Source organism: Scardinius erythrophthalmus (assembly GCF_964197995.2).
Source record: "Scardinius erythrophthalmus genome assembly, chromosome: 4".
In the NCBI taxonomy this organism is placed as follows: domain Eukaryota; kingdom Metazoa; phylum Chordata; class Actinopteri; order Cypriniformes; family Leuciscidae; genus Scardinius; species Scardinius erythrophthalmus.
In genome coordinates, this window is record NC_138224.1 from 40,739,270 (window position 1) to 40,883,448 (window position 144,179).

The window sequence follows — 144,179 nt, forward strand, 5'->3', positions numbered from 1 at the left end:
TGTCCCAATTGGGAGAGGGTGTGCAATTTTCAAAGAGTTTAATTAAACTTTCATGTTATATATTTTTTGCATGTATTAGTGTGAGTTAATAAACGTAACTGGGGCTTCCGGTCCACGTCTTTTCCAGAATGGCAGCATAGTTTGTTGGCTCTGGCAATTTGCACCTTTACCTTGCCCCAGACCAAAGATATTCATTATTTTTAAGTACAAAACGTGAAATTAAAGGGGCGATTATGGAGAAAAGGGGAAGACAAAGAAAAACCACTACAAAAGACGACGAAATCAACCCAAACGTGCCTGACGAAGTTAGCGCGAGCTGCGACGGATCGCATGGGGGAGAGCAAATTAGCCTGGAGAAGATTCTCAATGAGATCAAGGAATTTCGTCAAGATAGCCACAAACAACTGCAGGATATAAAAGAAGAATTGAACAAATCCAATAAAAGAATTGAAGAGGCTGAAAGTAGAATAGACGAGGCAGAGACTCGAATTCAAAACACAGAAGAAGTGCTGGAGGAGATGCTGCGGCTAACGGAGCAAGTTGAATCTAGGCTAAACGATCAGGAGGGACGAGCCAGACGATCAAACATCAGGATTTACGGCGTACCGGAAAGATCTGAGGAGAATTTTTCGGACATGATTTCCTTTCTGGAAGATTTCCTCAAATCGACCCTAGGCTTAAACTCAGCGATGGATCTCCAGGTTGAAAGGGCCCATAGATCGCTAGCGCCTCATCCACCAACCACAGCCAAACCGCGATCAATAATTGCCAAGTTCCTTAACTACAGGACAAAAGAGATGGTAATTAAAACAGCATGGGAGAAGAAAGTGATTGAATGGAAAGGCAATAGGATCTCTTTCGACCATGATTACGCCCCTGATGTACTTTGGAAACGGAGGAAGTACCAAGAAGCTAAACGGGTTCTGAAGGAACACGATATCAAATTCCAGTCACGATTCCCGGCCAGACTGAAGGTGTTCTACGCCGAACGCACAGTTATCTACAATTCCGCGGAGGAGGCAGCGACCGATATGGCGAAAAGAGGTCTCCCGATGACGGTAAACGACTCACCCCTTACATTGATTCAGCGAGTTCAGCGGCTGACCTGGAGAAAGACCGGCAAAAAACGTGGACCTCCTGGCAATACGTATCCGTCCTACAAAGACAAACTTCTCGCATTCAGACGCCCACAAACAGAGGATCAGTGAGTGAAAAGATGTGCACTTTAAGTGAGACCTAAATGAATGTAACTTAACTGATGTCCCTCTCTCTAAGCACTTTTATTAACATTTTGCCACTTTTCTACTTTTAAGTTCTACTTCCCGATTAGAGAATATATAATTTAGTTGCAAATCGTGCCAAAGGAAAAGATGAACAATTTCAAAGACTGTACGATCTTAAGTACTACATGGGCCCTCAGTACATGGCGAGTACAAGAGGCTAAACCCGTGGAGCATTCTTGTCATCAGTGCTCACTGAAGGGTCGATATAATACGACCCCTGACTTGGAAGTCTTGTTTTCATTTTTATTTTGTTTTGTCTATTTTCACTTAGAATTTCTGGCTGTTCATTGTTACATGTTGAGTTCATGTTCACTGTTAATCCAGAGGGGGGCGCTAATTGACGATAGTGATAGGAGTTGGAAGAAAAGTCAAAGATACACAAAAATAAAAGAAAATGAGTAATTATATAAAAGTAGCATCATTTAACGTAAATGGCTTACTCAATCCTGTTAAAAGAAGTAAGATTCTAACCAAACTTAAAAAAGAGAAAATCGAGATAGCATTGCTTCAAGAGACGCATCTTAATGAGACAGAGCATAGCAAATTAAACCGAATGGGATTTAAGTATGTTTTTTCTGCTTCATTTGGGTCTGGGCATAGGAGAGGAGTTGCTGTCTTAATCTCTAATAAAATAGCTTACGAACACATTTCTGAACTTAAAGATAGAGAGGGCAGATATATAATGGTAAGAGGTAGAATCGAGGGCACCCTAATAACTATTCTCAATGTTTATGCTCCTCCGAACAGCAATTGTTCCTTTTTCAAGACCCTGATAGATTTAATAGCTTCTGAATCTCAAGGTATTTTCATAGGTGGGGGCGATTTAAATGTATTATTAAACCCTAAATTAGATTCTTCAAACCCTTCCACCCTAAAAGCGAGTCCAGTGAGTAGACAAATAAACATAATGTTGAAAGAAATAGGATTGATTGATGTATGATAAATAAGATAAATAAGAAAAATCCTAATAAAAATATGTCTCAGGAAATCAGGAAAATTAAAACTGAATTAGACCATTTATATACACAGGAAGTTGAGAAAAAACTAATGTTTCTAAAGCAGAAATACTATGAATCTGGGGGGAAGGCAATGAAATTACTGGCCAGAAGTTTACGTAAACAGCAGGCAGACTCTACTATACAGAAGATACAAGACCCTATATCAAAACAGGTATTGCATAAGCCAGAAGATATCCAGAGAGTGTTTGAAGGTTATTATAAAAAACTATACACCCAAACTCAAGCTGTAGATCCTGTTGATATCAATGCTTTCCTCACTCCTTTAAAACTTCCTTTAATTAGTGATACTTTGAATGCCAAATTAACCGCAGATATAACTGAGGAGGAGATAAATAAAGCAATATCCAGACTCAAAACAAATAAATCTCCAGGCCCAGACGGATTTACTTCCGAATGGTATAAGATTTTTTAGACAACAAATTACCCCAATTCTACTACCAGCTTTTAATTGTGTTCTACAAGGAGGTGAATTGCCACCTTCGTGGCGAGAGGCTGTTATCTCTGTGATTCCAAAAGAGGGGAAAAACAAACAGGATTGCACAGCTTATAGGCCTATTTCTGTATTGAATATGGACTATAAGTTATTTGCCTCAGTTTTAACAAAAAGGCTTGAACTGATCATGCCGGATCTAATTAATTCTGACCAAACTGGCTTCATTCGTGGTAGACAAACACAAGACAATATTAGACGGACTCTCCATATCATCAACCATATTCAGGACTCTAATTTACAAGCTGTTCTGTTGAGCCTAGATGCCGAGAAGGCTTTTGATTCTGTCAATTGGCTTTTTCTTAAGTGCGTTCTCTCTAAGTTTAATTTCCATAAGAAGTTTATTCAAGTAATTCAAACCATTTATTCCTGCCCCTCTGCAAGAATTAAAATAAATGGCGATCTGTCTAAGAGCTTCACACTGGGGAGGGGTACAAGACAAGGGTGCCCTCTGTCCCCTTTCCTTTTTGCATTGTTTATTGAACCCCTGGGGCAGTGGATCAGGCAAAATTCAAAAATAAAAGGTATCAATATTAATGGCGATGAACACAAAGTAGCTCTATTTGCCGACGACGTATTAGTGTATTTAAAAGATCCAACTGAGTCGTTGGTGGAGTTGATGGAAACATTAAAAATTTTTGGACCCCTTTCAGGATTTAAATTGAATATCCTAAAAACACAATTATTAACTTTCAACTTTAATCCTCCGAAAGAAATTAAAAAAGATTATTGTTTAAAATGGGATCTTAAATATATTAAATACTTAGGAATACATATCCCCAAAGATATAAAGGACCTAGAAGGACTTAATTATGATCCCATAAAAAAAAAAATCAAAACAGACATCGTAAGATGGAATTTATTACCTTTTTTAAATATGAGATCTAGAATTGATTCAATCAAGCAAAACATATTACCAAGATTACTTTATCTGTTTCAGTCTCTGCCTGTTGCCTTGCCCAAAAAACAATTTACAGAATGGGACAAATTGATCTCCAGATTCATATGGCAGGGTAAGAGGCCAAGGGTCAAATTTAAAACCCTGCAGTTGAGTAAAGAAAGGGGAGGGGTGGCCCTTCCATGTCTAAAAACATATTTTTGTGCTGCACAATTGAGACCAATAGTCTGTTGGTGCAACCCAGAATACCAAGCAAGATGGAAAGATATTGAGATAGGTTGGCTTGGGGAGATTCCTATACAAGCGACAAATGTAGATGAAATTCTAATCAAAAACAAAAGAGAAAATCAGTGTATTAATGTAACTCAGAAAATTTGGCTCGAGATTATCAAGGAGTACAAAATAAAGGACAGTGTGAGAATACTGAAATGGAGTACATATGACTCAGACTTTAGAGCAAATACATTGGACACTCGTTTCAAATTGTGGTCTAAGAAAGGGATTACAGCCTATTGCTCAATAATGGATAAAGGTCAATTATTAGATTTTCAATCCTTGAAAGAAAGATTCAATTTAGAATCTAAGGACTTCTTCAGATATCTTCAACTGCGACAACATTTCTATCAGAAAATTAAAAAAACATCTGATGAAGATCCAAATAAGATTGCTTTAGTTAAAATAATCACTTCAGCGTATAATGCTCAACCAATGGGGAAGACTATTACTAAATTATATAAAGCATTAACAGATTTACAAGGAGATTAATCCCTATATATTAAGGAGAGTTGGGAAAAGGAAAGCAGTTTGGTAATAACAACTGAGGATTGGGAAAAAATATGCAAACTACAATGGACAACTTCTCGCTCCTTATACTGGAGAGAATTTTGCTGGAGAAATATTATCCGTTTTTTTATTACTCCAATACAGAAAAACAAATTTTCAGGTAGCGCAAATTGTTGGAGACAGTGCAGTTCTCAGGATGCCAACCACTTTCACATATTTTGGGATTGCCCTAACATCAGAGGATTTTGGAAAGATATACACAGTATACTAGAAAAGATTCTAGGCTCTTCAGTTGATTACAGTTTTGAGACACTTTATTTAGGTATTGAGCCGATGATCTCCTGGGAAAGGAGGAACAAATACATGTATAGAATAATTCTTGCATCGAGCAAAAAAGCAATAACCAGATGCTGGTATAAACCTAATCCCCCGCAAATACAAGATTGGATCGATGTTTTAAAATGCATTTTCAATATGGAGAGAATTACATTTTATGTGAATTTTCAAAAGGATTTGTTTATCAATTTCTGGTCTAAATGGATTGAATACATAACTCCTATTGAACCAAATACCTTTTTGGTTTAGAGTTTTTGCGTTTTTGTTTTTTGAGCGATGAGATTACCTCTCCCCTCTTTTGTAAATAGTTTGTGTTTTAAATTTGAAGAAAACTGTAAAGGGATATGATGAGGTGTTACTGTTGCCACTGTTACCGCCTGGAGAGTTTTGTTAGTCCTGTTTAACAAATATTTATGAAATCCGGTAAAGCTGTAAAAGTGACGTGATCAGTCGTGAATTGTATCCCTTCCCAATAAAAACTTAAATAAAATAAAATAAACGTAACTGGTTGTGTACACTTGGCACATAATATCTAAATATCGATTAATCGATCGATATAGCCCTGAATCGAATCGAATCGTAATCGTATCGTAGAATTCTTTGAGGTATCGGTAAATATCGTATCACTGGCTGAGAGAATCGATATCGTTTCGTATCGTGATTAACTGTCCGATTTACACCCCTACTGGTAAGTTCATCTCAAGCAAACTGGTGAGATATTCACAACCAATGACTGCTTTTGGTCGTCCACAACTACCTTGTTCAAAGTGCCCTGTCACAACATGTGTCTCATTACTTTCACTTTCTGAAGTAATTTCACGATGCAGACCAGTCAAACCTTCCCATATATCAGCAGGAATGATGACCTGGGGGGATACGGCACTGAGGAACACCAACTCCTGAACACAGATAAATTCTAAGAAGTCCAAATCCACAGGCATCCGGGCAAGTGCATGCTCCAAACGTGAGCAAAGTCTTTCCCATATATGATCTAGAAGTATATGTTCCTGTAACAATAAAGACTAAAGTTAGTTACAGTGCCAGCACTTAGGGAAAGGAGTGCATAAATTACATTTTCAAAATGGTTAGTGCTCATGGGGGACTTCATTTGGAAAACTTAGTAGCTAACCCTGTTGTACATAATTTATTACTCATTTTTATAAGGGCAGTAACTGTATCATTCAGGACAACAGATGCGCATTGTGTGAACACGACCGTCTGTGACAACTGTTAACAAAACCTTGCGTGTGATTTCTTAATAAACCAATGAGAGCCAGTTAGTATTGTTTTAAAGTTTGACTAAATATCTTTGTTAGATTTTATTTAGAATAGAATGTGCAACTATCGCATATTTTATTGGGCAATACATATTTAGGCAGTAACTTCATTATTATCAAAAGACTTTTACCATTAACTAAAATGTTTTGTTGGGAAAGGGACACATTATCTATCTGCAGATCTTCATTTATAATCACTATGCAATGAAAATGTATTTATTCTACTATGAATTTGTCCATGACAGGGTGGACATATTTTATGGTTTGCTTGTATATTGTCAGCTTGCTGTTAATTTATAAAAAGTGCTGGAGCTTGACCAATATGCATTTCTAACAGCCTATGGTCTCCTTAATACAACACATATGAAATTAAATGGAAAATCTCAGATTTTTTGGGGGAAAATGTGAAGTCTCAAAGGCACTTTATGGTGATTTTGACCCCTCTGACAACTGTTTGTTGCAGTTTGGCGTGTGAATTAGCCATTAAATGTCTTACAATAAGCCTATAATGCTATTGTCCTTTCAATATTAAAGTCTTCTCTACTGACTGATGACTGACTCAGAAATAAAGACTGTCTTTGCCGCCATCTAACATTACAGGCGAAATATTTTAACTTCTGCTGCTGCTCACGGTCAGGGACTATTTTTTTTTTTCAGCGGAAGGTTGGCTTTCGGTGATTTTACTTCATGAAAGTTGCACTAATACATTTGTTTTACTTTAATATGTATATTGCTTTAGAAAAGCAATAAGGTACTCAAGGCTAGTGCTGTCTCGTGAATAAGTCACGTCTGAAGGGGTTGCAAGCACTCCGGTTCGCGTCGTATTCACGATACAGCACACCCTCTCGTACCTTATTGCTTACATGTACAACGCTGTCTAGACCGGACGCGAGCGCTGCGACGCGACCCGTGCAAACAGCACATGTATTCCCCATCCTATTTGTGACTTAGTCCCAGCTCTTTGCAACAGTCGCTTCAAGCACTGTGTTGCGTCGCGCCGCTCGCGTGTCTGTGTAGACACGGTGGCATGCTAAACAATTTTACACAAAATATACTTTAAAACAAACACCAGAGACCGCTTAGACAAACGTCTCACGTGAATGAGAACGCTAACCTAACATATGAACACAAAGGGCCCTATTTTAACGATCTAAAACGCAAGTATCAAGCGCAAAACGCAAGTAACTGGGCGGGTCTTGGGCGCTGTTGCTATTATACCGGCGGGATAAATGACTCTTGCGCCCGACGCAAATCTAAAATGGGTTGGTCTGATGTAGCTTCATTATTCATAGGTGTGGTTTGGGCGTAACGTGAAATAAACCAACCAGAGCGTCATCTTACATTCCCTTTAAGAGCAGGTGCGCTTGTTCTATAGCGGATTCCTATTATAACGGCGGATTTGCCAGGCGCGCGCCAGGAGCAGTTTACAGCCGAGGAGACCGACGTTCTCGTCAAGGCCGTAAAACACAGAGAAGTGACGTTGGGGATGGAGAAACACACCCAAATTAACTTCGGTTAAACAGGCTTATGATAATTTGGGTTAATGTGTAAGCTAGATGTATGCTTTTATAATAATCTATCTATCTATCTATCTATCTATCTATCTATCTATCGTAATAATGTATGATTTGCAAAAATGAAAACTGCTGCTTCTGTGTAGATGAGAGAAAGTGTATGCGTGTTGTGCACACGCTACATTGATTATGGCCAAGCATGCGCCCTTAAAATAGCATATGAATAACAACTTTAAACTAGGTTTTTTCGGTCAGTGGCGGAATTGTTTTCTAAACCTGCAAAATAGCACCAGGGAACGTTTGCGCCGGAACAAGCCTCCTCTTTGCGCTGAACCACCCCGGGGAGCGCAAGTGTATTTCTTAGTTAACCGACGTGCTTCTGTGGAGGGAAAAGTCCGCTGTGCGCGGGTGCAAAATAGGAATGATACATGCATCGGTGTATAAAGTCAACTGCGCTGGGTGCAAGATAGGGCCCAAAATCATTCATGTTTAAGAATCACTTACCTCTGGCCGATTCATGATCAGAGTCAGAGAGTGGCAATTAACCTCTTGATCCCACCCCACCACGTTCGCGCCGGAAAACTACTGCAGTCCTGTAATTGGCCAAAATGCTCTGTTCGACTTTTCTGAGATCCTCTACTCTTCCCTTTGGATGACCTGTGGCCTACTTTCTGTAAGATCTGAATTTTCTGCGGTTTGAATTTTAGAAAACTGAATTTGAAGTTCTGAATTTCTTCTTCATCTTGAAAACTTGAATCTGTATTTTTTAAAACTGAATATTTGAAGTCTAAGAATTCAGAACAAAAAATTAGCTGTTTGAAAATACATGTCTATAAAATTCAGCCATACAAACATTTCAGTTCGTTAAATTTCAAATGTTCAATATTCGTTTAAGGAAATCAAATTCAGAACTATTTGTAATACCACATAAAATAATTTTTTGTTAGATTACACTTCAAAATTCACACACACAAAATTCAAATTCAAATCATTTTGTCATATTATTAGCTCCATATTATTCTACTATTTGTTTGATTACTTTTATACTAATCATTTTTACATTTCTATAAACAATTCAATTTGAACAAACAAATAAGACGCAATTAATCAAATATTAGAAAACTAAACCACAAACATTTTACAAAACTTTTTACAATCTAAACTATTTACAATTTTCACCTATTTACAACTTTTTTTTTCACTTGTTTACAACTATTTACAACTTTCTCAGAGCTAAACTACAAGTTATGGACATCATGCCAGTAATTGAACCAGTCTCGTGCTGGCTGTAAACAAAAGTGCAAATCATATACACGGCAGATCACAGCTGTTTTTTGATGGCCCACTCTGCATCTTCTTCTGCAATCTGTGTTGAATTCAGTAGTTATGTTGTTTGGCCTGTGGCATGCATCGCCTGGGTGTCCTCCTGTTATGTGAGGAGCTAGAGCAGGAGGAGCAGAAGGACCAGGCTCATTTCAGGGCACCAATCGGCTTCCCGAAAATCTCTCTTGAGTTTTCGTTTTTTGGTTCCATGATGCAGCCATCTGCTGGTGGAGAATGAATGCATTCACTACCACAATGTCTATGAAATGGTAGAATAAGGAGTGGTACCACTTCTTGGTCTTCCAGATAACTTTATAATAGCCGATGAGGGCATCGGAGAGATCCACTCCTCCCATGTTCCTTTGTGGAAAATAATAGGACATAATTCAAAAATAAAGGCAAACTTACCCAAGTAAATAGAATAAGGATACATTTGAGGAAAAATTAGACCGGATAAAATTTAACTCACTTATTGTAGTCAGAAACTGTAGCAGGTATTGGAACTGTCAGTTCTGCCCATAGTCCGTCTCTTGTCCTCACCCTTCTCTGGACAGGAGATCTCCATTTGGAGACGTCTTCAACGTAGAGCAGCTCGTTGTCCCGAATCCAATGGATACTCCCACGGGGAGCATTTCTGGGGAGCTTGTTTATGGTGGTTTTTGGGACGGTTACTCCGGACAGTCCCACATGCCCAGATGCCCTTCTGGAGGAGGTCTTAGAATAGTGATGGGCTGGTGTAGATATTGTCTACGTAGAGTTTGTAGCCTGTTCCTAGGTTTTTCTCATCCACCAGCATCATCACCAATTCATAGCTCAGCCCCTGGCTTTCTTGGCTTTGTGGTACAGGAGATTTGCCTTCATAAATGAAAAAATCCCATGTATAAAAATGGGCTGAGTCGGCTTAAACAAAGAGCTTGTACCCCCACTTTGTCGGCTTCTCTTTGTGGTATTGTTTTAGGGAAATCCTGGCCTTAGACCACCATCCTCTCCTCTATGGCGATATTTTGATGGGGATGAAAATAAGTCTTGCATGCATCATCCATCATGCATCTCCTGATACACTGGCTTCAATTTCCCAAGACGGTCATAAGCAGGTATCCCTTTTTTTCTCATATTTTCAGCATCCATCTTTGGATCACTCAGATGAAGTGCTGAGGATATGGCTTGAAACTTACGGCACGAGATGACAGTGGCAGGAAAGCCAAGACTGTACAGTCTGGATCCATTCCAATAATCCGTCAGTGCTGGTAATTTTACCAGACTCATGTAAATTAGAACTGACAGGTAGGAGTACAGGTCCTTCAGGGACATGTCCTGCCATGGTTTATGTCTGGTGTCCTGATGCTCAGCTGCATATGCATTTGAGTTTTGAATAATGGTCTGACACACTGTGGGTGAAGAGAACAACAGAAACAGCTCCAGAGTACTGTAGGACTCAGTGGAGATAAGCTGAGGGCCAGAAGTCCGTGCTGGTCTGAACGTTGTCTGCGATGGTGGTATGTCTGGCTCATCAGCATTGGGGGGATGCGCAAACTCGGGTATGTGTCGATGCCCCAATTGACGAGATATTCGTAACTATCTCACGGCTGGAGAGGCATCGACATTAAGTGCTCCAGCCCTGCCTCTTAAGACACTAAAATACGACAGCACGCTTAAATGGCACTGCATACATGGTGGCGGGTCTGGCTGGTGATGCCTTGGACACAATGACAGTGTTGCAAGCATACCAGGCTGATCGGCTGACAGATTTGAAGCATTTAAATCTCTCCCCCCAAGCGCTTCTTGCATCAGCCTGAGGCTGGACCTATTATGAGTTATTCCTTCAATTTGGAACCCTTCTGTAGGCCTGGCATCGGGTTTGGTAGTAAGTGCGCTCTTTCACGCTCTTATGGTGATAGGCCTCCATTTTATGAATGTCGTTTAGGCCATCGTTCTATGGGCAGCAGGTTGAGCTCTGTAGGTCTTCTTCCTTTACGTGAGTTTTTAGTAAGGTTTGGGGCGGACCTGACCTTCTGAAAAGAGATGGTATTCATCCCTCCTTTACATACTGTTGGTTCACTGACACCACATAAATCCCCAGTTTCTCGATGAAAGGTGCCACATGCCAAGAATCTTAAAGTTATGAGCACCTGGAGACAAACTGGAATAGGCTGTCCTCTTTGGGTCACAGATGAAAGCCTGGGTTCTAAGAGTGAAATTATCTCCACTGCATTTACTTTATGCATGCGGAAACGATCTCGAAAACTTATTTCATCAAAACGTTGCAATAGGTCACTTCTGTCTGCAAGAACTTGCCTGGCTGGTGGAAAGCGCTGATCATCATTGACATAGTCCAAGTAATCCATGTGTCCTCCAAATGAAATTAATCTGAAGTTAAACCTGCCTCCTGGTAGGTTTAATTTAAGCCTCAATTTAGTCCTGAAGTTGCTCTAGTCTTCCTCCAGGAAATTAGCCTATTAAATTCTGGACTAGACTAAGTCTTAGACTTTTTAAAACCATGACAGAGAAAGCACATTTCTGTTAATCTGATTTAAAGGGCCATTTTAGTCTAGGACTAGGCTTAATCTTGGTCCGGGAAACTACCCCTATACCGACTAAGCTATTGAAAGAGAGGATTCCAGAGGTCATAGATCCTCTTCTTAACATCAATTCATCTTTGTCATTAGGATATGTACCAAAAACTTTTAAGCTGGCTATGATTAAACCGCTTGTTAAAAAAACGCAACTTGATCCTACAGAATTAGTCAATTACAGGCCGATCTCGAATCTACCTTCTCTGTCAAAGATACTAGAAAAGGCAGTATCCTCACAACTATGTTCCTCTTTAGAAAGAAATTACATCTGCGAGGATTTTCAATCAGGATTTAGGCCGTACCATAATACTGAGACCGCTCTCATTAGAGATGTTTTTCTCTTATCATCCGATCGTGGTTGTATCTCTCTATTAGTGTTACTCAATCTTTGTGCTGCATTTGACACTATCGCAACATCATTCTTTTAAATAGACCAAAATTATGTTGGCATTAGTGGAATTGCATTAGCATGGTTTAAATCATACTTATCTGACCGTAATCAGTTTGTAGCAGTAAATGAAGAGATGTCTGATGATACGCAGCTGAATTGAATTTGAATTGAATTGAATTGAATTAATTTATTTATTTCAAGCAATATATAATGACACCTAACTAAGGCAATAAAGAAGCATTTTGATTCATCTATACAACAAGTTAAATTCATCATACTTTAACAACATAATTCCATATATTGCTCGAAACGGAGTGGGTAGAAGTCAAACTTATTTAAACCCACCCCGGTAATATTCAGCTCTATATTTCTTCACACCCTGACGAAACTTACCCATTTAAACTTGTTTGAATTATTCAGTTTTGGTAACAAGTATTGTTATGATTATAAAAAATAAGGTAAACTTGCCAAAAAATATAGAAAAATCTTTATACTGCAAGCAAGGCTATTATTTTATTGCCATTACCTGTTTTTTCTGTTTTCATACAGAAGTTTAGTTTGCTAAATATATCAAATTTTTTTAGTTGGATATTGGATATGAAAAGAAGGAAATGGTTCTTCCATAACACTGCACTTTAGATGTGTCTGAATTTCTCACACCAGGAGTAATTTATATAGTTCTATTTTATAGCGATTATCTGTTCAAAAATGTTCTGTTCTATGCAAAATTTTCTATTAAAGAAAAGATAGAAAAAAAGGAAATCAGAATCGGCTAAAATCGTTATTGACAGGTCAAACTCAATGAAAAATCAGGAATCGGAATCAGCCTAGAAAATTGTAATCGGTGCATCTCTAACCTAGAATATAAAAATCGACTGCTAGCGGTAGATCCTTTTCCTATTTAGCACCAAAACTTTGGAACAATCTTCCTAACGTTGTTCGGGAAGCAGACACACTCTGTCAGTTCAAATCTAGACTAAAAATGTCACGGTTCATGAATTCACTGTCTCTCTTTCTGCCCGTATGTCAGTGTGTGTGTGAGGATGATTGCCAATAAACCCTAATCATTAGCGTTCATCAGCCGCACCTATATATGTTCATTGCTTGGTGTCTTGTGTTGTCAGATCGTTGTGATAATTCCCAGTGTCCTGTTCTGTTTCCTGTTCACCTTGCTACCTTGCCTGTGTTGGATTCTAGTTCCTGTTATTCTGCGTTCTGCCCTTGGATTACTGCTCATTCGGAGTTTATTGCTTCATGCCGGATTCTCGTGGATTCTCTCTTCACTTCTGACATCACCGATCGGGTTGCCTGTCGACGTCCCTGCACCACTCAGAGCAACCATTCCTGCACCAGACTGTTTGGACTTTGCCCTACACTTCATTTATCAATAAGCTGTTGTTACTTGCATCTTGTTTCCTCCATTATTTATCATGACAAAAACACATCTCCTTGGCCTAGCATACACATAACACATTATAGACTTCTATAATTCAATGTTAGGCTGCATAGATTAGGTCAGCCGGAACCGGGAACACTCCCCATAAATCCTGATGTACTTGTTACCTCATAAGAAGGATGGCGTCTTCGCCAATATTAGTTTCTCTGTTTATCCGAGGTTTACTGCAGTCCGCCGGATCCAGGCTATATCCAGATCTGATGAAGGACCTGCGCCTGGACACGATGACAATGCAGTCCTGAAGTGTCAACCAGTCCATACCCTGTGAAGGCCTCCTTCCCTTTACCTGAGTACAGATAAAATGTTGTCGGGATAATTCCGGTTTACGTGGCTACGCAGATGCGACAAAAAATGTCTGTATTATAAATTTTTAAGGCCAGACAAGTAGTTTATTGAGGGTTGATTTGTAAAGAAGGACTATACGCCTGCGCACATATATATTCAAAGGCGCATACCTTTGGACTGAACGCGTAATGCGCATTTGCGTGATGTCTGCGTTTTCATGGACTTGTGTTTTTGAGGTTTGCGCAGAGATAACGGATAATCGTTTGCACTTTTGAACCTATTTCAGGGAGTGCATTCTCGAGACACCAGGCACTTTTTTGTGCGGATGGGCGGCCGGAGCGCGTTAAGGATTTTCCTGTTAGAATAACTAATGATCTTCTCAACGGAAGTGAATCAATCAATCAAAACTAACTTTAGCTGGACAATAACTTTATCCTAAAGCTGTTGTAATGCCTAAACAATCTGTTACGGTATTTTTTTTATTATCTCTGTAAAGCTGCTTTGAAACAAACCATATTGTTAAAAGCACTATATAAATGAATGTGACTTGACTTGACTAAGGTTGAATAATAGGCCATGGTTCACTGTTAGGAAGTATTAAGGGGATGTTGAATATGGTTTTCATAGGATGGTGAAATTAGGGCCCTGAAGTTCTCATATATAGGTAGGCTATGCATAACCTTCCCATAGGCCTCCTCTTATGTTAAAGTCATCAGGCTTATATAATGGGAAGTGTTAATCTGTAGTAGTGAACAAGTTCTATTAGGTGCTCGGATGACTGGTGGCCTCACTAGAGATTTTTCCATACAGTAGTATGGAAAAATCTCTAGTGAGGCCACCAGTCATCCGAGCACCTAATAGACATTTTTTGTGTGATATGGCTTCCTCCCGATCGGGAGTTATTCTACTGAGGCCACCGCTCTGTCAAGCTCCAGATAGAACTACAGAGTCAAGCATTGGCCCTCTTCAGGCCACCTTGATAGCCACCTTATACTAGAGCAGCAGTTCTCCTCTCACTTTGAAGAGTCATTGAGATTATAGCTCTAAACTTCAGTCACTTCATATTTGAGTGTCAGCCCTCACAGGGCCACCTCGATTTCTGACTTAGGCTTAGTAACTAGGAAATTGGTGGCTGTATGCTAAGCATTCTTGCTTCAAGGCTCTCAGTATCTGAGTGTAGGCTTCTTAGAGCTACAGCCAATCAGGATAATTTATTCCTGTAAATCTAGTTGTTCCTAGTACTGGCCTCTTCTTACTACAAGAGTCGTCTAGCCAAGGCCCGCCTTTTGCACTAGGCGTAAAAATGCTAGTGGTGTTACAGGGTAGATAGATTGATTGATTGTGCCTGATGAAGACCTGAGGGTCGAAACGTTGCCTTGTTTAATAAAATCCATTTGGAAGCAGTTAAAGTCAGTGTCCGGACTTCACACTTCTTTTATTTTTGTTTATATCACTCAGTTGTCCTGCACCTGAGCCCAATCTGGGTTTTTGGGATGTGCACACCAGCTTCGTGTTTTTGATTCTTCAGGGTAGATAGCAGCATAGGTAGCAGGCTATATTCAAAAAGCCTCTCATGGAGCGCTGTCAGGCCTTTTCTCTCTAGAAAGTAAGAAGCAGTATGGTCAGGCCTCCGTCCTTTAGAGTTGAGTATTGTAGCTAGTTTATCCAGCTAGGCCTTAAAATTGAAAAATGATTTGAACCCCTTGATGAGCTGAGCCCCTTGAATAAAATAATTCAAGTAATAAGGTTGAATGTCGTTGGCCACTTATTGTGGCCTCCATTTCCTTGGGTTTAGTAGAGTCTTGTAAAAAATACAAGATAATAGGCCTAATACATTCTGTTGTGATACATTCTGTTGTGATACATTCCTCAGGGTCATGCTGACAGTACTCCCCTTGTTAGGGTCTTTATTTAGAGTACTTTGTGGCGAGCAGGACGAGGCTGAGGGCTGTGAGAGAGTGGCACGAGGCCGGTGGCGTGATTACTGATGAGTGACAGCTGCATGACGCACCGGTCTCGTATCTCTCACGGAGGAGCGGAAGCATAAGGGGGGAGCGACGACAGTGGAGATGGAGAGAGGAACAGGCCTTATTTTATGTTGTGTTTTGTTTCTGTTTTGTGTGGCCAGCAGTCGTCCATGAGGGGCTGCTGGCTTGTACTTTCATTTTTGTATTTGTTTATTTATTTATTTAATAAAATCTTTAAATGTTCGCCGGTTCCCGCCTCCTCCTTCCCATAACAACGAACCTTGTTAAATACTTTGCTACCCTTAGCTCGTATGATATCACCCTTCACCACCCAGGCTCAGGTAGAGACCGATTAGTTACTCCCTCCCACTTGGGATGGTTGAGTATGCTCCCTTAGACCCGAAGCACTGCCTGGGCTGACATCCATGATAGTCGAAGCTGTAGGCCTTACAGTAGGCATCCTCGATAATCCGGTAGCATAAGATTGTACTCCCCTTGCTTTAAAGGGTCAATAGCACTTTTGCTGAGTACTCTGCTTGTTGGCAATGTGAAATAAGTATAACCAGGCCCACAGAGATGTCTGTGAGAGCACCTGACTTCTGTGGCTAGCTCTGCTAACAGTCCCGCTATTAAGTAGTTAGGCCTTGACAGGCCTCCTTGAAGGCGGATCCCCAACGAGTTGGATGGTTAGCATTGCAAAGGCAAAACCTAGCCCAGAGCCTGGACAATACTTATCAGGTTTTGAGTATAGTGTTCCAGAATTAATCAGGATCGTTCTGTTCTGTATGAATACTGTATGAATACTCTCATGAGGCCTCCCTGTTAGATCAGCCCTAAAGCTGGAGGCGCTCCCCTTTTAGGGTCCCTTTCAGAGTGCCCAGCCTCCACATGGCTTTGAAGCACTGTGTAGATCCAGGATTGGGTAGAGTTACTCCCCTCGTTCGCAAGGGTGCGAGTTCTCTTTTGAAAGGGAACGTCTCAGGTTACAACTGTAACCTGTGTTCCCTGAGAATAGGGAACGAGAAACTGCGTCTTTTCACCATGCCTCAGGAAGCCTGCTGAACAGTCCCTTCAGACGATAAATTGTTGACATGTACTCCAGGCTCCCCTTATATACTTCCGGGTCGCACTAGTGATGATGCCATAGGCTGTTGCTGACCAATAGGATTACCGTGATTAGATAAGCATTTCAGACACCAGTTCACACGGAGGTGTTCCCCATAGCGTTCTGACTCAGTGCCTCGTTCCCTGTTCTCAGAGACGTTATCATACGTTATCATATTTGCAGCAGAGGCATCACTGTCTGAGTCCGTTCTGCCAATTGTGTCACGACCCCTTCAAAGTGTTTAAAAACATCATTATTGTAACTTTTAATCATTCTAGTTAAATGTATGGATTTATCTGTCTCGCAGCTGTTCTTTAACAGCAACGGGGAACACTGAAAAAATGTGGCAGATGATAATAGTAGATTACATCCAATTTACAACTGGTGCAAATAGTGGAAGGTACTTAACCTTTGTGCAAAATAATAGATGCTTTTTACACCCTAAATGGACCGTTGGCTGAACATCTGATGCATACGGCACACTTTTCTGGAAACACTTCAGGAGTTTCAAAGTCGTGATTGGTTGAATTCTACAGGATGTCCGGGAGATGCGCGTGTCGCGTTCTTTAACAGTCTGCCTGGAAACAAATGTGTGACGCCAAAACCCCTTGTGGAAGAAGAAAGCCGTTGTGTTTGCAACTGTGACAATGAGTGCTTATCAGGATCAACAAAACGCTGGATTTTCAAAAGTATGTGAAGTTCTCGGTTAGAGTGTTACAGTAAACTTTCACAACATTCTAATAATTTATTGGATGCACGTCGTGTGTTATTGTAGGGACATCGTCATTATATTGTCACACCCCTAAACATGACGTGGAACAAAACAAATTGTGATTGGTTGCGTTACATGTCAGTCAAATGTCCTCTTGGTTGGTCCTTGGCCAAGAAAAGCTGCGATAGAGTCCAGACCTTCTGCCGTCAGTCTGAACACCCTAGCAGTCTAAAGTTCAAAATATATCCGAATATAAATATAGTTCAACTATGGTAGGCTCTGTGTAAAATAACTGATTTGGTTCTGATCGAGTTCTGTCAGGAATAACCACTGATGCCTTGACTGAAAAAGATCTGAGTAATCTTAGGCAGAAGGTGATCTGTAGAAATCAAGCTTTATTTTGTTTAAATTTTAAATGTTGTCTATCATAAAGGATTCTGATTGGCTGTCAAAGTTTTTATCATTCATCAGCTGACTAAAAAATCATTCTGAAAGTGATTCATATTGTTTCTCTGTGCTGTTATTGTTATAGTTGCGGTGTATGAAAGTTGTTGAGGTGCGGATCTTAAAATAGGTGACAACCGCTGCAGATTGTTCAGGCAGAACAATAAATCACTTGGTCCATGTCCACAATAAAGTTCTTTACTGTTGTCTTTTGATTAGTATGGGTTGTCTTTTGAAACATCAGTATGGGTGTGGTTCTATAAGTGAACAATAATAACAATAATGAATATAGATACAATGAGGCAGAAACACTGAACAATATAAAAGTAATGCAATAGCATAAAGATTAGGACATATTTATACAAGTCCAGCGGCTGTAAATTTCCTCAGGTTTATACACATATTCACTTTAAATAAACTATCAGATGAAACAGAATTACATTTTTCCACATAATATTGAATAAACAAACTTTTAGTATTGGAATATAACATAGCAGCAAATAAATCTACCAATATATACATGAAAGAGTATTTAACTGATGTACGCACACAGTATGAACAAAAATCCGCTAGAAATTGGACCAGATCAGCACGGAGATCTCTACAAAACTGATGCAGAATTTAGCAACATATGCTGCGTTCCAGTCCAAAATTGTCATGCCCTTCACTCGCTAACTTCCCTCCGTCTCGTTCACTCGGATGTACGTCATTGCTTACGTTGCACGAGTGCCCACTACTGGCGGAAACTGCAATGGTCTGAACTGGAACGTCCTAAGCCCTTGATCACTTGGAATCAGCTATGGAGTTGATTTATTATTTATTTATTTTTACCTTTAAGAAATTTGTTTAATGCAGCATCCAAATGTATATAGGTGTGATTGGGTTGTTTAAAAAAAAAAAAATTATAATTAATATATAATAGAGTTGTTTGTTGTGGTGATTAGACGAGATCTGTGGTGATGTTACAGTCGTACTGCATTGTGGGACATATAGGTGCCTGAAGTGTACATATGAAGTAGACTCGCTCCCTCGGTCACAGTCGAGGGAACAAGTGTCTGTCCATATAAACTTCCCTCGTCCACTTCACGAAGTGGAACGCACTTCAAAATGGCGGCAGGGATTCCCCCAAGGGAAAGTGCTTAGGGAAGTTCGCAAGTGCGTGTCTAAAAGTGGACTGGAACGCAGCCAATGTTACATGTCTGGCAGGGCCGGACTGGGACACAATTTCAGGCTGGGAAATCCCACACTCATCCAGGCCATCCTCTGGACCCAGATCAAATTTAGAAACACGGACGATCCTATTTTTTCCTAAATTACATTTATTGGTCTAAATCCTTAGGCTGGGGCTGTGTAAAATAATTTAAGGCTTTCTCTTTAACGGTATCCTCACTTCCCTTTTCCTTCTCTTCATTTACCCTAATATCTGTCTCTCACTTCCACCAGTATCATCAGCCTCATACACTAAGTAAAGTGCTAGTGTTATATATGTATGTATTAGGGATGGGACTTTTTCTCGACAAAACGACCGACATTCGACACAAGCTCCACTCGACAAAAAAAATAGAGTGTCGACATGTCGAGGGGGCGGGGCTTGTGGGATTTCCAAATTGCATTTTTTTTTTTTGGCTTTTAATTTATTACATTTCCTATTCAAATACACATCATAAAGTGCCACTTTTCCCATAATGAAATAAAACATTTTAAATAAAACAATCCATTTTTTCTAAATGGGATCGCCACTTGACCGTTGACCCCACTTCTCCCGAAATAATGAAATAAAACATTAGCAAAGACGCGCGTGCGCACTCGTAGACCAGAGCAAGATAGCGAAAGCAGTACGCCATCAAAGCGCTGTGTGCTCGGGTTTTGGAAGTCAATGTCACCAAAGAAGTGTGTTTTTGTATGCCAGGGCAAGACAACCCTGCACAGATTCCCAAAGAACCAGCGTTAAGTGGACCAGTGGATGGAGTTTGTTTTTCCAGAGCATCAACGGAGCTGTGTAAGACTGTTTGTTCCCTGCATTTTGACGATGATTGTTTTATAAACAAAGCCCAGATCGACGGATTTGCAGATCGTCTAATGCGGATCGAGCAGTCACAATGATAAAGGTTCGCGATCGCATTCGGAGAGTAAACTGCTTAAAAAAAATGTCTCTGTGTGTTGTTAGCTCGGTTAGCACAGCTATAGCATACCGCCCACACGGCCCGCCTCCAGACGCTCGTTTTTTTTGCGGAAAGACTCGGGACAGCCTATCTGTCTTTTATAAATATAATAAAATTAAAGACTTTTTGGAGATATGAAGGATGCAATACTACTCTATAGGTACTCAAGATTAACAGGAGATTGAGTGAAAATGAGCATTTCACCCCCCCTTTAAAAAAAAAAGAAAAGCAAGGCCGACAATCCGACAAAAAGTCGACACATGGGCCTCGACAGTCGATTTCCCAAATCCCGTGTCGTTCCCATCCGTAGTATGTATGTATGTATGTATAAAGTGTGCATATTTTTCTTGCAGGCTACCTGTCACTTGTTCTGGCCTCATGTTACAAACAGAACTGTCTCCACCTTGGTGTAAAACAACCACCTTATTGTAATTTGTTGGCCCAGAATCTACATTTATTTTAGTAAAAAATCAAAGTATTATATTTATGACAAAATGTTGTTGTTTTCATCTTTAAATTACTTAAATATCCAACATTTAGCAACACTATATTTCATACAATATGTAAAAAAAAAAAAAAAAATCTTATTTTGCTTCTACATGTCATCTAACTTCCTGGCTGAATGTGTGATCATTGCACCACAGCTAGTGCTAGGTTGACTGTCTCCACCTTCATTTGATAAAAAAAAATTAAAAAAAAGGAAAGGAAAAGAAAGGAAAAAAGTTTTAAACTGTCCGCACTATCACTCATGTCTCCCTGCTCCCAGTACCACATAAATGTTAATATTTGTCTGCTAAATTACTAATGTAACTTTACACTAAATAATATTAATCTCCTTTAGCATACAGTATTTTGAGTGACGATAGTAATAGGGGCGCTATACCGCTTACATTTGCTAGCATTTCAATACTAGTTAACGAAGAAAAAAGTACAGTATTTATAAATGAAACTGACCTGCACTTGAAGCCCTGACCAGGTAATTCATTTTGCAACATTTTGATGCTTGTTCTCTGAGTGCTTTCTTTTTCGTTGTCCTTTCCCTCTCTGCTCCACCTGGCCGTTTTCTCTCCATCATCAGGTGATGCTCGCATTTTCTGTTTAACTGTTTGGCTGAGGCTTTAAGTGGAATCGTAGCCTTGCCAGTCAAGACTAACAGATTCATAATTTTATTTTATAATAATACTTTTATTGAATGACGAATTCCAAAATGATCACTGGTAAAGGTAGTAGTATAGAAAAATAATAATAATAAAAAAAAAAAAAAAAAAAACGCTGGCTGGCAGCAGGCCAAATTAGTCGCCAGGCCATCGGGAATTCTCCCGGTGCTCCCGATGGCCAGTCCGGGACTGATGTCTGGGCATGAACACTCTTTGACTGACATTCAGATCTCCCGAATGAAATTGCAGAAATGATAGTCAGGTGATTCAGAAATAATACGTATATCCTAAAGAGCAACAAATTAAATGTCCAGCAGAGGGCACCAGCATCATTAAAGTTTAGCCTTTTGTACATGTGGTGTGGACTCTGCTATTCTTTTATATTTAGAAGGATTTTTAGAACTAGATCTTTGTTGTTATAGTTATCGTTCTTGGTGTGAACAGGCCTTAAGATTTACAGACTTATTTTATTAGTATATTGAAACATATTGCCTTGTCCAGACCCAGGGCCTTCTCATGGTTTCACATTGGAGAAAAGTGCTGGCAGGAAGATCAGGTTAGTAGCAGTGACTGTGATAATTGATGTAGGCCATTCAGTCAATACAACAAAAGTCTAGCTGAAGAAAAGAGGCAGAGTTGAAAGTTTGGTGAATGAGGGAGATGAAAAAACAGATATTTTCTAACCGATGACCCAGGTCTGTGGCCAGGCAAATTAACAGACAATAAAATGGAAATGACTGTCAGAAAGTTAACAACAAAGCTTGCAGACATGTTGAAGGAGATACCAGTAAAAATAATTAATAATAATTTGTTACATTTATATAGTGCTTTTCTGGGTACTCAAAGCAGCTTCACATATGGAAGGGGGGAATCTCCTCAGCCACCACCAATGTACAGCATCCACCTGGATGATGCAATGGCAGCCATATTGCGCCAGAACGCCCACCACACACCAGCTTATTGGTGGAGAGGAGACAGTGATGAAGCCAATCAGTTTGTATGGGGATGATTAGGAGGCCATGATGGACAGAGGCCAAGGCACAGTAGATTCACAAGGGAAACAATTTCCAGAACATTTGCAGTTCACAAAGGCCGCTAATGGATGGGTCTGAAAAGCTCAGACGTGTCATTACAGCAAAATCACAATGCTTTATACTGTATTCCTTGCTTCCTTTTCTCAAATGAACTGAAAAGAGTTTCCAAACTTGTGCGGTTGTGTAGTGGAGTAGAAGGTGTAGGACTACAAATTAGATGAACTACAAACCCCATGAGTCAAGACACTATAAAAGGAAATCCTTGGTTTCTGAGTTCTGAAGACAACTTCCTCTCCACAGTCCTCAATGAAAATGCAGAACTGAAAGGAGTTTCAACATAACTCAAGTCACATTTTCACTGGAGGAACAAAAAACATCTACGTCGTCATCATTCACGGTTAGTAAATGCTACTTTATAAAATACTGATAGATATAGATTTAAAATTGTCATGTATCATGTCAAAAGTGTCATGTTAACAAACATTAGGTATGAAAGGTAGATGAGTTTGGAGTCAAAGTTGATGCTGTGTACTTGTAAATAGAACAGTCAATTATCTTGGTTGTGTTCTAGATAATAATTTATGTGGTGTAAGTATGGCCTGTAAAAAATAATGTTAGAACTAGATTTATAGCTAGATATGCTATTTTTTTTTTTTTTGATAAAGGAAGTTTATAGGTACTTACTGCAGATCAGTGGTGGAAAGAGTACTGGAAATTTTTACTTGAGTAAAAGTATTGCTACTTAAGAAATAATTCACTTGAGTACAAGTAGAAGTACTGAAAAATAAAAAGACTCAAGTAAGAGTAAATAAGTATTTTGTTAGAAAACTAGTCAAGTAACTACGCTACAAAGTACTAACTCAATTCAGCACTTATGCACTGTTTTCAGTGCCGCGCACACAGAGTCACCTCTCATACAGTGCACAAATATTAAATATAACCTTTTATATCTTCTTATGCTTGAATGGGTCATAAATATACACAAAATTATGCCAAAATATCCTCAAACGCAGTCAGTTTTGTCCAAAGTGTGAACAGTTGGGAAAGAAAGCACGCAAGTGTCGGTATATTGGATGCGTGTATTTGATCTTGAAGTGACAGCAGTCTATAGTCCATTTAATAAAAAGAAAACAATGCAGTGTTATTTTAAATAAAATAAAAATGTAATTTTAAATTACGTTTGATTTCAGTTTGTTCAGTAGCATTTATTTGTGTTATTGCTAATTTGTTATTTTAGTATTGTTTACTTGTCTTTAATAATGTTTACATTTATATGATTTAGTAGTCTAGTTGTTTTTGCTGTGGTATTTTTGGTAAAACCATAGGCAAAACTTCCTTATTTAAGTGCTCTGTAGGCTGTTGATTTTTGTTAATTGTATTAAGCTGCAACAGAATGTTTTGCAAAAAGACACATTATAAATGTTTGATATCTAAGTCTAATATATAGCCTACCTTATTAAAATCAAAACTGGGAATCAATAAGAATTGTAATTTGAAAGCAAAAGCAGAATCACTATAATTGAAACGATACCCAACCCACTTATAATAAGTGTCAGACAGTAAAAAAAAGAACTGAACTACTAAATGTTATAAATAATAAACATTTATTGAAAACAAAATATTCGGCTCTTGAAAAGGCATTAACTAAGTATTTAACCTGTAAAAAAAAAAAAAAGACATTATATAACCCCTCGACAAATGCCTCACTCCTTAAAAGCTGTATATAAGCTTTATAGGCCACTATATTTAGAATTATCAGAAAACTCAACAAAACAACAAAATTTCAACCACACAATATACACTTCATTCCTGAAATGCCTTATTCAGATTTACCAGAAGTTGATTTTCAAAGTTTGTACAGTCAATCCTAGCTCGCTTGGCAGTGAACAGTTGCCCAGCACAACTGAACAAACGTTCACAGGCTGCCGAAGCAGGAAGTCCTGTATTCAAACGTACAGACAATTTCTTTACACATGGGAATGTATGAAGAAGCTCCATGTTTTCAGAAGTGCATGCCAGGTATCCCTGCAGTTCACCTGTGGCATCTGGAGGGCTTGCCTTCATTGATGAAAAGAAGTCCTCTTCATCCGACATCTCACATCTCTGGGGCTGGGATTCTTGGTTTGTGAATGTTCTCAGATGTTTCCGGATGTAATCTAACCCTAAAATAATGGGGGGTGTATGTAAATTCAGGTTTAGTGCAAGAAAAAGACTGTGAAGCTAACTGATGTGTACTGTAGACTAACTACAGAACCATGAAAAAATAAGCAAAAGTTACAGATAACCCCATAAAAATATATTATACATAAACTATATTAACTACAAAAGTAACTTGAACAAATTTACAATTTAGTTCTTCATAAAGATTAAGACAGATGTCCATGAAGTCTTGAATCTTGGCAAAAGGATGGCAGCTGCAGTTAGCTCAGGGTCTTCCATCATTTCCCCAAATCTTTTTTGGAGTCCATCTTCTAATGCTTGCAGCAGTGGGATACATGATTTACTGGAGGCCTCCATTCTCCTCAGTTTTGCCCTTAGTTGGAACACAGTTGGGAGCAATCATCCCATGTGGGTGTTGCTCGCAGACTGTAGGACAGTGAGTGCTGATGTCACAGGCTTCATCACTGCTACATACTCAGAGAGAAAGGCAATCTCAGCTGGATTTAACCTAAAATATATGTTTATGTGCAAATCAAGCTTCAGTAATATCCTTGATTTATAAAGGCAAATTATTCAGTAAAATAACTAAAAGAACACTTACATGTTTATTTTGAAGGCCGCACACACATTCCGAATCGCCTCCTCACCTTGGTCTTTAATTATACGGACCACCCTTTCGACAGCCAGGTATAGTGAACACCATCTTGTTTGATTTGGTCTTATAAACTGTTGGTGGCATTCAGCATCCACAACCTCAGAAGCTGTTGAAGATCTTGCAGTTTTGTTCCACATAGCATGGCACTTGGAAAAAGCAGAGCGTGACAGCTTTCTGTAGGTCACATTCTGAGTTTCAGCTGCAGAAGCATCTGCTGTTGCCACTAGATTCAACAGATGACATGCACATCGCTGGTGTTTTGGAACATGATATTCTAAACCTGTATCTGCTTCCAAAATTGTGTACATGTCATGAAACTCTGCGGTTTCCTCTTCATGTTCAGATTCATCATCAGCCTCAGTGTCAGCTGTCACGTTAGTCTCTTCCTGACTCTGAAGGCCTTCAAAAAATTTGACCCACTGTCTGTAGTTGTTCTGACAATCTTGTCACGGATGTGATATTGGCTGTGGATATCATCAAGGGCAGATGCAAGTACATCGAATATGTGGCGCCCTCTGAGACGCTTGCAAGCTAAAACAGCAGATTTCCGGTCTAGTGTCTCGTCGTCGATCCAGTGAGCAGTGACCCCGATGTAGCTTCTCTGCCTCACACTCCAACAGTCTGTTGTTGTTGACACAAACTCCACGTTCCTAAGCTTAGCTGTTATAACTTTTTTGACATGCATAGCTGCTTCCTGAACTCTCAAACGCACCGTTGGTCGTGACATCAAAGTTGCACTGGGGTGAAGAGTGTTAATCAGGGTCTTGAAGGCAGGTTGTTCAACTACTGAGAATGGCTGAAGGCCGTCACAAATAAAGTTGATGACCAACTTATCTAGTGTGGCCTGAGATACTTGTTTCGCTCCCCCTAATGAAATCATCTGATCAATTCTGCATTGCTTGCTTGAACTAGATGATGAAGTCTCCCTTTCTTTTACTTCGCTGAGAAATGCAATCTTCATAATCTTGCAGTTTCTGTGGGTGCTTTCTCTCTAATCACAAATATGATAACTTCATTAAATGTTATTATGTACAATTATAGCATTTTTCACAATTAAAGCTAATAATTTACAGAGAAAGAGAAACACTCATCTAAAATCTAGCCTACTTGCTGACAGTTTTTTATTTCATTAATTGATAATAGTAATAATAGTGCAGTAGGTACTTGATTAAACTTAACTGTGTAGGTTTTCTTTTCTTTTTCCAAGGCTTCTTTTCAAGATAAAATGATATTAAAAGCCATATTTCAGCCATATTACACAAATGTACAGGGTGGGCCATTTATATGGATACACCGTAATAACATGGGAATGGTTGGTGATATTAAAGTCCTGTTTGTGGCACATTAGTATATGTGATGGTCACCACCCATCTTGAGGAGTTTGCCCCCTCACATATACTAATGTGCCACAAACAGGACTTTAATATCACCAACCATTCCCATGTTATTACGGTGTATTCATATAAATGGCCCACCCTGTATTACTTAATATTACTAAATTTTAGTACTTATACCCCTGGTTTCACAGACAGGGCTTAAGACTAGTCCTAGACTAAAATGTAAGTCTGAGCTGTTTCCACTGAAATAAACTTGCACTGACTGATCTTAAAAATATATCAGTGCCTTTTTAGTTTTAAGATGCACATCGGTAATGTTTTTTTCTAAGCATGTTTATAAAAATTACTTAAATGTCCTAATTGATCTATGGTCTAATCCTGGCTTAGTCTAAGCCCTGTCTGTGAAACCGGGCCCTAGTATTATAGTTTATAATACAGTGTAATCCATGTCCTGTTCCATTTTCCATTACAGGCACTAGGTGGAGCTGCACATACAGTAGCTTATATTAAACGCGGTGAACATCATCATCACGTGAAGTTTTTATTCAATTATTAAATGAAATAGCAGCCCAGTCACACTAAGTCATGTTTTATTACCCAATGTCATGTTTCACTACAGAACAACCCATGACAAAGAGTGTTTATAAGCATTAAACAAATAGAGGGTTTTCACCTAAGTCACGATTTGGTCAGTTACCCGGATGCGCGGCCATATTGGAGGTACTCGGATGTAAACAACGGCATGCATTGCACTGTTTATGTACTACTGAACACATTGTTACACTAATTTATGATGTCTAAACCACGGAAAAAACACATGGAAGCTGCGAAATCATATAGAGAAGGACTTAGTAAGCAGGAAAGAGTGCGAAATTTTGATAAACTTAAGCTAATATGTGGTAAAGATCCGAATGAGTTAGCTTCTCTAAGTTAGTCCTTAACTTACTGCAGTTCTTCCTTCTATTTCGTATCCCTGACATTGGCTACGTTCAGATTGTCAGTCCAAAAAAAAAGCACATGAAATCCGTTTCAAGCTACATCCATGTGTGGTTTAAAATCCTATTCAAATCACATATCAGGAAATCCACTTAAGTCTGAACGCTCTTTCGCGTGGTTTATGTGACTTTCTCACGCCACGTAAATTGTAAACATCAGAAGTTGTTATTGGGAACATGCTGAAAGTTGCTGCCGAAACAAGGCTGTGTGTTTCTGCCGGACGAGCAGAAAATTATTTGAAAAGTATTTTGAAACCGGCACGGAAAAAGAGTTGTGCATATCAGCCTCCTACAGTTCTGCAGCTCAAGACGCAGTGGTCCAGTGCGGCGGATATACATTTCCATATTGTAAAATTTAAATAAGACAACATTTATATTGCAAATGCAAACCCCTCCATCAACGCAACACCATTGCCGTATTGTCAAAGAGCTGCGTGGACACACAAATCGGATCTGAACAGTTGTGATACACAGTGTGGACATAATTTTAGATCATATTCCATCATGCGTCTTGGGGTCAGCTGCTGCATATCATAAGACCTGCACAGAGCATTCAACACACACACACAAAAACACAATGGAATCGCAGTTCCTCCAAAAGTAGTACAGATAATGTTCACTTTAAAGAAATACACATAAAAGTACAATTCTGTGAATCAGATCACGTTTAACCCCTGTAACCTTAAGATTAGTAAGAAAGACAGATGTTAGAAAAAGATAGATAAGTTAGAAAGAAATAAAAGAAAAAAGAAATACAGACAGACGTTAGAAAAAGAAAGAAAGAAAATAAATAAATAAATAAAGACAGATGTTAGAAAAAGAAACTTTAGAGTAATGTTGCTGTCAGAGCATAAACAATATCTGCAATATGAATAAGTTACGACGATAAAAGTTCAAAGCAAAGGGAGACTTTTTTTTTTTTTTTTTTTACAAAAATCAGTTTAAGGACTACAACAAACTGGTGGGGACTACACAAGCTTCCTCCTGGGCTAGTGACATCACCAACCTTAACACACACACACCTGAAAAACAAAACTCATTGGGATCAGCCTGATGTCTTTTGATAATTATTATGGATGTTGGGTTATCCGTAAAATAAATGTTATGGGGAAACAAAACCACCGTAATAACTTACCATAAGCATGAATACACTGCAGCCCACAGATCCCAACTGAGCTGGAACACCCTGGAAAAAAAAAAAAACTAAGAAAAACTAACATTTTATTTATACACTAAAGATAGCAAAGAAATCAAAATTGTTGTAACATGAAATCAATACCTTATTTTTAACAAGCTTCCAAGATCCCGGATCCATCTTTATTGCAATTGAGCTTAAAAAGAAGGGGGGAAAAGTTAGTTATTTTATACACATGAGAGAAAGAGAGAGATGAACTCTGTGTTGAAGCACTTAGCCATGTTGCAGCAGTAGACAGTAGCATACCTGAACTAGGGAGCAGGTGTAATTTATTTTTTTAAATGCCACTGTCTATGCCTATATAAAGCCAGAGAACAAAGTGTTGAACTGAACCACTGGACTAATATGTAAAACTTTGAAGCCCGGTTTCAAAGATAGGGTTCAGATTATGCCATGATTAGGCCTTAGTGCAATTAGGACTTTTATAAATATGCCTTAGAAAAAACATTACTGTTGTGAATCTTAAAAGAAACAATGGCACTGATATTTTAAGATACACAAGTGTAATTTTCTTTCAGTTAAACATGCATTTTAGTCTGGGACTAGTTTGAGCCTTGTCTGTGAAACTGGGGGTGAAAGTTATATGGAAAAAGTGAACAGTTCCAGTATATTTTGAATAGATATATATAAAATAATTATATAAAACAATATATAAATAAAATAAAATAATTATTTTATATATATCTATTCAAAATATACTGGAACTGTTCACTTTTTCCATATAACTTTCACCCCCAGTTTCACAGACAAGGCTCAAACTATGAGACCAGAATATGAAATATATATATATATATATATTTCTGGTCTCATCTGGTGATTGGGTCTCATCCAAAACATGATCAAACTAAGAAAATAAACAGACACTGAAATGTCAAATTTTCGATACAATCTAGAATTTGTATTAAAAAAAAAAGATAAAAAACAGAATGCCTTTTGCCTGCTTTGATCAAGACAGGATATAATACATTTGAACATTATGTTCATTATGTGAAAACATACCAGTGAGTTTGGTTGGTTTTGCAACTGGAAATATGGGGTTTCCTTCCTGGCACATATGTTTGTCCATCCCCAGCAATCTGTGACAGGCTGTGGTGAACTTGGTGAAACTACAAAAAAAAAAAAACAGAAGTTTAGAATATGGTGAAGTAATGTTGATTAAAATGGTGTTTTGTATTAAAACATAAGTTAGATCATTTGGGATATGTTTTGTTAGCATTGCACGTGTATCATCAAGGCTGATGAAATTAAATTAAAACTAAATTAATTAGGTCAATAACTAAGTTATCCTACATATATAATCATCTTTAGCTTTCCAGTTTGCTGATGACTTACCTCAATGTGTTTGCGTAAATTAGAAGAGGAGTTGTGAAACGAAGATATCTTCACATTCTTAGGCAGACAAAGTTTGCATGTCATGTAGATGCTTTTACCCTTGGTGCTTGTAAAACTGAATATCGGCGAAAGATGCGGCCATGGATGCTTATCTTCATCATCATCATCACATGCACAGGGCCTGTCGGACACGGTTTCCTGTGCAGCTGCAGACACAGCCATTTTGCTGATCTTCTCCTGAACTTAACTGACGCAAAGTGGCGCCAGATCGCGCTTTTTTGCGAAGCCACACCTTTTCATTGGTTAGCACTTGACGAATGAATCTTACAAACAATTTTTTTGTACTTTGTACTTTTTAAAAAATTAATTGTAGCGAAGGGGAGCTTTACAGGGGGTATGACTTATCTAAATGAGATGTAAATGAGCCCTATTGTCATTCCCAGAAGCGAGAGTATGGGGTGAGATTTCGGTCACAACTCTGCGCGCGCAAGATCACATTTTGAGCGTGCAAAAGGGCATTTCGCACGCGCGTGAACTGAGTTTTGAGGAGAAATGTTCGTCTCACAGATAAGAAAATATTGCGAGCGAACGAAAATCAATTTTGCATTTAAAATAAGTATTTGGATGTGCGCGGACGTTCTCTTTCGCGTGTGCAAAGTTTCACTTTCTTGCTCCTTTCATACCAGCCGTGAGCGCTCTCTAAGCGCAGACGGCTCGCTTGCTCAACACAACCCAGCGTTACAATATGCCATAATTCCAGCCAATCAGAGATGAGACTGCTAAATTCTGATTGGCTGGCTTGAAAACCAATCACAAGACTCCCTGCATCACCGACTGCGGAAGAGAACTAGTGCAGTTGAGTTTATTATTTATGAAAAATATTCAAAAACTTCACTGTAATTCACTGTATTGTTGGCAAATTCAGTTCACACATCACTGCTGTCCTGATGGTTATACTACAAGACTTATTTTGTATAAATATTGTTTTGCGTATTTTTTATGATTATTATTTATGAAAAATATTAAAAAACTTCAATGTAATTCACTGTATTGTTGGCAAATTCAGTTGACACATCACTGATGTCCTGATGGTTATACTAAAACACTTATTTTGGGAAAAATATATATTTTAAATTATATATACAATTGTAAATGTATAATTTTTATGATTTTTATGAAAAATATTCAATAACATAACTGTAATTCACTGTATTGTTGCCAAATTCAGTTCACACATCACTGCTGTCCTGATGGTTATACTACAACACTTATTTGGGGGAAAATATATTTTAAGTTGTATATACAATTGTACATTATGATTTTTTATGATTTTTATGAAAAATATTCTAATTTACTGTATTGTTGCCAAATTAAGTTCACACATCACTGATGTCCAAAGTTATTGAATATTTTCATAAAAATCATTAAAAAAATCATAAATTTACAATTGAATATACAACTTAATTTTTTTTTTTTTTTCAAAATAAGTGTTGTAGTATAACCTTCAGGACATCAGTGATGTGTGAACTGAATTTGCCAACAATACAGTGAATTACAGTGAAGTTTTTGAATAGTTTTCATAAAAATCATAAAAAAACTATACATTTACAGTACAATTGTATATACAATTTAAAATCTATATTTTTCCCAAAATAAGTCTTGTAGTATAACCATCAGGACAGCAGTGATGTGTGAACTGAATTTGCCAACAATACAGTGAATTACAGTGAAGTTTTTGAATATTTTTCATAAATAATAAACTCAACTGCACTAGTTCTCTTCCGCAGTCGGTGATGCAGGGAGTCTTGTGATTGGTTTTCAAGCCAGCCAATCAGAATTTAGCAGTCTCATCTCTGATTGGCTGGAATTATGGCATATTGTAACGCTGGGTTGTGTTGAGCAAGCGAGCCGTCTGCGCTTAGAGAGCGCTCACGGCTGGTATGAAAGGAGCAAGAAAGTGAAACTTTGCACACGCGAAAGAGAACGTCCGCGCACATCCAAATACTTATTTTAAATGCAAAATTGATTTTCGTTCGCTCGCAATATTTTCTTATCTGCGAGACGAACATTTCTCCGCAAAACTCAGTTTACGCGCGTGCGAAATGCCCTTTTGCACGCTCAAAATGTGATCTTGCGCGCGCAGAATTGTGACCGAAATCTCACCCCATACGAGAGAACTTGCCAATCTTTAGAAGCAGATTTCTACCATTTCAGTTTTTTTGAGTGCCTACCTTCAAATGGCCACAACTTCTCCAAATATTATCAGATTTCCATGTGTTATACATCGTTGGAAAGCTTGAATACTACACTTTCAGAATATGTGAATAACTCAAAATGCCCCAGAACCGACTTGTGTCCCTACTTTCCGTGACTGGTCACATATACAGGAGTGGAATAAATTGCCATTGGACTTTAAGGTTTTAACGGATAGTGTGGGTTTTTAATATGAGAGTGAAGATATTGTTTTTAGATAGGATGTCTTAATAGATTGTATGCAGTGTTGTGCCAGTTCATACTTAAAAAGAACTAGCTCAAAGTTCAGTTCACATAGATGATAATGAACTAGTTCATGTTCATAGTTCTTTTTTTTTTTTAAATGAACTGTTCACATATCTAAAAATGAACTAGTTCATGTTCATTTGTTAAATTCTTTTTAAGATAGGCCACTATCTTACTCAATATAACCTCTTTACCATCCATTACCAGCTGCAAATCACTGCCACTCCAAAACTAATCAAAATTATTGTACCAATAAACAAGAGACAATTATTATAGCCAGGAGAAAAATAATGTTGAGATAGAGAATATATTTACCCCTTAAATAATGTGTAATCATGATATGTAGAAATTGGAAAATACAAGGTGCAGTCAAGGTATACTGTATGTTCAGTGAAACTTTTATTTAGCCAGCATGAACCAAATTACACAGGACTTAAAAAAAAGGTATATTCAGGTTCATGGGGAAAAGATCAGTCTACTGACAAAAATCCAGCATATTCTGAACGGCAGTAATTATGTAAACCAGACCAAAGTAGTCATGTACTGTAATGTCAAATTAGCTTGGGCTTACCCTGCTCAATGTACAATACTCAACCAACACATTTTCACACCTTCAAAAGGAAGTAAACAGTGAGTAAACTATGAAAATGCCATTTACATTCATTTATAATAAAACAATCTTCCTGATTATATTTGTCTAAAGAAAATGAACAGCTAGCAGCTGAACAACTTAACTTAAGATGACCTTACCCTGCTCAATGTGAAATACTGGACCAACACATTCTAGCATCCTCAAAAGACAGTAAACAGTGAGTAAACAAAGACAATGCCATTTACATTCATTAATATTTTTTTTTCTAACTCTTCCTGACTTATATTTGTCCAAATGAATTGAATACTGAAAACTGAAAATTATACAGCATATAGCTCTAATAAACAAACATAGCATTCAATTTCAAATGCTGGATTTATCTGTACAGAAAGGAGTCATGGGCTTCAAAGTGCAAAAGTCAAGCAGCATAACTTACTGAACGTAAACATTTTGAGAAAAAAAAGAAGGTTGACTCCTGAGTTTTTGTCATGCTGGAACATCTTTACAAGATGTCCCACTCTTATAGCACCACAAAAGAGTTACAGTGGATATTACTAGTCCAATACATCAACCAAGAAGTTAAACTTCTTTAAGCTTTCTGTTTGCATTCAAGAGCAGTTGCTTCTCAAAGTTTTCATCACCAAGCCTGTTTCTCCTGGGCCTGAATATTTGGCCGTTTTTCCTCATCCTCCACCCAGTTGAGCTTGAATATTGGCAGCAGCATGGCTGACAATATGTGTTCCTTCTTCTCAAGCATGGCTTCAACACTTGTTTTCGGTGACTGCAGGATGTTTAGTATGAGAGGACGGCATGTAATCAGACCTTGTGCAGCAGTGGGCTTTGTGCTCTCCTCCAGCAGGCCATTCATATCATTTTGTAGTTGTACAATGGTCGGAGCCAAATACCTGAGGAAGACGTTTTTCTCTCCCTGCAGGATGTTCAGTGCAGATGCTAGGGCCCTCATTACATCCACAAACTTGTGTATAAAGCTGATTTCCTCTGCAGAGAACCGCCTAAAGCCAAACTCATCACAGACAGCATGCAGGATAAGGTTGTCATATGCAGGAGTGACAGTATCAGCAGCTTCATTGGTGTCTGCCTGGGGAATTAATGTTGCTATGTGAGACAGTCGCTTCATAGCAAGATACAAAGAGTTCCACCGTGTATCATTTGGGAACACAAAACCAATCCCAAGCTTTCCCTCAATAAAATCTGAAGCTTAGGGGCTTCTTTTAATCCGGTTCCACAAAGCAGATGCCTTAGCAAAAACAGCCCTCGACAGTGTTTTGTACTGTTTATCAGTTACCTTCTCTGTGTCTTTGGCAACAAGATTTAAGGTGTGAGCCATGCACCCTCTGTGAGGGGGAAGATGGGGGTCTTCCAATGCTGAGAGAGGCTCAGGTTCCATGTCATCCTCTTCATCTACAGCAGGAGGCGAGGTAGATCCTGGTTCATTTTCATTTTCAGTTGCTGCATTATCACTGTCAACATCTGGATCTGGATCTTTATCAGCAGTGGGAAAATCTTCTGTGAAACAGTTGAATGCTTTCACAAAATTAGAAGCATTGACTGTCACAGTGCACACAATCTTGTTTTGGATTCTGAGCTCTTTATGCACCTCTGACAATGCTTTGGCGAGAACATCATGTGTGTGTGCTCCTCGAACACAACGGCATGCAAGCACTGCAGAGCTTCTCTGAGAGATATTATTTTTGTTGAGCCAATGAACAGTAATGCCTAAAAACGCTTTATTCACTGCAGTCCAGCAATCTGCTGTTGTACATACGGCATCAACTTCAGAGAGTTCATTCTTTAAGTCAGAAATATTCTCCTGGAATGCATTGTTCAGTAGTTTCTGTACCTGCTTTCTTGAAGGCACATGCCTGGATGGCTGCAAACCTGTCACTAATTTGATGAACGATGGCTTCTCGACCTTACTCAAAGGCTGCAGATCTCCCACAATGTAATGCAATACAAACTTGTCCACTTGTTGCTGGGAAACGAAGGAAACAGCAGGTCCTTTACTAAATGCAGTGAGCTTAACTTGGGTGGGTGTGCTTGGCGGCGGTCCTCTCTTCGTTAATGATTTCTTGCGTTCATCATTCAGTCACAGATATTTGCCAAAATAGCTCGGATGCCGTAACTCGATGTGTCGCTTCAAATTTGAGCTCGATGTGGCTGACGTACGTACTTGTTTGTTTAGTCCCAGTGGGCACAGTTTGCACAAAAACGTAAGTTTTTTTCCGTCTGAGTCTTCCTTTGTTTGTACATACAACTCTGCTAAGTGCTCTTCAAAACTGGCTTCAGCAGTAGCTAAGTTTGAATCACGTGAACTAGTACTAGCACTAGCCATGCTGGACCATCAAGGTGTTTGCCGTAAACAGTGTCGTAAAACCTGTCCTGACTTTTCAAATGAGCGTGAACGTGAACTGCGCGTGCTGCTCATTCCTGCCAGAGTGAGCGCCGCTCTCGGTCACGTTCATTGTATGAAAAGTGATTCGTTCAGTTCAGCGTTCGGCGAAAATATGAACGCATTCAGTGAACGTCGTTCATTGAACGCGTTCATGCACAACACTGATTGTATGTGTATTTTTGTGAAGTTATTTTTTTTTTGTATGTGATTTAGTGAGAATGACTCTAAAATCATGGACCACAATGGAAATAAGTTCATATAAATGTATTGTATTATCCTTTTTAACGCAGTTGTATTGCTACATTTTATGTACATTGATTACAACTTTGTTTTATTGCTAACAAAACTCAAAGCAATTTACTTTGCAATTTATGCCTCATATGTCTCTATCTCTGTTCTCTCTTCAATAGACACGTTCATTTCACAACCTTTATTTCAGCCTATTTAGATTAGGTTAATAACAGATTTTTCACTACACGATTGTCAAGGACAAAATAATTCTCAATAAAAATATATTGCAATATCTAAATAAATCTTGTACATATAAATAATCCTATCAGTCAATTTTTTTTTGGCCAATGAATCACATTATTGTTTACAAAAGGAAATGCTAACCATTTTTTGCTTGGCAAGAACATTTGATAACTGTTAACCCTCTGGGGTCTGAGCTGTTTTCTGGGCCCTGGAGGTGTTCTGACATGCTCTGACATTTGTGCTTATTTCTGTTACTTGTGACATTTTCATGGCTAAAGACTGATTACACTGTATTAAGCACAAACTCTGCTACAATATGTCAGCAGCATGTATGTAAAAGTTTGTAGTTTTGAGATAATGACATTTATGCATGGTTTGTGAAAATACAAAAAAAAAACAATTGTCACTGAAATAAGGCTATGAAACCCATACTGATTATTTCTTCACAAGACTTTTGAAAATTGTTAGCCTGGTTCTACCAGACTCTCGTACATTTTATTTGTACTGAGAGTCTGACCTCTCTCCATTGACAAGCGTTAACTTCCTTGTAGGTGGGTACTCTGGGCAGATCCAATAGTTTTAAAGGGTAACTAAACCCCTGGTCAGAGCCTGACTCCACCCACTGTCAATATTTGAAAAATGCTAGAAAAGTGGGCAGACCCCAGCGGAGAGAGAGGGGACGAACCGTGAGCGGGGGGCGTGCACCTGAGACCTGCTGTCAGACTCTCTAAAATGGAGTTTGCTCACTGGGTCGCAAGACGACGTAAAGTACATGCATCTGATGAGTTTTATCAGAGCCCGTCATTCTCTGATTTTATCAAGTTGATGTCAATAGCGCGCGCTCTCTATAGGCATATTCATATTTTGCCGCTATGTGAAAAAATCCAGCAAAATGCGCCGACGCGTTTGTCGACCCCAGAGGAATAACTTTAGCTAACCATAAATTTTGATTAAATATGATCACTCACATCAAGGCACCGCTGCGGTGGTGGAGTCCATGCAGGAGGAGCAGCGTTTGGCACTGCGTCGCTTTTCAGCGCGAGCTGTGTGGAGAAGCCCATTTCCACCTCTATTGTGTTGGAGAAGCAATCCTGCGTTAAATGCAGGTTTCACACTCACGGTCTTTCAGGCCAAGTGCATGCAAACACTGGCGCCTATTTTCCAAGTCTGCTGGAAAGTTATGCAGTCCAGCAATGTTGTTGCAACCAGCAACACTACACCTACGTACCCTCCTGACCACTGTACACAGATAAATCTACGCTAGCTGATACCAAGGGCGTGGTGAGCTCGTACCAGGGGCGTGGTTGAGCTGGAACCTGCTTACGTCACCTGCCACCTTTTACGTCACTTGCCACCGCAACATCCAATAGGAAAATTCAACTGCAGTAGCCACCGTTCAACCTTAAGAGGGCAGCACTCAGACGTTTTTACACCATATATTGTAAAATTAAAACACTTTATACCCAAATGTCAAAAAAGTTACTCGAATCAATGAACAGCACTAATAAAGCCTGATTCTTACAGATCATTAAATAAAAAAAGTTGGTTTAGGGTTTAGTTACCCTTTAAACTTCGACAGAGTCACTCTGGATCTGCCATAACCAATCGCTAATGTTTGGTCGTGTAGCGTTTATACGCCCGTATAAATCTAATTAATTATTATTCATAACGAATTATGATCAATAATTAATAATTAAATTATTTTCAGAATTTACTGTAGCAGAATCAATAGTATGATTAGTCCATCAGTTCATCCAATGAACAGAAAGCATAAACAGTTATTAACTCTAGGAAATATAATATCTTCCTGGCCAGGAAAGAAGAATCCCCAGCTAACAATAAATTAAGAAATAATCAAGGGTAAAAGCAGGTAACTTTGATCGAAGTTCAAGACAATAAATTTGATAAGAACATACACAAGCAATCTCTTTTCAAATACAAACAATACTTTATTGATTATATACTAACACATAACTAACACAAACAAGACTCTATTGATTATTCTAACAACTAATGTCTAACACAAACACACGCGCACGCATACACACACACATTCATACAGGTTGCTGAAGAAAGAGAGTGGGAAAGAAAGAGTTTGAAAAAAAATGAGTTTAAGAGTGAGATGATGAAAACTCAAGATTCTATGCACTTAGTTAGAAGACATAACCTGACCGAACCATCAAGCATTAATTCAACCCTTCTGTCATTTTAGGCAGGCTATTAAATTTATATCAATGCACCAGTACAGTTTTAGTCTGGAGGTACTTGCGTCTTTGCTTTTGCTTTTGGGAATTCCTTTGGTGAGCGTCAAAGGGGGTTTGTTCGTTGGTTATGGTCTCCTCGTGCCAGGATAGATGTCTGTGGCGTGGATGCCGGATGGTTGAAGGTCTTTTAAGTTGAAAGCGTGCGTTGCCGTGTATCGTGGACCGAAACTTTGCAGCAAAACTTAACTTAACCGAGACTTTCAATCGGAAAAGAAAGAATAACACAAAGAAAGAAAGAAAATGAGATACGGAAATCTAACCCATCTGATCTTAATTTGGGTTGATCTGCTCGTCTGTTAACGTTACATGGTTACTAAACCATCGTCTGCCGTCTCCGTCTTTGTTCTGCACTCGTTGAAACCTCTTCTGTATCAGAACAGAACTCTTTTTCCCCAATGCTCTGTGCTGGTTTTTAAAGGGTTTTTTTTTAAACAAAAAAGGTTTGTTAGGCTACTCCTACAAATATGTCATGACTGCTGCTTTGTTTGCAAAGTCATAAAACATGCGTTATCTGGGATCTCCTTACTAGCAGAGAGAACAGAGGCTACAGTTTAGCCATGATTTCTAATTATCAGAATATGAAACATTTTACACAGATTTAATTCCAGCCATCTTGCTAGTTGTGTTCGTAAGATAGCATTGATATGAAACAGTACACACTTTCATTCACACATCTAATAATTATAACAATTACATGAATTATATGGGATTAAAGCATATTAAATGGACACATGTATTGTAGAAACACATAGAATGATGTATGATGTTTTTAAGTCCGTTGAAAATTGTTCTTGAATGAGTTTTACGTATACTCTAGGAAGAATCTCAGTTTTCTGGTTTAGAGAGAAAGAACTGTTTGTTTGTTCAGAGGTCTCAACGGGGGAGGGGTCAGGAATGTTGTTGTGCCATTTCTGAACCAATCTGTCTTTTAAAAAACCCCTCATATTGACAAGCTTTTCCGTTAGTTTGGTCATTAGAAAGGTCTTTTGCAGACTTTCTGGCGCCGGGATGGTGAGTTTTATGGACTTTGATAGGTGTATGTCTCTTGGTGTGCATAGTGTATGGGCTTGAGACAGCCCTGAGGTCATGAGTGTTTCCTGCTGAAATCTGTTTGTATCATGGGACCTCTTAATTGTGGGATTCTCTCAATCAGTCAGTGTTTCGGCAGGAAGTAGAGAGTTTGAATTAATTTTCTGGAAGAAAATTAGTCTGTGGTTGGTTTCTTCCCATTGTCGTTACAGTCGTGACGTAACCCTACACTCAAACTAGCACAACCTTAACGTCATCGTTCTCAGCCACTCCCTCTGTTCGCTGATTGGACCGGTAAAAAATTATTGGAGAAAACCAAAGAATACACCACAATCCCAGACGTAGTACTGAAGGGAAATAAAATTGAGTGGAAGTACGCAGGAGGGCGGAGCCAGGCTAGAAAATTGTATCATGTAGCCTAGAATATTTGCACCAAAACTATGTGAAAATCATCCTAACTGCTCATTCAGATAAGACAATATATTGATTTAAAATTTGTAAGACGTGTTTTGTGTAAGAAAGCTTTATGTGAGTAGGCGTAAACACATCCTGCATATGTATGGCTTTTCACACCTGAGAAAGACAAATACCCTCCCCTAATGGCGCTATTAGGAGCTATCAGGCCCTGTCATTCTGAGCAACCTTGCACAAAGATGCAAGGTGATGAGGAGATTAAAAAAAATAATGGCTTTTTGATTGTTTGGTTTTATTTACAACACAACATAATCCAAAGATACACAATAAATGATAAAAAGCACATTATTGAAAACAATGATCCAAAGACAGAGACTTTGTGCCATTCCTAAAAACATTGTACATACCTTTCATTTCCAAGGTGTTTGATTTTCACTTTACCATGTTCATGTACAGAGACTCATGTGAATGTTGAAGTCAGCAGGAAAACTGTGAACATGCTGATATCAAGAGAAACTATAGGGCTGCACAATGTTTCCAACAATATATAATGAACAGGTTTGTTGTGCCTTGTAGGCATAGGCTACATGCAGTGCTGCATAAAATAATAATAACAATAACCTATAGCAGCCTATAAATCTTTCAAAAGCAACATTTCAGACTGAGTAACAGCTACGCTAGATAAAAATATATTGATTATCATGTTACTTCAAATGTTTCCATTCGTTATGATAATATGAAATGAGATTAGAGTAAAAACATGAAGCCTAATGTTTGGTGCGTTTTGCTTTTCAACGCACATCGCGCTCCAAAATATGATACATTCAAACGCGCAGCATGCTCCAAAATATGAAACATTATGGTTACCATATTATACATATCTACGTTTGAGTAGATATCCACAAACACAGTATTTAACAGCAAACACGGGTCTAAATATTATAATATTCACCATATATCTATAAGTTTATGCAACAATAACATTAACTAATAAAGAATTTCTTACCTTACATCTTTCTTGTCTTCAAATCGCGTTCTTCTTCTTCTGAGGTAAATCCAATGTAAGCTCACGGCACGTCTTTCAAACTCGACGAAAAGCAGAGACTTATGAAGTTTGGTGCTGCTTTGTTTTTGAGGTAACGAGCGTGTTCATGTTCCATGTGGAGATTTGCATGTCCATCTCTTTTGCGCGTGTGGGCGTGGTCAAATTAAAAATAATGAGCAAGCGTTTGAGATACTGGACATCTCGTTGGTTTTATACAAATTAATTAAACAGAGAATATTTGTTTTCAGTTTGAATCCAATCATTTAAAAGTACACACTTAAATGTTTATAAAGATATATGGCTCATAAATGTGTGACAAGTATTCGCTGAGTTTTGTTTCAGTTTATAGACGTGCTCAAGAAAAAAAAGTTCACCGAGATGGAGAGGCAGAAAGCACACCCTGTTTATTTTCTTTATTTAACAAAAGCAGAATGTTTTGATTTGATTGTAAGTGGACACATACAAAAGTAGAAATATCACAGATTCTTTTTTCATATTTCTTTTTTCTGTGTAATTTAAGTTTATTGTTCTGCTATGTGAATAAAATCCAGCAAAATGCGCCGGCGCATTTGTCGACCGCAGAGGGTTAAGATAATGGGTAGCATTTATCAATCTAATGTAGAAACGAGCGCAGTTCCAAGCGCAAAAATCATCTTACGTTGATAAATGTAGCGGCTGATAACAATCGTCATTGAATATCACACCCCTAAATATTCACGGTTTATAAGCCTCGCCCCTAGTTTACGACATGGGGAAACAGAACCTGGCCAAGAAGAGGAAGTAATCTCATGAAATAAATATTGATCTTACTCCAAAAACACGGTTAATGTAATTGTTTGCCCAATTGCGAGGTTAATTTATATGTTTATTGATAACTGGCTAATAAAACAAAATATTTACAAACATTACAAACATAGCCTGGGCTATTTCCTCTCATTCCACAACAAATCCTTCAACAGTACTCAGAACAGAATAATAAGTAAACAGAAAATAAGCTGTTAAATTATATAAATATAATATTATAAAATAAAATATATTAAAGGTGCTCTAAGTGATGCCACGCGTTTTTTAGGCCAAAACATTTTTTGTCACATACAGCAAACATCTCACTATCCGCTAGCTGCCTGTCTCCTGAACACACTGTAAAAAAATGCGGTCTCTGTAGGATTCTCAAGCAGAACTGTGTGCTTAACTGTGTTACTGGCTTCTATGTGAAGAGAACACACAGGAAGCAACTGGCTTGACACATAGGCTAAAGAACCTAGAGAACGTGTTAGGTGTCGCACTCCGTGTGGAGTGAGCTCCCAGTCCCGGGGGACAAGGTACATCTTGGGATTCATACACCAAGATGGGATGGGATTCATTCTGCTGGCCTCTGCTGTCACAGAATGTTTTGTCATTTATGTATGTTTCTCGTTAGTGTTTTTCGTAACATTCCCATGTCAAGGTCTTAAGAACAAGTACAGCCACAATGACCTAATCAAGATTGGACTATCACATTGGCACATATCCAGGCTGGGGTCTCAAAATAATATGATAGTTAGCTGGCTAAATTCCACGACTGCTTGTGGTAGACCCCCTAGAACCTCTTGAAATCAGACCTGAAATATCCAGAGGTCTGGACGTGGGTGCCATATGGTTCCTCGTCCCTGAGATAGAAGGTCCTCCCTCAGAGGAATGGGCCAGAGAGGGGCTGACGAGAGGAGCACGATTTCGGAAAACCAGGTCCGGTTGGGCCAATAAGTCCTGCTCCTCTTCCTCCCTGACTGTGTGTGGGACAGCCATGTAACCTCTCACTGCTCCTCCTTCAAGGATAGTGAGGGGAGAAGCTATCCAGGTCGTTTTCAGCAGTAAAAGGTGCCATTCATGACTTGGTCAGTTCTCCATGCACCTCGGGAAAGAAAGGTACTCGGGAGGTGGGCTGAGAATCTGCCCAACCGGCCCTGAGAAACCAATCAAGCAACCACAACACTGAGCGGGACACGGTGGAGGGTTCCACTCGAGCCCGACTGCCACGGCGGCCCATTTCAGCATAGCCGATAACTGTGGATCCGACTCAGGCAACGTTGTACTCCGCGAAGTGAGCAATGTGGGTGAATCATCCTCTCCAGAGTACAGCTCACCCTCCGATGCAGTGATCGTCAGAGAACTCCGGAATCCTTCGGTATCGGTGTGATGGAATCGTGAGGAGTACACATTCTGTGAGGAATGGTTACCGGGCGGAAACTCCATCACTTTCCTATAATCACTCACCTCACACGGCACCCGAGAGTGCGGTGTAGAAATGAGGACTCCACCTTCGCAAATGAAGGCGAGTCTTGATCTCAACACTGAGACAGTCATGTTCTCACAGTGAGAACACAAACTATCCACAAAAGCTGCTTCAGTGTGTTTTAACCCCCTGAGGTCGACGGTATCGCCGGCGATAACAGCTCGCTTTTTTTCAGTTCAGTTCAAAAGAAATTAATTTTGCTCTGTGGACTTTGATATTACAAGCAAGTTTCATACATCAATCGATTCTGTTAAATGTGTATTATTTATGTGTATACTCACAATAAAAACAAAGTGTTGTGCTTTTTGCCAAATAAAGAAAAATAAACGTGATGCGAGTTCTGCCTTCTATCTGTCAGTGTAGTCCATTCTGAAACGCGTCCGAAAATGAACAATCACTCAGCGAATACTCAGTCAAACAGGCAAACAGACATACAGGCATGAAGCTTGAATTCTCTTCTCTTAAATGAAGTAATTTATATAAAAAACAAATATTCTCATCTTGTGAAATCTGTATTAAAAGAGAGCAATTCCAGTCGACCTCATTACAACTAATTCAAATGTAATGTGACTCCGCCTACGGAGAGCGCGCGCTATTCAAACGCAAATGAATGAGGCAATCCGCGCAATCCTGTGAACGCCCCCATATCAGCTCGAGAAACACAAGTTTATTCAGATCATTACTTTAACACCGTCTCGTAGCGCTGTGAGGAATAACAATAATGAAAAAAGTACCTCAGAAGTGCGGGTATATCGAGGAGCGAGCTGAGGAATACTGTAAGTTTTTTTTTTCTTCTCACATGAATCGGGTTTCTGTTTATGAATGAATGAACGGCAGAGATGCGCACTGTTTACCACAGCTCGCAAAAAGACAGTTTAAATTTAAATTGCGTCTCTGTGTGAATGAATGATGATGTTTTAGCAAACTGTATTGCCGTACTGAGTTGAGTAAAAATCGACAGAAATATGTTGAAATAAAATGTAGGCTATTTGTATAAGCAACGTTTTAAACTGAAAATGAACATTTATATGCCCTAATATTTTATAAAAACAACGTTACAGTCAGGCGTTTCTGTTTGTGTATGAATGTTTCGGTTTTAGCAAACTGTATTGCTACACTCAGTAAATATATTTTAAATATAAAATATGTTGAAATAAAATGTATTTGTATAAGCAACGTATTAAACTGCAAATTAACATTTATATTTCTTATAATAAAAATGAAAGACCTATGTTACAGACATATGAAAGACAACATTTCGTTGATTAGTTTTGGATAGATTATACATTTTTAATGTAAAATATCTGCCACCTCAAATAAGCTTTCAAATAAGTTTGCCAATATTTGCTTATGTTAAATATAATATGTTTTGTCAAAAATAAAGTTATCAAATAATCAATCAAATCCTTAACTTTGAAATATGTATGATAAAATGTATACTTTTTACAAAGTTTTTCCAAAGAGAGATTACACTTTCTTTGTAATTGTAACCTTTTTAATAAAAAAATATATTTACAAGGTAGATGTAAACAAATATTAAAAGGTAAATATAAGCCTTTTCTTTAAATAACTTTTATTGTGTTTTATTATTGACAAATTTGGGGAGAGGATAAATATTCCAAAACTGAAAATACAGTATGAGAATTAACTGCACAATTACTAGACATGTTTTCCTTGGATATTATAGGCCAAATTGCAAGCACAATATGTGGAAAAATAAAAAAGAATTGAGATGCTTCCAACTGTTGCTCTTGCATTCTTGTGGCTCAGTGACTCACCTGAATGAATGGCTAATTAAGTATTGTAACGGTCACTTTGTGTTTTTGGGTTAATATGGGGTGAAATGGGAACTGCGCATGTGCGTAGAGCGTCAGATGTAGGTTTGACGGGTGATGAGAGGAGATAACCGCTCTACCGCTACTCTTTCTTTTATTTCCTTTTTATATTTTGTGACCAGAGTTGGATGTTTGTTTGTATGTTACTTTTTCTCACTCGATCCCCATGTATGCGGACGAGTGTGACGTTTAAGTAATTGTATTAAACACGGGGAAGATACGCAATCTCTAGTCTCTCGTGCATCTTTTCCTCCGACACCTATTGTTTTTTTATCTTTCTGGGCCACATCCCAACTTTGCGTCACAAAGTGGCGCCCGAACATTGTGGATCTACCAAAGTTATCTCATTTTCTCTTCTCTCCCGACGGTTTGTCGACTGACGTGTTCGTGCTACAGTGGTGTATCCAGGCAAGTCAACTGGCGGGTATTACCGTGGTGGCCGTGCGGCGTCCGTTGGATGGATCTGTAGCCTACTACGTCGCGTGGATTTCCTGATGTTTTTTTAAAGATTTGTTCGAGCTCGATTGGATTTGCAAGTACAAGGAGTGCAGGTGACATTTGATGTTTTGCTTCGTTTAGTTTGGATTGATTTTTTTTTTCGGCTGGACGGACAGTTTATTGTTCTGCATAACATTGACAAAAGAGAAATAGGAGAGAAAAGTACACTTGGAAGATTTACCTTTATTTATTTTTGTTTTTTGAAAAGAAAAACAACAACGAAAATTTATTGAGCATTTTTGCCTTATTGGACATTTCTGAAGTAACGCACAAGTCTGTTGGTCACTGTTTTTTTTCGTTCACTTCACATCTGGTGGCCTGACAAGCGCGAAAAGGAGAACTGTTTCTGAGGGAAAAAAAATATTGTTGGACTTTATTTCAATTTGTAGTGTATTTTGTGCATTTTCTCTGAGGTTATTTGTTTATAGTGTTTTAACAGAGATTGTACTAGTGCACATGATTATTTTTTTTCAGGTAACAAACAGGTTTGATGTGCTGTTTTGTGCTTAATTCCTGATTGATTCATTGTAAACTGTGCATATACAAAATTTTGTTTAGGTTTTCTGGCAATATTTTTGTAATTTGCTGTTATACAGGATGACTGAAAATCGTAACCTACTTGACTTACTGACATGTTCTGACTACTCACCAAGACAGAGTACGTCTCGGAGAGAGGATGAGGACTTACGGTCTCAGGTTCAGTTCCTGCAGGACGAGGTTGCTGTACTGCAGCGGTGTCTCCGTGACTCACTGGACCTGCAAAGGACAGTGATTGACTGCATGAATCCAGATGAAGGTACCGTTCCTGTTGTGTCTCGGCCGAAAACTTCACCTTTAGCTGCTTCTACCCCATATGTTCAAGGACAGGCTCCAGTGGGAGATTTAAGGTCAGGTTTTGCTAATGTGCCTCATGTATGTGCACCTATGGTGACTCAACCAGCCTTGGCTGATTTGTCGGCTACGTCCAGGGTCTTGGCCTCTGTCCTACATCAATCGCGTCTTGAACCTCTAATATTTGACGGCGAAGGAAAGACGAGTCCAGAAGATTGGCTTCAGTCTGTCGACATATACAGGACTTCACTAGACCTTACTGATTCCCAGATGTTACTTGAACTCCCCCGTTTTCTGTCCAAGGAACCAAAGAAGTGGTTTAATGTCCTGAGCTCTCATCTTTCCACATGGGCCCAGTTTTGTGATCTGTTTAGGAAGGTTTTTCTGCCATCTGATAATCAGGAGCGCATTATGAGAGGTATCCTGGACCGGGTTCAGATGCCAGATGAACCTTTGCCTACGTTTGTCGCTCACATGCTGAGTGAATTTCGAAAATTGAGAACTCCGCCTCCTCAGCTGGAGCAAATTGAGCTAATATGCAAGCATGCTGTGGAGAAATACAGGGTAGCACTCTATGGTACTGCGGTAACATCTGTGATGGACCTTCTCTTGCGTGCGCATGAGCTGCATTCAGTCTTGGGTCCGTGTAGTCGTAATGCATCCCATGTGCCGCAGTCAGTTCCTGTAGCACGGGATGTTCACTGTTTCAAGTGTTTGACACCGGGGTATACTTCCCGTAACTGTCCATCATGTAGACTTCGGAATAGTCTGGATGTGCGCCCAGTTTCGCCCAATCATCAGGTTGAACATACTACGGAGACACAGAGTTCGGAACGCCCAAGTAGTGTGTCGCATACAGCGGTTGCGGACCTGGGTGCCTCAGTTAGGCCCAGGTCGGGAAACTTCAGAGGGGGGAGGACGTTTCAGAGAGGCAATCCTCCCCCAAGACAGTAATTGAGCCTCACTTATCTGTTTCATCCCAGACCACTCAGCTTGCACTTGGTCATGTGGAAGACCTCACATCCTCTTCTTATTGGAACACACCTTTCCGTGTTCAGGTCAATTTTCATGGCCAGGTACTTGAAGCTACCCTGGATACGGGGGCTTCCGTTTCAGCGGTGCGAGGGGATGTTTCAAAATTTGTTCCAGGGGGGACTTTCAAAACAACAGCTTGGTCTGCGCCTCCTTTACAGCTTGCCGATGGAGCTATGTGTTGTCCTTCTGGGTTAGCTTGGCTACAGTTTGGTTTCATGGGCCAACGCTTTTACCATCGTTTTGCAGTCATCCAAAACCTTTCAGCGCCGCTTGTCTTGGGCATGGATTTTATGATGAGAGCTTCTGTCGTGATTCGAGTTCCTTCCAGAACAGTTGTCCTGGGTGATGTGCCAGAGACCTCAGAGGAGTTGGAGGGAGTTGACTTAATGACGCCAAGTCACAGTATACTTAGTTTGGAATCTGGTTCTTCCAATTTGGCCACAAAAGTCGACGAGGCTGCTCTAAATGATGGTGAAAAAATTAAGCTTTCTGAGTTGTTGAGATCCTTTGCTGAATTATTTGATGGACATCTAGGTCATACATCCATGGTTGAGCACAAAATTGACACAGAACAGGCCAGACCTATCCATCTTCCTCCATACCGCACATCACCTGCAAAGAAAGAGTTAATTGAGAGGCAAATCGACATGATGTTGACGGAAGGCATTGTGGAACCAGCATCAGGGCCATGGGCTGCACCAGTTGTCATTGTTCAAAAGCCTTCCGGCGAACCAAGGTTTTGCGTAGATTATCGAGGTTTGAATCGCTTTACGGTGAAAGACTCGTACCCACTTCCGAGAATAGACGAGTCCCTTGATTTTCTAGCGAGAGGAAACTTTGTGTCCACAATTGACTTGGCCAGGGGCTATTGGCAGGTGGCCATGGAGGAATCGTCAAGGCCAAAGACTGCTTTCATTTCTCACCGTGGATTATACCAGTTCCGTGTTCTACCTTTCGGCCTGTGTAATGCCCCTGCCACTTTTCAGAGGCTCATGAACACTGTACTGGCGGGCCTTATCTACAAGACATGCGCTGTGTATCTGGACGATATTGTAGTCGCCTCGCCCACGTTTGAGCAACACCTGATAGACCTTGAGGAGGTCCTGGCTAGGCTCAAGTCTGCTGGTCTGTCTATCAAGTTGGAGAAGTGTCAGTTCTGTAGGAAGGAACTTACCTTCTTGGGGTATCGAGTCACCAAAGATGGTATCCTACCGAATGAGGAGAAAGTGAAGGCGGTGGTTGATTTTGTTACTCCAGCAAACGTTAAGCAGGTGAGACAGTTCTTGGGCCTGACTAGTTACTACCGGCGGTTCATTCACGAATATGCTCGACATGCTGAACCTCTCTTTGCACTTACAAGAGCCAACATTCCTTTTGTGTGGACACAAGATTGCCAAAATGCTTTGGATTTCCTCAAAAGTAAACTGACGTCTGCGCCTATCCTGAGATTTCCACAGTTTTCACTTCCATTCTTCATTCATGTTGATGCGTGTGATGTCGGTCTGGGAGCTGCTTTGATGCAGAGGGATGAAGAAGGTAGAGACTGTGCAATTGCCTACGCCAGTCGTGCTTTGCACAAGTCTGAACGCCCTTACTCTACCCCCGAGAAGGAATGCCTAGCGGTAATTTGGGCGCTTGAGTATTTTAGACCGTACATTGAGGGACTGCACGTCACAGTTTTTTCCGACCACAGCAGTCTGAAGTGGTTGATGTCACGACCAAACCCCACTGGAAGGTTGGCTCGGTGGTCACTTCGGTTGCAGGACTTTGATTTTGAGATTGTCCATAAACCTGGAGTGTCCAACAGCGTCCCTGATAGTTTGTCCAGAAACCCCTTACCTACCTGTGGTCAGCCGTTTGACATTCTTCCTGATCGCGCTGTTCTTGGGAGTCTGAACTTGCGTTCCTTGCCGTCTGTGTTGTTTACGGACAGGGATCACTTGAGAAGTTTACAGCTGAATGATCCGGACGTTGGGAAGCTGCTCAGGGTATTGGAGGATGGTGAGAGTTTGTCTCCAGAGGAAGATCCCCTGTGTGCTGTTCTTGATGGTCTTCTGTATCGCAAGGACCCAAAATCTTCTTGCACACTACATCCCATGAAACAGTTTAAGCTTTATGCTCCTCAGATTGTCAGGAGGTCTCTGTTGGAGTATTTTCATGATCATCCCACTGCAGGTCACTTGGGTGTGACTAAAACGGTGACAAGGATTAAACAGAGATTTTTCTGGCCTAACATGGTGTCAGATGTGAAGAAGTATGTGGGTTCATGTGCTGTCTGCCAATTCACGAAGCCGTTCCAGAGAAAGCCTGGTGGTTTCATGGTTCCAATCCGTCCCCAGTTTCCCTGGGAGTACACAGGGGTGGACTTCGTGGGCCCTTTGCCTCGGACGCCGAGTGGTAATGCGTACATCCTTGTGTTCGTTGATTACTTTTCGAAGTGGATCGAAGTTTGTGCTGTGAGGGAAGCTACTGCTCTTGTTGCTGCTAATAAGCTGCTCAGTGAGGTTTTTTCTCGGCATGGTGCCCCAAAGTATTTGATATCAGACAGGGGTTCTGCTTTTATGAGTGATCTCTTCAAACACACAGTTTCTGCCTTGGGCACTGAGCATAGACTTACAACAGCCTACCACCCTCAGACCAATGCCACTGAGAGAGTGAACCGGACGCTAAAAACGGCCATTAGAGCATATGTTGGGACTAAACATACTTCTTGGGATCGCTTTCTTCCACACATTTGTTTTGCCCTACGGACAGCTCAACACGAGAGTACAGGACTGAGTCCGTCAATGGTGCTGTATGGCCGAGAACTGGACACGCCCTTGGATCTGATTTCTCAACCTGATTCTCTCGGAATGGAAGATCCAGGTGTGACTTCATTGGATGCCCTGAGGCATTCACTCCAGGAAGCTTCTGATCATGTCAGATCTTTTCTAGAAGTGAGTCACTCTAAGAAAAAGCGCTACTATGACAAGAGGCGTCGTCTTGTTTCCTTTTCCGTGAATGATCTGGTGCGGATCAAGACTCATCCACGTTCTGACGCACTTACAAACTTCACTGCAAAACTTGCGCCTTTATACGCAGGTCCTTACTGTGTCACTCAGAAGTTGTCTGATGTAAATTATAGACTTACTGATGTGAATACAGGGTTGGATGCTGGGGTGTTTCATGTGGTAAACATGGAACCTTTCCGTATGTGGGATTCTGGAAATGTGTCAGAGGTTGTGCCTGTGGTTCCACCTCCGGAAGTTCCTGAGGACAGTACCTTGTTGGGTGACGGGGGCTCCTGTCATGAAAGTCCTGGTGTGACGTCCTGTGAGTATACAACTGATGATGTCTCTGATCTCTTGGAGTCTGATGTCAGAGTTATTTGAAGATGTCAGTGGAGAGGGAGTGAGTGAGTCTGTTGATCCTATCATTTCTTGTGATTTGTCTGAGGGTGATAATGATTGTGTCGACCAAAGGTATAACCTGCGACCTAGACTTGCCCCCAGGATCACGTCGGGTTGGGCGACCAATAGATGGACCAATCCATTTCACACAGATCTGTTAGACTTAAAGTGAGCATGTGAATGCGGTGTGTGTATTTTGTTTTCTAAGACACTGTATTAACATACCATACCATACTGTTTCTAGGTTATCTTACATTTTTGTGTTTTGTTCTTATAAAAGGGGAACTTATCCTATAAAACGTATATTGCCGTGGGTTAATGAAAAATGTTTTTTCTGTTTACTTGTGACATTTTCTTTTTGTAACCTTGGATGAAGGATGTAAGATGAGTTAATAACTGTCATGTATGTCAGTATTTCTCGCAATTTTCCTTGCATATCTGTGAGGTGGGAGTATATACAACTATTCATGTGTGAAGTTGTTTATTTCTTGTATTTTCACAGTGCTGTTGGCTGAGGACAGCCAATGTTTTTCCAGGGGGGACTCTGTAACGGTCACTTTGTGTTTTTGGGTTAATATGGGGTGAAATGGGAACTGCGCATGTGCGTAGAGCGTCAGATGTAGGTTTGACGGGTGATGAGAGGAGATAACCGCTCTACCGCTACTCTTTCTTTTATTTCCTTTTTATATTTTGTGACCAGAGTTGGATGTTTGTTTGTATGTTACTTTTTCTCACTCGATCCCCATGTATGCGGACGAGTGTGACGTTTAAGTAATTGTATTAAACACGGGGAAGATACGCAATCTCTAGTCTCTCGTGCATCTTTTCCTCCGACACCTATTGTTTTTTTATCTTTCTGGGCCACATCCCAACTTTGCGTCACAGTATGCAGGCCCCATCGTCTCCTCAGGTGTGAACCACTACATATACATGACCGTTGACGCCCACTCCGCATATGGCCTTTCCAAACAGAAAGTGCTTTGCAAAATTCAAATCAATGTATTGTGTTATGTGAATAAGGCAGGGTGATTTTCACTTCATTTTGAAGAAAAAACACTAGGCAATGACATATTTTAGACAAAAGTCTTATTGGCACATATTTAGAATGTGTTTTATGGCCTTATTTCAGAAACTTTAGTTTTTAGTTTTTTCAATAACCATGCATAAACATTATTCTCTCAAAAATGCAGACATGTACATTCTTGTTGCTCACATTTCATGGTAGCCCTGTTTGTGCTAAATAGTGTGTAATTTTTTTTGCCATTAATATGTTTATAAGCAACTGAAAAAAGCAAAAATGTCAGGGCATGTCAGAACATCTCAAGGACCCCAAAAACACCTTAGACCCCAGAGGGTTAAGGATTCATTACTTGAATATAGCCTAGGCTATATTGGAATCAACACTATAACATATTATTTGATTACTTTATTTTTGACAAAACATACTATTTTTAACATATGAGCAAAAATGGGCAAACAAAAGCTTATTTGAGGTGGCAGATATTTTACAGTAAAAATGTATAATCTATCCAAAACTAATCAACGAAATGTTGTCTTTCATATGTCTGTAACATAGGTCTTCTGTTTTTATTATAAGAAATATAAATGTTAATTTGCCGTTTAATACGTTGCTTATACAATTACATTTTATTTCAACATATTTCAGTCGATTTTTACTCAGTATAGCAATACAGTTTGCTAAAAGCGAAACATTCACACACAGAAACGCGATTCAAATTTAAACCGTCTTTTTGCCAGTTGTGGTAAACAGCGCGCATCTCTGCCGTTCATTCATTCACACACAGAAACGCAATTCACTCGAGAATGAAAAAAAAAAACTTACTACAGTATTCCATAGCTCAGGATCCGTTGTCCTCGAAATACCAGCACTTCTGAAGTACATTTTCCATTATTATTATTACGATAGTATTATTCCTCACAGCGCCGCGAGACGGTGTAAACAAGTACAATGATCTAATAAGCTTGATGTGTTTTCTCGAGCTGATATGGGGGCGTTCACATGTTTGCGTGGATTGCCTCAGTCATTTGCGTTTGAATAGCTCGCGCTCTCCGTGGGCGGGGTCAAATTAAAAATAATGAGCTGAGATGAGAACGACTGACATCTCTCTCTTTTCATACAGACTGCATAAACTGAGAATATTTGTTTTTTATAAAAATTACTTCATTTAAAAGAAGAGAATTCAAGCTTCATGCCTATGTGCCTGTGTGACTGTTTGACTGAGTATTCGTTGAGTTATGGTTCATTTTCGGACTTAACTGACAGAGAGAAGGCAGAACTCGCTTCGTGTTTATTTTTCTTTATTTGGCAAAAAAGCACAACACTTTGTTTTTATTGTGAGTATTCACAAAAAAAATACACACTTAACAGGATCGATTGATGTATAACACAAGCATATAAGATAAAAATTAATATTAGTATTTTGATTCTTTTTTGCACTGATAAAGGAAAAAAACGAGCCTATCGTGCCGGTGCGATAGCCGACCTCAGGGGGTTAAACGCAAACGTGCGTGCATCACATGCGAAAACAATGCTCACTGGATCGACATAAAGTAAAGTCAAGTCACCTTTATTTATATAGTGCTTTTAACAATACGGATGTGTCAAAGCACTTAACAGTATCAAATTGGAGGATAGAGTGTCAGTAATGTATAATAATAAGATTAAACATTCAATTTTCAGTTAAAGGCATTTCATTATTGAATTCAGAGATGTCATTGTCTAGCTCAGTTTAGTTTAATTAGCATCTCTGTGTAATCAAATCGATGATAATCGCTAATGAAGGCAAATTGCAGAATTAAATAATAATTTTTTAAATAAAGTTAAATAAGCACAAGTTAATTTACATTTGATCACAGTTCAAATATTTACTGGTCTAAGATTCCTCAGTCAGATTATATTAACTTTAAGAATTACGGTGAAAAAACGAGACAACACACTCATGTCAACAACCATACTAGGCCATCTTGGTTAATGTTTCAGAAATGTTAAAGGGGTGGTAAAACACCTTTTTTCGAAGGCTTGATTGTGTTTGTGGGGTGCACTGTAACATGTGTCCATGCTTCGTTTTTTAAAATTTGTATTATTTTTCACATATTTAACCATTATTCTACACTGCTCTGTCCCTCCTTGTAAAAACGGTCGGATGATTTCCTGCTTCTAAGAAGCCCCGCCCTCAAAAATACGCAATGGGCTCAGATTGGTTAGATGGCCCAGTGTGTTGTGATTTGCTAACCGCCAAGTGCACGTTGTTTCGGAAACGCCCCTTACCCTTACCGGTAGTTTGTGCTTCAGTAAACAACGGCATTAATATTCCCATTCCAGTTTGAGCCCGAATCAGACCCAGAGAATGTTAGTGGAGAGGATCGAGCAGAACCTGTTCAAGAACGGCTGTTAAAGGACGTTTCAGAAAGGTATGTGTTTTTTTTTTTAAGACTGCAGATCTATTGTGATCGCTATATTACACTGTTACTTTTGTATATTTAAAACGATTGTAGCTAAATATCTGTCGCCAGAACTATTAACCCAATACAAACACTAAACATCGGCTTTACAACAGTAGCCAACTCAAACACAAACCATGTTTAGCATGCCTGTAGATAAACAATACATAAAAGCTATAATCAAAGAATAATTTACAGTGATCACATAAACGACAACAACCACGAACATTCCAAGTTCGCTGCGCTGGTGATATTAAACAGAAGTTTATATGTGTTTGTCGGATAAGTATGAATTAACGTTAGCATTTAACAAACTGGTTTGTGGAGACAAACAGCGTTGTCCTTCGTTTACTTCCTCGCTACAATGTACAATTAACAATACAAACTATTACAGAAAACTCATCAACGAAAAAATCATACTTACATGTTGTGGCTCGTAAACAGGTTCTGTTTTTAAAGTTGGAACTGCTCGATCATTCAGGACAAGCCGTTGTGTGAATCCTGCATTGTAACTCGTGTAGATTGAGGAAGCTTTCCTCCGGAAAATGTGCAGCACAGAGAGCGACATTTGGATTATAATTATGAGGGACCGAGTTAAAATTTTAAAAGTTTAAAAACCTTAACTGTTTGCTTCAGGTGTGTTTGATTAGGGTTGGAGATGAACTGTGCAGGACAGTCGATCGGCAGGAGCAGGATTGGGCACCCCTGGATTAGGTCCACATGTTAAGAGTGAAACAAATAAAGATCTTTTTATTCTTGTCTTTCAGCTGTGAAGCTGTGAAGGACGATGGCATCTGTTAAAGATCTGCTCATGAACTCACTGATGGACCTGGTAAAAGATGACCTGGAGCGGTTTCAATGGCACTTAAAAAATGATAATCATATATCAAATTCTGAAATGGAGAATGCAAATATATTAAAAACTGTGGATAAGATGGTAGCATGTTTTGGACCAGAAGAAGCTGTGAAGATCACGGTGGAGATCTTGAGGAAGATGAACCAGAATGAACTGGCTAAGCAGCTGGAGAACAAACACAAGCATGGTAACATTTAATTCACAGTGACTATGATGTGATTGACTTTGATGATTTGACTTAAATTTTTCTCTTTGCTTTGCTGATGTGTTTGTGTTATTTATGTTTCCCAGTGTGTGATCATCTCTTTCTCTCTCTCTCTCTCTCTCTCTCTCTCTCTCTCTCTCTCTCTCTCTCTCTCTCTGTGTCACACATACACACACACACACACACACACACACACACACACACACACACACACACACACACAGATCAGGCTGATAGCAATATGAAGGCATCTGTCCCTGTTGGAGCTGAATCAAAACAGAGCAGGGGTAAATTAAAGTAGTTAATTCTAAGTAGAAGAAAACAAATAACTTTTAATGACTTTAGTCAGCATGGCTTAAACATGATCTGAGTTAAATTGTAACAATCCACTAAACACTCTAGAAATAGAAATGAAAAAATATTCAGAAATGTTTTGATTGAAACCAAGTTTTTAGGCATGAATGGTATACCATAAACGGGCTGAGATTGGGATTATCACTATGTGCGGTAACACATGTGAAGTTGTAGTGATGTGCCCTCATGAACGTGTATCTTTTGTATCTTTAGTTTTTATGCCTAGCAAAACAATTGAGAACTCGATTCAATAGTCTCACTATGTCTGAGAGCCGGGAACATTTTTACTAGCTTTAGTTAGGCTAGTACATCAAAATTGGTGTTGAAGTATAAAATCTCACTGGTATGAAAAAATGTATAAATTGTAACAATCTTATTTCAAGCTAAAATAACTATATTTATATCTATATTTCATTAGTGTGAAATAAAGTTAATAAATTGATTATGATATATAAGGTATCCATGTGATGACATGAGTTTCAACATAATCTCTGTAAGATAGTGCATGTAAACCCTTGAAAGATGAGTGTGATTAATTTTAATGTATTGGAAGCACCGTGTTCAAGTTATCATTCATGTACGCTTGTTTTTTTTTTTTTTGCAATAGAAATCAAAGGCCAGGTTAGAATTTATTTTAAGATTTTATTATAACTTTATTCAAATTTATCCTTTGCTCTATGCTGACTTTTCTCCTCTTTCTCAAAGGCTCAGCTGCAGAATACAGTAAAGCTGCTCTTCATGAGATTAGCCTCAGACTGAAGGACAAATTTAAACAGGAGTACAAGCGGATATTGGTTGGTAATTCACAGACGGGTCATCAGAAAAACCTGGATGATATCTACATTGATTTATATGTGGTGGAGAATGAGACTGGAGGAAGAGTGAATGAACACGAGGTGAGACAATTCGAACTGAATCTCAAACTATTTGATGCCAAAGACAAACCAATCCACTGCAATAACATTTTCAAAGTCCATGAAGGTCAACAAAACAGAAAGTTGCTGACGATAGGGATCGCAGGAGTGGGAAAAACAGTCTCTGTCAATAAATTCATCCTTGACTGGGCTGAAGGAAAAGAAAATCAGGATATAGTCTTCATTTTACCTCTGCCGTTCCGTGAGCTAAATTTAATCGCAAACAATTGCAGTCTCATGGGACTACTTCACAAATACGTCTTTAATGGCACTGAAGAACTGCCTCCTCTTCCTCAAGCTGATAGTAAAGTTTTGTTCATCTTTGATGGGCTGGATGAATGTCGCTTCCCTTTGATATTTAAAGAGGGTGACAGAATTACAGATGTTCACAAAATAACAACAGTGAGCAAGATAGTTACAAGCCTGATCAAGAGACATCTGCTTCCCTCTGCTCTCATCTGGATCACATCCAGGCCAGCAGCAGCCAGTCTGATACCCCGTGACTACATTGATCAAGTGACAGAGGTACGAGGATTTAATGATGAGCAGAAAGAGCAATACTTCAACAAAAACAGCAGACCAGAGGTTGCTAGAAATCTCATCAGTCACATCAAGAAATCCAGGAGTCTCTATATCATGTGCCATATCCCTGTCTTCTGCTGGATCTCTCTCACTGTTCTTCAGCCTCTACTGTCTCGAGAGAGCAATGACAAAACTCCCACAACTCTTACAGGAATGTACATAAACTTCTTTCTTACTCAGCAGCAACAAATGAAAACAAAATACAGTCCTGAACCTAAAGACAATACAAGGTCTTTTGATCAGATTATTCTGAAGCTTGGGAAACTGGCCTTTCAACAGCTGGAAAAAGGACATCTGATTTTCTACAAAGAAGATCTTGAGGAATGTGGACTAGATGTCAGTGAAGTGTCTGTGTTCTCTGGGTTATGCACTCAGATCTTTCAGGAGGAAAAGGTAGCTGCAAGAAGTGTTTTCAGCTTTGTACATCTAAGCGTCCATGAATTCCTTGCTGCTCTCTACGTGTTTTTGATGGGCAAAAATGAGAAAGCGGACCTATTTCTTCAATCCTGGAAAGGAAAACTAACATGGAAAGAACAACTGACATGGAAACTGTCCAAAAAGCCTCAGTTTCAGCTTCATAAGGCTGCAGTCAACAAGGCTTTACAAAGTGAGAATGGACACCTGGACCTTTTCCTCAGGTTCCTCCTGGGTCTCTCAATGGAGTCCAATCAGAGTGACCTAAAGGAACTACTGCCAAGACTGGAACTCAAAACAGAGAATGTTGAAGACACTGTTGACTATATCAAAAAGACAATAGAGAAGGAGGAATCAATAGAGAGGACCATCAATCTCTTCCACTGTCTGAGTGAACTGAAAGATAACTTTGTAGAGGAAATCCAGAAGATTCTCAGCTCAGGAAATCTTTCAGCAAAGAATCTCTCCTCTGGTCAGTGGTCTGGTCTGGTGTTTGTGCTCCTCGTGTCAGAAGAGGCTCAAGAGGCATTTGAACTGCAGAAATACAGAAGATCCAATGAAGCACTGATGAGATTTCTGCCAGTGGTAAAACACACCAGAAGAGCATTGTAAGAGTCTCCTTTGCATTTATTTATATACACTGTTAGTCTTTTGTAATTGGGTCTTCATTTTAAATGGGTTACTTGTTGGCCTAGAGTGTTTAGAAAAGTTAATAAATATAATGTGTGATAATATAAATACTTATACTATATATATTTTTTTAAATCTTTGCTTACATCACTACAGTTAAAGTTTTTTTTTTCAGGCTCTAGATTATAAATGCTAGATAATACGCATTACTGTTGCTGTGTTTTGTTCTCTACACAGGCTACAGTGCTGTAATCTCACTGCTCAGTGTTGTGAGAATTTGTTTACAGTCTTTCAATCCTCAACCTCTGCCCTGAGAGAGCTGGACCTGAGTAACAATGACCTGCAGGATTCTGGAGTGAAGCTTCTTTCTGATGGACTGAAGAGTCCAAACTGTCAGCTGGAGATACTGAGGTTTGAGTTCAACTACTTAACTTTTGCAATAAGTTAATTATTTTAAAAAATCACACTGCTAAGATTTATTCTGTATGCAATTACATTGTGTTTTTCTTCTTCAGATTTTCCACATGTAATCTCACTGCTCGGTGTTGTGAGGATTTGTCTACAGTTCTTCAATCTTCAAACTCTGTCCTGAGAGAGCTGGACCTGAGTAGCAATGACCTGCAGGATTCTGGAGTCGAGCTTCTTTCTGATGGACTGAGAAGTCCTAACTGTCAGCTGGAGATACTGAGGTTTGAGTTCAAATACTTGATTTTTTTTTAAAAATAACTTATTGCAAAAAATACACTGCTAATATTTATTCTGTATGCATTTACATTGTTTTTCTTCTTCTTCAGATTTTCATCATGTATTCTCACTGCTCAGTGTTGTGAGAGTTTGTCTTCAGCTCTACAATCCTCAAACTGTGTCATGAGAGAGCTGGACCTGAGTAACAATAACCTGCAGGATTCTGGAGTGAAGCTTCTTTCTGATGGACTGAAGAGTCCAAACTGTCAGCTGGAGATACTGAGGTTAGAGTTCAAATACTTGATTTTTTTGCAATAAGTTAATTATTTAAAAACATTACACTGCTAAGATTTATTCTGTATGCAATTACATTGTTTTTCTTCTTCAGATTTTCATCCTGTTATCTCACTGCTCAGTGTTGTGAGAATCTGTCTTCAGTCCTTCAATCCTCAAACTCTGCCCTGGGAGAGCTGGACCTGAGTAACAATGACCTGCAGGATTCTGGAGTGAAGCTTCTTTCTGATGGATTGAAGAGTCCTAACTGTCAGCTGGAGATACTGAGGTTTAAGTTCAAATAATTTATTTTATTTTTTTGCAATACGTTTTTTTTTTTTTTTTTTTTTTACACATTGTAAATATTTATTCTGTATGCAATTACATTTGTGTTTTTCTTCAGAATTTCTAAATGTAATCTCACTGCTCAGTGTTGTGAGAATTTGTCTTCAGTTTTTCAATCCTCAAACTCTGTTGTGAGAGAGCTGGATCTGAGTAACAATGGCTTGCAGGATTCTGGAGTGAAGCTTCTTTCTAATGGACTGAAGAGTCCAAACTGTCAGTTGAAGATACTGAGGTTTGAATTCAAACACTTTATTTTTTTTGCAACAAGTTCATTATTTAAAAAAATCACACTGCTAAGATTCTATATTCAATTACATTGTGTTTTTCTTCAGATTTACCACATGCAATCTCACTGCTCAGTGTTGTGAGAATTTGTCTTTAGTTTTTCAATCCTCAAACTCTGTCCTGAGAGAGCTGGATCTGAGTAACAATGATCTGCAGGATTCTGGAGTGAAGCTTCTTTCTGATAGACTGAAGAGTCCAAACTGTCAGCTGGAGATACTGAGGTTTGAGTTCAAACACTTGATTTTTTGCAACAAGTTAATTATAAAAAAATTACACTGCTAAGTTTTATTCTATATTCAATTACATTGTGTTTTTCTTCTTCAGATTTACCACATGCAATCTCACTGCTCAGTGTTGTGAGAGTTTATCTTCAGTTCTTCAATCCTCAAACTCTGTCCTGAGAGAGCTGGACCTGAGTAACAATGACCTGCAGGATTCTGGAGTGAAGCTTCTTTCTGATGGACTGAAAATTCTAAACTGTCAGCTGGAGATACTGAGGTAAATGATTTTAAAATAATGAGCTATGCTATAATCAGGTGCAGACTTAACCAATAAGTGAGATAAGTGGCCGCTTAGGGCTCCAGGGAATTAGGGGTCCCCATCTGATTTGGCGAAACATATTTAGCAAATGCTCTTGTTCATATTTGTGTTTGTGTCAAAGGTTTCTATTTCTACCATGTTTTTGCAGCGTTAAGCAATGTAGCCAATCACAGACATATCTGTTGATTTCTTGAATGCAATGGCCTATCAAGTTAGTCAGAATCCACTTGTCGCTAGAAAAGCAGGAGTTTATGTTCAGTGCTTTCCTCTGTCCCACAACAGTTTTCAGCATCCCTCCATCTCCTCACTCCTAATTATTCCTATCCCAGCCTAGGATGTGGGGGGTGGGAGTACTCTGCGTTCGGGTAAAATTTCGAGCTCAGAGCTTCCCCTTGGACAGCATGCCAAATACACAAATCATATACTCTATCTGATTACATGTGTGAACACATGAATTTCAAAACTATGAGACAGCAAATTAAAATTACAAAAGTAAAAGAACTGTAATTTTCTGCTCTGGCTATATTAATGCTATCACAATAAATTATTTTATAATGATTTTGTCACCGAATGTGACATCCAGTGTTGAGGGTAACGCGTTACAATTAACAGGCGCCACGTAATAATATTACTTTTCTGGAGTAACGAGTAAAGTAACGCATTACTTTATAAATGTACACATTAATATTTGAGTTACTTTTTAAAAAAACTAATGCGAGTTACTTTTCAGTATAATTAATTTGCATTAAAAAAATTAAGTACTGAATTAAAATGAATGTAGTCACGTAGAATTGCGCACTCATATGTGACGCTAGTCAGAAACAGAGATGGCAGGCCAGAGCCTTACATTACTGCAATGGAAGTATTTTCATTATTTTGAAATCGTCGAAGAAAAGGAGAAGGGAATAATCGTTAAGTGTAAATTATGTGTCGGTGAAAAACTCTTGTCATCTGCAAAAAACACCACTTCAAATTTAAAAAAAACATCTGCATGCAAAGCACAGCACTACAGAGTTGGAAGAGAGAGGGCCGAATGATACCTGCACCCCGCCTCAAGCTAAACAACAAAAGCTAGATTTCAGTTCACGTTCACCATCAGGTAAAACGATTAGTTCAACTGAACTCAACAAATTTGTTGCTGCTTTTATTGTTGAGGAGATGCAGCCACTGTCCACTGTGGCACAAAACCTTTACAAGCTATTTGGGCAAGGCATATATGGAAATGGAGACAGACCTGAAGAAAACTTTTGCCGACCTGGAATATGTTTCCACTACTGCATATCTATGGACTGCTCAGAATAAAAGTTTTCTGGGAATTACTGTACACTGGATCAATCCTGCTACTCTGCATCGGCAAAAAGCTGCAATCCCCTGCAGACGATTTCGTGGGAGACACACGTACGATGCCATCGCAGCGGAGAAAGAGCAAATTCACAGCTCATTTGCTCTTTGTAGTAAGATAACTGCCACTGTCACGGACAATGGCGCAAACTTTGTAAAAGCATTCAGAATGTTTCAAGCTGATGATGATGAGGCAGAGAATAATGAAGACAAGGTCATCTTTACGGACTTCCACAAAGTTTTACGGGATGACAATGAGACCAGCGAAAGGTATGTTCTCCCTCCACATCACCGATGTGCATCCCACACCCTTAACCTCATATGCTCGAACAACGTAGTTAAATTTGTGACGGCAAAGGCAGATTGCAAAGCAGTGTACTGGAGTGCAACTGGAAAGTGTTCAACCTTGTGGTCAAAAGTTAGTCAATCAACAGTGGCAAAAAAAGTTGCTGGTCCCTTCATCTACAAGGTGGAACTCGTTTCATGATGCACTTAGCAGAGTCACAGACATTCCCTTAGAGGACATCAATCAACTTTGCACTCGTCTGGACATCAGATGCATTACAGAGAGTGAGAGTACCAGTTCCTTAAAGAATACTGCAAGGTTCTGAAGCCTGTCTGTATGGCATTGGATATACTTCAAGGTGAAGATGACTGTTTCTATGGCACCCTTCAACCTACCCTTGGAATCCTGATGGCCAAAATCTTGGCACTGAAAGAGGGCCTCTCCCACATGATTGCTGACCTCCCAGACCTCATAGTTCAGGTAAGTCTGTTCAATATTGTCTTATTTTTATTGTCGTTTTATTTTATGTAAAGTCAAGTCACTTTTATTTCTATAGCACTTTACTATAGTATAGTTATAATGCAGTTATAAAGCAGCTCTGCAGAAAACCATGATGTCATCATCCAGTTCAGTTCTCATACAATAGTGTCAGTGCATTCAAGTCAATATGTTTATGTATCTGTTGTTAAGTTTAATTCTACTTACTTTTTTCCTGACATAAATTAAATTATTCTGGTATGAATGCATGTCTATTAGTTTATAAACTGTGTAAAATTATCTTGCAGGCTATCAAGACACTGTTTAGCTCCATCCTTGACAGTGATGGAGCTTTGCTTACTGCGGTAACCCTGCCAAAATTCAAGTTGCAGTGGCTGAGGGATGAAACAAGAAAAGACAACATCAAAATGATTCTAGCAGCACAGTGCTGTGCTCTCATCGTTGAGATACCACAGAAAGAGCCATTGCAGTCTCCTGAAAGCAGAGACCATAAAAATGACTTATACACATTTCCTGAAGAGGAGAATCAACATGATGAACAAGCAATTACTGTGGACAATTTATATGATTTCCTCAGGATTTAGAAGATCTTCTTTTAAAGCCAACACAGCTTCATTGCACTTTTTGGTGTAACTCGGATAGACTCTCATCTAGGGATGTGGGAAAGAATAATGGTGGCTTTTTGCTCTCTCCTAGCTAGGAGACTGATATTACTGAAATGGAAAGACCCAGCACCTCCAACATATAGTCATTGGGTTAGAGAAATCATGTATCACATCAAGTTGGAGAAGATCAGATACACAATAAGGGGGTCTACTAGAAAATTTTACAACATATGGCAGCCTTTCTTTATGTTTGTTGAAGATATGGAAGCAGACAATATAGCAATGTGAACCCGTTTTCCTTGTGTGTGGTTTTGTGGTTTTTTTTTTTTTTTTTTTTTAATCTGGCTATGTGAGCTCTGTATGTTGAACTATGTATTTCATACTGTAAACACTGTTTGTCTGGTATTTGTGGGGGGTGGATGGGTTTTAGTTCTGTGGGATTTATGCTGTACTGTAAACTACAATTTGAAAAACTAAATAAAAACACCTTGATCAAAAAAAAAAAAAAAAGCCAACACAGCAACACCTTCCAGTGCACCAGTTGAGAGGCTGTTTAGTATTGAAAGTCTCATCCTTACCCCAAAAAGGAAACCGTCTCACAGACCAGCGTTTTGATAAACTGCTGCGCTACAATCGTTACTTTGAAAATAAAACCCAGATGAAATAGTGAACCCTGAGTATTAAGTGAATACTCCAACATTACGCACTGCAGAAGTGATCTGAACTTTTTTTTTGCATAAAACAAATTTTGTTTTGAGGACACTTTATAGAAAACTCAAGAGTTTTGGTCTATTGAAATCAACCTATATTTTGTTTAGGCCATGTGAAATTTTTCAAATTTTAAAGCTGATTTATATTTAATTGGTGATGTTTGTTCTCTAGTATCATCTTATTGTTCTCTAATAAGTTATTAAACATTTTAAATGTTTACGGTATGTATTTTTCCCTAATATAACTTATTTCATAATGGTAATTATCTAGCTTATATTACACTCATTATCACAATGGACAGTTAATTTACTTTATGCAGTCCATAGTCTACCCACAAAAGTTACAAACACATTACTTTCAGTAATCAGTGATGTTTATAGATATTTTATATGACATGCATAGCTCTGGGATCAGGAAGTTCTCAGAATATAATATAATATTATATTCTTATTTAATATATTCATGATTATTTTTTTTTAAATGAAGGTGTTAGGGTTATATAGGATGTTGTTGTTGTAGGGGTATTACTGTATTAAACACTAGTTCAAGAACTTCTCAGTAAAAAAAAAAAAAACACCAGCCAGGCCTGAAAGAGTCTCAGCCATGTAAGAAAAAGTAACGCAAAAGTAACGCAGCACATTACTTTCCATAAAAAGTAACTAAGTAACATAATTAGTTAGTTTTTTGGGGAGTAACTCAATATTGTAATGCATTACTTTTAAAAGTAACTTCCCCAACACTGGTGACATCTGCTCTTAATGGAATGCCAGAACAAGAGGAAAACAACAAACAGGAATGTGATATTTTTCCATATTTATACAGTAGTATAGTATTATATACAGAAGTATGACCCACGTGGTAAATCAGATAAATTTTGTTTGGGGTTGGGGGGCAGGAATGAATATATGAAGATTGAAAATGGCTTTAAACAATTACTAAACCGATTGTAAAATGCTTTTTTTCATGCATGGTTTGCTTCTGACAGTACTGAACAAGCTAGCGTCACCATCTAGTGGCTGTGTGCAGGACACCCTTAGCATCTCAGCCAGGGTCCAAAATTAACACCATACACCAAATGGTGATTTAAATTAAATGGTTTTACTTGTCAGTTGGCCAGGCACATTTTTTATGAATTCTAACAATGCATGGTTGAGAGAACGGGATATGGCTTAGTATGAATATCAAATTGTGAAGGTTGAGATGTAATCATATAAGTATACATTCTTACATGCTCCGTATTTCAGAGTGTTTTCATTTACACCTGAGCAACTCATGATCCTGTGTTTCCTGTGTTTTAGAGTGGCTCAGTTCATAGTAAATCAGCTCCTAGAGGGCCACTGAAGATTTTAGATACAACCAGCTCCAAAACACCTGAGTGGAAGTTTCTAGTAATTGTGACGACTTTGATTAGCTGGATCAGATGTTTAATTAGGGTGGAACTTAACTCTGCAGGGCAGTGACCCTAGCAACTAGAGTTCACCGTAAATTAATGCATTTTTTAACTACTTGCAAATAATAATATATTTCAAAATATGCACACATTCACTCTTATATGTATGACTCAAATTGTAAATTGATTTATATGTTAATGTTTCCTGTTTAAATGTAAATCAGTAGAGTAATCACTTGAAATTACTGCTGGTTATTTTTATAGTTTTTAAACTGTTAAAAATAAATAATACCCAGTGAAAGGCTGAAATTGATATAAATGTTCAAATAACAATTTCTATTATATAAGAAGTATATGATGACTTAACTACATTTAGAAACGTAAATTAATACATTTACTCTGGTACACTTCCACAGACACAACAGTAACACAAAAGTTTGTTACTTTTGCGACTGAATCTACAGAAAATAACAGCTGGAAATACAAACTGCACAGGAGATAGTAATGTCAAACTAATGTCATGTGGACTGTTGTTGTATGTCTTTGTAGATTGTCTGGCTGTATGGTGACCGAGAAAGGCTTTCGTTATCTTTCTTCAGCTCTGAGTTCAAACCCCTCACACCTGAGAGAGCTGGATCTGAGCTACAATCATCCAGGAGATTCAGGAGTCAAGCTGCTCTCTGATAAACTCAACCATCCAAACTACAGACTGGATAAACTCAAGTATGTAGAGCAGGAAGAGTTTTGATTAAGCAACTCTAAAAACAGCATTACAACCTATACTTATTAAAAACCAGTTACACTTTATTTATTTCATACATTTACAACAGTTCCAGAGATGGTAAAAGTACCCACTTCCCGTACTCAAGTAGAAGTTCAGATACTTGTGTTAAAAAAATACTCTGGTAAAAGTAGAAGTACTGATTTAACTTCTTTACTCAAGTAAAAGTAACAAAGTACAGGCTTGGAAATTTACTTAAAGTATAAAAGTAAAAGTAGCCTTGCGAATGACAACCATTTTTATGCAAAGCTACCAGGACCACACAAATGTACTAGAGTGCAAGCTGAGAAACTTAAGTGGATTTGGAAAAAAGTTTCTTTATATGCAATTGCCTACATTGTAAATTGTCTGCCAATAGGCCTAAAACACATAGCCTATATGATTATTGTGACAGAGACTGTCTGGTACTCCAGGTTAATGAGATTCTGACTGAGTAGCAAGATATGAATTCAATTGTGAATTCAGTTGTGATTCTGTGAGAATTCACAGATCCAGTTTCTATTTTTTAATCTTCCCCTTAACATTTAAAGGAATGTTAAGGGGAAGCCATACCATGTTCTCATGCAGTGAAAAATACATTGCGGAGCAGAGAAGACAGTGGCAAGGCGCTGACAGACAGGACAGACCAGGTTATTTTTTTATATGAAACAAATTCTCACCTTTCAAATTTAGTCATTTTTTAAATAAATTTAAACAAATACCGTTTTGTGGCTCTTTAATGTGTCGTGACAGATCGCTGTAGAGCCTCAGTTAAAGCTGCTCGTGAACCGATCATCTCTTCCTTCTAGTTAATTTATAGCATCAAATAAACATGAATGAACATAAGAAGGAATGTTGTTTTTACGCGAAAAGACGTCAGTGCACTTCGTTTTTCAAGTTTAAATCCTCCAATTTTAGTCTACTAACTCTCCTGACTGCTTTGTCGGACAAAATGGCGGATTATGATTGGTCAGATCGCCTGTCAATCAAACTCCCTGCGAAGAGTTGATGACGCGAAAAATAATGACTCCACTGAAATTATTTGAAACTAAAGTAACGAGCCAATTTTGTAAAATGTAAGTAGTAGAAAGTACCGATATTCGTGTTAAAATGTAAGGAGTAAAAGTAAAAAGTCGGCACAAAAATAAATAGTAAAGTAAAAATATATGAAAAATCTACTTGAGTACAGTAACAAAGTATTTGTACTTCGTTACTTCCCATCTCTGATCAGTTCTTATTGAGAATTTACAGAGGTTCAACTCTAGTTATACTACAGGGCTTTTGAATGCTGCATTCTGATTGGTTATTTCCAGCAAACGCTCAGCTTAAGTAGTTTCAGGCAGGTCTTGACTGCATTACAGTTCCATAAGGTTAGGAGATGCATTATATGAATGCTAGGCTAAAGAGATGCGTCTTTAATCTAGATTTAAACATGGAGAGTGTGTCTGAGCCCCGAACATTATCAGGAAGGCTATTCCGGAGTTTAGGAAGATTAGTTAAATACACGGGAGCTAAACAATTTAGGGCCTTATAGGCCAGTAGCAATACTTTGCAATTGATACAGAACTTAATAGGTAACCAGTGTAGAGATAATACAATTGGTGTTGTTTGATCATATTTTCTTGACCTAGTAAGAACTTTAGTGACTGCATTTTGGACTAATTGTAGCTTGTTTATTAGCTTGTTTATTGAGGATGAAGGACAACCAGCTAGTTATGCATTACAGTAATCTAGTCTAGAGGTCATGAATGCATGAACTAACTTTTCTGCATCAGAAACAGATAGCATGTTCCAGAGCTTAGCAATGTTTCTGAGGTGGAAAAAGGCTGTTTTTGTAACATATGAAATATGATTTTCGAAAGATAAGTTGCTGTCTAATATAACACACAGGTCTTTAACTCTTCCGAGTCGCCGATCACGCCGGCGTGATCAAATCACATGACCAGTTTAAGACGTCGAAGCATAAAAACAAAGTCACGTTGAGCGCTGCTGTCCACTTCTGTCGAAAGTGCTGGTTTGAAACTCTTATTTTACTTTTTGTTTTGTGTTGATAGACCAAGTAAAAACAGAGATATGATAATTTAAACTTTATATAACATTTTTTTGAAAATATTGACGCGTTCGTAAAGGAACGCAAGATGGGATGCGACAGGCGTTGCATTTATTCTCATAACTTCGTCGGTTTTTGTCATAAAACAAAACGGAGAAAAATGTGTGAATCTACTGACTCTGCTCTTCAGGCTGCACATTTTAGGGAGTGGAGGAGGAGCCAACTGAGCAAAGAAGTGAAATTGAAAGGCGCCCGCGGGAGTCGGGAGATTGACGGAGTAGACAGAGAGACATATATATAGAAAGAGAGAGAGAGAGATATTATTGCTAGTTTTTGGAAAAGTTTGAATAGATTTTGAGAGTAGTTTAGGAGTAGTGTAGATAGTTTAGGTAGTTTAGGTAGTTTTTTGTGGAAGGAAAATGAAGCGAATGTCTTTGGTCTCATTGTTGACAGAAACTGTTTTGAGGAGTGGCACAGATAAATAAATAAAAACTCACCTGATTTTCGTTGTAAATAGTTGTATATAGTTTGATTTTGTGTTCATTTTACCTTTTGTATAGTATATTTGCACTTTTTAGGAACCCCTCTTACTCAAGGAAGGAAAGCCCTGTAATGTAGCTGTCTGTGTAATTGTACATGAAGTGTTTTGTAGAGTTTCTAAGCAAAAAAGAAAAGAAAAAAACGCCTATTGCCACACCTGCTTTTTGCTGTATATAGTTAGATTTTTTTTTTTTTTTTTTTGTATATTATTTTTTATTGAGGTTTTCAAACATCAAAAACAAAAAATAACAGACAAAAAGACCCTTCGAAAAACAAATCTGTGCAATGTGTAAAATGAATCAAAAGTACTATAAAAAGGAAGACGTACATAAAGCCAACCTCTATTACAGAGTGTAATCACAATAATTACAGAAAGTGATTATTACAGATCAGAAAAACATAAATAAATAATTTAATCCTTCTGGTTTGACAAAAAGGTAAAAACTGGTTCCCACATCTTATCAAATTTTGCAGGGTTCCCGGATAAAGAGTATCTAATTCTTTCAAGATGTAATGTAGAAGTGAGTCCAGTTAGCCAGTCAGAAAAAAGGGGTCTGGTATTTTTCTTCCACAAAAGCAAGATAACTTTCTTAGCTACAATCACACCATATTGAACAGGTAACCGTACCTTTGGCCTAAGAGCCTGCAATGAGTCTGACCAACCAAGAATTGCTATGAATGGGTCAGGAAGTAAAACACAATTATAGACTTTGGCAAAAAACTGAAAAATTTCTATCCAAAAACTCTGAATTTGTGCGCAGAACCAAAAAAGATGGGCCAAGGTACCCTCAGCAGCTTTACACTTATCGCATATAGGAGAGACAGAAGAATAGAATTTACTAAGCTTTGTTTTAGAGTAGTGAAGTCTATGTAATACCTTGTACTGAATAAGTTGGTGTCTTGAATTTATCGAAGAAGAATAAATAGATGAAAGACATCGGTCCCAAACAGTCTCAGAAACCTGAATCCCCAAATCTTCTTCCCAAGCCTTTTTCAAATGAAGAGAAGAAAAGTTTGTATTATCTTTAAACGCATTAACAAAAAGGGATATTATGCCCTTAGCATCAGGAGAGTTAGAAAATAAATCAAATATTTTACATTCTAATGGCAAAATTTCGAAGTGTGTAATATTTGTACGAACAAAGTTCCTGACTTGAAGATATCTGAAAAAGTGAAAAGAGGGAAGGTCAAATCTTTCGCTGAGCTGAGAGAAGGAAGGAAATGTATTATTAATATACAAATCTTTCATTATGAGAATTCCTTTACCTTGCCATTCCCTAAAAACATTATCTGAAAGTGAGGGTTTGAACGCATGATTATAACAGATAGGAGAAAACAGAGAAGTATTTGGTAGCTTAATTACCTTTCTGATCTGATACCATATTTTGATAGAATTTTTAAGGATTAAATTTGTTTTAGGAACTTCTTTACTAGACAAAGGTGCCGAAAAAAGCAGAGCAGAAAGAGATGAGTGGATGGCATTTTGTTCTATCGCTAGCCAAGAGGGGGTGTCTACTCGAACAATGCCTGGAAAAGAATCCCGCCAATACATTAATGTTCTACAGTTCGCTGCCCAGTAATAATGACGAAAGTTGGGCAAACCCAAACCCCCCAAGCATTTTGGTTTATACACGTGGGTTTTGGATATACGAGCGACTTTATAGCCCCAGATGAAAGGCATAATTATTGAGTCAAGAGTTCTGAAGAACGATTTGGGTAAAAAAAAGGGCAAATTTAGAAAAAGATACAAAAATCTAGGAAGGATCACCATTTTAATTGCATTAATGCGGCCGATCATTGAAATAGGGAGTGATCTCCATCTTTCTATGTCCTTCTTTAGGTTGTCTAGTAAAGCAAAAAAATTTAATTGAACTAAATCCTTTGGATTCTTAGGGACCACCACACCGAGATATTTTATCTTGTCTAAAGTGATTTTAAATGGCAGGCTCTTCATAAAAACTGGATCTATATTATCGCTGACAGGCATAAGTTCACTTTTTTGCCAATTAACAGAGTAACCAGAGAAGCTACTAAATGAGTTTAATAAACCCAACAGAGGGGGGACAGAGCGTTCAGGGTCCGAAAGGTACAAAAGAACATCGTCAGCATAAAGAGAAATGATATGATCAACCTGACCTATATTTAAGGGCGGAATCTGTGGATGAAGTCTAATGGCTATTGCCAAAGGTTCTATGGCAATGGCAAACAACAGGGGTGAAAGTGGACACCCCTGTCGAGTACCCCTATGCTATATAGTTAGATTTTATCTCAATTTTACCTTTTTTATGATGTATTTGCACTAATTGGGAACCCTCATACTCTGGGAATGCAAGGCCTTAAATATAGCTCTCTGTATAATTGTGTGCATAAACTTTTAAAAAGTGGCAAAGCTAAAAAGAGAAAAAAAAGCCTATGGCTACACTCGCTTTTTTTTTGTAAATCATATTTTTTTTTGTATATAGCTTGATTATATCTGAATTTTACCTGTATATGTTGACATTTACAACTTGTGTTTACATTTTAAACCTTTTAAAATGCTTCATTGAGCATGTTTGTGTTTTTTGTAGTAAAAAAACTAGAATTTTCTATTCGGATTTTGTGTTTTTTGTGTGATTTTGGGTCCAGTATGTTGATACAGTACATAAAAGTAAAAAAATAATTGTCTGTTCATATAGGTGATGTTGTGCTGAAAAAAACAATACCAAACATTGGTATGGTAAACATTTGTTTATGTCGCAAAATAAAAAAAATAAAAAGTACTCAAAAACGGCCAAAATAGCCCAAGACTCCGAAGAGTTAACTGTAGAGGATAAAATTACAGTATATCCTCCCAAATGCAAATTGTATTCTAAGAGATTCTGTGTACAGGTTTTGGTCCAATTACTAATACCTCAGTCGTAGCTGAATTTAATAGAAGAAAATTACAGGTCATCCAATATTTTATATCTTTAACCCTTTAGAACCTGAAGCTAAAATAGGTGTTTTTCACATAATTAGATTTTTTGACTGTAAAATTCTAAAACAATGTGCTTTTAGAATTTTAACTATCTTCATGTGCAAGGTGTCATCTTTTTCAGAAAAAGATAAGCTTTAACCTGTTAACCGTTGCCAGAGCGCGGGCGCACTGAAGCGGTTTTATTTATATGTGACCTGATCCAGCAAAATGAGTCACAGTGACCCAAATTTCAAAATTGAGATTTTGGTATTAATGGAAAGAGGAGACCATAAGCTTTCAAATGATATCCTAGTCAAAGTCATACATTGAATGGTTGTAAAGATATTAACATTTGAAATATGGTCGTCTGCCCTCTTTTTCCAACTGAAAACCTGAGAAAATCGCAAGTGAGAGAGGCAGATCGAGAGACAAGGAAACAGAACAAATAATGTTAGCCTATGCAATCATATCTTTGTGTAGGCTAGTTGACAATAACAGTGTAACATATTCATAACGGAGATACCAACAGTTAAATATTGGGTTAAAATAAATCAAACACATTGTAATGGATTCTCCTTGCAGATAAATACACTCACAGAATAATTGCACTCACTCACATCCATACACGATAAATACCACAGGGCTGTCACTTTCGCTGTCGCTGTCATCAGAGGATGACACGTCTCCAGATCCAAAACAATCACTGATAGCCTTAGCCACTCTTGCTGACCAGCAACAGAGCTTAGGGTAGAAGCCTCCAGTGAGTTCAACGCTTTTGGCGACTTTTTGGCGACTTTGCTCTCTTTTGACAGCGACATTTCTCAAATTAATAATATTTAATCTTTCTGAGGAGATCTGCTAGCTTGTTTACACAGAGCGTTGCGAGTCTGACAGGAGAATGGCTGGACCAATCGCGTGCCGGTCAGTCGAAACGGGGCTTCCCATTGACAAATGATCAGCGTTTGTGTACATTTCTAAGCTTTTTGATTGGTCCTATACAACGTGAAACACCATATTTGGAGAGCAGAGACAGTTTGAGGGGATTCCCGGGAAATGCTCAGAGGTGACGAGAGGATTTGAGAAAAGCATTTCGAGCGAATTTAGTAAAACTTTGTAAACTTTAATAGTCATTTAAATACCTTTACTCAATTATCTGGACTACGAAACATTAGGAGATTATTTTTGAATGTCTGTTCTTTGAGATTTAGCAAAAAAAAATTTTTTTACAAATCTATTATTTTCATTGTTTTTCCACATAATAGGCCCATATCTTAAAATGGAACGTTGCGACTTCCGACTCATTTCGCCAGATCGGGTCACATATATAGTTCAAAGTTACTATCAGATTTAATGTTATACCTTGACAAACTATACATCATTAAAAAGATATAAGACTCAAGTTTCAGAATTTGACCAGGAGTTATGAAATGAAAAAATGAGTCGATACCTTTGATATGAATTATGCGCGTCAACCGCTTTCATTCATAAAAAAACTCCCGTGCTGTCGTCATGACAGCGATACACAAAACAACGTCCTTCTAGGCTTTAGCTCAAAAATGTGCAGATTTGGAGAAATATTGATATATTCTCATAGGTTTACATCAGATTTCTATAGACAGGAATAATATTTATTGAATTTATACCCAAATGCGTCGATGTAATCATTATGAGCGTTTGCATACTCTGTTAATGTGTTTTCAATTCATACCAATAGCCTGAAGGCGCCCTCGCCGCCCTGTGCACAGTATTAGAACATGAAGAAGTGCCATAATCATGTGACAATCCAGGAAGCCTCGAACACACACACAGCTAAAAAGAGATCGCGCTGTAACTATGGCTGTAACATGCAGATACAGACATTTTGAAGACAATAAACATGTTTGCTATGATATTTGAGTTACCTGTGTTTTTCAATCCATGCCAGGTATTTCCATAATAATAGATTATATTTATAATGTAATGCTAATCTATATAGAATCGTTGTGCAGAACACTATCCAATAGTATATTTTCTGTCTGATTTTTTTATCTGAAGCCAAATTAGATCACAGAAAATTATTTAAAATACTCGATTTGCTTTATAAAGTAAGTTTATAAGCACAAACATGGTTTTAATCTCATAAATTGTCGTGTATTGATGGTGTGCTAAGCTAACATGCTAGCTAGCCCTAGGTGCACCTGCCACCTAGAAGTTATATTTTTATTATTTCTTGAATGCTTACTGAAATGTTTCTTTATTCAAGAAATGCATTTGATACAGTTTAAAATGTAAGGGTGAACTTTGAGAAAAGAAATTAGTGACTGAAACCATATGAATAGCCTGTGAATAGCCAGTCGTTAGTAACTATAATGCAGACAAAAGAAATGCATATTTACAGCCATAACCAGGCTGGAGAGGTGTGAATGTGTGCAGGGGGAGACTGAGACTGAATGGGGCTCGTTTGCACCACAAAACAATAAAGACAATATACTGGATATATGGTTAGAAGAAGACAATAAACATCAGTAGCATTTTAGCATCAAATCAAAATAAAGTCACATGACATGGTCTTGAAAAACATTTCACTAAATACAGAGTTTTGGACTTATTATCTTAAGATTTTAAACGTAAAATGTTTAGACATGTGGCATTAGCTGTAGTGCATTTCTAGATTGCTCCAGTGCCAACTTCAATTTTATTTTCATGAGGATATTTCATAAAAAATAATTTCTAATAACTTTACAAAACTTTGAAGCTATTTATAACAATTTTTGTCATTATGACAATAATTAATTCTACATTTACAATAAACTGCCAGGTGTCAGCTTTCAAATGAGATCATACTTGTGCTTTTAGTACAAAGGGTTCATGAACTGTATCTGTTTCAGTTTGGGTATGTCATTTCTTGGGATTTTTCAAAAGTGGGGTTGCAGCTTAACAGGTTAAACAAATTACAGTCATTGACCATTATTGTGTGTGGTGAGTTTGTAAATAGAATTTAAATAGACAAAAATAAAAAAACGAGAATAAATTTACTGATTTTTATTTAGAAAAAAAAAAACAGAAAAAATCATAAACGAAAGAAACTAACATTTTAAAGTTGAAAAATGAACTATAATACATATATACAAGTCTTTTTTGTGACATTGGGTTGCACAGTTTTCATTTAGGACATTTTTTTTTCATACACGCACACATACAAATGCACGCATTCATAGGTGCGCACACATACACATGCATGCACTACATGCTTCGATACTGTACGTGAAAGAGTAACTTCCATTAAAATCATCCCAAACCCCTCTTCTGCTGTCTAACACTTCTTTCGCCATGTATTTGTTCGTTTCTTTTATTATTTTATGCAATCCAAAACACTCTAACATGTCGTGCGTTGTGCATCATATCTCTCTGTTCAAATCCTTCCTTCCTGCGCTGCTGTCATTTGCAGACGGACAGTGCAAATATGTTAGTGCAAATTGCTTCCAGTTAAAACAGCTCAAACATGTATTTTAGTCTGTGAAACTGGGGGATAACATTTTAATGCTAAAGTCTGATTACACTGTATTCAGCATAAACTCTGCTACAATACTATGTGGGCAGCATCTATGTAAAAATGTGTAGTTTAGAAAATTGTTTATGAGGGTTTAAAAAGAGGTCTTATTGAAATAAGACCATAAAACCAATACTGTATATTTGTTCACAAGACTTTTGAGAACTGGATCTTATATCCTAGAGTTTTTGCTTCAAAACAATGTGAAAATCATCATGCCCATTCATTCACATAATACAATATATTGATTTAAAATTGTAAGACATGTTAGAAAGGCCATATGTGAGGAGGCATGACTGATCATGATATTGATGTGCCTAATGGGCCTATCAAGCTGAATGGAACAGTAAGGGAACTAGAAGAAAGAATGTGAGGAGATTAAAAGAATGTTTTTTTTATTGTTTGTGTGTTTTATTTTATAGAACACAACATAATCCAAATATATATAACGAAGGACAAAAAGGCAAATTATTGAGCACACTGATCTAAACACAGAAACTTGAACAGTTACACACCTTTGTACCATTCCTGAAACAGACCCTGTTCAACATACCTGGCGTTTCCAAATGTGCTTTTTTTTTTTTTTGCCATTCACTGATGAAAAAAGTGCCCTGCCATCAGTGATGGAGCCTATTTTACCATTTTCGTGTAGAATATCAGTCCAGTGTAGCCGGACTGATATTCTCCCTTGCTCAGAAAATCTAATTATACCTCACAGAAATAATGTAACTAATGACGTTCCAGGAAATGCCATATATGGTGTAGCAAATTAGCTCTATGAAATATTAATACTCAATAATAACTTGTTATAATTGTTTATGAATATTTGGATCAGTTAATATAATTAACTTAATGTTGTAAATTAATATTACAATCAATTAACCTGTTTGTCCCGTGAACACTCAGGATTAATTGTTTATTAATTCTAAGAAATGTACATTTCCGGGGCATGGGAAATGTCTTTCTTACTTTACAGTACTACTAAGAGCAAGTAGTCAAAATCTATGATTACAGACTCCAGATATGAGCTTGAGTCATAGACAACTTTACGTGTGACATGAACAAGACTTTATTAATTAGACTAAACATTTAAACTACTCTACCATACACATACATATAGTACATGCATACAGTTTACCAAGGGACAGAGAGCTGAAGCAGAGGACAGGAAAGCAAGAAGTTATAGCATTGTTTGAAATTCAGCAGATCAACAGCCTTGAGCAAACCATCAGTTTAGTTCTAACACGCCCTTCTTTAAAAAGGGGTAAGGATACTTAATGTATCAAATAATGAGACTAAATTCGATACTTGCATGTCTCACCCATTTGAATTAAACTGTCCTGATGCAATTTGTTGAGGCTCCAGTTGATCTTTGCTGATGTGGTCTTGATGAGAGAGAGAACGGGAATCAGAGGATCTTTGTTGAATGGAAAGACAAGGCCGCAGCCTGGCACAAGCTTGGGGATCCTTAGAAACGTCTAGTTCAGCATCATCTCCGACCCGCCGTCAGACCTTCACCGCGTGGTCGAACCTCAGCTTTCTACGGGCCGGAGTGCCCTTAGAACGAGTTTCCAGGCATGTTGTTGTCTCAACACATGACTTCAACACGAGCTGGTGTGCCATGTGCAATGGACATGCTGTTGCGGGCTCCTGGACAGTACCCCAGCGCCTTTGGCATGTCAATTGCCTCGAGTTGCTGGCGGTACGTTTGGCTCTGCACCACTTCCGTGTGTTGCTCAAGAACCAACACGTACTTGTCCGTTCAGACAATACCGCAACAGTAGCGCAATACCGCGACAGACCCTGTGCAAGATCAGGGAGGACGAGGAGCAGGTCATTTTGGTTGCGCCTCAATGGCCCACCTGGACCTGGTTCTCCAAACTTATACTCCTTGCGACAGCACCTCCCTTTTTTTTCCCTGACGCCTCCCAATTCCTCTGAGGAAAGACTTCCTTTCTCAGAGACGGGGCACCCTATGGCACCCTCGTCCCGATCTGTGGAACCTCCATGTGTGGCTGGGCAGGTTTGAGTACCCTATAACCAGCAGTGGTGGCTACCATCACTTTCGTCCACGAGACATGCCAACGCGTTGAAGTGGAACCTCTTCGTCACCTGGTGCTCTTCTCGCCGAGAAGACCCCAGAAAATGCCCGATCAGTGTTGTGCTTTCCTTCCTGCAAGATGGGTTGGAGCGAAGGCTGTCTCCCTTTACCCGCTATCGCTGCACATCACGACGCAGTCGAAGGTAAGTCCGAAGACTAAATCCTCCTCGCCATCCTCTCATACCCTCTTGAGACCTCTCAGTGGTTCTGTCCACCCTGAAGAGTGCTTCTTTTGTGCCTTTGCAATCAGTGGAGCTTAAGTTCCTGTCAATGAAGACTCCTGGTTGTATTGGTCTCCATCAAGAGGGTAGAGGACCTGCAGGCATTTTCGATTGACGAAACGTGCCTGGAAGTCGGGCCGGCCTATTCTCACGTGATCCTGAGACCCCGGTCTGGATATGTGCCCAAAGTTCCCACCACTCCCTTTAGAGACCAGGTGGTGAACCTGCAAGCGCTGCCCTCGTCGGAGGCAGACCCAGCCTTGGCACTGCTCTGTCCAATACGCACCCTCCGTGCTTACGTAGACAGAACGCAGTGTTTCAGGACCTATGACCAGCTCTTTTTCTGTTATGGTGGGAAGCTGAAGGGAAAGGCTCTCTCCAAGTAAAGGTTGTCTCACTGGATAGTGGACGCCATTGCTTTGGCATACCAGCAGCAAGGTCGACCATGCCCCCGTGGTGTGACGGCCCAAACCACCTGGAGTGTGGCCAGAGATGTATAGTAACGAAGTAGAACTACTTCACTACTGTACTTAAGTACTAAAAGGCTGTATCTGTACTTTTCTAGAGTATTATTTTTTTCTCCTACTTCCACTTTTAGTACATATTTTCGGCGAGTGTAATACTTTTACTCCGATCAAACCCACATTATCACTGCCAGAGCGGTAGATGGCTCTGTCACCAGGTTTGATGAAGCTAGCCCAGCGAATCAAACGATCAAGAAGACTGCGCGTGCTCCCGTTCTGCCTTTCGCTCTGCTGCCTGCCTCCACTGAGAACACTTGAGCTTTGTTCATTTGTTTTGAGATGGAAGAACCAGAACTTCAAGTGATCGTGGCGGTGAGGGTGAGGGTGAGGAAGGAGACCACTCCTGGCCCTACTAGTCCATGTTTTCATTTGTCGGAGTGAAAGACAATTCAAATAGATTGAAGTGCGTAACTGTTAGCTGTCATGAGGACGCCGATGCACTGAATCGTTCCTTGTTTAAATAGTTTAAAGTTAGGCTACTATTATATGTAATGTTATTACCTTGACAAACTATACATCATTAAAATGATATAAGACTCAAGTTTCAGTATTTGAGCACTATTTTATTCTAAGAAACTTATAGGGACAGTTATGTCTTAATTTATGTCAGTTATATATATCAGGAAAAAATAGTCGATACCTTTAATATGAATTATGAGCGTCAGCCGCACCCATTCAGAAAAAAAAACAAAAAAAAACTCATGTGCGGTCGTCATGAAAGCGCTTGGCCAAACAACGTCCCTCAGGGCTTTTAGCTAAAAAATGTGCAGATTTTGATAAATTGATAGATTTCATAGGTTTACGTTAGATTTCTATAGAGAGGAATAATATTTATTTAAATTATTATAACCAAAATGGGCCGATGTAATCATTATGAGCGCTGGATACTCTGATGTAGCCTACTGTGTTTTCAGTCCATAGCAGAGCTGCAGGCTGGGTGACACCTAACACATTTGCGAGATTCTACAATATCCGAGTGGAGCCAGTGTCCTCTTACCCAGGGGGCAAAACACCTGTTTTTTAGGAAATCAGACATGGGCTGCTGTAAAAGGTTCATCATAGATTTATGATGGATAGATGTACTTTTATGATGGATAGATACGCTTTTATGATGGACAGATGCACTTTTATGATGGACAGATGCACTTTGATGAAAAATATACCCATTGACTGTCATTATAAAGCTTGGAAGAGCCACGACACTTTTTAATATAACTCTGATTGTATTCTTCTGAAAGAAGAAAGTAATATACACCTAGGATGACGTCAGGGTGAGTAAATCATGGGCTAATTTTCCTTTTTGGGTGAACTATCCCTAGGACCATAGACATAAAATACAAATAGGACTACCAAATTGCCTATCACAGTTTTTGGCAAGTAAATCACGTGATGTGTGACACATCCTATTGACCCTGTTCACATTTCTGGGTTTCTCAGAAGTGTAAGGCATCATAGTTGGGTTAACTTCTATAGCAGTGAATGAAAGACTACATTAAATATATATTTTTGTGTTCCAATTTGCTCAAATAGCAAAAGAAAAACGCCACAACAGTGTTTTCACAACTTTCAAAAAGAGTAAGAAAATAGATAATGGCAATCGGAAGAGAGAAAGTTGTCAACTTTGTCACAGCCGCGCTATTAGAAACACCCTCACAGCAGCGTTAACTAGTTTTTGTGTAAATAATACAAATATAGTGTTATATGCGTAATTATATTTTATTATGACAGTATGTGAAATGGTATGAGTATGGGAAAAGAATGCCACCGATTACAAATGGAATGTTCAATATTTTTTTCTTTTTTTTTTGCCTACCTATGAATTAAGAGGCATTGCTAACTCTTACATTCTAATAACATGTACAATCAAGGCATCAGATGAAAGCTTATCTTCCACTCTTTCTAAAGGTGTGCTCAGTTTGTTTCTAGCATAAAGTATCAGGGAGATATGGCTCACGATTCATGAATATAATTAAACCGTTTTAGCATGTTTGGGTGATTCTGGGAGTTAAAGCCGAATTTGAGGTAGCATTGTTTTGACCCTAATTACAAGTTTCCAGCAGCTTGTTGACCGGGTTGGCCACCCAGGTTGTGATCCTCAGACATCATAGATTTCATTTTTATATGACAACCTTTTACAGCAGCCCATGTCTGCTAAACCCCCTTTGCCCCCTGGGTATCTTGTGTACTAGCTTTAACTAGCCGGTACTAGGATCTGCTCAGGTGTCTTCGCTTGCTCGCCATTCCACTCCTCGGACTGGATACGTGCGATATTCTCCTCAGGTGAGCTACCCCCAGTGTTTCCCCATATGCAGTCCGCTCGTGGGTCATATGTGTATTCTGTAAGTAAAATAATATACTTTATTGTTATGAAAATAGCTTTGAAGAACAATGATACACAAAATGTCACAGTTGAGTGTTTATTGTCTTCATGTTTTATCATTCATAACATCTCTATCAGCATTTACTCGGCCGCAGCGATGGCTGGATCTCTTTGAGCATTTAAGGGATTTCCTGGAACGTCATAAGTTATTACTTCTATGAGTCCGTTGTGTTCATTCTGCATTAGGACCGTCTGGCTTTAGTATGAATGAAACAGCGCTACATAATGGTCACACCGGCCTTGCAGGGGATAAAACGTCACGCCATGCTACTATCTTGACTATCTTGTCTCTTTGAATTTAAATCTAGATTTATTCACATAACCCTATCCCATGAAAACACACTTGCCCAAAAAACGCCCATGTCAACCGTTATTACCTCAAAAAACAGAACAAAAAACGGACTGTCTAAAGTGGCTAGTCGGCTGTTAAAACCGATTATCTTTTAAACAGCAGCGAGTAATAAACTCAGAATCAGATTAACAAATGAAATGGCTGTAATTTAATTCCAATTAATTAATTAATTCACTACCATTTCAATGATTCTCACAAATGACCTCTGAATTTTAAAGAGCTTTCCTGTTACTGGTTGAATCTGGTATGACAGCTCATTAGCCATGCAAAGTTCCAGCAGTCTCATTCGTTAGAATGAATCACTTGATGAAGAGCTGATGATGTCATCTAGTGTTTGTGAGGCAAAGAGGCTACTCTCCCAGGGAATCACAATAAGAAAAACTGTGTGTGTGTGTGTGTGTGTGTGTGTGTGTGTGTGTGTGTGTGTGTGTGTGTGTGTGTGTGTGTGTGTGTGTGTGTGTGTGTGTGTGTTTACTAATTAACTGTGACACTGTGTTTTTTAGTGTGGATCATGGAGGAGAGATCAGGATTGCAGCAGGAGTACACAAATGTACGTACACACACACACACACACACACACACACACACACACACACACACACACAGAGTCTCTCTCACAAACACTTACACTCTCTCTCACACACACAAACTTACACTCACTCTCTCTCTCTCTCTCTCTCACACACACACACACACACACACACTAACTTACACTCACTCTCTCTCACATGCACGCACGCACACACACACACACACACACACACACACACACACACACACACACACACACACACACACACACTCTCTCTCTTTCTCTCTCTCTCTCTAACACACACTCTCTCACACACACACACACACACACACACACACACACACACACACACACACACACACACACACACACACACACACACACTCACCCACTCTCTTTCTCTCACTCACTCACACACACACACACACACACACACACACTCTCACTCTCTCTCTCTCTCACACACACACACACACACACACACACACACACACACACACACACACACACACACACACACACACACACACACACACACACACACACGCACTCACTCACTACAGATCAGAGGAGATTTTGTAGAAGATTTTGTAAAAAATCAACTGGTCAAATCTGAATTTAACACTTAAGATAGAAAGTTTCTATAATAAACCCCTGATGTGTTTTCTCTCCATCAGATTCCTATCAGTTCACTCTGGATCTGAACACAGTGAATAAACTCCTCTGTCTGTCTGAGAGGAACAGAGTGATTAAACTCACTGACGCAGAGTTTCAGTGGTATTCTAATCATCCAGACAGATTTGATCATTATCCTCAGGTGTTGTGTAGAGAGAGTGTGTGTGGACGCTGTTACTGGGAGATTGAGTGGAGTGGTGAATATGTAGTAATATCAGTGTCATATAAGAGCATCAGCAGGAAGGGATGGGGTCATGAGTGTTTGTTTGGAGCTAATGATCAGTCCTGGAGTTTGATCTGCTCTCAATCCAGATACTCATTAATACACAACAGCATAGAGACTCAATTCCCAGTAAAGTCCATCATCAACAGAATAGGAGTGTGTAGAGTAGGAGTGTATGTGGATCACAGTGCAGGAACTCTGGCCTTCTACAGCGTCTCTGACACAATGAGCCTCATCCACACAGTCCAGACCACATTCACTCAGCCCCTCTATCCTGGGTTTGGTGTTTATAAAACTGCAACATCAGTGAAACTGTGTTGATGAATCAGAACAGACTGACATTATAAATCAGTAACAGTGAGGTGTTACAAGGTGCGTTCCATTCGACCGTAAGAGGACAGCGAAGTGGATTTCACAGGGTATTCCGCCATATTAAGGGAGATTCCAATCCGAAGGCAGCGAACATGTTCAGTTCGAAGGGCACTAGGGAATAAGGGAACATCGATACACCACTTCACAGGAAGTGGAGAGTGATGATCACCCAACTGGCATTGTACACCACGTCACCACCAGTCAGAACGGTCATAAATAACAATTTGTTTTTCTTTACTTTACTTTACTTTACCTCAGGATTGTTTACTATACGGCTGTGCGCGGGAAGAAGGCGCTATTCAATTATATGACCATTGATTAAAAACACATATACACATAGTTAACCAAATAAAAGTTTATTTTCATATTGCATGACAGTTACAGCAGAGCTTCAATTCTGTTAATAGTCAAGTAATGGCAGCAATAGTCAATTAAGTGTATAATAAACATACATTTTTCATTAGATTTATAGTACTTAATGTTTTTTTTTTATTGTATAGTGTATATTTTTTAAATGTGATAGTAAATTAAATTAAAATATTAATGTAGGCCTAAAACTATTTATGTTTCTGCGCAACCCCGTCGTTGACTTTCTTTGATGACGTTTGCAGGGCGTCCCAAATGAGTGGTTAGTGTCAGCGAAGTCCACTTCAACTGATATACCGTGCTCAGGGAGTAGTGAACTCTTGTGTAGGGACCCTGTCGAATGGAACGCACTTCCACGTCTATTATTCCATGTCTAAAATAACGTCTATTATTTTCTCTTCATTACATTACAGTTTTTTCCAATTGCTAACACACAATTTTGTTAACTGGGCTGCAAAATACTTAACACAATTCACAAAACCACACACCCAAACTGCAAAATACCCAATATATCAAAAATGAAGCACTGCAACCAAAACTACATGTAGCATTATCAAAATCAAAAATTTTGCAAGAAATGGCACACACTTCATTCATATTACCAGATTTTTTGTCTAACCAACTACACACTGTTGGGCATAATGAAAAGCACTCTCATGTTTAGTATGCTATGCCATAAAATAGTTCAAATTATAGAAAATTCTTCAGATTGTTCACATGCACAGAAATATTTGCAGAGACACACACATGCTATTTTAAATTTTTTTTTACCAAACAAGTCAGTGCAACATATGCACAGCAAATATATTTACATTGGACTGAACAAAAACAGTAAACTGAAAAAGATTGAAGTGTTAACAATTAACTATTGAGGTGTTTTGGCCAGGTCCACATGCACATGAATTGGCCAATCATCTCGTGCAGTGTCATTTTGAGTGGCAGTGTTTTGAAATGGCAAACATGTGACTTTATGTCAGATTGTTGCAGAGAACCGTGTTCAGTGCATTTAAAAAGTGCCATTTTGAATTGCAAAATCTGTGTAAGCTGAAAATGTGTTTAGACTTTTGGAGACTTGAGAAGAGGTTTTGCTCTCTGTTTCAGTTTAAATAACTGTGCTGTGCATGTCATTTTAGTGTGTTAGCAATTGGAAAAAACTGTAATATTAAAGCTGAACTTCTGTCAGTGAAATAGCATGTCAGAATAAATGTGTGTAATGAATCCTCATATAGACAGAAAGATCAGTGTGTGTTTGTGAGTCACGATGAGTGACGGTGTGTATCTGTGCTTTTTTCAAACTTTATTTGTGTTGATGGAAATCAGTCATTCAGTTCTTACTGTAGTGTCACAAAATTACCAGTAAAATGTATCTATAAAACATGTTGTTTGTTGTAAAATTGATAAATGTCAATTTATTAATAAATGTGAAATCTCAAGTTCAAGTTTAAGTTGAGCTTTATTGTCATTCCGCTACATGTGGGGACATATGGTGCTACATAAATACAGACATACAACAGTGAGTAAAAACAAAACAAAAAAAACACTATATACCTATACACAACTAACCTACTTACAGATTTTAACTATAAGTATACTATATATAAATATTTACCTTACACAAACTAAAATAAAAAAATTAACTATTCAAATGCTTCACATAAATACTGTACATGTGCAAAGAGAAACATTTTGAGTCAAGCAGCTGGTTCTCCATCTACGGAGATGGCGATCGTCAACTTCATCTTTGCAGCGACACTGACACAGAAAACACTAGTTTATTAATAAAAATCAATGCAATGCACGGGATTTACAAATGCACATCTTGCTTGTTGCACGCACACATATGTCAAAATAACGAGATATTATATTGAAATAACATTATTAATAATAATAAATATTTAAGAATATTTGATTGAATGCTGAATGTTGTGCTTATTCAATTTAATACAATTAAAACTTTAATTGTGATAATTAAATATTAAATATTGAGTGGCCAAGTTTTGCTCATTTATTAATAATGTGTATATATATATATATATATATATATATATATATATATATATATATATATATATATATACATATATTTGCGCAGCTACCCCTGTCAGTGATCTAGCACCCCCTCAGCCCCTGTGTTAAAAATTATCTGGCACCGTCCCTGTAAATACAGTGCTATGCATAAGTTTAGACACCCATGCTAAAGTTGACTAAAAAGAGGAATAAAAAATCATCTTTTGGAAATTGAACTTAATGCCTTAATTTAAAAAATTTGGAAAAATCCAACCTTTAAGGACACCAATTTTCTTTGTGAATGAATAATGTATCGTAAATAAATAAATGTTCTTCCTTAAAATACAGGGTGCATAAGTTTGGACACCCCTATGTTAAATTCCCATAGAGGCAGGCAGATTTTTATTTTTAAGTATTTTTTTTATTTTATTTTTAGGATATTATGCATCCTGATAAAGTTCCCTTGGCCTTTGGAATTAAAATAGCCCCACATCATCACATAGCTTTCCATAAGATCATCTCTCAATGCAAATCAAACTAGCTATTAGGCTAACTGAAATAAAACCATGCCAATCTCTAGGTATGGTGAAGGCTATGTGATGATGTGGGGCTATTTTAATTCCATAGTATCCTAAAAAAAAAAAAAAAAAAAAACTTAAAAATAAAAATCTGCCTGCCTCTATGGGATTTTAACACAGGGGTGTCCAAACTTATGCACCCTGTATTTTAAGGAAGAACATTTATTTATTTACGATACATTATTCATTCACAAAGAAAATTGGTGTCCTTAAAGGTTGGATTTTTCCTAATTTTTTAAATTAAGGCATTAAGTTCAATTTCCAAAAGATGATTTTTTATTCCTCTTTTTAGTCAACTTTAGTATGGGTGTCTAAGCTTATGCATAGCACTGTACGTGATCAACTATTCTAATATAATCCAGTTTATTTTAAATAAACCTCCTCCTGAACAGAACTGAATTTACAGACCTGGTGTTATTGTTAAAATGTCTGATCTTGAAGTATGATTTTGGTCATATTGCCAATCCCACATAATGTGAACTTTTCTTTATTAATTAATACACTGTTTAAAAAAATGTTTTATTGTTAACAATATTTGAAGCTATTTGCATATTAATACTGTAGTATCTGGCATAAATGGTTTCTGCACCCAAACATTATCATTACAGTTTTGCCTATTAGACAGAATCTCATACTTTTTCATTGCCAGTTCTTAATATTTTCTTGGTTGCAAAAGAAAAACAGCAGCAGCGTGTAAACAGGACTTTTATTTTGGTCTGGTGGTGTGACGTCATCAGGCTGCGCCGCGCTCCTGCTTCTGTTGTGATTCGACTGCCGAAAGGTTTGTGGGTTTTTTTTACGCATTTAAAGTGTTTAGCAATGCAAACCGTTCAGTCAATCCAATCGTTTTTACAAGTTGTGAACAACAAATTAACCATTCTTGAAAGAAACATTGCAATGCTTTATTTAACAACAATGAGCGCTATTTTTGGGAGTAAATCACATTCCCTCACGAGTAACAGAAAAGGTGCGTCTCATTTCGCTCTCTATAACGTGAATCAGTTTTTGATAAACACGAATTAATGTACTGGAAAGAAGTGATGAGATAAAACTGAGTTTTTTTAACCTCGAGTCAGTTGAATCAATTGATTCGTAAAATAATTCAGTGATTCGAATCACCGCACGCTGACGTCACCAGCTGCTCAAACAGTGTAAATAAACGAGAACAAACAGTATTAATGTGTAATGACAACTTTTACAAACCAACTGCAAATGTTTTCATGAAAGTGTAATCTATTAAATGTGATGTACAAATAATTGAATACGATATAAAAAAAAATCATAATTGTGAACTTTATGTATTATTATTATTATTTAATCAGGTGAAATAAGTTCATTAACTCTCTCTGACTGACTCTCTTACCAGTGAACTGAACTACTGAACTAGATCTGATTGAGACGCACTCAGACATTTAGTTTGGATTTATTTTTCTTTCTGTTAATTCTCATCTTAAACAGGACAACCACAGAACAACTGGTGAAGCGACTGAGATCCACGTGACACTATTATAAAGATGCCATTTATTAAAGAGGAGAGTGAAGATGTGAAGATTGAAGAAACATTCAGTGTGAAACAAGAAGAAACTGAGGATCAAATAGGTTGGTTTCATTCTCAAAGCTGAACTCAGTTATTTGATCCATATTAAAATGTCCAGCTCTACAGATCTGAATGATGTTTTTTAGGGCTGCACAATATATAGAAATATCGCAAATGTATTGCGGTATGCATATCACAACAGCTTGCAATAACTGGGGTCAAAAACTAAAGACAAAGAGAAAATCACTCACTGCTCTTGGCTGAATAACTTTTGTAGCTTTAATAAGAATCATTTAATTCATACAGTGAAAACTAAGCAGTGTTTTATTTTTGCATTTGATTATTCAGTTTCTGCTGTTAAACCTAATGTAGCTAAACCCCGTGGTTTACACTGATGTTAAAATAACACTTCTTATGCTACAGTGAAACACTGATGTTCACTTTCAGAAGTTGTAGGGATGTTTTCTTGTCACAAAAAGAATATGAAACACGCATGTAGGTTATGTCATTTTAAATATATTTTAAAGATAATTTGTTTATTTTACACACTTCAAGCATTATCGTATCATATCGAATATCGCATTATTTTTCTTCAATATCGAGCAGCCCTAATAATTTTGAAGAATGTAAAAGGAGTATCGTGATTAAAGTGCTTTTATTTGACATAAAGCGCTTATATTTTTATTTAACTAAATATTCTGGGGGCCAGTACATTTTTGTGAAAATTATCAAAAATGCTGGCGCTGACCGATAACTGGAGGGTTAAAGAGTTAAAGGGAATATGATTGTATAAAATAATCCAATCACAGTCAATAATGTGTTTTGTTTTATCACTTACATGACTGAAGCTCAACTGAAGCTTAACAGTAAGTTGGATTTTTTTAAAAACTTTTTTCAAACAAATTAACATTAAAATTTCAGATTAAAAGCATTACTTTTGTTTCACAATTTTTAAGAGCATTAGTAAGATGATCATAAAAGCTCCTCTTTAGCAGATGGTGGTTTTCACAGTGCAATCACAGAAAACGACATTTCAGGAGATAGGGCAATAGTTATTCCAACACACTAGTACACAAGTATCCCCTCATTAACATAGATCATAACACCATCTCCGTTACCATAATCTCATCACATCTATAAGTGCTGTAGCTTTGTGCAGTAATGACTCTTGACTTGAGTTGTTGGAGATAAACTTGTTTCAGAGAGACACAAATAATCAACATTTTGAATTCATTAACACTTGATCGATTTGCTCAGACGTAGAAACACAAACCTTCTGAATGTTTAAAAGTCCTCCAAGGATCCCTTTAGGTTGTACTTTCATGTCCCAGAGTACTTTGGCATGATTTACAATTTGAAACAGTTTGGCTTGTTTTGGATTTATTGCGGAAAACGTAACAGGAACAGAAGCGAACGGATAAAAGACATCTTTAACAAGAGACATTAAAATGGTACAGCAGGTACAAGGCATACTGATAGTGTTCACTGACAGTCACTAATGAGCTCCTTATTAAAGTTTAAAATTAACATTGAAAATTAGTCCATGATTTACTCACCCTCAAGCCACCCTAGGTGTATTTGACTTTCTTCTTTCAGACGAATACAATCGTAGTTATATTAAAAAATGTGCTGGCTCTTCCAAGCCTTATAATGGCAGTGGATTGCAACCAACAGATTGAAGCTAAAAAAAGTGCATCTATCCATCATAAACAAACTATAACTATAATAAAGGCCTTCTGAAGCAAAATTATGAGTTTGTGTAAGAAAAATATTAATATTTAAAAATGTATAAAGTAAAATAACTAGCTTCCGGCCAAACAAACATACGGATTCTACTTAAGTCTATAGCTCAACTTATGTGAGTAATGTGACGTACTGCTGATATTTACGCTATTCATGACGCACTACGCTACTTCTGACGTCACAAGTTTCAATAGCTCGTGTGTGTTAGCAGCTCCGATTACCTCACGCAGACACACTCACACACGAGGGTAAGGCTGTTCCAGGGCTCATGGAAGAGCTGCGTGGCGCCACCGACCTCGCTCTATGGGCGACGAAGGTGACCGCACGCTCCATGGATCAGGTGATGTCCACATGCGTGGTCCAGGAAAGACACCTCTGGCTTAACCTGGTTGATATGCACAAGGCTGAGCGAATCCGCTTCCTCCATCATATCCCAGGCTGGCCTCTCCGGAGGTGCGGTCGAGGACTCTGCCCAACAGTTCTTGGCTGCCCAGAAGCAGACTGAGGCGCTCTGGGACCATCGTCCCAATCTATGGAACCTTCATGTGTGGCTTCTGGACGGTACGAGGCAGGTTTGAATAACCTGCTACCTCAGGTGGTGGCAACCATCACTTTGACTAGGGCCGTGTCAACTCGACAAGCCTATGCGTTGAAGTGAAACCTCTTCATCACTTGGTGCTCTTCTTGCTGAGAAGACCCCAGAAAATGCCTGATCAGTGTCATGCTTTCCTTCCTGCAAGATGGGTTAGAGCGAAGGCTGTCTCCCTCCACCCTCAAAGTGTATGTTGCTGCTATCGCCGCACATCAAGATGCAGTTGAAGGTTAGTCTTTGGGGAAGCACGACCTGGTCATCAGGTTCCTTAGAGGAGCGAGAAGACTAAATCTTCCTTGTTCTCCTCTTGTACCATCTTTGGACCTTGCAGTGGTCTTATCTGCCCTGCAGAGGTTCTCCCTTTGAGCCTTTGCAATCAGTTGAGCTTAAGTTCCTGTCTATGAAGACAGTGTTCCTGATTGCATTGGCCTCTATCAAGAGGGTAGGGTACCTGCAGGCATTTTCTATTGACGAAGCGTGCCTAGAATTCAGGCCAGCTAATTCTTACGTGATCCTGAGACCCCGGCCTGGATACGTGCCCAAAGTTCCCACCACTCCCTTTTGAGATCAGGTGGTGAACCTGCAAGCGCTGCCTTTGGAGGAGGCAGAGCCAGCCTTTGCACTGCTCTGTTAAGTACGAGCACTCCGTGCTTACTTAGACAGAACGCAGTGTTTCAGGACCTCAGACCAGCTCTTTGTCTGTTATGGTGGGAAGCTGAAGGGTAAGGCTCTCTCCAAGCAAAGGTTGTCGCACTGGATAGTGGACGCCATGGCGCCTCGCTAACAGACATCTGCAGAGCTGCAGGCTGGACAACAACTAACACTAGTGTTGTCACAGTACCAAAATTTCAGTTTTCGGTACCAATACCAGTGAAAATCCACGGTTCTCTGTACCAATTTCGGTACCAAAGCTTAATTTAGATTAAATTTACATATATTATAGTGTATATCATGGTTACAAAGATGGAAACTGTAGTATTAAAAAAACACTTTACAATAAGACTCCATTTGTTAGATAACATTAGATAAAATGGCCTAACAATAAACAATAGTTATATACTGTCGCAATTATTCTCCTTGGGGTTAAAAATACATTTTTAAAATCAAAAGTTAACATTATTTCTGTTAACATTATTTAATGCACAATGAATGAAGTGAACAAACATGACCAATCAAGTGTTTGTATTAAATAACATTCACAAACATTAATGTTACAAAAATATATTGTTCACCCAATGTGTTGATGTTAGATAACGCATTAGGTAATGTTAATGAATGGTATCTTATTGTAGTGTTACCAAACTATACAGGAGATAAAACGTGTTTTATTTGACTTGACTGTACTTTTATTGAATAAACTTCAGTTTTAGTTTTCCAATATCTATATCACCACTGAACAAAATGCTCACCTATCGTAAAATAAATTCTGTGAATCCGTCTTCTTTCTCTGTTTCAATAAGGGCTTCTACCTTGTCAGAATGTTTACTATCTAACTGTCTGTCAGAAATCTGTATTTACAATAATGATTTTTCTCTAATGCTTGAGAGGCATTCTCCTGTTAAAACTAGACTGGTTCCATCTACTTGTGCGTCACCCTGGTTCACTCCTGAAATACGAACAATGAAAACTGAGGGTCGCCACTTAGACTACACAGGAAAACTGGACTCATTGTGCACTCTCTGGCCTTTAAAGAACATTTGCTCAACTACCATACAGCCCTCAACTATGCAAGATCCTCTTACCTCTATCCTCTACCATTAGGAATTCCACGTGCAGGCCCAAATCACTCTTTGCTATGGTTAAAGGGATACTTCACCTCTGGGAAGATGAATGTGTATTTAAAATAGGTCATTTAAGTAGAAGAAATGTGAAGAATTTTTTTAATTTGTAGCTTTCTAGACTGAGAAAAGCCAGAAAATGTATTTTTGGCTTATGTGGATGAAAGACAACAACTCCCAGAATGCACTTGCTTCGCTGCCTTAGGAGGCCACGCCTACCGGTAAGAGTGCGCAGTTGTAAACAACAAAGCTAGCCTACGTGATGAGTTTGCGAGGGATTTAGAGATCGTCCAAAATGTCCGGGATTCGGCTTTTGCGTTCTACAGTTGCCGTTCATCATGTTTACTGTGGCGAGCAGGACGAGGCTGACGGCCGCGGGAGAACAGCGCGAGGCCGGTGGCGTCATTACTGAGACGCGCCGGGTCTCGCATCTCTCACGGAGGAGCGGGAATTTTTCTTAGCAATGGTAAAACGCGCATCAACCGATCACTTGTTTAGCGTTCATGTAAACACTACATTCAAATTCACCGATCGGAATGAATTCAGTTAGATTGAAATGTGTGCATGTAAACAATGAATGGCGACCGCAGAAAGCAAAAGCTGAATCCCGGACATTTTGAACGATCTCGCCCGCCGGACAAGTCCGGGGAAAGGAGGATGGTTACTTACTCAGCTTTCTCCTACAATTCAGCTTTCTCCACAGAACAAGAGCCTGCTAGCTTAGCTTCCAAAGAAAGACGGCTGACACTGTGTACATTCTGAGTGAGATCCCACCCTCTATGGGCTGGCTGAAAACATGCGGAACAACGCCATCTACTGGCTGTAGTCTTTAGCCTCTGGCCAGAAAATCCTCCGATGACGCAAAATGATGATTTTTGCGTCATCGGAGGATTTTTTCCAGACAAAAAATACATAAATCTCTTGTCTCAGGGGGATATGACGGTGGAAAGCATGGTAATTCGAAAATACTACAGGTTTTCTACTAATACAAAGCTTAATGCTAAATCCTGAAGTAACCCTTTAACAAACTCACTAATCCACCACAACATGTTATTTTGGGCTCTGTGGTGCTTGTGAATAGCTTTTCACAATTCTTTTCAGACAAGTTGAAATCAATCAATGAATCCATCACCAAAGACACTACTCATACAAGTGACTCAATTGTTCATTTGATGTTATCTGATTCAGCTCACTCAACAAACTCTCTGCTTTTACTCTGACTACTCCTGCTGCCATAAGTGATCTAATTGTGAAGTCTAATTCCACATCCTGCCTGCTTGATCCTACACCTACTGTTTTGCTTAAGATGTGTGTCCTCAAGGCTGCACCCTTCATAACACATATGATAAACTGTTGTTTGGCTTCCGCCATTGTCCCAGCAGAATTAAAAATGGCTGCGGTGACCCCATTCTTAAAAAATAGGCCTAAACCATCTAAACATGGACAATTACAGGCCAATATATAATTTAACATTCTTAAGCAAAATCCTTAAAAAGGTTGTGGTTTTGCAATTGCCATCATATTTAGATATGAATCATCTTTTTGAACCTTTTCAGTCAGGATTTCACCCATCTCATAGCACTGAAACTGCTCTTCTTCAGGTGGTTAACATTATTTTGTCCATGGATTCATTAGGGGTGTAAATCGGACAGTTCATCACGATACTAGACGAATTCTCTCAGCCAGCGATACGATATTTGACGATACCTAAAAAAATTCTGCGATACGATTACGATTTGATTCGATTAATACCAATCAAACTGCAGCTGGGTTGTTTTGATTAATAATAATAATAATAATAACTTAAAAAATACAGGTAAATTACAAAATTAAAGTTAATTGAAAGTATGCTTTAATATGTTTTTTTTTTTTTTTTTTTTTTTACATTTCATCTTCTGTCAAACCAAACCAAGTAATTGCTATGATAAATAATACAACACTCGGTTAATCTTTGTAACGTTAATCTCAGCTGACATAGACGAACCCGTGAAGGTTCCATGAAAAAGTGTTTCAGCTTTTATTTTCCTTTTATGCCCCGAAGAAGATATCACGGGTTCATCAAGTTAATTTAAATTATCCGTCCTCGATCACTTTTAGTCAGCTTTGACGAGCCTCCTCTTAGCCAGCGATGATGGGGCTTATATCCTGACTGAAATTCTTTGTTTCTCTGAAAAATAAACATTATTAAACATTAAAAATTTAGAATTAAATATTAAATATTTATTTCTGATATTTCAACATTGAATTATAACGTGTTGGTTATTTTTATATCATTATTTTGTTTTCTCTTGTTTTGTTCTGCTGTGCTCTCTCTATTGCAGTTGGTTTTGATACTTTACATGTATAAATGTTTGGATGTTTGTCGATTTGTGCTATTAAACTGGAGTTAACTTTTTTTTTTTTTTTTTGCCTTAGACCTGATGGCAATAAAAGAGGAGACTGAAGTACTGAATGAAATGGAAGGGAAAGATCAATATAACAATCATCATAATTTCATTACTGGAGAAAAAACTTTTAGGTGCTCACAGACTGAAAAAATGGCTCAAAAACCCGGGACTAGAATTAATTTCATCTGCCAACAGTGTGGAAAGAGTTTCAATAGAAAAGGAAACCTTAAAGCCCATATGAGAATTCACACTGGAGAGAAACCTTTAACCTGCAAACAGTTTGGAAACCGATTCAATCAAAAAGGAATCCTTAACAGGCACATGAGTGTTCACAATGGAGAGAAGCCTTACAGATGCCCTCAGTGTGGCAAAAGTTTCACCCGAAAAGAAGACCTTAAAGTCCACATGAGAAGTCACACTGGACTGAGCCTTTTCACCTGCCAACAGTGTGGAATAAGTTTCACTGAAAAAAAAAGCTTTTACAGGCACATTCACACTGAGAAGCCATACATTTGTCTTCAGTGTGGAAAGAGTTTCAAACAGAAAGGACACTTTGAAGACCACATAAGAATTCACACCGGAGAGAAGCCTTTCACCTGCCAGCAATGTGAAAAAAGTTTCAACCAAAAAGGAATCCTTAACAGGCATATGAGAATTCACAACAGAGAGAAGCCTTACACATGTCCTCAGTGTGGAAAGAGTTTCACTGAAAACGGAAATCTTGAAGTCCACATGAGAATTCACAGTGGAGAGAAGCCTTTCACCTGCCAACAGTGTGGAATAAGTTTCACTCTTAAAGGAAGCCTTAACAGGCACATGAAAATTCACACTGGGGAGAAACCTTACACCTGCCAAGAGTGTGGAAAGAGTTTCATTCAGAAAGGACAATTTAAAGATCACTTGAGAATTCACTCCGGAGAGAAGCCCTACACTTGCCCTCAGTGTGGAAAGAGTTTCAATCAGAAAGGACACTTTAAAGATCACTTGAGAATCCACTCTGGAGAGAAACCCTACACTTGTCCTCAGTGTGGAAGGAGTTTCAATCAAATAGGACACTTTGAGGACCACATAAGAATTCACACTGGAGAGAAGCCTTTCACCTGCAAACAATGTGGAAAAAGTTTCAACCAAAAAGGTATCCTTAACAGGCATATAAGAATTCACAATAGAGAGAAGCTTTACACATGTACTCAGTGTGGAAAGAGTTTCACTGAACACAGAAACCTTGAAGTCCACATGATAATTCACACTGAAGAGCAACCTTATACCTGCCAACAGTGTGGAAAAGGTTTCAACCGAAAAGGAAACCTTAATGCCCACATGAGAACTCACACTGGACCGAACCTTTTCATCTGCCAACAGTGTGGAACAAGTTTCACTCTAAAAGGAAGCCTTAACAGGCACATGAAAATTCACACTGGAGTGAAACCTTACACCTGCCAACAGTGTGGAAAGAGTTTCATTCAGAAAGGACCATTTAAAAACCACTTGCGAATTCACTCCGAAGAGAAACCATACACTTGTTCTCAGTGTGGTAAGAGTTTCAATCAGAAAGGACACTTTAAATATCACTTGAGAAGTCACTCTGGAGAGAAACCCTACACTTGTCCTCAGTGTGGAAGGGGTTTCAATCAAATAGGACACTTTAAAGACCACATTAGAATTCACACTGGAGAGAAGCCTTTCACCTGCAAACAATGTGGAAAAAGTTTCAACCAAAAAGGAAGCCTCAACAGGCACATGAACATTCACACTGGAGAGAAGCTGTATAATGTGGTCAGTGTGGAAATAGTTTCAGATATAAAGAAACCCTAGGGTACCACAGGAGTATTCATGTATGAGAGAACGGTTTTAAATGTCTTCAGTGTGGAATGAGTTTTACAGACATGAATCATTTTAGGATTCATGTAATAACTCATCTAAATCAAGAAATAATGTAAAAAGACTTTCATGTTCCATCACTGTTGAAAGACTTGCGGAAACAAAGCAAACGTGAGGTTCTCATAAGTGTTTCCAATATACTCAGGCAGAGTTATTTTGTGTTCTTTGCTTAACCCCCTGGGGTTGGCGTCGGTGATGACGCCGGCGTGATCAGCTCGCTTTTTTTTTTCCTATCAGTGCAAAAGAAACTCAAAATGCTCTGTTGATTTTGATCTTACATAAGTGTTATACATCATTCAATGCTGTTAAGTGTCTATTTTTGTGTATACTCACAATAAAAACAGTGTTGTGCTTTTTGCCAAATAAAGAAAAATAAACATGATGCGAGTTCTGCCTTCTCTCTGTCAGTGAAGACATATTTGTGAAATGCGTCCAGAAATGAACTGTAACTCAGCAAATCACACAGGCATAAAGCTTGAGTTCTCTTCTATTAAAAGAAGTAATTTATATATAAAACAAATATTCTCAGTTTATGTAATCTGAATTACATATATGTATGTAATCTGAGCTACCACCGCAGTTGGCCTGGATATCACCGTTGCAGCACTCCGGGATACCACCGCAGCTCTCCGGGCTACCATCGCAATTCTCCAGGCTACCACAGCAGCTAACCTGGATACTACCGGTGCAGCTCTCCTGGCTACCACTGCAGCTGACCTGGATATCACTGTTGCAGCTCTCCAGGATACCACCGCAGTTTACCTGGCTACCACCGCAGCTCACCGGGCTACCACCGCAGCTAATCTGCCCCCCACTGCAGCTAACATGGCTACCATCGGCACAGTTTACCTGGTTGCCGCCGCGGCGTGCTTGGTCGTTGCCGCAGTTCGCTTGGTCTGCGAGACCTGCTCATGTTGATCGGAGGCGCAGGAGTGGCGGCGCACTGCTTGAGCAGTCGGCTCCGTGGGCGGGCCTGGGTCTGGCTCGCGTGGACCGGGGGCGCCGGGTAGATGCGCGGCAGCGGATCCACCTGCGAGTCTGCAGTATGATGCCCAACAACTGGCCATACACACCGATTTGAAACATCCGGACACCAATGTAGAAATGGTAATACCAGCTCAAGGTACCAGCAAAACTGCACAGACTTTAGGTGGTGAGTGCCAAATGATATCGACTTCATTAGGGATAAACTGTAACACTGAACTCAATCAACAAATTATAACCACAGCCAAACCCAAAAAACAAGTTTTTAAGAAACAGGATGACAAAAAATTTTCAGACTATAAATCAGGCTAAGATGATTTGGGACCCATGCTGTAAACCTAAAGGGCTACTTGGTGGACACCTAAATATTAGAAGCATATGATCCCTAAACGTGAACAGTTAGAGCATCTATTAATTCAATCAAATATTTCATTTCTAGGTTGAACAGAAACGTGGTTAACTTCCTCATCATCCGAGGCAGCAATAACAATACCTGGTTACAATGTTTTTAGAAGGGATAGGGGTCAGGGGAAGGGGGGGGGGTATATTATATGTTAAAGATACCCTTAAATGCAATAAGATTGAATGGTCTGATGATACTAACCTTGAGTGTGTGGGAGTTGACATTATACTTTCTACAGAAATGACATTCACAGTCATATGCATGTATCGTAAACCATCAGCTAAAATAGATTTTTATTGCAATCTTAAAACCCTTATTAATCTTACGAATGTGAAAAAAGAGTTAATTCTAATAGGTGATTTTAATATTAACTGGGACAATAAGAAAGAAAGAAAAAACCTTAAACAGATAACTGATTATTTTAATTTGTAACAATTAATTAAAACGCCAACTCGAGTAACTAATCGTTCCAAAACAAGAATAGACCTAATTTTTACAAACAAACCTGAAAGAATTAGTAAAACCTACAATCTTTTAACTGGTCTGTCTGATCATAATGGAATCTTTTTTTCACGAAAATTTATTAAAACACGATCTAGTAACCTCAAATTTTCAAATAATTCTATGTATCATGATATAATCCCCAAAAGTCAACATTCAAATCTGGAAATAGTCCTAAATGAGCAGGATTGGGCTGCTTTTGTCTCATGTGAAGATGTTATAGACAATAGTGTCACTTTCCACAGTAAGGTTAAAATGGTTATAGCATCATTTGTTAAAAAGGTGAGGCATAGAAGATCAAATGACAATGACATACCATGGCTTCATAATGATTGCAGGTTGTAAATGAAGATAAGAGATCAACTACTTAAAAGGGCGATTAAAACTGGCCTTAACTCAGATAGACAACTATTTACATCAGCTAGAAATAAAGTTATACAAATAATGAGGAAGGCCAAAGCACATTTTTTTGTGACTATTATTGATAGTGCAAAAGGGAATGGGAAAAAAATGTGGCGAAGCATTAACAAACTAACTGGTAAAAAGAATAAACAAGATAATTTAACTGAACTTAAAATTAATAATGTACTGGTGAAAGATCCACTCATCCTAGCATCTGAGTTAAACTCGTTTTTTTAAAATTCTGTTCAAGAAATATCTCAATTATTTATCCCATCTGAAAATGTTTCCTCTCCTGTTAATTATACACAGCCTATATTTATGATAGAAGAAATTACGGAACCAGATGTGGCCACCATCATTGATGAATTAAATAATTCCAAAGCTAAAGATGAATTTGGATTGGACACAAATTTCATTAAGTTGCACAAAGAGTCTTTAGTATGCCCTATTACACATATGATTAATCTATCAATTAAACAGTCTGTTGTTCCCCCAGACTGGAAGATGGCCAAAATTACACCAATTTTTAAATCAGGGAGTAGATTAGACATTAATAATTATAGACCAATCAGTATTTTGCCTGTTATATCTAAAATTATTGAAAAATGGATAGCAAAACAATTAATAAAGCATTTAAATATATGTAGCTCTCCTCTGCATCCCATGCAATTTGGCTTTCGTGCCCATAATTCTACTGAAACAGCTGTAAATGTCTTTATTGAAAAGGTCAAACATTCGTTAAACACTCATTCTGTTGTTGGTGCTGTTTTCCTGGATCTGAAAAGGGCATTTGATACTGTCAATCATCAAATGCTCTTGTCTAGATTGACAAATTAAAATTTTTCCGAACAGGCCATCAGCTGGATGAACTCGTACTTAACAAACAGAATGCACTGTGTCTCTGTCGACAATATTAAATCTCCTTATCTCGAATGTCCAGTAGGAGTCCCCCAAGGCTCCGTACTTGCACCAATTCTATTTTCCTTATACATAAACGACTTGCCTACAGTATGCCAAAACATCAATATTCTAATGTATGCAGACGATGGAGTAATTTTTACTCATGCAAAAACTGTTAAAGACGCCTCTCAGTCGCTTACATCTGCACTGAATCGTGTACAGGAGTGGCTCACAAAATCATGTCTACTTTTGAATCCTAAAAAAACTGTTTGTATAATGTTTTCTAAACGGCAGATTGAATTGACACGTTCAAATATATTTTTAAAACAAGAAGAACTACAGATTGTAAACGAATTCAAATACCTTGGTGTTGTATTAGATCCCACACTGTCTTTTAAAAATCATATCAAAAGCCTTTCAAAAACTGTTAAATTTAATCTTGCGGACTTCAGATATATCAGACCATCACTCTCATGTAAAGCAGCCAGAATGTTTCTTCATTCTATGATCCTTTCCCATATTGAATATTGTTTTACAAACTGGTCACTCACAAATGTTACAACGCTCAAACCAATGGTGTCACTTTTCAAACGAGCTTTAAAAATATTTGATAAAAAAACGCTTTCATATCATCATTGCTTAATATTACAGAAATATAATCTACTGAGTTTTGAATTTTTTTTAAAGTTTAAATATGCTTGTGCGATATATAAGATCATACATGGACTTGCCCCACCCCCACTAAGTGAATATGTTAAATTGAAAATAATGGGAGAGGGAAGAACTGTTACCAGGGCTTCCACCAGAGGTGACTGAATGGTGCCTTACCGACATACAACATTTGGACAAAATGTATTGTCAATTAAGGGGTCAGAGATATGGAACAAATAACCGGTTGTTGTTAGAGAATGTCCGACATACCCCAGTTTTAAGAACCAACTCAAACAATGGCTCAAGACACATCAAAATTGTGCCCACTAACGGTAATTATTGTAATGTAGGTATTTGGATATGTTCACTGTGGTACCGTTTAAGTATATGTATGTTTATCAAACCAAACCCAGCACTTTATTATATTTATTAGTATTTTATCATAAATTACTAAAAGTACATAGAATAGCACTTTATTGTTATGTAAATATATATGTGTATCCTGTATTAGATGCCCTGTCTGAAAACTGTGGTATCTCGTATAATATGTTGTTGAATATTGTGGCGTCTTGTAATTATGTTGTATCATATTTAATTTCAATGTTTAGTTTTGTTATTTGATATTGTGATGACCTGACGGGGGACTGCAGATGTAAAATAGCCCTACGGGCTAATTCTGACATATTTACACTGCTGAAAAGCTAAGATGTCCATTAATATGCATTGTCCCTTTAAAAAAAAAAAAAAAAAAAAAAAAAAAAGAATGACAAGAGAGAGATGTCAGTATCTGCTAATCTGAACACGCCCACGGAGAGCGCAAGCTATTCAAACGCAAATGATCTGAGGCAATACATGTAAACGTGTCAACGCCCACATCAACTCGATAAAACACACCAAGTTTAATCATCAGATTAATGTACTTTGTCGTCTTGCGAGGCTGTGAGGAATAATCCTGGGAAATTTACCTCAGAAGTGCTGGTTTAGTTTCGTTTCGAGGAGCAACGGATCCAGAGGATTGTGAATAGTAAGTTCTTTATTCTTAAGTGCTTTGTTCTAATTGCGATATGCAATAGTGTCTGTAAACCACAAAAAGACTTAGGGCCCTATCTTGCACCCAGCGCAATTGACTTTGTACACCGACGCATGTATCATTCCTATTTTGCACCCGTGCAAAGCAGACTTTTCCCTCCACAGGCGCACGTCGGTTAACTAAGAAATACACTTGTGCTCCCCGGGGCGGTTCAGCGCAAAGAGGAGGCGTGTTCCGGCGCAAACGTTCCCTCATGCTATTTTACAGGTTTAGAAAACAATTGCGCCACTGACCGAAAAGAAAAACAGTTTAAAGTCAGTGGCGCGTTGCGCATGTTATTCATATGCTATTTTAATTGCGCATGCTTGGCCATAATCAATGTAGCGTGTGCACAACATACACTTTGATTCTCTCATCTACACAGAAGCAGCAGTTCTCATTTTTGCAAATCATACGATATTACGATAGATAGATAGATAGATAGATAGATAGATAGATAGATAGATAGATAGATAGATAGTTTATTATAAAAGCATACATCTAGCTTACACATTTACCCAAATTATCATACACCTATTTAATGTTTAACCAGAGGTGGGTAGAGTACCCAAAAACTGTACTCAAGTAAAAGTACAAGTACTTATAGAAATATTTACTCAAAGTAAAAGTAAAAGTAATAATCTTAATAGTTACTTGAGTAAGAGTAAAAAAGTATCCAATGAAAAAACTACTCAAGTAGCGAGTAACTTACTTCGGATTATATATGTGTGTGTGTGTGTGTGTGTGTGTATATATATATATATATATATATATACATATACATTATATATAGATGCAAAAGCCTCTGAGTGCCATCTGAAACTTTCTTCTAAAACAAGCATTTTTATCAAGCTTGTATATTTAAGTTCAGTAATTTCACTTTAATGACAATTAATAGGTACTTTTCATTGCCATTTAAGTGAAATAACTGAACATAAACGTACAAGCTTGATAAAAATGCTCTTTTAGAAGAAAATTTCAGATGGTACTTAGAGGCTTTTGCATCTGAAGTCGTCATATATATAAAATTATATTATTTCGATTTTTTATTTTTATTTAAATGACTATTATTTTCATAAGTAGATTGGCTCTCTTTGCAACAAAAAACATTTTCTCCCATCTGTAGCCTGAAAAAGAAAATCATTACCTGTCCTTTGGTTTGTATAATAGTAATATAACTTATACAACTACATTTGGATTATTAGACAATGTCGAAATAAAGTGAATCTGCAGAGTGTTGCATTCAGAGGCATGCAATTAACAGAGAAGAAAGAGTTAAACTCTTCACATGTGCTCGCGCTCATGACTGCTACTGAATATCTGAACACACAAAAAAAAAGTACATCGACGAATCTTCTTCTGTCGGTTCTCCAAAATATAATCAAATGTATATTTCTGCAAGCATGTTTAAACTGGTTAACTGTGTCTACGGCAGGCAATTAAAGGCATTCGTTTTCAAGTCGAGTTCGCACGCCACTGCGCAACAATACACACAAACTACCGCGGGATGGCGGGTGTTCATAAACTGTGGGCAATGGTAGATTATTTAATGTATAAATTAATGTATATGTCCAAAAAACGGGTAATGTCATACTTTCTAGAAGTGCTATCATGGCGTAATAATCTGTTTGGTTGTAAAATGTATTACCTGAGTGAAATGAAATCTAATATATCGTCCTGTGCTGTGGAATTCATTCACAGACAGCTTACGAAGATGTTCAACTAATAAAGATCTTCATCGCTGGCAAATATATGATGCATTTGCAGATTTGCTCTCACTTGACTGTACTGTAGGTCCACGGCATAGACAGTAAAAGAAATGGACACAGCGACCCCATTGGATTCAACGGAGACAAAGTGAAGCCAATTAGAAAATCTTACTTCCTGGGGGTCCAGCGTACTGCGCAGACTCAAACTGAGCTCGACGACGTAGATGTGACGTGAGCAAACCGTCTGTCTTCTAGTAGCTGTGCCAAGATCAATCTGAATCATTACCTTCCGAAACTCGCAGAGACGGAGAGCGTGAGTAGGAGCTGTCCATGATCTTGGAGCAGGAGAAACTTTTTGTAGGTGTTCTGATTAATTACTTTGTCATTTTGCCTCGACGTCCTCCCGATTGCCCGCGAGCTTCTCCTCCTGTCCATACGGTAATTCTCTACTGTGCGACAGAGAGTCGCGTGGCTGTGACGCAATCGTTAGCTTACTTTTACAAAAACTGCTTCTACAGGGCCATAACGTAAGATACAAGGTAATGGAGCCTTTTATACATTTTCGTGTTTCTTTAGAATTAAATAATGGACAAATGGAGTCTTTAAACGCCTCAGATGTGAAGTTATTCGCTGTCAAAGTGACGCCAAAATGAATGGGAGTCAATGGGATGCTAACTGCAGGTGGGGTTCCGTTAGCCAATGGCGGCGTCCGGGGGTACTTCAAAATAATACAAATCCCTGCACCCTTGGTCCACGGCCACTTCATCCAACGCTCTTGATGTCCTTAAATCTTCCTGTTACGACTCCGAGTCGAGTGTGAATTAAAATCGCTTCAGACGATTCAGTGCATGCAGGAACTGAACAGTTCATTCAAACTGATTCGCGAACCGATTTAGACAGATCTGCCAACTTGTTTGATGAAGTCTTTGAACAGAATCGACTCAAAAGAGTGATTCATTTGTGAATTGAGCATCGCTCAAGCCCAGAAAAAAGATACATCGCACTTACGCATTTAACAACACATATTGCATTAAAATAAAGTAACGAGAGGAACGTCGCCCAACGTAACGAAGTAAAAGTACCGTTTTTTCATTAGAAATGTACTCGAGTAAAAGTAATAAGTACCCACATTCAAATCTACTCTTAAAAGTACAATTTTTCCAAAAAACTACTCAAGTAAATGTAACAAAGTAAATGTACTTCGTTACTACCCACCTCTGTGTTTAACCGAAGTTAATTTGGGTGTGTTTCTCCATCCCCAACGTCCCTGACGAGAACGCCGGTCTCCTCGGCTGTGAACCGCTCTTCGCGTGCGCCTGGCAAATCCGCCGTTATAATAGGAATCCGCTATAGAACAAGCGCGCCTGCTCTTAAAGGGAACGTGAGATGATGCTCTGATTTGGTTTATTTCACGTTACGCCCAAACCACACCTATGAATAATGAAGCTACTTCAGACCAAACCCTTTTAGATTGGCGCCGGGCGCAAGAGTCATTTATCCCGCCAGGAAAATAGCAACAGCGCCCAAGACCCGCCCACAAAGTTACGTGCGCTTTGTGCTTTGACACTTGCGTTTCAGATCGTTAAAATAGGGCCCTTAGTGTTTAAATATGAATTGCGTCTGTGTGTGAATGAATGAACTGCACAGATGCGTGCTGTTTTTTACAGAACAGCTAACCAAACTAAATTGCTATACTGAGATGAGTAAAAATCGACTGAAATACGTTGCAATAAAATGTCTTTGTATAAGCAACGTATTAAACTGCAAATTAACATTTATATGCTAATATATCATAAAAACGATATGTTACAGACAAATTATGAATGTTTAGACAAGATTTCGTTGATTAGTTTTGGATAAATTATAAAGTTTTTACTGTAATAAAGACTACTGTCACATCAAATAAGCTTTTGTTCGCCAATTTCTGCTCATATGTTAAATATATAGTATGTGATGTTTTTGTCAAAAATAAAGTAGTTATATTGAATTATCAACTAAGATGTTATTATAGTGCTTGTTCCAACCTGCGTGAAGTTGGCCCCCCACCCAACGCAAAATGTCGTCAAACTATGCTCAATCGTTTGTGCTGGTTTGTGCTGTAAAAATTTTCGTTTGTGCTGTTTCGGTTTTTTAGATATTAAAAGAATATTTTTAGGTCATTCTGAGGTCACTTAGCCCCCCCACATGCTCCAAATTCACCCAAAATAGTCTTGTTCGTTTGTGCTTCGTTTGTGCTGGTTTGTGCCGGTAAAATTTTCGTTTGTGCTGCGTTGGGTTTTAAAATATCAGAAATTGAATTATAGACGATGACGTCACCAGCCCCCCCACATGCTCCAAATTCACCCATAATAGACGCAATCGTTTGTGCTCCGTTTGTGCTGGTTTGTGCTGTAAAAAGTTTCGTTTGTGCTGCTTCGGTTTTTTAGATATTAAAAGAATATTTTTAGGTCATTCTGAGTTCACTCAGCCCCCCCCCACATGCTCCAAATTCACCCAAAATAGGCTCGTTCGTTTGTGCTTCGTTTGTGCTGGTTTGTGCCGGTAAAATTTTCGTTTGTGCTGCGTTGGGTTTTAAAATATCAGAAATTGAATTATAGACGATGACGTCACCAGCCCCCCCACATGCTCCAAATTCACCCAAAATAGGCTCGTTCGTTTGTGCTTCGTTTGTGCTGGTTTGTGCCGGTAAAATTTTCGTTTGTGCTGCGTTGGGTTTTAAAATATCAGAAATTGAATTATAGACGATGACGTCACCAGCCCCCCCACATGCTCCAAATTCACCCAAAATAGACGCAATCGTTTGTGCTCCGTTTGTGCTGGTTTGTGCTGTAAAAAGTTTCGTTTGTGCTGCTTCGGTTTTTTAGATATTAAAAGAATATTTTTAGGTCATTCTGAGTTCACTCAGCCCCCCCCACATGCTCCAAATTCACCCAAAATAGGCTCGTTCGTTGTGCTTCGTTTGTGCTGGTTTGTGCCGGTAAAAGTTTCGTTTGTGCTGTTTCGGTTTTTTAGATATTAAAATAATATTTTTAGGTCATTCTGAGTTCACTCAGCCCCCCCACATGCTCCAAATTCACCCAAAATAGTCTCGTTCGTTGTGCTTCGTTTGTGCTGGTTTGTGCCGGTAAAAGTTTCGTTTGTGCCGCGTTGGGTTTTAAAATATCAGACATTAAATTATTGTCGATGACGTCACCAGCCCCCCCACATGCTCCAAATTCACCCAAAATAGGCTCGTTCGTTTGTGCTTCGTTTGTGCTGGTAAAATTTTCGTTTGTGCTGCGTCGGGTTTTAAAATATCAGAAATTGAATTATAGACGATGACGTCACCAGCCCCCCCACATGCTCCAAATTCACCCAAAATAGACGCAATCGTTTGTGCTCCGTTTGTGCTGGTTTGTGCCGGTAAAAGTTTCGTTTGTGCCGCGTCGGGTTTTAAAATATTAGGCATTAAATTATTGTTGATGACGTCACCAGCCCCCCCACATGCTCCAAATTTACCCAAAATAGTCTCGTTCGTTTGTGCCGTAAATTTTTTGTTTGTGCTGCGTTGGGTTTTAAAATATCAGAAATTAAATCAAATTAACCCTTTGACACGTACGATCACACCGGTGTGATCAGTCTAGGCTGGTCCCTGGAGCGTACGATCACACCGGTGTGATTAGAACGTTCAGTGAATCACATGATCAACTGACAAATTCAAAATTTCAAACTTTTGCTTTCACTGCTTTCCTGCTTTGACTGGCACTCAGCCAGACACAGACGTGCTCAGCTCTCATCATTATCACAACTGTTCAGTGTATTTTAATGTTTATTTTAGGTTTCATTCACTTTAAATTACATTACACAATAACAAATATATAGTTTATTATTGCACACTATTTATTATTGCACACTAATATTTATAACAGCAAAATAACCTTTTAAACATTATGTAATATTAATATTTATTCGAGTCAAACACACCTTGTAGATAAAACGGCCGTTTCACACAGCAAGTGTCAGACTCGTGAGCAGCGCGTATTTTTTTCGGCGTGCCTGCATGTTAATCAATGAGTGCATTCATACCAGGAGCAGGAGCAGCACGTGAGCGTCAAGCAGGAGCTTCGCGTGAGATGCAGTGAAGCGGGGGTTACTGTCATATATTTCGGGAGACATTGATGATCTTGCATGTTGTAAATCCAGCAGACTCCGAGTCCGACTCTCCATCAGTATTGTAAACAAATAATGGCGGCGCCCATAGCCCGTGATAACTTACCGATCAACATGATTTTTTTTTTTCTCCAAGTATTAAAACCACATTAGGAGTTCCCTTACATATTGTTAACGATGTTAATAACTACAAGTTTGTTAATATTTTGTATAAAAAATAAAAAAGATTTTAACTGTCATGCATTGCGAGTTTTTTTTCCCCGCTGACAAGTGATGTAGAGCTGACGTCACCGTTACCTCACACTCGCATATGTTCTAATTTAAAGACACAACTTTAATCAAGCTCACCAACTTCAGAGAAAATGACAGAAAATTTATATAAAAGAAGAAAACTGACAAATGAGGAAATTGAGGACATATTTTTTAATTCTGATGAGGAGATTTTTGACAGCGAGGCAGAGAGTGACAGTGATGAAGATCTTCCCCCAAACCTGGAAGCTCTAGACAACATTGCAGATGAAGAGACGACACCAGTCCCAAATGAGGCAGAAGAGGTAAACTCATTGTTATGGAAGGCAACAAACCTTTTTAATCCTCCTGGCCCAGGCAATTTTGACAACCAGCTCTGTGGTGTGCAAAATCCACCAGAATCACCCAGTGAGGTCAACTGTTTTAAAATGTTCCTCACAGAAGATGTCATGGGAGAAATTGTGGAGGAAACAAACCGCTATGCCTCTGACTTGCAAGAAAGGGAAATAAAAGGAAAGCTGGTTAAATGGGTTCCAACAAATATCCCTGAAATGTACACATTTTTAGTGTCAGTTCTCCTAATGGGGGTGATAAAAAAACCATCACTTCGCGATTACTGGAGCACAGACCCCATGCTCTTGACCCCATTTTTTAGGTCTTTATTCTCACAGGATCGCTTCCTTCTGCTCCTCCGCTGTCTTCACTTTGCAAACAATGCGACAGCAGTTTCCAACGACCCGCTGAAAAAAATCAGAAACATTTTCACTGCTCTCACCTCCTCCTTTCGTCGCATTTTTGTGCCATACAGGGATCTGTGTGTGGATGAGTCTCTGATGAAGTGGAAAGGCAGGCTTGAATTTCGTCAGTTCATTCCTTCCAAACGGCACAGATTTGGGGTCAAGTTTTTTTTTTTGTGTGATGTGCTCACTGGTTATGTGCAGGACATGATCATTTACACCGGATCTACCACTGACATCCAACATTACCCAGGACTTGGGATTTCTGGGTCCATTGTGATGACACTTCTAACACCTTACCTAAGAAAATGTCATGTTCTTTATGTGGACAACTGGTACAGTAGTCCCACACTTTTCCAGCACCTCTTGTCACTTGGCACCGGAGCTTGTGGGACTGTGCGCGCAAACAGGAAAGGGATGCCAAAGTTCACCTGTAAGATGACAAAAGGTGAGGTGGATTTCAAAGAGAATGGGTCACAGCTGGCAGTAAAATGGCATGACAAGAGGGATGTCCATGTCCTTACCACAGTCCACCCAACTGGTATGGCAGCCACAGGGAAGCTGGATCACATCACTGGGCAGTCAAGGATGAAGCCAGTCTGTGTGCTCGAGTACAACAAAAAGATGGGGGCAGTTGACAAAGCTGATATGATGACTGGTTTTCATGAATGCGCCAGAAAGTCTACCAAGTGGTACAAGAAAATCTTTTTTCATGTACTTGACACTGTTTTACTCAACAGTCACATCGTCTATCGGCAAATTACTGGTGAGAAATTGATACAAATCATCTAATAATAAATATAAACAAGATAAAAAGTGTTAACATTTTTAATTAATGTAATCTAAAGTGTTAGCAAATTCACAATAATAAACAGACCACACTGTCACATACTATTCTATTCTCCTCACTCCCTAATAATGTGCTCTACTATGAGTAGGAAAGGAAATCACCTCCCTACAATTCAGAACGAACCTGATGAGAGGGCTGCTGGAGGAGTAAAGCACATTGCGGTGTCCAGCTAAAGGAGGGCGTCCTGCCTTGGACACTCCTCTGCGCCTTACAGCTAGGCATTTCCCATCTGAAGTCCCTCAGACCACTTCCCAGGGCAGCAAGACCAGGCGTCACTGCAAGGTCTGCCTCTCCAGCACACGCAAGGCCAAGCAGAGGCGCCTCACCAAGCACATGTGTGTGCCATGCAACACTCCCTTGTGTGCTGTCCCATGTTTTGAGGAGTACCACACACTGAAGAATTATTAAGCATGTAAAAAGTCAGAGTATATTAATTAATTTATGATGATATTATTTTAATTATTATTTATTGTAATTATATTAAGAATTAAGGTATGTATAATAGTTTGTTTAAAAATGTTTTTTTTTTATCAAAAGTCAGAGTATATTTATAGATTTTTTGTTTGTTTGTTTGTTTATGACTGTTTTGATTGTTATTCATTGTAAATATATTTGTTATCGGTTTTGTAATTATATTAGTAAGTATAAACGTATTGTATTAAACTAAAAAAATTGAACTTACATTAAAATAGATTTAATAAAACATACATGAAATGTGTACATTTTGTGATTTCTTTTTAACAAATGTCATACGTTTGAATTGTATGAATAATACTTATACTATACATATCTCTCACTAGCAAAGCAGAGAAAAGCTACATGGTATGACATCGTTAAAGGGATAGTTCACTTTAAAATGAAAATTCTGTTATCATATACTCACCCTCAAGTTGTTTCAAACCTGTATGAATTTATTTCTTCTGCTGAACACAAAAGAAGATATTTTGAAGAATGTCAATAACCAGACAGTTAACTGGAGCCATTGACTTCCATAGTATATATTTTTTCCTACTATGGAAGTCAATGGCTCCAGTTAACTCTTTGGTTACTGACATTCTTCAAACTATCTTCTTTTGTGTTCAGCAGAAGAAAGAAATTCATACAGGTTTGAAACAACTTGAGGGTGAGTATATGATAACAGAATTTTCATTTTAAAGTGAACTATCCCTTTAACGATGTCATACCATGTAGCTTTTCTCTGCTTTGCTAGTGAGAGATATGTATAGTATAAGTATTATACTACTCACCTGCAGACGGTTATCCATCGTGTGCGCCATTGTGACTGCGAAATGTCACGTGACAAGGTTCATGCGTCTCCATGGAAATTAGAACGCGATTGATTGCAAAATAACGGTCGCAGAAAAAAACTCACGCCAGCCTGCCAGTCTGACTATTTTAGAACATACGTGCGAAAGGGTTAAATGTTGATATTTATTAGGCCTATACAAGGCTAACTGAATAAAATAGAACATCAACTTCTTAGTGTTTTTGTAGCCCCCAGTGTTTATTAAAAACGTCATGTTGTTCAGACATCATGTCAGACTTGCTTTTTCTGCCACTCTCTTTCTCTCTGAGCAAAATTTGTGCGCTTGTGCCATCAAGTCGTAGTTTAATCTAACTTCAGCATTTTTGGGCAAGAGAACAGGAAACCTATCCTCGAGGTGAGCACACTTTTGAAGTAGAATTGACGAAGACATTCTGTCATCACATAATGTGTTCAATAAACAATTATCTTCACTTCAGTCTCTCCTGGTTGTATTTTATTTTTATTTTTACGAGTCTCATCTGCTACACTTCACTGCCACCACTAGGGCCAAATGACATTTCTGTTCAATAATGCTCTTGTATAAAATGGTGTAGAGTTAGTGGAGAAAAGGTCGATATAAATCAAACTACAAAAGTCGTTACTAATCCAAATTTCTGGCCAATGTAAGTATACATTGTTTTAAAACTGTCAGTTACAATATTAGAAGCTTCAAGAAAAATTGTACAACATTCAAGAGAGCTAAGACTTGTTATTGAACAGAAACCTAATTAATAACACTTATGTTACTAATTTAGCCATGAAATGCTGATTACAGTTGCACAAAGTTGCCTTTAGTATTAAAAAACGACCACATGTGCAACTGTATTTAACATTTCATATCTAAATTAGTGATATTAGTGTTAGCAATGAGTTTTCGGTTTAATAAACACTGACAATCTGGGTCAACAACATTACCATATTGGTCCTAATATAAGATATATTATCCATCTACATTATCCTTACTATATTATATTATCCTTATATTCAGACCAATACAGTAATATTAAAACAAATTTATGCTGTACATGATATTTTTTGGAGTTAGGATAATTGAGGGTAATTATGTTTTGCTTATGCCAGATGCCCAAGAAACCAGCAGTCGATAGGGATTCCATTTTCACAGTCCTGTGTTCATCGAAAGAGGTCATAGTCCAAAATGGCAACATAGCTACTCCTAATCAGAGCATCTGGACAGAGCTTAGTAAACAGCTAGACAACAAGATCACTGCAAAGGCACTATACACTTTTGTTAAATTAAACAGACACAACATCTGGAATGCTTTAGGGTTTACTCATGAAAGTGATCATGAAACAAGTGGCAGTAGTGATGACACTGGTTTTGAGCCAGGGTCCCTTTCCTCCAGTCCAAAAGATTGCTGGACTTTTGATTTTGAAGTTCCATTTCAGAAATGGATTGAATTTATGCCTGAAACAGTAACATACAAAAACAAGTTCTCTAAAACAAAAAAAAGGGAATACACAGTTTTGAAGCCTGGTATCTGGACGCATGTGATAAATCATCACATTTGGCAAGAAGTGAAATGCCCCTGCACATTTGCTTTTAAAAGAGCCAAGGTATATCCATCAGTCACAGACAAATATATTGTTATCAGAGGCAACTGTAAGGAGTGTCGTGGCCACATTCACATAAAATGTGACAAAAAGCCTGAAATAAACAGCACAATGATGTTCAGGTGTTCGCTGAAAAACACTGATGACTCCCTGCATACTGGCTGTTCCAAGCGTGCCATGTCTGGTAACTTGCGTGTGCAGATATCTAAAGAACTGTGTGAGGGAAGAAAGGAACCCCATGTATGGAGGGCATCAGAGGCAACAAAGCTGATGGATTTTGGAGATCCTGAGCCAAGTCATCTGCCAAATTTGGCCACCCTGCGCAAAGCAAAGCAAGAGAGAAATGATTTAGAATTAGGCGACAAGGATCCTATTCTGTCATTGCAGATGTTAAAATACAGTGCACCTCACAGTGGTAGCATTAAAGACATTGGACTAGACAAGTTTTTCTGTCACTATTGGAGTCAAACACAAATGTATATGTTCAAGACATTATCAAAGACATCTACTAACCCCACTGTGAGTTTTGATGCAACTGGCTCAGTGGTGAGGAAACTATTGAGACCAAATGGCAAGTCTGGCCATATATTCCTATATCAGAGTGTTGTGGCAGGGGGTGAGAGCTCAAGTGTCCCAGTGGTGCAAATGCTGTCAGAGAGACATGATATTAATGCCATAACACATTGGCTGACAGAATGGATACGCGCAGGTGCACCTACTCCAAAAGAGGTTGTGAGTGACTTTTCTCTGGCTTTGCTCGGAGCTTTGGTAAAGGCTTTTACTTCTCATCCTGATCTTAAGACCTACATCAATGAGTGTTGTGGTGTCTTACTCGGTAGACAGTCAGCAAAAATCCCACCTTGTTTTGTGCGGGTTGATGTTGCACACTGCATCAAGATGATCTGCCGGTGGGACTGCTTGAAAAAAAAACCACATCGCATTAAAGATTTCTTTGTCAGGTCAATAGCTCAGCTTCTCATGTCACAATCCATGGACGATGCAAGAGAGCTACTAAGATGCATTACTATTGTGGCTTTCAGCGAAACAGAGGGCAGTGACAGCTCTGGAGCCCCCCTCATTTCAGAAAGGTGCAAGAAATACCTAAAAGCCCGAATTGCAGAAGAGTGTGTCATCATTCCAGATGTAGAGGGTGCGGACCTGGAGGAAGTGGATCCATGTGACCAAACACAGACAGACCTGCAGCAGTGGGTAACAGATATATGTGAGGAGAGCAGGTCACTTGCCACATCTAATGGTGATCATGACAATATGCACTTCCTCCCTGAGATTATTCCACATATAATCTGGCTTGCAAATTACTTACCTCTCTGGACAGGGGTAATGATCCCTCACTTCCGGAGCTCCAAAATCACCGCAAGTTCAGCCAATGTCGAAGCCGAGTTTAAAAACATCAAACACGGCCTTTTCAAGCATGAACACTTGCCTATTCGAGTGGATCGATTCATTGCTCGACATCTGTCCTTCATTGAAGGCAACATGCGTATTTTTTCTGCAAAACAAGAGTGTGGAAAAGGTGAAGAGGAAAAAGGTGAAGAAGATAAGGCTGTTGCGACAGTGATCGACACAAGAGTCAATCCACTACCAACCACAACCTCCAGTGTAGATGGAAGGCCAGAAATGGATGCTTCCTGCTCTGGGAAGTCTGACACTGTCACAAACATCCATCCAACAGATGAAGAAGCTGTTGAAAACTGGAGAGGCTTAGCAGTTCCACCCAAAAAGAGGAAGAGGAGTTCATACCTCTCTCCTTGTCCTGAATGGCTCCATGCAGATCCATCTGTGAGAGGGAAAAGACTTAAAGTGGACCTGTTGAAAAATGGAAACAATCAACAGCCTGTTAAACAGGAAATCAAGAATCTCTGTGCTGAACACATGTGCATTTGATGCTTTTTGTCAATGCTTATGTTGTGCTTACTGTGATAGTGTCACTTTTGAAAATATTGTTTGCAATGAGGATTCCAACAACCTCCTCCAGCTAGTGAAATCCATCACCACAAAGGGTCTGAATGCACAGGCCTACATACAGAGGGCAGAACTGCTGAGCGAAATACTCCAAGCTGTCCGACTGAAGTCTGGTGCCCTCCAAATCGATTGACAATGCCACATCTCCACTATCATTGAAAAGTCAATGACAAAACGCACTTGTGTTTCATTATCAAAACAGTGCTCTTCACAGTATTGTGGTCTCAGCAAACAAGTCACAAGGGAAATTGCATTTGTTTGTACTTCTGTTGCTGTACTGCAGGCTTCTGGCATGGCTCATCTTCAGACCGCGGTGGAAGAAGGCCTTGACCTTCCGGAGTCCCCCTGCCTCAGGCCGATCCAAAGTCCGTCACAGTGTCCCTCTGCAATCAAGCCAGATACCTCAGAAAAAGTGCTCTGTGAAGGGAAAGTTTCTCACAGTTACAGTCTGGGAGAACTTATGTGGATTGACACTGACCTGGGAAGCAACTCCACAGAATTTTTCTTTGAGTGAATTTCCCTCCGATCTGATGCTGCAGGGAAAGAGATTTACTTTACGGGCAGTCATTGCTTTTAGAGGAGGCTTAACCCAGGATGCTCTTGGACATTATGTGGCCTATTGCAGGAGGTCTCCATGTGTCTGGGAGATGTATGACGACCTGAGAAGTGGAGTGACAGGAGCGTCAGATAAAAACAAAATATGCCCACATGCTGTATTATACACAAAAGACTGATTGCACTATTTATATTTAATTTCACAAGTTAAATTATTTTTGTTGAACTTTTTGTATGCCACACACCCTGGTTTTCTTACTCCTGTTAGGAGAAGTAGTGTGCTATTTTATGGAAGTTTGCACTCAAGTCTATTATTTTGTGTGGTATCTTGGTTTGAAGACATATTGTAACTTGTCAGTATTAAGTGTTTTTAAGTTTAAGTTTTTAAAGGTATTTTTTTTTTGTTAATGGATGTTCGATAGTACATAATTAAATTTCAAAAGTTAAATCATTTTGATTTAATTGAGTCATGAGTTTCCACATACATAATAATAATAATAATAATAATAATAGTAATAGTAGTAAGTAAATGATATATACACACAGACACATAGATACACACACACAGTAGCCTACCAGTCAAAAGATTTAAAAAGTTTATTTTTTAATGTTTCTCAAAGTTTAATTTTCCATTATGCTCACTATATTTATTTTATCAAAAATACAGTAATATTGTGAAATATTATTCCAATGTAATACTGCAGTTTTATATGTGAATATATAGTAAAGTAATTTATTCTTGTAATCAAAGCTGAATTTTAGCATCATTAGTTCAGTGTGTCACATGATCTTTCAGAAAACATTCTAATATAGCTACTGATGTTATGAATTTGATGCTCAAGAAACATCAATGTTGAAAACAGTTGTGCTGCTTATTGTTGTTCTTTTCTTCTTCTGAAAACCAATATAAACAGCAATTCAAAGATTTTGGTTAAGTAATATGAAAAATAATACTTTTATTTAGCAAGGACATAAAAAAAAAGGATGATCAACATTGATCAAAATTAAGAGCCTTTCTTAACTGAGCACCAATAATTATTGAGCATACAATTAACATTTTACTATGATTTCTAAAGTATCATGTGAAATTGAAAACTGGAGTAGGTCTAATAAAAAAGTAGGTCACAGGAATAAATGACATTGTAATTATATTAAAACCGAAAATAGCTACTTTAAAATGTAATAATATTTCACAATATCAGTGTATGTTTCATCAAAAAAAAAAAAAATTGCCTTAGTGAGCTTAAGAGAAAAATCCAAACTGAAGAAGAATCCAAACTGTTCACCCCAGCCTACTGTAGCCTATAGACCTTTACACACGAGTATAAACGCAGCAAACAGATTATGGTGCATATATTTGTGACAATTTTCATATGTTATTAACAAAACACAACATACAGTAAGTAAAAACACTTACCTTGAAGTTTGTGTTGCATCCACATCCTGTGATCCGCAGTGTTCGTTAAAAGTTGAAAACGCACAGGACAACATACAGTATAATAACCTAAGTGAATATTATGATTTGGTTTGCCGATGGTAACTAGTCTACTGTTAAAAAAAGTAGGCTGGTGCACCGTCTAGAATTCTCTCTCATTCAGTGTCTCTCCCATTCAGTTAGTTGTGCACAAACGGAGCACAAACGAACGAGACTATTTTGGGTTGGTGACGTCATCTACAATAATTTAATGTCTAATATTTTAAAACCCGACGCAGCACAAACGAAACTTTTACCGGCACAAACCAGCACAAACGAAGCACAAACGATTGCGTCTATTTTGGGTGAATTTGGAGCATGTGGGGGGGCTGGTGACGTCGTCGTCTATAATTCAATTTCTGATATTTTAAAACCCCATGCAGCACAAACGAAAATTTTACCGGCACAAACCAGCACAAACGAAGCACAAACGAACGAGACTATTTTGGGTGAATTTGGAGCATGTGGGGGGGCTAAGTGACCTCAGAATGACCTAAAAATATTCTTTTAATATCTAAAAAACCGAAACAGCACAAACGAAAATTTTTACAGCACAAACCAGCACAAACGGAGCACAAACGATTGCGTCTATTTTGGGTGAATTTGGAGCATGTGGGGGGGCTGGTGACGTCATCGTCTATAATTCAATTTCTGATATTTTAAAACCCAACGCAGCACAAACGAAAATTTTACCGGCACAAACCAGCACAAACGAAGCACAAACGAACAAGACTATTTTGGGTGAATTTGGAGCATGTGGGGGGGCTAAGTGACCTCAGAATGACCTAAAAATATTCTTTTAATATCTAAAAAACCGAAACAGCACAAACGAAAATTTTTACAGCACAAACCAGCACAAACGGAGCACAAACGATTGAATATAGTTTGACGACGTTTTGCGTTGGGTGGGGGGCCAACTTCACGCAGGTCTTGTTCCAATATTCAAACTAATGAATCCTTAACTTTGAAATACGTATGATAAAATGTATACTTTTTACAAAGAAAGATTACACTTGAAATATTGTTAAAATTGTAATTGATTTACATGTGAAAACTTTTTAATAAAATAGCAAAAAATATATTTTATATAGATGTAAGCAACATCTTAATGGGTCAATATAAGCCTTCTCATTAAATTATTTATTATTGTTTTTTATTAGTGACACATTTGGGGAGAGGGTATATTCCAAAACTTCCTGAAAATACAGTATGAGAATTAACTGCATACTAGAAATGTTTACTTTGGATATTATATAATTTGCATGCATATAAATAAGTCCTCACATTTTTTCTTGTGGTACCCTCTCAGTGACACACCTGACTGAAAGGCTCATTATGCAGCTCATTATGCGGGTCATTGTCTTCTCAGGTGTGAATCAGAGCATTATTTATGATCATTCACATATTGCCTTTCCAAACAAAACGTGTCTTACAAAGTTTAATTCCAATGTATTGTTTTATGAGGATGATTTTCAGATCATTTTGAAGCGAAAACTCTAGGTGACAACATCTGTTATTCAAAAGTCTTGTGGACACGTGTCACTATGTGTTTTGTGGCCTTATTTCAGAAACTTTAATTTGTATTTTTTTAAATAACCATGCATAAACATTATTCTCTCAAAAATACAAACATAACAAACATATGTTGCTCACATATTATGGTAGCCCTGTTTGTGCTAAAAAGAGTGTAATTACACCTTTGCCATTAATATGTTTAAGCAACTGAAATCACAAATGTCAGGGCATGTCAAAACATCTCAAGGACCCCAAAAACACCTCAGACCCCAGAGGGTTAATGAAAATAATAGAATCAAAAAAGAATGGACATCCTTTATAGAAACTAATTGCGACCAGACATCTCTGCATTAACACTTTGGGAGAAAGCTAAAGTTGTATTCAAAGGAAAGATCATAGCCCATTCCACATACAAACATAATGTCATGTTTTGGTTTTGTTTCATGTTCTTGTTTCATGTCTGTCATGTGATCCCCTGTTATAGTCATGTGATCCTGCCATGCGTTCCCGTGTGAATGTGTCATGTTGTCATTGGTTGATTGTCTTTATTATGTTCACAGGTGTCCCTTGTCTAGTCATTAGTCTTGTGTATTTAAGCCCTCATGTTTGCCACGTGTCTTTGTCAAGTATTGTTTGTGTAATCTCTGTTTGGTATGTCCATGTCCAGAGTTTCATGTCACGCTATGCCTTTGTTTTATGTTTGATCTTGTATTGAATAAATACTGCACTTGGGTTCTTCAAACTTGCCTTCAGTGGACTTTACTTGCACATAAAAAGGAACAAAAACTACTAAAAGAATTGGAGAGTAAAATACATATTACACAACTACTCCTATAACCCTAATGGTCAGACTTTAAAAGTAACAGAGAAAAAAAACTTTTCCAGTAATTAAGAACCTAGAAGTGAAGGCACTTCCACACCTTACAAGACATCAACAACACCTTTCGTACATTCTACCAACATCTGTATAGTAATGACAACCCTAAAGATACCAATTCATTCCTCAGTAATATAATTCTATCTAGTTTAACCACAACCCAAAGAGAATCACAACAATAACCTATATCAGAAATTGAATATAAACGAATATAAACAATATTCTTGACTCATTTTGAAATAGCCCCAGGTTCAGATGGATATCGACCAGAATACAATGAACACTTCTGGTCAATTATATCACCACTATTCTTGCGAATGACAGCAGAAATGAAAAATATCTCTTCTATCCCATCTCACATGAACACAGCACTAATTTCAGTTCAACTTAAACCAAACAAATTCCAAACATTATGCACTAGTTATTGCCCATCATCTCTTATTAACACTGATTTAAAAATTAAGCTTTGGTCTCATGGCTTGAATCAGTAATATCATCTCTCATCCAAAATCCAATAGGTTTTTGTTAAAAGACGCTAGTCATCAAATAACACCAGACGACTATTCAGCATAATTTATGCAAACAAAACCAAACCAATAATCGTTTCACTGGAGGCAGAAAAAGCCTTTGATAAAGTTAATTGGTACTTTCTTTATGCAACGCTAAAAAAACTCATATAACAAATGGCATCATAACATCAACATTACAGCTTCAGCGAAGGACCAGACAAGGATGCCCCTTATCACCATTACTTTTTGCTTTATTTATAGATTATAAGACAGAACGATAATATTTCAGGAATTTTATAGTTTTAGTGACATGTGAAAGCCAAGTATGGTGACCAATACTTGGAATTTGTCCTCTGCATTTAACCCATCCAAGTTAGTGTACACACATTATGAGTAGTGAACACACATACACACACACCCGGAGCAGTGGGCAGAGCCAATTTCTGCTCTTGGCGCGGGCGATTGGGAGTTCGGTGCCTTGCTCAAGGCATTTACAGCATGAAACCACATTACATCAGCATACAGGACACACCATTCACAATAGGTAATATCACATAATTATGAATAAACATTTCCCAGAACCTCTCCGTTTAGAGTATTGAGATTAATCTCAATTTTATTCCACTATTAAAAATAAAAAATAAAAGATTATTTAACTCGCTGGATGATTAAAGGTTCCACTTTCTATTAAGGGTTACATTGCAACTGTTAAAATGTGCATAATTTATTCACCATGACTCCGATACAACCACCTAAGAAAAGATTACTGGGAAAATAGAATCCTAAAACAATCACAACAAAAATAAATAAAACCAAAGGCAGTCTAGCAGTGACATCTTTTCAATGTACTACTTTAATAATAAAATAATAGTCCTTTACTATGGCTACCGCTTCTTAAACTGTACAAGGCAGATCCTAGATTGGGCTTTCTTCTGTGCAACTTAACGCATTTCACAGAAATACTTACATTAGAAATATTAAATACTAGTCTGCCACCAGCCTGTTTTATTTAGCTGTGCGGAGTTAAATCTGTGTGGTGAAGCTGCGCTGACAGCGCCGAGCGGGTGAGGCACAGACCAATGTTCAGTCAGCAGTCAGAACTTTTCTTTTAGACAGTATACGCTCCGTTTTGGACACGGGATGGTCAGTGCAAATACTGTAATGCTAATCGGCTGAGGGTGGGTACCGATGATGGTGAAATAAAATTTTACTGAAACTATAATCTTAGCCGCGACCCGCGAGAATGAGATGATTGACAGAACAATAGCGGAAGCAATTAAAGGCGCATGATAACTTCTGTTGACAAAAAAATAAATTAAAAAGTGTTTAATATAAGTGACTTTGTTTTATTGTTTTTGTTGTTTTCAATCAAAAATTAGTGATTATTTAAATTATTTATTTGTTAATATATGGCATTTTATGTCCCTGGCATTTTATGTCCCCCGTCTTATTAGTTTGGTAATAGTATACGCAAGTTTTTTTTATTATTATTATTATTGTAATATATCATAACAACTTATAAAGATCAAAATCTACAGAAGACATTAACAAATAACACTGGTGTTGTCATAATAAGTTAACTAATCAGTGGAAAATGTCCTCACTGGTACAACCCTATTTTTAATGTTGGCCACATTACAGATTTAATGTTGAGCACATAACGTTAAAGGCTTCTTAGCATACCATTACACTTGGTTGAAGAGTCAAGAAGGATGTGTTAATTTACTGTAGTTTTCAATTTGTCCTTAGTTGGTGACCCAGTGTAATTATATGCTGCATAAATAAAATCAAACACACGTAATATGTATGTCTATAGGCAAAACAAGACAGTTTTTTTGTTTGTGTGAACTTTTATCCCCAACCATATTTTTTCCTGGGCTCCACACCAGGGGTCACACTCAGCACCCCTACTTCCCATGGTACTAACTGTAATTAACAGTTTGCTGACCCAGTTTATATGTAAAATATTTGGAATTTGAACTTTTCAATTGCTTTTCCTCTAGATCACTTTACAGTGTGATGAAAATAAACTTTTCTTAAAGCCTGTTGTATATCACCACAGATTTATTGGCACCCTTCTATCTGTGTTGTATACTGTAATAGAAATTATTGTCCTGCAAAATGATGTGGTTTTGTAATAAAAATGTTGCAAGCAAATGTCAAATTGTTTTTTGAATTTTAAATCAACAATGTAAGAGGTTTTAGGCTGTCTGATGAACTCTGTATGAACAAACACCCAGCTTTGCAGTACAGGTGGCACAGAAGCAGCATCTGACCTGGCATTTAGATGTACATTACACCCTGTTTAATGCAGCTCAAAGGAGGCTCTGTGAATTTACATAGCAATTTTATTCTAAGAGGCTATTAAATGTGAAGTGACAACATGAAACACTACTTTCAATATATAAAAAACGCCAGTAGTTGGTCAGCCTGATAATGATTGAATCACCAATTCACTCATGTAGGCTCACAATTAGCAGATTACATAATTATATCATGAATTTTTTTATTTATTTTTATTATATATATATATATGGCGTAAGGCAGGATCACCAACTGGGTGGAACCCAAACGGAAGTCTAGTCCTGGCTGTATAATCAAACAATAAAAACAAGAAACAATGCATGCCATCAAGAACATTTATTGATTCCATCACAGGAACTTGATCCAGTTTCCCCCATTTTTACTAATAACTGCTTTAAATTTGTTAATTCAAAGGACAGCAAGGCAAACAATTCAGCATGAGCTCGAACAAGATCAATTAAGATTTTCAAAGCATTTTGGAACTCTTCTGGGTGGAAATTGGCAGCACGTTAAAAAAGAGATGAAATGTTAGGACACTGCATAGAAAACTGCCTCTCCACAGCATCCTGGTCCTGGCAATAACGTGTCAGGTCATCTTCCATGTCCAGTTCCTCCTGGTTCACTAATTGCATCAGTGCCCTTTACAGTGGATAATTCACCCTGTTGTTTACTTCAGGCCATATTCTTTCAATTGTGTGATTCTGTTTATTTAAAAGGAAAATAAGGAAAAATATTAGACTAGCACAACAGCTACATACAGTTTAAAAAGTTAGTTTATTACATACAATCTTGGACTTCTAGAGCAGTGGTTCTTAAATCTGGTTGCTTTAAGGAGGTATTTCTACCTGATTCTACATACAATTTCTAATGTTATTGTTGTGACCTACTTCAATCAGAGGGTTGTTCCATAAAACAAGATCAGAATACAAGCCAGGCTTATTTAGGTTAGTCAGACTTATTGTCGGTGAATTCTGTTTCATAAAGCAAACTTAAAATAGTTCAAACTCAGTTACCCTGGCAACTTATGCTGGGAAACCAGCCTGATCCAGGGCAGGCTAACTGTCAGGCTAAGCCTCAGCTGTTACACAGATCCTCTAACACTGACCGACAAGAACTCAATGATATTACCACCGACACTCTCTCATACCATTATTGGACTTTATTAACCACTATTAGTCCAAAAATAAATACACAGTATACAGAAAATCAACTTTAAGGCTACAATGGTAAATTAGACAATATAGACACATAGATAGATAGATAGATAGATAGATAGATAGATAGATAGATAATATATACTACAGGTTTTCTTTTTTTACTGGCTGAATGATTTGTGCCCAAGATTTAATTAGATTGTTTTAAAGATTTATGAATACATTTCTCTCTGGTTTTGTTTGGCAGCTGTAGTACATGTTTATGATTATTAGAAGAACATTAGAACACAATCTAAAAAAAGAAGCTTTTTAAAGCAGAAGTTAAAATCACAAAATTAAAAATAAATAATTACAAAATCACAGACTACATTTTAACTGGTAAGATGAATCTTAGCTTAGTAATTGACAGTATATTAGCCAACATTTGATTTACCCCATTACAATAGTCCCTTTACAGTTATTGCTATCATAAAAATACATTTTTATTTTTATTCTAAATAAGGCACATCTAATGTCCAAATAACAAATATTTTAGCATATATATATATATATATATATATATATATATATATATATATATATATATATATATATATATATATATATATATTATGTACTTTATTATGTCTTTCAATTCAAACACATTTAACACAATTATACAAATGGACAGTTCCTTTAAAGACATCATATTTTCCCTCAATAAATATTCCTTATTTTTCCTTCTACTTTTTTTCTTTTGTGATAATACCCACCAACACATAGCCTAAAAAAACACATAATTAGAACAATAACCAAAAAGTACATAGTTAGACACTTTTACATATGATTTAAGGGGAAAAAGACAAAAAACAATAAATAAATAAATAAATAAATATTAATACAAATTTAACATTCACATATTTATATGAAACTCTTATAATGACACATAATTCCTAATAGTTATTCAAGTAATATTATTTAAATATCAAATATTAAATATTAAATAAGTCAATAAATAAAATAACAAATAACTAGAAATAAACTTCATGTTATCCTCTCCATAGTGTACTTTAGAAACTAAATCTACTCATTTAAAACTGGGGATTCTTGCTTTCTCCAAAAAATTATTGCATTAAAAGCTGTAATTCTGACTTCCGGTGTAATGGCGTAGAGATAAGACGTGCTTGGTGATCGCTCTCCAACTTTGATAGTCTTTTCCACCATAAACTCGAGACTGGTACTTTCATTTTGGTGATTAATCATGTATTAGGTGGATCGAGAAAGGAAAAAGAAGTTAATTAAACGAAAATGTCGAAAACTCGGGATAAAAACGCTTCGTCGTCCAAAGCTAGCCTCGCAGAGCAGCAAGCTCATGCTAACCCAGCTGTAGATGGTGCAACAGCGACCGTCTTGCTACAAGCTATCGAGTCACTTAAAACCGAACTGAAACAAGACAACACCAGAGTGAGACAGGATATCACTTCATTACAGCAGGAACTTAGCGGCAAACTTGATACGATGGCGGAGGACTTGAGAGGTTTGACAGACCGAGTGGAAGAGGCGGAGTCCCGGGTGGGGCGTGTTGAGGACGTTACGCTGGATTTGGCCGTAGCGCTGGCAGAGAGTATGAAGCGACAAAAGGGCCTTCGAGACAAATTGACCGATCTGGAATCAAGATCCTGCAGAATAACATCAGGATCTTTGGAGTTGACGAATGAGAAAAGCCGACGTCTATGGCGAAATTTGTTGCAGATCTACTCCAGCGTCAGCTAGCATTACCAGCTGATTTGGATCTTAAAATACAGCGAGCCCACAGAGCCCTTTCCAGGCAACCCAGTGCCTCTCCTAGACCTATCATAGTCAATTTCCAGGAATTCGCAATTAAAGAGATGATACTAAAGGAAGCGTGGAAAAAGGGAGTAATTCAATTAAATGGCAGGAACATCTTTTTTGACCACGACTATGCATCTGAAGTTGTCCAAAAGAGGAAGGAGTACCAAAAGATTAAAAAGGTGCTCAAGGAGAAAGGCATTCGCTTCCAAACGCCGTACACAAATATGCGTATTCACTGGGAGGACGGCGCTAAAGTATACTGCACCGCACGCGAAGCTGGGCTAGAGCTACAGAGGCGAGGACTCGAGGTGGAGTTGCCGGCTGCAACGGAAGACGACGCGGAAATCTGGCTCCAAAAGTTAAACGGATGGCAGCAGGTGGGCCAATCATCCAAGGAGTGTGCATCTACAACAGCGCAAAGGGCAAAAGTGAGGCTGAAGGAGTTTCAAAGAGGCGGAATCTGATTTCTAGGACATGGACATTTTCATAATCACAATTCAACTTCTCAGTCTTCGCTCATTCACTGACTAGGTAGAGTGGCACCTGTAGATGGCGTTATAACGTTGGACATTAAGGATGGAGGTGATTCCTACGCCTCTCAACCCTTGCATAGGGTCCTCCCTTTTTTGGAGATCTAGCCCTAGACCTTCCAACGGGGTCACGGTGGGTCAGGCAATTTACCCACTGAATGGAAGTCACAGGTATCGTTCAGTTTGTATTGTTTTTGAAGTTACTGTTCTTAGTTCATGTTTGTTTGCGGGGTTTACTTTCATTATGTTCATTAAACATAAGTGGCTTGGGTGAACTTAAAATTGTTTCAATAAATGTAAATGGCCTTGGCAATCCAATTAAAAGAAGCAGGTTATTAACTAAACTAAAAAGGTATAAAGCACAGGTGATTTTCCTCCAAGAAACTCACTTGCCAAAAGAAGAACATGATAAATTTAAAAAGTTTGGCTACAGAAATTCTTTCTCTAGTGCTTATAAAAATAGCAGAAGGAGAGGAGTTATCACCCTTGTATCTAATTCTGTTAACTTTGATTTGATTGAGGAAGACTGTGATAAGGACGGTAGATTTGTGATTGTTAAAGGCAGGATTGACAATTCAATCGTTTTTCTAGTGAATGTATACGCACCTCCGGAAGGTGATCGGAAGTTTTTTAAATTATTATTTGATAAGATTTCTTCCATCAGTGAGGGAGTTTTGATTTGTGGAGGGGATTGGAACACTGTTTTAAACCAGACTAAGGATTCAACCAGCAAAAAAAGATATATTAGTAACAAATCAAAAGATCTCAAAAAACTAATAAAGGAGGCGGATTTGTTTGATGTGTGGAGAGCTTTCCACCCACTAGAAAGAGACTATACTCACTATTCAGCGGCTCATAAGGTCCACTCGCGAATTGATTTTTTCCTGATGAATACTATTGATCGACACTGTGTCAGAGACTGTAGTGTAGGAATAGCAGATATTTCAGATCACAATGCTATCCATTTAACCATTCATTTAAGTAATCTAATTAGAAAAACATCATGGAGGATGAATGTCAGTATCATCAATAATGAAAAGGTGGTGCAAGAAATGAGAAAAGAAATTCAAGACTGTATTGCTGATAACAAGGATGATCAAATAGAATCAATAATTTTATGGGATACTGTAAAAGCTGTTATGCGAGGCAAATTGATATCAAGAACGGCACATTTGCATAAAATGAAAAGACTAACTCAGGCCAAATTAGAAGAACAATTGAGAGAACAAGAAATAAAGCAGCATTCAGATAAAAGTGTACTGCTGGCTGAAAGTATAAAAGATTTGAGAAATCAATTGTCAGAACTAGCAAAAGAAGAAATTGAAAAGAAAATGAGATTTATAAAACAAACCTTTTATGAATCAGGCCCGAAGGCGACAAAAATATTGGCTAGACGTCTAAGATCACAACAAATGAGAAATTCAATTAATAAAATTAGAGATCATTCAAATGGAGAGTTAAATTATGACCCAGGGAAAATTAAAGATACCTTTAAATCCTATTATAAACTCTTGTATGACCATTCGGACCAAGTAGACAAAAACGAAATTGAAGATTTTTTGTCAAATTTAGATCTCCCCTCCATAGGAACTTCCCAGAACGAGATGTTATCTAGGCCTATTACTAAAGTAGAACTTGATAAGGCAATAAGTAGATTGAAAAGCAATAAAAGCCCAGGGAGTGATGGTTTTCCCAATGAATGGTATAAGGTATTTAAAGACGACTTGACTCCTTTACTGTTGGACTCATTTAATTATACTCTAAAATATGCAAAGTGCCCCCCTTCATGGAGGGAGGCTATTATCTCAGTCATATTAAAAGAGGGAAAAAATTGTGAATATTGTGAATCATATCGTCCAATTTCCATCCTAAATGTCGATTATAAAATATTTACCTCCATTATAGCAAAAAGATTAGAGTCTTTTCTTCCTGATTTAATAGATGAGGATCAGACGGGATTCATCAAGGGGCGCCAAGCCCAAGACAACATACGACGTTCCTTACACATAATTAATGAAGTTAAAAAACAAAATATTCCAACAGTCTTAGTAAGCCTAGATGCCGAAAAGGCCTTTGATAGAGTAAGTTGGAACTATCTTTTTGCTGTTTTAAAAAGACTGGGATTGAATGATTCTAATATTAAGTGTATACAAGCCTTATATCATAAACCGTTGGCAAGAATTAAATTAAACGGCGACTTGACTGACAACTTTGATCTCTTCAGAGGAAGCAGGCAGGGCTGCTGTTTAAGCCCCTCCCTCTTTGCCCTGTTTATTGAGCCTTTGGCCCAATATATGCGACAAACGTCAGACCTCAAAGGAGTAATGGTGTCCAATGAAGAACAAAGAATAAGTCTCTTTGCAGATGACGTAATAGTATATCTACAAAATCCTGATCAAACATTCCCCAAACTTTTAAACATCTTAAAAGATTTTGGAGAAAAATCAGGCTACAAATTAAATATCACCAAGACTCAAATCCTCTGTATTAATTACAGTCCAGCTGATCAAATTAGGGGAAAATACAAACTCAGAACAAATTAAATATTTAGGGATTTATTTGACGCGAGAACTCAGTACATTATACGAGGCCAATTATAGTAAAATAAATGAGGTAATACAGAGGGATCTGACAAAATGGACAAACCTAGTCTTAGATTTTAATTCCAGGATAGAGGTGATAAAGATGAACCTGCTACCCCGATTGTTGTACTTATTTATATCACTACCAGTTGTAATACCCGACTCTCAGTTTGCTAAATGGGATAAGCAAGTGAGTAGATTTGTATGGAAAGGGGCAAAACCAAGGATTAGATTTAAAACGCTTCAGTTGGCGAAATTGAAAGGGGGGTTTGCCCTCCCAAACTTCAAAGAATATTTCTTAGCTGCCCAATTGAGGTACATTGTCTATTGGTGCTCACCTAAGTATTATTCCAAATGGAAACAAATTGAAATTAACTATATCCCTTCGTCCTTACCTCAATCAAGACTGGGTGATAAAACTAGTACACAGTTAAAAGAGGGGAGTCCCATAGTCGAAACAACCATTAAGCTGTGGTGGGACACTGTTAAAAAATTCAAATTTGAAGGTGAATGTAAATCCTTGATTTGGCCTTCTTTCTCTCCCAATTTTAGAAGTGGTCATTTGGACAGTACATTTAGAAAGTGGATTGATAAGGGTATCACTGCAGTGTGTTTGCTAACCAAAGGTTCGGTATTTAAATCATTTGAGGAAGTGAAGAGGGAATTTGGCCTGAACAACTCCGATCTGTTTAGGTACCTCCAGTTACGGCACTTTTATGATATAGAGATAAGGCCACGTCTCTCACAGGAGGGCTGTGAATTGGTAGATTTGGTGTCGGGAGCATACCAGAAATTACCCTCAAAAATCGTATCTAGACTGTATAATTGTCTGCAAAACTGTAATGGTACTGATTCACTGTATATAAAACAAAAGTGGGAATCGGAACTACAAATCAAGGTGTCAGAGGATGATTGGCATTCTATCTGTCTATTTCAACACACTTCCACCAGTTCAAGACAATGGAGGGAATTTGGTTGGAAGAACATAATTAGATTTTTCATTACACCTCGTATCAAAAGTATGCAACTCAAGACCCCCCAGGAATGCTGGAGACTCTGTGGCAGTATGAATGCCAGTCATTCTCATGTATTTTGGACTTGTCCCAAAGTCAGACCCTTCTGGGAAATCATTGCGACAGTAATAAGGGTTGTGTTGGGCTACGCGTTTCCCACAGACTTTCAATCTATGTACTTTGGTTTACTTTCCAATTCAGTTATACGAACTGAGGATATGTATCTCTACAAAGTTATGTTGATGGCCAGCAAAAAAACTATTACAAGGAACTGGTTGAAAAGTCTCACTTTAACATTGGCACAATGGAAAGAGATAATGGAAGAAATCTACACAATGGAAAAAATCACCCACTTTATTAGGCTGAAGTCAGCTAAATTTGAGCTGAGATGGAAGAAATGGACAATCTATAAGTCCCAAGTGTGAAAGGGAATCTTTGTAACATATCACCCTGCTGTTCTGTTTTGTTTTGTTTTGTCATGTTTGTTATAATTTGAAAATTGTATAAATAAAGAGTTTAAAAAAAAAAAAAAAGCTGTAATTCTCAGCATTCTAAATAAGTATATGTCATCTTTATTAAGTAGCATAGGTCCTATACCCAAAACTTTATTTTGTATCTTTATATATTTAGTTTCTTAAAACAAATCTTCCCTGAATTAGGCTACTTCTGTTCATTTTTTTTTTATTAGAAGTATAAAATATATGAGTGTAATGAGCTAGAAGTTCACTGCAACTTATCCAACATCCTAAAGATAAATTATTATAATTAGAAGATATTTCTGGTGTTATAAAATATAGCATATTAATTTTCCAAGCAAAATGTATATTTTAGTCAGAATTATTGCGCTCCTATATTGCGCGCATGCACGCAGCAGCACTCGTTCAATATGAAGATTAGCAGCAAAATGGATATATTTGCATGACTTTCTAACATTTACAGTTGGAGAATATAACTGTAAAATGTAAGTTTTGCACTGAGGGGAAAAAAAACGTCACAAATGCATAAAACAGCACAAAATATACGCTGTTCAATGGTGGATCGATTTGATCCACGATCGACCTACAGGGCTGCTTCAGAAACGCGTGCACACGCAATTATCTAGACTAGATAAACCTGGCTCAAATTAGTGAGATTGCGTGAACTTCAATTACCTTTTATGGAACCACTTTAGCCCCAACTTATTTGTTAGGCTCATTCAAGTCCGGTTTTGGAGTTTAATCCCCGCTTTTCTAAGCGTCTTTTATGGAACAACCCTCAGTTTGTCAAATTCGACACATGTGCACCTGCTCCTTGCTGATCAATTAATTTTGCTTCAATGAGAAATTGGGATTTGGGATTATTAAAAACATTGCTGAAGAGTAGCACTTGTGATTAGGCTGTGGTGTCAAGAAAAACTCCTTCCCATGATCCACCCTGACCTGGTCCAAAATGCCATATTCTAGCACAGCACTTCTGCAAGACAACAAAGGCATATTTATATATGTTAGATGGTAAACTATGCACAAAATACACATTACACATTAATCAATATGTTTGAATATGATAACATTTTCAGGGCAAATCCTCAGATAACAGTTGAATCAAGTAAAGTTTACGAGAATTAACTTATGTTTACACTCTAAAAAATGCTGTGTTATTTTTAAACCCAAATGCTGGTTGAGCATTTTGACTATGTTGTGTTGTGGCGAATTCATAGTTTTTTTTGGTTCAGGTCTCAAAGAAGTTTCTCAGAGTCGAGGTTCCAGGTCAGAAGAATTAACTTTATTGACAAGCAACAAAGTGAGAAGCCGGCTGGCCATCCGGACATCTGAAGTTACAATGGCCAGTGTTCATGTCTTATATTTTTTCTTATCGCTAGGTGCCCAATGGGCACCCTCAAATCTATCTCTTCCCCTCTGTCACGCCTGGTGACCTTGGCACAGTTAGACATGTCCTTCTCTATTGGTTAAACCTCACACAATGGTGCTGTTTCATACAGTATTTTTGACACTTTGCATTGCTGATGCAAGCTGGTTATTTTCCATTCTCTCATCCTTTCTCAGACCCATTTTGTCATGCTTGTCATTTTCATTACATCATACTCAGACATGAATCAAGGAAATTCTCCAACATATCCCCCCTTTGGGACTAATCCTAGTCCCACCTTCTTTTCTGTCCCAGAATGTATCTTCATGAACAGGCTTCTCTCCATTATCTTTCAATCATGGCCAATATGGACCATCCATCTCTCTTATCAATAAGCCCACTCACGAAGGTACACCCTGGAGGAATAGTGAGACCAAACATCTCCGCCCCCACTTGACTAGGGTGGAGTAAAAGATCCCACTTTCCTTTTCTATCTTCAGTCTTGAAGGGATAGATTATTTCAAACATTTGATTTTTCAACATAATCAGCATATTTCAGTGTATAGACTCAAAATTAAGATTGTTTTCAGCTTAATCAACATATCTCAGTGTACAGACTCAAAGTCAGGATTATTCCACGGTGCCAGAGGAACTGCACAGGCGCTTCCGGTGGCCTGGAGTGCTATCTGGGTTGCTCCATCGTTGCCAGAGGTGCCCTGGGCACTATCTGGTGTTGGAGCAGACAGCGGGTTTTTAAACCACCAGTTGAGTCTGCCCTTGCTGGTCCGGCAATTGGCAACCGCGCTTGTAATTAATTTCTCTTTTTCCCCCTTGGAAACATCTACCAGTAGTATAATGCATGTACTTCACTTTTGATTCATAAAAAAACTTTAAAATTTTAAAAGTACTCTGTTATAAGAGTAAAATGATTAGTAAGTGATGAAAATAGTAAAAAAATATTCTCAGCAGGATTATAAGTGTAAAAAGAAAACACTCAGGAAGGGGTCCTTTATAAAAATCAAAGAAACAATTAAAACCCCTCTAACTAACGCCCTGTCATGTTCTAATGATCTGTCTAATTTTACCCCAAAAATAAAATACACAATGTTACTACCTCCCTCTCTATCCAACTGTCAGAAATAACAAGGTACCCCATTCCTTACTCCTTCACCAGAACTCCTTACAGGAAGTCACCTAGCTCGTCCAGTCCTGGCCCAATTTGGTGCACTCTTGTGTTTGTGCACCCGATGTCAACTCCCGGTGGCTTGACTGACAACATTAATCATCTGTTTGGCGGCCACGTTGGCTAGCGTGGATCTGAGAAAAGGCACAACACAGCAGAACAAAAGAAAAATGACAACAGCCACAGCTATTATTATTCCCACCTGAATGAACCATTCTTTCCAAGACCCAAATATAGAGTCAAACCAGTATCCAACGTCTCTGTGTCTCCCCGCATTTTCAGCAACTTCTTGTCTCAGATCCTTCAGCTTCTTCATGGCCCTAGTAAAAACTCCATCAGAGGCTGTATTATTCGGAATAAAAGTGCAACAGTAAATTCCAAACATCACACATACCCCTCCTTTTTCTGCCAGTAGCCAATTCAGAGCTTGTCTGTTTTGCCATGTCATTTTGCTGGTGTATTTTAGCTGATGGCCTAAGGCATCCATTGCTTGATCTTAGTCTTAATTGTTCTGTTGATTGTCAGAGCTAATCTGAGATGGTATGCCAAATCTTGGGATGACTTCTTTGGTTAGAATTCTATCAGTTTCTGCTCCTTGATCTGCTGAGGGTTCTGCTTCGACCCATCTGCTAAATCTATCAATGAAAACTGTATCTGTATCTTTTTCCTCTTACTGATTTTATCATGTCCACATAATCCATCACTAGATGTTTGAAGGGTCCTTCTGAAACTGGGATAGAGCCTTTTGGAGTTGCTGTTCCTTTTCTGACATTATTTTGTGAATCTTTGTCTTTTTTATTTTTCTAATTTTATTTTTCTAATAATCTCCCCCCTTGCGCAATGGTCAAAACCATGCGCATCTGAAATTAAAATAGTAAAAAGGGTTGCTAGTGTAATTATTTGTCTTTTAATACCTCATTTGTCCAATAGTCTGAAGTTGAGGGTTTTGCTTATGCCTTCTTGACTTATGATATAGACTTAATTTTATATTCAATTATTTATTCTAAATTTCAAGGTGCGCATTGTAAATTGGTAACACAACTCTGATGACAAAAGCTACTGAATGTAGGCAATGTGTCATTCCCCATGTGACAGTGTCTAAATGTTTAGAATAACACAGCTGGCCGATATCAGTTGCAATTTGATTGTGTTAAACACTGCTGTCATAAACCCCAAATTTTTCAATATCTAATAGATAAAAATTTCTGGTAGGTCTGGGCATGCTGTTGTTTGAAAAAAACATTATCAATTTCTCTTATCTGATTTGTCATTCATCTGTTAATTTAATTTCTCTTCAAAACATTTTCTTCTGTTGCTTATGAGATGCTCTTTTAAACGACTGGAGATTTTAGCATGATCTCGAATTCATGACCAACAATATTAACATCGTGCAATCCCTGGTAATGACAGCATTTTTGATATCACGGGTTTGTAATTTGTGTAATTACTATTTTTATTTCTAAACCTAAAAAAAATTAACTATTGACCAAGATGGAGTGACCAGCACCATAGCTTTATCATCCATATTTTTTGTTGTTGAACATATTATGTCCTCTTTTTTTCCTGATAGAGAGCTCAGTATCACTCAAGTTTATATCAGCTCTGTCTTGAAAGCAGAGCCCAAAAGCTCTCTGTTCAGTGGACAACATCATCAATTATCTAATTATGCATTTACCCCTAGTTGGTTAAGCACTTAAGATTTGAATAACATTTTTGGGATCAAGATTACTTATTTCATTTACCTATTAGGTTTCATATCTCCTCCACTGCTTCGTACACTGCATTCAGATTGACCTCATTAATACTCTGATACAAATAAGCAGTGTCTCTCTTGCATGGTTTGTTTTCTTTTTGTTTTTGAGATTTGATTCACTATCAATAGTTTTAAATACTTTTAATTTATCCATAGGGTTGAGGCTGCTTTGGCTGTCAATGCAAGTAACACACAACATGTTAAACAGATTCATTACTAGTCATATCTTTATATTGATTTATGCACAATTATACGTGTCCTGTAGGGTCCACATACACATTGCTGTCTTAGTCTTTAATGCGTATAACATTGTGATATTTTACACATTTAGCCATAGGTAGAAATTAGAGTGAAGGTTAATTAATTTATTTGTAGGACATGTGCAGTTTGTGTAAATGTGTTGAGTAAAAACAAGGTTTTGTTGCTTAAATGAACATCTTTATTTGTGTGAGATGTTTCTCTTTTTTCCCCCACACTAGATTGGACATCTTTATTTTACATCTACGTAATTGTTATTGTTGAAAATATGTTGATTACTGTATTTTGTACTTATTTGTTATTACATTGTCTCCCCTCTATACAGTAAGTAATCATTTTATAATTTGTTTTAATAGAATTGTTTTTTATTATTATTGTTGTTGTTATTATTATTATATTATCACAATTTTCTTACCAGTGAAGTTTTAATTAACCCTTTAGGCGCCAGAGGTTTTTTTTAATCTTAATTTCAAAAGGCTATATCTTAAAAGTGACAAAAGATAGAGACTTTCTGTAAATTAGAGAAATATTAAGGATGGCCCAAAGTTTATGTAGGGATTACATTTTCCCATCTTATTTGCATATTATGACGTCATATGGTGGCGGCCATCTTGGATTATAGAATTTTCATGAAAATTCACGTTTAAATGATAAAATGCAGCACTTCTTTCCCCCCAAAATGTCCCTCACCTTTTGTATGCTATATTGCACAATACTGAATGCTCAGGTAAATAGTAAGTAGTAAACAAACTGTGTAAATCATTACTAATAAATGGTAGAAACAAACCGAATGCATGTAGCGGTTGGCCTTTTGCTGTAGAGATTTTCCATTTACTACATACAGTTGGCACTCTGATTCCATGTATGGGGCACATATATATTATTCATATGACACACAAACACAAGTAGACAAGACCTGTTTAGTTCAAAAGCTCACTTGCCACGGCAAGGCACATATCATGAGTGAGATGACGAGACAAGAGGAGAGACAATGTTAGTATATATATTTTTTGTGTTTTGTTGTTTTTTTTGTTTTTGTTTTAGCTGACAAAGACGCACACATCACAAGGACATGAACACACAAAAAAGAACACATACTGTACACTACTAAATGGTCAGGGAAATAGATAGTAAATCAACAGTGTAAATCATTACTAATAAATGGCAGACAAAAAAAAAAGAATTTATGTTGCAGGGCTTTTGCTGTAGAGATAATGACTCCCTATCCATCCAGGTGACATTTCTTGTAGTGTTTCATGGTGTGGTCTTGCGATAGACTATGCATTATAGCCCCTCTGCCCCGTGTCACACCGCCTCTGCTCCTGCTACGAGCAGCGCGGGCGCGACCAGATTTGCCTCGCGCGCGCGCTGAGTGTGCACAGCTCGGACTACTGTCATTGTCATTGCGACTCCCCACCCTGCCTCCATGTTGCCCCCTAACTGTCCTATGAATACTTCGACCTTGTCTAACATACCCAGTGGCATTAGACAAAGCCTCCACCACAATACTTTCGCCGCGATTGCGGAGACGCACGCGTTCACCATGGCTAGCGCGGTAAAAATCTCCCGCGGCCGCCTCGTTCCCCACATCACTAACACGCCTGCTAACTTCGCGATGAACACTCCGACCCCGGGAAACATTGTTCCCACCACTGACATTGGGCAAAGGACCATCTATATTGGGCAAAGGATTCACCGTTTGTGCTTGGTGTAGGGCTATACTTTCACTTTCAGAATCACCGTCATTTTCTGAAGGCAGATAACGTTATTCCCCTTCAGAATCAGGGTCCGCGAATAGAAGACCCAACACTTCATTGCAGGCAAGCTTTATTGATGCCATTAGATAATAATAATAATAATAATAATAATAATCTAATGCAAATACTCGCTGACGTTGACAATATTGCTCTGATAAAATGGCTCACTCGCACACTAGCTCCGCTTTTGTTCGCACTGATTCAATGCGCTCTAGCTCGAAGATTTTGTATAGAAACATGATGTTTTTTTGAGTCGGGGATGAAGTATGACATGTCTGCCAACTAGTGGAGGGGAGGTTGAACGAAATTTGACACCCTATTTGACAAAATCAGCCGTTTTATTCAGTGCCGCATCTTGTCGAGTAAACTCGACCGTGGCGCCTAGAGGGTTAAGTTAAAATTTGTATTCCTGTTTTCTGTAAAGAGTATAATAATTAACTTGTTTTCTTCTCTCTTTGTGTGTGTGTGTGTCTGTGTGTGTGGCCTTTACTGTCCTTTACTGTGCTGTCCTATCTATGCCTTTATATGTCACATGCCTGTCCTGTCTCGTTTAGGTGTTTGTGTTCCTGTCTCTGTTTTGACCCCACCCTCCTTGTTATCTCATTATTGGTTTCATTTGTCCCACCTGTTGTTCCCTCATCACCTGCCTGATTTGTCCCTTTTATAAGTTCCTTTGTGTTTGCAGTCTTTGTCGGATCGTTGTCTTGTTTACGTCTCCCGCTTTCCTGTGAAACCCCGGTATGTGTTGTTTTTGAAGTTGTTGTTTTGTTGGATATCATGTTTTCCCCCTTGGGGGTTTTTGTTTCATTTTATGTTTCTTTTATTTAATAAATCATTCTTTCTGCACTTGAGTCCTCTCCATTAGTTTTCTTTAGTTAACGTGACAGAACGATCCGACCATGTCTAGGACTCAGCAGAAGAATTCACGTCACCCACCAGACCCTCCTGTCTCGTGCCCCTACTACGAACGCATTGTTCGTTTTCAGTCACTAAGTGCCCTCCGCCAACAAGGGGCTAACCTGAGGAAGTTCGCAAGTGAATTCCTTAGAGCGGCGGAGGGTTTAAAACTTAACGACGGGCCTCTTAAGGACCTTTTTTTTTACGCACTCAATGAGCCCATGGACTGGGTTCTCAGGAGGGCGTATGATGGGTGTACCTTTGAGGCTATGGTGGAGGGTCTCGCTCGCTTTCAGGAGCGAGAGGCCGGGAAGGTGGTCCCTGTTCCGGTGGTCCCTGTTCCGGTGGTCCCTGTTCAAGCGTTCCTGAGTCCGGTGGTCCCGAGTCCGGTGGCTCCAGTTCCGGTGGTCTCGAAACGGAGGAGGAGAAGGAAGACTCCCTCCGTGACTGTTCCGGTGGTCTCAGTTCCGGTGGTCCCGAGTCCAATGGTCCCAGTTCCGGTGGTCCCGAGTCCGGTGGTCGCAGTTCCGGTGGTCCCGACTCCGGTGGTCTCGAAACGGAGGAGGAGAAGGAAGACTCCCTCCGTGACTGTTCCGGTGGTCTCAGTTCCGGTGGTCCCGAGTCCAATGGTCCCAGTTCCGGTGGTCCCGAGTCCAGTGGTCCCAGTTCCGGTGGTCCCGAGTCCGGTGGTCCCGGGTCCGGTGGTCCCAGTTCCGGTGGTCCCAGTTCCGGTGGTCCGGAGACGGAGGAGAAGGAAAAAAGGAACTTATAAAAGGGACAAATCAGGCAGGTGATGAAGGAACAACAGGTGGGACAAATGAAACCAATAATGAGATAACAAGGAGGGTGGGGTCAAAACAGAGACAGGAACACAAACACCACATGTGCTACACGAGACAGGACAGGCATGTGACATTATATCCATTTTCACTCAAACTTTTATGTATTTGCTTGCAATGCTTGCTGCTTCGCTTGCCTGCACCCCAAACGCAATCTTACCCAAAAATGCAAATCCAAAAATGCACATGCAAGCTTGCATGCATCTTTAACCCTGGAGAACCCACGGGGTCAAATTTGGCCGCTGTTAATTGCTGCTACCCAAAATGAACAAACAATTTTTTTTTTTAAATTTAACTTCAAAAGCTCAGAATGCCACTTCTGGCCCCTGCATAGAGACACCTAGTGGATGAATATGTGACCCGTCACGGAAACCAAGGACACAAGTCGGCAGCACAACTTTTGAGCAAAATGAGAAAGAAGCGGGTTTTTTTCAAAATTGGTGATTTTCGTTTTTTTTGCAGAATCTGTAAGTTGAGATCACAAAGAAGCCTCTCCATGTTTGAGATAGCAGTATTGGTATATTTAAAAGCGTACATTTTGATGTTGAAATCGCCTTGTTTTTCGGAGATTCTAGCACGCAGTAGGGGGCGTGTCATTGTCGGTGTGTATTTCCATACTGAATTGCCGGCGTGGCTACTTATTATGCAGCGCTCGGGCCGGCTCTATCTGATTTCAAAATTCAATGAAGATGGACGCCAATAGCATTACGATGTCCAGCAATCGATTTAAATAGTAGCTTACATGGGGTTAAAATGGGGTTTAATTTGTCGTTTAATGAGATGTAGCCTAATACATGTTGTCAGTGTGAACCTATAGATCCGCCAATATAGTCAACATGCATATGAATGGTATAGTGGTAGAGCGTTCGCCAGCCGTGTCAGAGGTTGAGAGTTCGAATCCGCCCTTGAATAAGTTTTTTTTTTTTCTCGTATAGTTTTTTTTTCTCTCTTCAAAACGATTATGTTCATCAGTGGTTGTATATCAAGCAGGGACATGCAAACGTTTGAATTATTTTGTTATTTCAACAGAACAAATAGAGAGTATCCGCAACGGATTGAAGCGCGCGTCGAGTGAATACAATGCAGTGTGCGCGCGAGCCACACGAGTAAACACTGTATCTGCGCCACTGATCGCAGCAGCAACGAGCACTTTGATCACTTGATAAAAAAAACAACACATTTCAGCGCTAGTATCTTATTTAAAAAACGAACTAAATGAATGCTCTGCCAGTTAACTGGAGATGTTTTATTTAGAGAATTTGTAGAATTGGTAAATGCAGGGGGGAGGGGGAGACGGGGGAGCTTTACAGGGGGTATGACTTATCTAAATGAGATGTAAATGAGCCCTATTGTCATTCCCAGAAGCGTGAGAACTTGCCAATCTTTAGAAGCAGATTTCTACCATTTCAGTTTTTTTGAGTGCCTACCTTCAAATGGCCACAACTTCTCCAAATATTATCAGATTTCCATGTGTTATACATCGTTGGAAAGCTTGACTACTACACTTTCAGAATATGTGAATAACTCAAAATGCCCCTTAACCGACTTGTGTCCCTACTTTCCGTGACTGGTCACATATTGAACTCACAAGTGCCAGAGTGGTAGTTACAAGATGGCTGACCACATGCTGTTTTGTTGAGCTGGAAACCTACCCAAACAAAATCGTCTTCTCAGCAAACCAGCGGTTGGTAAAATTGTGTATTTTTTGTTAATCTATTTAGTATTAGCTTGCAGAATGCCTAGAAGTACGTTTTATATTCTTTTTGGATAAATTAGCGACTCTGAGCTAGTTAAAAAAACAATGGGTCAAAAATGACCCTCTGGGTGTATGGGTTAAAAAAATGTCGGGTCAAAAATGACCCTTTGGTTCTTTGAGTGACTTTGATGGAGAATGGTGACAGTCCTGTATTTGGCTAAAGCCTTGAAATAATTTCATTAGTATAATATATTTTAATAAGTTACCTCAGTAGTACAGGGCCAGAGACTAATAAAGTAGTATATCTTTTCAGGGAGTATAGCAGCTCCCATTTCAGGACAGGGAAAGCAACAGAGAAAGATCACTGTAAGACAAGTATTGGAGCAACTTGAAACTGATGATAGTGACTTTGGCCCTGAATTAGACAGCGATAGCGATGAATTGATGAATTGTTTCAACCTCATGAAAGTGATGGTGGTGAATCTTCTGGCCAAGACGGTGACTCGTCCAATGACTCGTCCAGTGATGAAGATGTGCCGTTTGCCGAGACTGCTAGACCACAGATGGAGCTAAATCGTGCCGCAAAAACTTAGAGTTGGCGAAACAAAGGCTTTGAGTTGCCTGACATGAACTTTCAAGGTGAACAGGTTGAGTTGTACCAGGATGGCATGATACGCCTAAAGCCCAATGGGTCAAATTTGGCCCTAATCCTAATACGCCTAAAGCCCAATGGGTCAAATTTGGCCCAAATCCTTAATTAGGGAATAAAGGGTTAAAATTGAAAAAGTGGATATTTTGGTGTTCAGTGAACTTATAGTAGTAATTTAATGCATAGTTCATAATTTTCCAAAGAAGAAAAGGGTTCTTGGGTTCTCCAGGGTTAAAATTAGAGAGCCAGAACTAAACTTGACTATGAAAAGCTTGACTCTGAAAAGCTTGACTATAAAAAAAACTTGAACATCGAACCCAGGTGAGGACTGTGAACTATAGAAAAAGAAATAGAAAATTCCAGATTTCACTACGTCGGAATATCAACTCTTTTAAAGTACATAATAATTTTTTCAGAATTTTTTCAATAACTTCACATTATTTCATTTATTGTTGTCTTGTTTATATAAAATATTTAACCTTTCTGTGTATCTAGTTGCATAAAAGGCATTATCTTTGTGTTCTACTTCAAGTATCAGTAAATATAATTTTTTTGTCCATTCCTCAAACATATTTGCTTGATTGCCAGGTGCTGAAACATCACCGTGCCAAGAAAAGGAAAGAGGAGTGCATCTCAGAAACAGCGCAGAAAGCAACAAGCTTCATTTGGCACAGGTAGCGGAACCAGTAGTGGTAGCAACTCTGAATCAGGTATGATTGATGCAAACCAGTATGTTCAGTCTGTTGTAGCATCCCACTGTCAAAGCGATTCCAGGTACAAGATTTACTCCAGAGGCCGTCTGTGTACATGCAATGCCTTAATGTTTCTAGCTGTCCATAATGAACGTAATGAGCTACTCGGTTTCGATTTAGACCGCATTTTACAGAAAGGTGATGCACTTTACACTAGTGTAAAAAAAAAAAACACTGCGGTCGGAGCAAAGGACAATTTGTGGATAATTTTTTTTAACTTTGATGAGCTGCCAAGCACAATTAACCCTCTGGGGTCTAAGGTGTTTTTGGGGTCCTTTAGATGTTCTGACATGCCCTGACATTTTTGCTTTTTTCAGTTGCTTATAAACATATTAATGGCAAAAAAAAATTACACACTATTTAGCACAAACAGGGCTACCATGAAATGTGAGCAACAAGAATGTACATGTCTGCATTTTTGAGAGAATAATGTTTATGCATGGTTATTGAAAAAACTAAAAACTAAAGTTTCTGAAATTAGGCCATAAAACACATTCTAAATATGTGCCAATAAGACTTTTGTCTAAAAGATGTCATCGCCTAGTGTTTTTTCTTCAAAATGAAGTGAAAATCACCCTGCCTTATCATTCACATAACACAATACATTGATTTGAATTTTGCAAAGCACTTTCTGTTTGGAAAGCCAATATGCAGAGTGGGCGTCAACGGTCATACATATTTAGTGGTTCACACCTTAGGAGACAGTGGGGCCCGCATACTTAATTAGCCATTCATTCAGGTGAGTCACTGAGCCACAAGAATGCAAGAGCAACAGTTGGAAGCATCTCAATTCTTTTTTATTTTTCCACATATTGTGCTTGCAATTTGGCCTATAATATCCAAGGAAAACATGTCTAGTAATTGTGCAGTTAATTCTCATACTGTATTTTCAGTTTTGGAATATTTATCCTCTCCCCAAATTTGTCAATAATAAAACACAATAAAAGTTATTTAAAGAAAAGGCTTATATTTACCTTTTAATAGTTTGTTTACATCTACCTTGTAAATATATTTTTTTATTAAAAAGTGTACAATTACAACAACAATTCAAGTGTAATCTTTCTTTGTAAAAACTAAAGTATACATTTTATCATACATATTTCAAAGTTAAGGATTTGATTGATTATTTGATAACTTTATTTTTGACAAAACATATTACCGTATTTTCCGGACTATAAGTCGCACTTTTTTTCATAGTTTGGCTGATCCTGTGACTTATAATCAGGTGCGACTTATATATCAAAATTAATTCAGACTGAGATGAACCAAGAGAAAACATTACCATCTACAGCCGCGAGAGGGCGCTCTAGTTGGCGGAGTTGTTCAGAAGCGACACCAAGGGATGAAGAAAATTATTTGGAATGAGATCGCGGGAGCTTGGTGAACTTGTTTACTGGTAAATTTCTTGTTGGACTCGCTGGCTTATGTTAATTTAGCCTATTCAGCCTCCCAGGTATATGTTCTTTATGCTATTGTGTAGCTGAATAACTGTTAATGTGTTGCGTTAACACACCGGACACCTATTCAGCCTGTTGTTCTGTGTGCTAACGTTACTGTGTAGTTGAATAACTTGCCTATATTGATTAACTAAATGTCTGTTCTTGGTCTTGGATTTTGTGAAATAAATTTCTAAATAAATGCGACTTATAGTCCAGTGCGACTTATATAAGTTTTTTTCCTCTTCATGACGCATTTTTTGACTGATGCGACTTATACTCCGGAGCGACTTATAGTCCGAAAAATACGGTATATTTAACATAAGCAAATATTGGCAAACAAAAGCTTATTTGAGGTGGCAGATATTTTACAGTAAAAATGTATAATCTATCCAAAACTAATCAACGAAATGTTGTCTTTCATATGTCTGTAACATAGGTCTTTCATTTTTATTATAAGAAATATAAGTGTTAATTTGCAGTTTAATACGTTGCTTATACAAATACATTTTATTTCAACATATTTTAGTCGATATTTACTCAGTATAGCAATACAGTTTGCTAAAACCGAAACATTCATACACAAACAGAAACGCCTGACTGTAACGTTGTTTTTATGAAATATTAGGGCATATAAATGTTAATTTTCAGTTTAAAACGTTGCTTATACAAATAGCCTACATTTTATTTCAACATATTTCTGTCGATTTTTACTCAACTTAGTATAGCAATACAGTTTGCTAAAACATCATCATTCATTCACACAGAGACGCAATTTAAATTTAAACTGTCTTTTTGCGAGCTGTGGTAAACAGCGCGCATCTCTGCGGCTGCCGTTCATTCATTCACAGAAACGCGATTAACTTGAGAAGGAAAAAAAACTTACTACATATTCGGATCCTCTCTCCTGCAATACCCGCACTCTGAGGTAGATTTTCCAATATTAATATTTCTCACTGCGCTGCCAGATGGTGTAAACACGTAGGCTAAAATGAGTCTGATATGGGGGGCGTTCACAGGTTTGCTTGGATTGCTTTTGATTGGATTTGATAGTAATTTGCGTTTGAATAGCACATGCTCTCCGTGGGCGGAGTCACATTACATTTGAATTAGCTCTAATTAGCTTGACTGGAATTTCTCTTTTTTAATACAGATTTCACAAGATGAGAATATTTGTTTTTTATATAAATTACCTCATTTAAAAGAATAGAATTCAAGCTTCATGCCTGTGTATCTGTATGTCTGTTTGACTGAGTATTCGCTGAGTTACAGTTCATTTTCGGACGCGTTTCAGAATGTTCTTCACTGACAGAGAGAAGGCAGAATTCGCATCACGTTTATTTTTCTTTATTTGGCAAAAAGCACAACACTTTGTTTTTATTGTGAGTATACACAAAAATAATACACATTTAACAGAATCGATTGATGTATGAAACTTGCTTGTAACATCAAAGTCCACAGAGCAAAATTAATTTCTTTTGAACTGAACTGAAAAAAAGCGAGCTGGTATCGCCGGCGATACCGTCGACCCCAGGGGGTTAAGACAAACTCAAACTGCTACAACATCCTGAAACATCCTCAGAGAGTTGGGTTTCTAAAAGATTCACCTGCCCTAAGTGAGTATGAAAACCTTGAGAATACGCTGCAATATCTCAGAGCTGATGTGAGTGAGGCGTTGCTGCTGTGTGGATGCTCGTGTATTGCTGTATTCAGAGATCACTCAGGGAGGTTTGGTTATTTTGATTCTCACTGCAGAACAGCATATGGAATGCCTGATGAAGATGAAAGCACAGGTACGGCCATAATGTTGACCTTCTTCCGTTTAGAAGACATGATTGAGAGGCTGATGCTATTGTTTCTAGGGCTGTAATCAACCAAACAAAATCTTGGTCGACTGAAGTCCTGAAATTTTCGACTAAAAATTACATTAGGAAAAAAAACTTTAAATTAATTAGCTGCGCACTATGCGTAGTATTTGGTAGCCTTGTCCGCCTAAATGAATTATAAATAAACATAAAAACTAGTAGGCTATTTGCAGTATATTAAATCGTTTTTGACCTAATTATTTTGCACTGAAATGAGTCTGACACACGAGTCTGTCGGCTCTGACAGCGTTGCTTTACGCGCACCTGCGCAATATCAGAGCCTATGATTTCTGAAAATAGTACTATGTTGTCAACTAGTGATATCATCATAAGAACTTTTGAGGAATATGCAACATAATTTAGACAATTGTTTTTGTCATATGTAGTATAATAACTGACAGACACTAACGTTATCATTTCAGCCGCTCTGTGGAGCTCAGCATTAGCAATTAGTGCTTTCCACCTGATAAAATGAACGCGGCAAAACTGATGAAATGAATCATAATCATAATTTTGGTCGAGCCAGAACGTATCGACCAAATAATCGACTAATCGACTGGGAGATTACAGCCCTAATTGTTTCAATGGTGTTTCGATTTAGGAGACCAGCAACAATTTGATCTGCTGCCTGTATCATTCATTAACAGGACAACTGAAAGCAGTGTACGTCCTGAAGTCTCCCTGAACTGCTGTGAGCTTGAACGTGATGTACAACCATCTGCCTCTTTTGAGAACAAAGCTCTGTCAAACAATGAACAATGCAGGTCTGCTGATGTCTCACAACAGTGTGTCCAAGAGCTGGTTCAACAACCATCTGAGACTACCGATAATGGAGCCACATCAACCAATGATAAAGCCCACTTGACTTATCAAGATAAAGTGGACGTTCTAACTACCATCAACTAGGATCAAATGTCATTATCAGCTCCAAATCACCAATCTTCACAATCGACAATCAAGCAGACAGAAAAACTGAACAAGACTCAAAAGCTAAAGGCTTATTATATATATAAATATATTATAATTATAAAATAAGTAGTGAATACAGGCAAAGACATAACCAAGCCATGAAGAACAAGTATTGGAATAGTATGATTTACAGAGAAGAACACAAACAAGTAATGAAAAACAATTATAAAAATATTAATGAATACAGGGAGCGAAAAAAGGCTTATGTAATTAGCAAGTACAGAAATAATGAACAATTCTGAAAGAAACAAAAGAATTCTATAATTAAAAATTACAGGAATGATGCACAATTCAGGGAGAAAAAAAGAATTATATATTGAGAAATTATAGGAACAATGTTAAATATAAGGAGCAGCATATGCAATACCTTGTTGATAGATATTTAAAGTATCCAATTTTTAGGCAAAGGCAAATAGACCATTATACAAACTGATGCAAAAATGATCCTACCTTCTATGATTTTGGAAGAACATCTTTAAACAACGTTATCACTGGGATGCACATTTTAGGGCTCGTCAGAAAGAATATAATTTATTTAAATCTAAAAACAAAATATCTGCACTCAAGGTACTTCACACAGTACGCTGTGCACAAGACATACAGCGCAAATACAAAAAAAATTATCTGATGCCCCAGCAGAGAATCACATTACAAAATACCCAGCCTGACGCAGTACAAGATCCGACTGTATTAAAGCAACACAAAGGAACTTTTCCTCTTCGGTCGCCCTACAGGTTAGAAGCGGAATTGTCCATTACCGCTGTTGTAAATAATTTCGCCGCCCGCAGCCTACTGTCGCACGCATGCTCGCTGTTTATCCAGCACCGGCTTTGGAATGAACGATGTCCACAGACAAGGTAGAGTATGATGCATGATTTCATGAAAGTATGATGTATTGCGACATCAGAAATGAAGAAAAACTATTGTAACGCTTGACGTAAAGCAAGTCAAATTTGTAATTTTCTTATGTTTTATTCGAACTACAGAAATGCAACCCGGTTTGGCAAACTTGCATAGAGTGGTTATAGCACATATAGGGCTGCAAAGCCCTCATTCAGAATATAAAGATATCTTCATTAATGCAGAACTCTCTGAAGAAGAAATGTTTAATGAGCATGAAGAGTGTACAAATGACATCAACGCTCCTGATGAGGAAATGGAAATTGAGAACAGCAGACAAAGTGAAAACACTGAAGAACAGAGCAATGAGGATGAACACAATGATGCAAACGATGACACTGCTGCAGAAGAGCAATCGAGAGGCCTTGCCTTGGATACATGTCTTCAGCCCCCAGATCTCGGCCAGCAGCTGTTGTCTTATGATGATGGAATATGCTGCATTGCCCCAGCAGAGAGAAACAGTCCTGTAAACACTTTCAAAATCCCTAAACTTGAGTCTATGGCGTTTCCAGTTCAGTTTCCAGATGGCAAGAACACCTTTGATGAGCCTGGTAGAGCAAAACATGTTTCCCCCAGCAGATACTTTAACTCTAGACTATTCTCTATTGACAATCGCTGCGCGAAGAATACCAACTATATCTTCTTTGCGCAGTTTGTGACTGAAATGAACATGGCCACA

General features: G+C 38.3%; 2 protein-coding genes across 3 annotated transcripts; both read left to right on the forward strand.

The window, feature by feature from the left end:
- The first annotated feature begins 22,525 nt into the window (after positions 1-22,525).
- LOC308689671 (NLR family CARD domain-containing protein 3-like) lies at positions 22,526-83,839 on the forward strand. The gene is made up of 9 exons (XM_081363505.1): positions 22,526-22,606; positions 54,703-54,978; positions 56,056-57,868; positions 58,685-58,752; positions 59,301-59,424; positions 59,802-59,975; positions 65,398-65,571; positions 80,744-80,790; positions 81,450-83,839. Exons 2-9 carry the CDS (start codon positions 54,723-54,725, stop codon positions 81,989-81,991), a joined length of 3,198 nt encoding a protein of 1,065 aa, XP_081219631.1. The 5' UTR covers positions 22,526-22,606; positions 54,703-54,722; the 3' UTR covers positions 81,992-83,839.
- A 1,880-nt stretch (positions 83,840-85,719) lies between these two features.
- LOC308689672 (uncharacterized protein) lies at positions 85,720-95,293 on the forward strand. 2 transcript variants are annotated; one of them, XM_081363506.1, is made up of 3 exons: positions 85,720-85,774; positions 86,452-86,592; positions 93,059-95,293. In XM_081363506.1, the coding sequence occupies exons 2-3, from the start codon at positions 86,508-86,510 to the stop codon at positions 94,843-94,845; spliced, it is 1,872 nt and encodes a 623-aa protein (XP_081219632.1). In that variant the 5' UTR covers positions 85,720-85,774; positions 86,452-86,507; the 3' UTR covers positions 94,846-95,293. The 2 variants fall into 2 exon arrangements, with proteins under 2 accessions (XP_081219632.1, XP_081219633.1); XM_081363507.1 differs by having other exon boundaries at positions 85,753-85,960.
- The last annotated feature ends 48,886 nt before the right edge of the window (positions 95,294-144,179 follow it).

Bases quoted from the DNA above. Each gene is read 5' to 3' on its own strand.
- LOC308689671 (XM_081363505.1), top strand. From the start codon at position 54,723: ATGGCATCTGTTAAAGATCTGCTCATGAACTCACTGATGGACCTGGTA. The intron at 54,979-56,055 runs GTAACATTTAAT...TCTTTCTCAAAG, and splicing joins GGAGAACAAACACAAGCATG to GCTCAGCTGCAGAATACAGT. The intron at 59,425-59,801 runs GTTTGAATTCAA...TTTCTTCTTCAG, and splicing joins TGTCAGTTGAAGATACTGAG to ATTTACCACATGCAATCTCA.
- LOC308689672 (XM_081363506.1), top strand. From the start codon at position 86,508: ATGCCATTTATTAAAGAGGAGAGTGAAGATGTGAAGATTGAAGAAACA. The intron at 86,593-93,058 runs GTTGGTTTCATT...TTTTTGCCTTAG, and splicing joins AGAAACTGAGGATCAAATAG to ACCTGATGGCAATAAAAGAG.